We start from the raw sequence: 144,179 nt of genomic DNA, 5'->3' as shown, positions 1-144,179 counted from the left end.
TTCAGTGTGGTATCTTGCTTGGGAACTGTTATGTAAGTGCAGAACAGGTTCAGGATATGGCAGATTGTGGTTATTCTTTACAAAACTTAAGGTTATACAATTTTAAACACGGGAGGTTCTTGGACATGTGAGGAATGTTCCTATTTGCTGCAGAGATATTACCCAAGAAAAGAAACCACCTTTAGTCCAAACATTATTTAAATTGCATTTAGAGACACCACAGCCAATTCATCCTATGCAGAAAAACCCCCTAGGAAGAATATTTATGTTGCAGCTTTTATGTTTTTTAGCTTTATGTGGTTAATAAATATATATAAAGAAGCATATTCAAGGGTGGAACATCAATTTATATAGCATGTAACATAAGTTTATATTACTAAGAAAAAGAGTTTTATTTAACTTAACAATGGTGACTTGTGATCATAGTGCAGAACTGATTAGATTGTCTCTTCACAAGGAAATCTGGATCTAGAACCTAGAACCTGGAGTGCTCTTGCCAGGTTCTGTTGACCCAAATGCCTGAGGTTATCACATTAAATGGAATTAGAAAGCTCTGGATCTGCAATTTAAATCTTCAGGATTTGTGTCTTTATTACTAAGTCCATTATTCCAATATACTGGTCAGAAGAGTGAACCAGGAAACAGAGGTAGAAATACTATTTATTGTTTTGGGGCAACAACCACTTAATTACCCAAGAGTAGGCAAAGGAAACTTTGACTTTAGGAATCACCAGAAATTGTATCTGGGTCATTTGTCTTCTCTACAGGGGACGGTCTTTTATGCGGCAGCAGGGAAAGAGCTGGTTGCCTGATGATACTTAACCATTGGGATTGTTGAGAAGCAATTTTTCAGCTTGCAGATCCTAAGGAAGCAGCTCCAACTCAGATCCTTCCTCATCATTGTTTCTCATCAGGACTGGACGATTCTGCCCATGCAGGTTTTTGGCATCTATAGATCAAGTTTTTGGAAGGTGCAGAATTTCTGTAGATTAGAAGTTTTTCTGTTGCTGTCATTGCAGGAGAATGGAAAGAATGCTGGGGAAAAGTAAAAGCAGAGCCTGGTGCCCCATGAATCCCTTCTGAATTCTCTTGAAGGATATAGGCTACTCCTGAGGCTGGATGCCTGATAGCTCCTGGAAGGAGCCTCATCTTATTTCCCAGAGTCATTGGTGAGAAGACTAGACTCTGCTTCCTTCTCTCACGTGTTTAGAGATCAGTCTTTAAAATAGCTTGGTCAGATGAAAGATTGTTCTTTGGAGGACTCACAGATAAGTGCTTAATAACATGCCCCTACAAAATGTAGAAATCAATAGTGATTTCTATTTAAATAAAGATATCTCCTGTACTCTACAATAAATTGTATTTAGGTCATTCAATTTAATTAAAATTCAAGATATTCAAAGGCCAATTCTTTTTCTCAAAAGCCTTTAGAGGCCTTCTTTAAAGATGTCCATAAAGTTGAGCTCACAGACCCATACAACCTTTTGTTTAAACATAGTCTCAGAGTTGCTCTTAGTCACCGCCTTGAACTTTTATCTTAGTGTATTGTGAATGAGCAGTGTCAGGGATTCTGGCCTTCAGTGAGACCGCTATGGCCTTGGTCATCACCATGATTGATTCTGCAGTGAGTCAGTTTCCATTATGATTCAGGATTGAACCATTTCTTTTGAGGAGGTAAATGAACTCTTCCTGCATCCCCCTGGATACTAATTATCTGGCAGGAGTTAGCCACAGAAATTAAAATCAAATTCTTAGAAAAAAAGACATCTAAAAGGAGGAAGATTCTGCTCAAATTCATTGGAATAAAGAGAATGTATAAGCAAAAGTCTCCTTGATTTAAAGGAAACCAAAGGGTGCTCTCTCTCTAAGCTATTACTCTTGTCGTCTCCATCCACCTCACAGATTCCTTTCCTCCTCCCCTCCTTTCCTGGGTCCTCCCTGCCTGTACTCCATCTCCCTGAATTTGCTCTGTTTATTTCACACTCAGTCTTTGTTATTCACCTAAAAAATTAGTAAGGAACTCATGTTTTTTCTCTCATCTGGAAATCTTCTCTCTTTGATTAAAGGCAATGATTTTGAAATCAGATAGAACTGATTCTATCAGTTCGAATCCTAATGTTTCCTCTTACTAATCTTGGCACATTCTATAAGTTTTTGTTTTAACCACTCCAAGTTTCATTTCTCTCAACAGTAAAATGGGGCTAATTATGTCTCAAAGGATTGTTGTAGAGATTCAGTGAGATAGTGTATGGAAAAGAAGTCTCCAATAACATTGTTTTGAATAATATCCTACCTTTTTTTTTCTGTTTTACTTCATTCATGAGGTTTTTTTTTTTTTTAACCACTTTATTGACATTGTTTTAACCATCTTCTCAATTGCCATAGGAATTTCTCTCAGTGCTCACTTAACATTAACAGCACAGAGGTGGTTTTGGTACCGTGGAGAGGGCACTGGGTCGGGAGTCCTATCATCTGGATTGGATTCCTGACTCTGCCATGTACTAGCTAGACACTGGGTGAGTCCCTTAATCTTTTGAGGCCTGATTTTCTTGCATAAGAATAAGCAGTGCTTACCATATTAGATTTTTTATTAAATAAGGTAATTTCTACTGATGGCTTAATCTGTGCTAAGTCCTAAATTCATTGCACGCATCAATCTCATTTAAAGTTTGAAACAACCCTCTGAGTTAGTTACCCATATTATCACTGTTGTGTTGATGAGGAAGCTGAGGCTTAGAGAGATTAGGTTACTTGCAGGGGTAGAGGTGGGATCTGAGGCCAAGACTGGCTGACACCAGACACGTGCCTGTTGAATACCTAAATACCACAGCATGTTATTCCTGGAAGGGCTTTCTCTTCTCCCAAGAGTGGCACCAGTGAAGGACCTTGAATGTTGTTATGCACTCGACACTGTTGAAATGTGTCATGTATCTACTTTATCTCCTCAGTGAGGTTGTAAACTTCTTTAGGGCCTATGGTGTGTTTTTGTCTTTCGTTCATTTTCTTTTTCCCAGTACCTAGCAGAAGATTGAATTATAATATGCATTTAATAAATTTCCTATTGATTTAACTGTGTGCTCTTACCTTTCTCTCCTCCTAAGAACTGTGTTGAAGGCTTTTGTGTTCAGACAATTCAGTAATGTCTGAATTTAGTTGTCAACAATAACAACACAATAATGATAACAACATTATAGTTAAGAATTCCCAAACACTTACAGCACAGGCAGTTTATGTGGATAATGTCATTTACCCCCTCAGCAATCCTAAACATGACATGTTATATAATTGACCCATTTTATAGATGAGAAAACTGAGTCTTAGAACAATGACATAATGTGCCTAATGTCACAGAACTAGTGAAAGGTGAAGCTCAGATGCTCTGATATGAAACCAGTACCTAGTTCTAGAGCCAAGACTCTTCACTTTTTAAAAACAGGCATTAAATGGGCATAACATTGCCTGACCACTTTCTAAATTTTTGCTTTACAAAACTAGTTACTGTTTGCTACTGAAATGCTTTTTGTAAATATGGTTTTTTATTGTGGTAAAATATACAATACATAAAATTTACCATTTTAATAATTTTTAAGTGTACCATTTCAGTGGCCTTAAATACATTCACATTTTTATGTAGCTGTCACCACCATTTATCTCCAGAACTTTTTCATCGTCTCAAACTATACGGACCCTACCCACTCAATAACAACTTCCCATTCACCCAAGTCTGTATAAGTATTTTCTTCCAAGGTATACACTTGACCATTTCGACTCTTGAGGAGAGGTCTGAAAACTTTGATAATACAGGCCTTTGCAAAATCTGCACCTCTCTATCTTATTCAGCATAGTCCTAGGCCTTGTGACTTTCTCAGTCCTTTATTTCTTATATGATATCAGCAGACCTTGGGTCAGAAAGGTCTTTGGTGATAGATAGCCTGTCCTCTCTGAATCAGCTCTTTTGCAGATTTTTCCTATCTTCAGGACTTGTTCATTTTTCTTCTGTTGCAGCCATATCCCCACGACGTGGGCCCACAATTCTGAGTCACCAGCTTTACTTGTGTCAAAGAAAGTATGATGACAAAGGGAAACTGCTGTATTTATTATTTGCCATAAACTGTGTGCTGACTTGCTCAGAGAGGGAGAATCCCTATATTTTGGGCAGAAAATTCCAGTGTCATCCAAAGCTCAATAATGGGTAGAGTTGAAATGAAACAATCTGGCTAGATGTACTAGAAATAATCCATGTGTATACACAATGAGTTTGTAGAGGGTAATTGACAGACTTTAAGGGCCCTGGTTCTGTTGCCCTTTCACAGATATTCTTCTGGTTGTGGATAGTAGGACATTATTCATCCTGACCAACCCAGTTTATGAAACAACATGGATACAGAGCCAGAGACCACCCTTGTTTCAGGCTTCATGCTATTCAATGTCCTTGTGATAGTCATTGTCACCATATCTCTAAAACAGAGATGATGTCCACAGCAAGGTCATTGGTGGTGGCCATGTAAAGTAGGCCTTATTAACACAATGCCTATATGGATGCAGATACAATTATAGATTATTTTTTTTTCTTTCAGTTTCTAAGCTGATAGAGACCATATTTTTATTTTTCTTAATGGATATAATCTCTCAAAAATTAACTTTTCTTCATTTTTCCACAACCTTCTGGCATCTATATCTGCTTTCACATATGCTATAAATCCCAGGCCTTTTGAACAGGTATATCTTTTTTTGTGTGTGCTTTGCTGAAATCACATTTTTAAGAAATTGAAGGTTTGTAGTAACCCTTTATCCAACGAGTCTACTGGGGCCATTTCCCCAACATCCTGTGCTCACTTCTTGTCTCTGTGTCACGGTTTGGAAATTCTTGCAATATTTTAAATTTTAAATTATTATTATATCTGTTATGGTGATCTATGATCAAGGATCTTTGATATTACTGTTATAATTATCTTGGGGGGCCACGAATCATGCCCACATAAGACAGTTAACTTCATCGATAAATGTTTGTGTTCTGACTGCTCCACAGAACAGCTTTTTCCCCATCTCTTTCCATCTATGCCCCTTTCCTCAGGCCTCCCTATTTCCTGAGACACAGAAATACTGAAATTAGACCAATTAATAATCCTACATTGGCCTCTAAGTGTTCAAGGGGAAGGAAGAGTTGCACGTTGCTCACTTTAAATCAAAAGCTAGAAATGATTAAGCTTAGTGAGAACGGCAGGTTGAAAGCTGAGACAGGCCAAAAGCTAGGCCTGTTTCACCCAACAGCCAAGTTGTGACAACAAAGAAAAAGTTACTGAAGAGAATTAAAATTGCTACTTCCATAAACACACGAGTAATAAGAGTGTGAAACAGTCTTATTGCTGATATGGAGAAAGTTTTGGTGGTCTGGATAGAAGATCAAATCAGCCACAAATATTTCTGTGTCTCAGGAAGTAGGGAGGCCTGAGGAAAGGGGCATAGATGGAAAGAGATGGGGAAAAAGCTGTTCTGTGGAGCAGTCAGTCTGGGCCTTCCAAAACCCAATTTGGAGTAAGGCCCAGACTCTCTTGAATTCTATGAAGGCTGAGAGAGGTAAGGAAGCTGAAGAAGAAAAGTTTGAAGCTAACAGAGCTTGGTTCATGAGGTTTAAGGAAAGAAGCCATCTCTGTAACTTAAAAGTGCAAGGTGAAGCAGCAAGTGCTGATGTAGAAGCTGCAGCAAGTTATCCAGAAGATCTAGCTAAGATCACTGATGAAGGTAGCTACTAAACAACAGATTTGCAATGTAGACAAAACAGCCTTCTATTGGAAGGTGATGCCATCTAGGACTTCCACAGCTAGAGAGGAGAAGTCAATGCCTGGCCTCATAGCTGCAAAAGACATGCTGCTTTTCTTGTTAGAGGCTAATGCAGCTGGTGACTTAGTTGAAGCCAATGCTCATTTAGTATTCTGAAAATCCTAGGGCCCTTAAAAATTGTTATGCTCTATCAATAAAACAACAAAGTCCAGATGACAGCACATCTGTTTAAAGCATGGCTTACTAAATATTTTAATGCCTCCATTGAGACCTACTACTCAGGAAAAAAGATGCCTTTCAAAGTATTACTGCTCATTGAGTAATATTTTAGTAATCCAGGAGTTCTGATGAACATGTACAAGAAGATTAATGGTGTTTTTACACCTGCTAACCAAGCATCCATTTTGCTTGAATCAAGGAGTCATTTTGACTTTCAAGTCTTATTATTTAAGCAATATATTTCATGAGGCTAGAGCTGCCTTAGATAGCAATTCATCTCATGGATCTGGGCAAAGTAGACTGAAAATCTTCTGGAAAGGATTCATCATTCTAGATGACATTAAGGACATTCATGGTTTATGGAAGAAGGTCAAAAATGCACATTAACAGGAGTTAGGCAGAAGTTGACTCCAATCCTCATGGATGAGTTTGAGGGCTTCAAGATTTCAGTGGAGGAAGTAACAGCAAAAGTGGTGCGAATAGCAAGAAAGCTAGAAGTAGAAGTGGAGCCTGAAGATGTGACTGAATTGCTGCAATCTCATGATACAACTTCAATGAATGAAGAGTTGCTTCTTATGGATGTACAAAGAACGTGGCTTCTTTCTTTCTTCTTTTTTTTTTTTTTTTGAGAAGGAGTTTCACTCTTGTTGCCCAGGCTGGAGTGCAGTGGTGTGATCTTGGCTCACTGCATCCTCCGTTCCTATGAAGATACTGTAAAAGTTGTTGAAAGGACAACAAAGCATTTATTTTTTATTTATTTTATTTTTCTTTTTATAGATTTAGGGGGTATAAGTGCAATTTTGTTACATGGTGCATTATGTAGTGGTAAAGTCTGGGCTTTTAGTATAATCATCACCTAAATAGGTATACCTTGTACCCCGTAGGTAATTTTTCATCCCTCACCCGCCACTGAATTTCCCACCTTTTAGAGTTTCCAGTGTCTATTATTCTACTCTGTATGTTAGGTGTACACATTATTTAGCCCCCACTTATAAAGGAAAACATGTGGTGTTTGACTTTCTGTTTCTGAGTTATTTTACGTAAGATAATGGCCTCTAGTTCCACCCATGTTGCCACAAAAGTCATGATTTTTTTTTTTATGGCTAAGTAGTAGTCCATGATTTATCACATTTTTTTAATGCAATCATCCAGTGATGGACTTTTAGGTTGATTCCATGACTTTACTGTTGTGAATAGTGCTGTGATAAACATATGAATGCAGGTAGAATTTTATATAATTATTTATTTTCCCTTTGGGTAGATACCCAGTAGTGGGATTGCTGGATAAAATGGCAGTTCTATTTTCAGTTCTTTGAGAAATTAATAAAACACCAAAATCAGGAGAAAGCAAAATGTGGTGAATGTAATTAAGGAAGATTTTATGGGAACAGAATTTGTTTTGACTCTAAAAAAAGGTAGATAGATAAGGGAATAAAGAATGGGCATTTATTTACATGCTATATTTTCTCTAAGGAGACACCACCATTCTATAAGCAGCAATATTTTGAGCCTTGGCAGGCGAGAATGATAAAAATGAAGACCCCAAGATACAGAAAGTTGTGTTAAGTCACTGAAGTGGTGACCGAATGACCTGAGCGTCTTCCAGACACATGTATTGCCAGATTTTGTCTTTCTGTGAATGTACATTTCATTGCTCTTCTTGAGGAGACAAATATCCATAACTGAGTATAGTAACTATTCATATAGGAAGCAACTAAAAGAAGTACTTTAAGATGTCTTTGCTGTTTAACTTTCTGGTTTCTAGAGCTATGTCTCCGCCTGATGGGAGGTAATGGAATTACGGTAAATTTACAAGGGCAACTTGAATAGAATCATGCTTATTACATCAGCTAGAAAATCACCCAGCTAATTATAGGAAACAGAGAAAAAAATCCCCAAAACAATGATGACCATAAAATATGTAGTTTGCTGAAGTTACATTTTCTTATTGCAGTGAATTACTTAAGATGTATTTCTTCCCTATAGAGAGCTATACTGTTTTAATGCATGTACTATTGGGAACATTGAAAAGCATCAGTGCTATTTCATTTAAGGGGTGTTGTTGTTGCACTTCTCAAAAAGTATTTCTTTATTTGCTGATGTGTATTTAATAAAAGGATAAACTTCATCTGGAATGTTATTGACATCAATTTGAGGGGAGGGGGTTGTTGTGGGAGGAATATATTAGAGAGAAATTTCAAAATTTTTCATGGATACAGACAGTTCCCATACATGATTCATGTAACAAAAATATAACAGTATTTATTACACTTCAATTTTTACTGGACTTAGTATATATCAGTCTTTGCAGTTTTTGTGACTCGTTTTCTTCTAATCCCTGATAAAAGCATGGATTAACATATTATCAGCCTCTTGGTTTAGAAGTAGAGATGAGGATTTCTGTGTTTCAGAATCACCCATGGCCTCTTTTGGTATAAAAGCTAGAGTTGAAAATAGCATGCAATATTTAAAAAAAATCACATTAGTTATTTAAGATCACATAATAAACAAATTTAGATATGTTTTAGAACTCTTTATCCTTTGTCTGGGAAAGAGAGTACTAAGAATTAAGCCACAGTAGGTTTAAAAAATTACTTGATTTATTGGATAGTTATGAGAAAGAAACTAACAATTGGCAAATATCCTGAGCGCTAAATTTGGCTAGGTGCTTTAGATAGATAACATGCTTTTGAAAAAGCGGTGTTATTTCCCCAATTCACAGAGGGGGAAATAGGTATTTAAGCAACTTGCCTAGGATCACATTGCTATTAAGATGTGAACCTGATAGAACTGGCCCCACATCCTCATCCTTCTCACTGCTTCATTTATATCCCCATTGTAGAAATTAGAGGAGCTTTATTGTAGAAATGGACTCATACAATTATGGAAGCTGAGAAGTCCCACGATCTGCTGTCTGCAAGCTGGACCACCATGAAAGCTGGTGATGTAATTCAGGTGGAGTTCAAATGCCTGGGAACCAGGCCAGGCTGCTGGTGTAAGTCTCAGGTTCACAGGCCTGGGAACCAGGAGCTTTCATGTTTCAGATAAAATAAATTCATCCTTTATTCACCTTTTGGTTCTATTCAGGACTTCAGTGGATTGGATGATGCCCATTAACATTGGTGAGAGTGATCTTTACTCAGTCTGCCTATTCAAATGCTCATCTCTTCCAGAAATATCTTCAAAGACACACCCATAAATATTGTTTAGCCAACACTCCCTTAGCCCAGTTGAGTTGATTCATAAAATTAATCATCACACACACTCCTCATTTCAGCAAAAAAAGCTGAGTGGGACCAGCACCCAAAAGTAATAGGCCAGTTAAGGAAATGATTTAAAGCCAAGTCAGTGAAAATACTTAACAAAAATGCAAATGTCAATACCTTATATTAGTATGTAATGTCTTCTATTTGTAATACCTATCAGTTTAGAAATGCTTTTATAGACATTATTTTATTTACTCCTCACTGCAATCCCAAGAGAAAGAAACAGCTGAGAGTGATTTTCTTTTTTTTTTTTTTTTAAACAGGTCAGGGGATTGAGGCTTGGATAAGTTGTCTCTTGCCCAAGACCACTGAGCTCCTTTTGGTGTGTGATTTCTGCAGACCTAAATGAAAAATGTATTTGTCTCACCACTTTCTTTTCTATTCCCATCCTTCATACCTCATTGTGGGCTTTCCGTGCTAGGCATAAGGTATGGAGAAAATGCAAATTTAAACCCAGTGGGTTTTACTCCCTGGCACCCTTCTCATCTTTGAGTTCAGAATCTCAAAGGCTTTCTTTCCACAGAAAAGCATATGTTAACTCATCACTTACTGTACCTCAAGTAGATACTTTTAACAACAACAACAAAATTGGTGATGTCCAGCAAGATACAAATTTCAAGCTGAATGTGAAAATGATTTTAAGATGTCAAAAGTTAATTAATTCAAAATTATCATCAACTACATTTTGAGCTCCGATTCTACTCTGAGATACATGTATTCAACAAATATTGTTCAATAAATTAGTCAATGATTCCATAGTACTGAAAGGCGGGGCATGGTGTGACGGAGGAACCACGTTTGCCATTTGCCAGCTGTGAGAGCAATGGCAGGTTAATCTTTCCTAATTATTTTTTCATTTAAAAAAACGAAGCTGTTTATGCCTATTTCATGGGGCTTTAGTGAGGAATAAATAATAGTGCATGTAAGGGACTTTGTAAAGTGCATTATACACAGTAGAAACTGAGTAAACATACATATTTATAAAGAATATTTTCTGAGAGAATTATGTTTTACAGGGGGAAACAAAAAACTCCATTAAAAACATTAATAGTAGAACTATTTAAACATATCTCTACTGTAGCAATATACAGGTATAATCTAATGGCATATTTTAGTTCTCACAGAAAATATGACATTTAATTGTTTTTTTCCAAAATGAAAAGAAAATTATGAGTTAAAAGGAGTCCTAGCTCTATGATTTAGCATCTTTGTAACATTGAGGAAGCCACTTAGATTCTTTGAAATTCAGTGTCTTCATCAATTAAATGGGATTATCTACTTTAGATACCCTTCTATGTGGTTATAAAGGCAAATCAGTTTCTGAATGTGAAAGAAGTTTGTTTTTTCTCTACTGTATTATCATATAAATCCATCCACATACAGCATTGTTTTCTGGTGAGGCAATGGGGTCTCCTTTGCCATTTTTTGAATCCAAAATCCAGAAGAACAGTGTCTAGTTGACACTTCATGTCAGGATAAAGTGGCAGGTTATTGTAAATAAGCTCTTTCCATCGTTTATTTTTTTCTTTTGAAATCTCCTGGGTGTGACAATTCTTCCCATGAAATGTGCTGTATTTAAAACTGCTTTTGGGGGATAACTGGAAGAGCTTTAATGGTTTGACATCTCAGTGCCCTTCTTGGGCTGGTATTCGTGCTGTAATCCTCTGGGAGGGCTTGTACTCCCAAGCTGTCCAGGGCAATCTGTCAGTCCCAGGAGCGACAGTCTAGATTGAATTAGCTTTGGTTCTTCCATCACTAATTAGATGGCACAGCAGGCCTGCCTCGGGGCACCAAGGCATCGATTCAGTTCCTGTAATAAGCCTAATGAAGTGCCTTCACCATGTTTCAGGATGCCAATTCTCTAAAAATTGCCCTGAAATGTAAAGCTTAGGAAATGTTGAAGCTACGCAATCAATTTACAGACACAACAGAATACAAGAAAAAGTTACATTGATATTTTAAAGGATGTGCTTACATTTTTTTCAACCCTTGGTTTGAAAATGACCTTGAGATATCCATTAATTTATCTCTCAAATTTCACAGTGGATTATAACAAAAGAGTCCTAGAAGTTAGAATTTATTTTAAATTTTGAAATGTTGGAAATGCCACAATTGTTTTGTAACATATCCAAGTATCTAACTATTTCCTCTATGCTCATTAGTATGAAATATGCCTTTTATTCATAATTGAATATCACTTGTTTGCTGAATATTGCCTTGATCCAAGCAAGTTCCATGTTAAATTGACAACCAGATATGTAGAAATGAAAGAAAATTAATGGAGTACTATAAAATTCTCAATATAAGCTTGTATTTTATATGGTGCTATATATTTTGCAGAACATTTTCACATCCAATTTCTCAGAAGAGGGAATCTGCAGTGAAGTTCATGGGCCTGGAACAATAGGCTGAGGGAAAACCATTAAGGAGACATCAAAGAGATAATAAATAAGATGCAGATTCACAGCATCTTAGAGTTGAAAGGAATCTTAAATTGTATCAAGTCTTTTCTCTTGCCCACATAGGAATCATCTTTGCATGCCTAACTGGCAATTGACCAGTTCCTCCTCAGCCTTGTCAATTGCAGAGGCATGTCCAAGGTTATGAGGCAGCACTTTCTATCACCGAGTGGCTCCATCTGCTAGAACGTGCTTTGTTATATTTAGCCAAAATCTACATCTTGCAATTTCTTCCACTTCTGTGTTTGCTTTTGGTGACCAGAATGCACAAGTCTGTTCTTTATTATGACAGTTATTCAAAATTTAAGGACTGAAAGTATGTCCCCACCATGCAAAACCTTCTTCGTGTTCAATAGTCCAGTTCTTTCCATCATTATCATGGCTTGTGATTTTCAGATTCCTAAGTCTTCCAGCTGTGGGCCTGTCTCAAAATAGACACTAGTGCCTTGCTATTTAAAAAAAGTGCTCCGTGCCCCAGAAACATCAATATCACCTGAGAGCTTGTTAGAAATGCAGATTTCCAGGCCCCAAACCAGACGTACTAACAAAATGGTTTGTATGCGTGATAAAGCTGGAGAAGTACTGTTTTCATTTGTTGGACTATCTCTTAAAATATAGCAACTGGCCTTGCACTTTGGGAGGCCAAGGTGGGTGGATCACCTGAGGTCAGGAGTTCAAGACCAGCCTGGCCAACATGATGAAACCCCGTCTCTACTAAAAATACAAAAAACTAGCTGGGTGTAGTGGTGGGTGCCTTTAATCCCAGCTACTCAGGAGGCTGAGGCAGGAGAATCACTTGAACTCGGGAGGTGGAGGTTGCAGTGAGCCGAGATCGCACCACTGCACTCCAGCCTGGGTGACAAGAGCAAAACTCTGTAACTGGAACTACATAAATCCTTCGAGTGTAGTCCCAGGACCACAAAATGTAGTGAGATTATTTACCTTGCTTTGTACATTCTATACATTATATTTGTATTAAAATCTCCTATCGTTGCTTTATTTTTTTATTTCTCGGCTGAAGTTTTACACAGTTAACGCTGACTAAATTTACGAAGAAGGGTGAGATCCAGATTTTTTTTACATCAACTACTGCTAATCAGGTTTTCTTCTTCTGACAACTGTGCAATTGATAGTTTGCACCTATGTAAGAGAATATACACATGTCATTATTAAACTTTATCCTGACAGTTGGAGCTAATCTTTCTACTCTGTGGGGATAATTTTGAAGCTTGATTTCATCAGCCATCCCATTAGTTATCTCTCTCACAGCTTGTGTCCTTTTAAAAATGGATGTGCATGTCTCTCTTTATTTAAGATACTGGTAAAAATAGCAAATAAAACAGGGTTAAAGGCAGAGTGTATTATAGTAATACTTCTAGAAACACCCTTCATAGAAATGCATTAGGTTCTACAAGTATTTGCTGGGCACCTGTCATGTGATGGACATTACCCTGACTTAGACCCTTGGAATAGGAAGAGGATGAAGCAACCTTCCTGTCCTTGAGAAGCCCACAGTCCTGTGAGAATTCTGGATCTCAAGATCATGCAAGGACATCTCTTGCCAGGGCTGCAATCCTTTATTAGGCTAATTATGGAAAGAGAGTCCATGTCTGTGTGCCTTGCAGCAGGCCTGCTTTGCCACCTAATTAGTGATGAAAGAACCAAAGCTAATTCAATCTAGTCTGTCACTCTCTAGACTGAAGAATTATCCCAGACATCGTGAGAACACAAGCTTTGTCTTGAGGTTATCAGAAAGGACAGCTAATAGAACAAAATTTTTATTTCTCCAGAGGAGTTCATTGAATCAAAGAGCAAATGTGACTTTTAAAATGTGTACACTGGAGGGAGGTACACAAAGTCATCAGATACATTGCATATGGCTGTATCTCAGACCAATGGCATAGGACAGTACTAAGAAACACGCTGATTTCTGACCAATTTTATTTTAGTGGGCTGATATCTTAGGACAGATCCATCATTGATTAAATAAGCCACCTCAAGATCTAAAGTAAATTTACACAAACATTTAAAAGAATTCAGCTTCACATAAGGAAGATCTGAATACAAATGTTTAAAAATGACCATTGCTTTGACTATTTGAACCCGCTATTCAATTTTCAGTGACCTTAAAGTCTGCTTTATCCCGCAGTCCTCTACCAACCTGCTGTGTTTCCAGTTCACCGGCACCTTCCTGCCTTGTCCCTGGGCCTTAGAACTCTATCCAACAACCATTCAATGCATGTTTATCAGGTGCCTTTTATGAAACAGACCTTCACAAAACTACATTCTAGTGGGGAGAAACAGAAAATAAAGGAGCACATCAATAAAAAATGAGATAATCTCTTATTGATAAATGCTGCAAAGGAAATAAAACATGACAAGTTATAAGTGACATGGGGTCATGCTACTTCATGTTTGACCAGTGAGAAGAAGGCAGCGTTGTCCAGTTTTGAGGGAGGAATGCTCTTGGCAAAGGGAATGAGAAGCTTCATCTTCCCATATCTAAATTTCCCTGAGACTGAGTCTGGGACCCCTATTGCTGAATCCCCCTAAGTTCTCCTAATCCACTTGGACCTCAGCCAGGTGTCTGCCCTACCTCATTTTCAGTGGACACCTTAGACCTTGTACTTGGTTTGGATATTTTGTTAATGGTATTTGCAAATCTCTCTTGCTCAGGCCTAAGCTCTCCTATCTTTATGTCCTCCTTTTAAAAGCAATCTACCCCCAGTCCTGCTTCTCTGATCAGAACCCGGGAGTTTTACTTTGTGTTCTCATCATACCCTGTGCTTTCCTTTCTCTGAGAATTTACCATGCGTCTTATCGTAATTCACATGGCCTCAATCATCTCCAGACAGTGAGATTTTTGGAGGCAGGGACTCAATGTCCATTTGACGATTCCATTATCTAGAGAAATATCTAACACATACTAGGCCCCTAGACACTTGAGATGAGTAATTCTACTGTACTTAAACTGCTTTGGGCAACCAGTCTTAATAGACGATATAAAATTCAGTGGGACTTTGTGGCACAATATCTATGTATTTTCAATTCACTTCTGGTGATATTTTGCTCTATTTTAAACAGCTGACAATAAAGCTTTGATATTCACCTTAGAAAACCAAGTTGTTTATTGAGTATTTACTTGTTTATTTAATAGTTGTCTATTTAATGTTTATTTATTTAATGTAAATAATGTTTTTTTCCTGTAATTTGTGTGCATCTGTTTTTTAAAAAGCCTCATGAGACTTTTTTTTCTTCTTTTTTTGAGACTTTTTCAATCATTAGCCTTTGATACAAGAAGAAATCATTATTTTACAGGAAAACTACCCTGTGAAAACAGGCAATTTTAAGCTTGACTTAAAACTCAGAAACAGTGACACTCTTGCAAGTGTAAATTATGGAATAAGTAATGTGATCTGGGGAAAGGAAAAAGAGTCCCCATGTCTCTCCCCAGATGATCTTCTGGCCAACAAGTTCTTTTCTGAAATTTCCCATTTAAAAAATTTCTTGTTAAAATGCAAATTCCCTTAGGAGAGATTAGACATTAAGCCTTGTTCACACTAAAATTTAAGTGGCTAGTATCATATTTTTTCCCTGAGAAAAAGTTAATAGCTTATAAGCCCCTGAGCTCAGGAGAGTGAAGGAAGGGATGAGAAATAACTACAGAGAGGAGGAAACTGTATCAAAAAAGGGGCTGGTAGCCCCTAAATTATACTTTGTCAGCTTCACAGTTCTGCAGGGTTTGATGTCCCCAGCTGGGCAGGGGCCCAAGGCTAAGCGTGCTGGAATGTGCTGCTCTCTTCCTAGCCTTGATAGTTTTCAGATTTGGTATTACTAAATCCTTTAATGATTTCCTGATGGCATACCATAACAAGTAAGGAAAAAAACTCTTGTCTATTTCAGAATTTCTAGTGGGATATTCTTAGTTTATTGATTTTTAGGATGTAATTGATTCTGGCCAGTCATTCATTAGTAATGGGCAAATTGATTTAAATATTCAATAACTGTGCTATGCCCAACCATGTATTTACATATGTCTTTATAAGAACTGCCAAGGGTAATTTTACATTTATCTATTCAAGTGCGGGCTAGTGTTGAGTTCAGCACTAAATTACTCATGGCAATTTTTTATTTTAAAGCCAGATTAGGATTCCAAATTGTATGTGTTTGCCAAATACCGAATAATTCAGGTGGTTTTAACCAATTCTCACTGCAAATGCAGAGAGTGAGAAAATAAGTGATTGGGAGTAATTAACACGAAAGTAAATGATGACTTAGAAAGATAGAAGGTCATTCTAATGGCAATGATAAAGTCGATCTGGGCTGATGATTGGCAGAAAGCAAGAAGTGAATAAAAGCAGTTAATGTTATCAAGTTAATGCCATGTTCTGAATACTGTGCTAACTCCTTTACATGCATTCTCTCATTGAATCATTATATAAGACATAGGAAATAGGTGCCACTATCATACTGAGTTCATAATTAGGAAATTTATTGTTGAGAGATGTTGGTCCCATGCCTATTCACAGAGCTAGAAAGTGAAAGGTCATCTAACTTGTCAGATGCTGGTTATCTAACTGCAGAGTCGCCATATAATTTTAGTGCCCAAATGTGAAACCACTTGTTCTACTGAAAGGGATTAAGATAAAAGCAAGAGGAAAGAAAATGCAAAAGATATTCGGCTCTTGGGATATAGATTGCTGGGATTAGAGGTACACACACTGCAGCTTCATCTTCTCTGTGAGACGTTCTTGATATCCAGTCAGAATCAATCTTGTCTCCTCTGGGTTCCCATAGCGCTGTACATGTAAGCTTGTTACCTCATTTTCAGAGGTTGATTTGTTCTTCACCATGAATTTTATATATATATATAAAATATATAAAATAATATATATATAAAATTCACAACTTGATTGAGGTATCATGAAGTATAATTGACCTACAATAAACTTCACATATTAAAATGTACAATTTGATGTTTGACATACATGAATGCCCTGAGACCATCACTACAATCAAGAAAGTAAACACACTCTTGACTTCCAAAAGTTTGTTTGTACTCCTTTATAATTCCTTCCTTTATCCTTGCAGTAGGGTTCTCCAGAGAAGGAGAACTATTAGGATACACACACACACACACACACACACACACACAATTAGCTCACAAGATTATATGATTATGGAGGCTGGGAAGTCCCCAAATCTCCATCTTTCCAGCTGGAGACCCAGGAGATTCAATGGTGTAGTTACAGTCCACATCCAAAGGCGTGAGGACTAGGAAAGCCAATGTTGTAACTTCTGATTTGAAGGCTGGCCGGCTAGGGACCTAAGAAAAGCCAATTTTTCAGCTCAAGTCCAAAGGCAAGAAAAGACAGATTTCTCACTTCAGGTAGTCAGGCAGAAGTACCCTCTTACTCAGCCTTTTGCTCTATTCAAGTCTTCAATTGACTGGATGAGACCCACCCACATTAGGGCAATCCACTTTACTCAGCCTACTGATCAAATGTTCACCTCATCCAGAAACACCCTCACAGACACACCCAGAATAATGTTTGGCTAAATGTCTGGCATCCTGTTGTCCAGTGAAGTTGACACAAAAAATTAACCACCATACCCCTCCTCTCTTCCCCAGTTCCCAGGCAACTACTGATCTGCTTTCTGTCACCATACATTAGTTTGCATTTTGGGAATTGTATATAAATGAAATCATACAGTATGTACTCTTTTTCCTCTAACTTCTTTCATTCAGCATAATTATTTTGAGTTTCACCCATGCTGTTGAACATATCAAGAGTGCATTCCTTTTTATTGCTAGGTAATTTTCCATTGTATGAATGTAGCAGTTTCTTCATTAGTCTCTTAATGGACATTTGGGTTGTTTCCAGTTTTTAATTATTACAAATAAAGCTGCTATGAATATTCATGTATAAGTCATTGTGTGGGAATATGCTTTTATTTCTAGGAGTGGAATAGGTGAATCCTATGGTAGGTGCTATGGTCTGAATGTACATGTCCCTCCCTTTCCTGCAATTCGTATGTTGAAATCCTCAAGCCCAAGGTGATTGTATTAGGAGACAGGGCCCTTGGGAAGTGGGATTAAGACATTGGGGCAGAGCCCTCGTGAAAGGGGGGCCTTATAAAAGAGGCCCCAGACCTCTCTACCCTTTCCACTGGGTGAAGACATGGCAAGAAGTCATAGTCTATGAGCCAGAAACCAAACCCTCACCAGACACCGAGTCTTCCTTGATCTTTGACTTAACCTTCAGAATTGGGAGAAACAAATTTTTATTGTTTATAAGCTACCTAGATTGTGGTACGTTTGTTATAGCTGTAGGTTTAACTTTGTAAAAAATGGCCAAACTCTTTTCTGAAGTGGATATTCAATTTTACATTCCTACTAGCAGCATATGAGAGTTCCATTTTCTCTGGAACCTTGCCAACACTTGGTATGGCCAGTCTCTAAGTTTATTCATTCTAATATGTGTGTGGTGATAGCTCATGTTAGGTTTAATTTGCATTTTTGTAATGACTAATGATAGCATATTTTCATGTGCTTTTTGTCATTTATATATCTTCTTTGGTGAAAATATCTATTCAAATATTTTGGCCATTTTTATTGGCTGGTTTATTTTACTATTATTGATTTTTGACAGTACACATTCTGGTACAATTATCTTATTAGACATATGATTTTCAAATACTTTCTCACAGCCTATGGCTTCTCTACACATTAACTTAGCAGTTTCTCTTCAAGAGCAGAAGTTTTTGATTTGATGATGTCTCTTATCTAAGGATTGTTTTTTTAAATTGATTATAATTTTGTTGGTGTTTCAAATAAATATTTGCTTAACCCAAGATCACGAAATTTTTCTGTTTTCTTCCAGAAGATTTATATTTTTTAGGTTCTGTGATCCATTATGAGTTAATATTTATGCCTGGTACATGTTATGGATCAAAGCTTTTTATTTTGCATGCTAGTATCTTTGTTCCAGTACCAAGGAAAGACTATCGTTTCTCCATTGAATTACCTTTCCACGTGTGTTGAAAATCAGTTGTCCATGTCTGTTTGTGTCTATTTCTGGGTTCCCCATGGTGTTACATTGGCCTATACACCAATGCCACACTGTTTGGGTTACTGTGGCTTTATTGTAAGCAGCTGTGTAGCAAGCAGTGTTAGCTGTAGTTCTGAAAATCTTTTTCCAAACTTTTTGACTAATTTAGGTCCTTTACTTTTCCAATATGAGTTTTTGAACAAGTTTTTAAGTTCTATCAAAAAGTCTACCAGAATTTTAATTAGGATTACACTGGATTATAGATCAACTTGGGGAGAATTGGCATTTGACAATTGTGTCTTCTGATCCATGAACTCAGTATAACATATGTCTTTATTTAGGATTTATTTAATTTTTCTCAGTCATGTCTTACATTTTTCAGTTTATGTCATATCATTTTTTAGATTATCCCCAAGAATTTCATATGTTTTATGCTATTATAAATGGTACCTTTAACAAATGTCAATTTCTGATTATTTGTCATTACTTCTAGGGGTTTATTTATAGATTGTATTGTATTTTCTACATAGGTTATCAGGTTGTCTGTGAATAAAGACAGGGTTACTTTTTCCTTCCCAATTTGGATGCCTTTTCCTCCCTTCCTTCTCTCCTTCCCTCTCTCGTTCTCTCTCTCTTTCCTTCATTCCTTCCCTCCTTGCTTCTTCTCTTGTTCTCTCTTGGTTTCTCTCTTTCCTTCCTTCCCTCCCTTCCTTTCTTCCTTCCTTCCTTCCTTCTCTTGTTCTCTTTCTCTCTCTGTCTTTCCTTCATTCCTTCCCTCATTCCTTTTTTCCCTCCTTCCTTCTTCTCTTGTTCTCTCTCTCCTTCCCTGCCTCCCTCCCTATTTCCTTCCTTCCTTCCCTCCTTCCTTCCTTCCCTCCTTCCTTCCTTCCTTCCCTCCTTCCTTCCTTCCCTCCTTCCTTCCTTCCCTCCTTCCTTCCTTCCTTCCCTCCTTCCTTCCTTCCCTCCTTCCTTCCTTTCCTCCTTCCTTCCCTCCTTGCTTCCCTCCCTCTCTTGTTCTCTCTTTTTCTCCCTTTCCTTCATTTCTTCCTACATTCCTTCCTTTCTTCCCTCATTCCTTCCTTTCTTCCTTCCCTCCTTCCTTCTTCTCTTGTTCTGTCTTTCTCTCTCTCTTTCCCTTCCTTCCTTCCTTCCTTTTTTCTCTTTCTTTCCTTCATTTCTTCCCTCATCTCATTTTTTCTTCCATTCCTCCTTCCTTCCTTCTTCTCTTGTTCTCTTTCTCTCTTCCTTTCTTTCCTTCCTTCCCTCCCTCCCTTCTTTTCTCTCTCTGTCTCTCTCTCTTTTATTATTTGCCCTATTGCACTAGTTCGAGTCTCCAGTATAATGTTAGATACAAATGGTGAGAACGCTATTTTCTGTAATTCTTCAGGTGCCTCTTCCCCCAGCCTTAGCTAGTTCTTTCACATGCATATGTTGATCAGTATTCAGCAGAATGCTCACAGGAGATCCTCTCTAGATACCTAGGGTTAGTGTCTGGTACAGCTCTCACCTCCAGTACTTTGTTCTGAGAACTCCAGCTCTGGTCTTCTCAGGCTCTCGATTCCGTCTCCTTGCCTCAAAGATTCTGCTGGATTCTTCATGGGGCCTCCTCTGTACTCTGCTCTCTGTAAACTCCTTCAAGGCAGTAAGTGTGGGCAATTTTGGGGTTTACCTCATTTGTTTCCATCTCTCAGGGATTACTGTCCTTCATTGTCTGATGTACACTGGCTTGCCTGTTGTTTCATATATTGCGTCTTATTTTTATTGTTTCAAAGAGGGGTAAATCTGGCTACTGTTATTTCTTAACCAAGCAGTTATGAGTACATTGATTAGTCAGATAGTGGTCCAATGTTTACAATGAAAAAATAGCAGCTGGTATCTTCCAGGTTCCTGATGCTTGTCTCCCAGAATCAATTACTCAACGTTTTCAACTGTTTCTTCTGGAACTTAACTCCGTATTTCTACTTGCGTGTTTCCATTGTTCTTTTGTCTTTCTTTTTTTTTTGAGACGGAGTCTCACTCTGTCGCTCAGGCTGGAGTGCAGCGGCACGATCTTGGCTCACTGCAAGCTCCGCCTCCTGGGTTGACGCCATTCTCCTGCCTCAGCCTCCCGAGTAGCTGGGACTACAGGCGCCCGCAACTACGCCCGGCTAATTTTTTGTATTTTTTAGTAGAGACAGGGTTTCACCGTGTTAGCCAGGATGGTCTCGATCTCCTGACCTCGTGATCCAACTGCCTCAACCTCCTAGAGTGCTGGGATTACAGGCATAAGCCACCACACTCAGCCTCTATTCTTTTTTTAAATTTTTCAGTTTTAGCCTTTGGCTTTCTATTTGCCATCCTGCCGGTCACATTCCCATATCTACATACTTCTCCTCCCCACCCCCAATCTTCTAATTTAAGCCTGTCATAATTTGGGATTAAATATCAAATAATGTACTCCAGCCTCTGTGACAGAGTGAGACCCCATCTCAAAAAAAAAAATCAAATAAGTTTTATAGTAATATAACCCCATAAATACTGTTGTTGAGTTTTGTTATAGGTTGTAGTAAAATTAAAAATTTCGGCGCAGTGGCTCACGCGTGTAATCCCAGCACTTTGGGAAGCCGAGGCCGGCGGATCACGAGGTCAGGAGATCGAGACCATCGTGGGTAACATGGTGAAACCCCATCTCTACTAAAAAAATACAAAAAATTAGCCGGGCACTGTGGCGGGCGCCTGTAGTCCCAGCTACTCAGGAGACTGAGGCAGGAGAATGGCGTGAACCTGGGAGTGGAGCTTGCAGTGAGCGGAGATGCGCCACTGCACTGCAGCCTGGGCAACAGAGTGAGACTCCGTCTCAAAAAAAAAAAAAAAAAATTCATCTTACGTTGTATATATTTCAATTAAATCATGAAGCACATATAATTAAATTCATATATAATATGAATTGATACATAAATATCAGGGCGATATTTCTAACTTAATGCTTACTGCCTAAAAACAGTTCTTAGATTTTCAAGGGCAGAGAGCTAATTCACTTTGTTAGGCCTTGGTTCCCAATGAATGGCTAATGAATTCAATTTTATAAATTCATATATATATATATTTAAATATATATAAAATTCATATATATATATATATATATATATATATATATATATATGAATTTAAAAATCAAAGCTGCACAGGCCTCAGATCACCTAGAAAGCATTATAAGAATATATACATCTGGGTTCTAATCTGGATCTACTCAATTTGAATCTCTAGGGTGGAACCTTAGAGAATGTATTGTTCAAAACGCCCTGTGAGTCACTCCGATTCAGCTGGTCTTCTGCAGTTGGGCAATAACAGCCATCACGTCCATCTCATTTAAGACTCTCATGCTCTACCAACCAAGCTAGCCGGGCATATCAAACACATCTCATTTAAGAAGCAGCACATAGTTGTTGTAACTGTGATAACGTCTTCATCATTACTGACCTGTCAGAGCACACTAAAGTTTTGCTGTCCTGGATTTTTCTCTGACACTACACATCAGTCATAATGCGCTATGATCTCATCTGTCAACCAGCACCAAGCCATTGGCTTGTGTTTTGCCAACGACGACTGGATTATAATTGAACCTGAACTTGTAGATCTTGGGCATAATATTCACAATGCTGGAGTCACTGAACTGAAATAAGGGTCAATAGTCTCTTTTGAGAAGTCAGTTACAACGACATTGACTCAATAGCTTATGTGCCCCTATTTTTTAGTGACAGTTTGCAAAATTTTTGTTTTTTGTTAAGGGTAGCCTTGAACGCAATGTGCTGTACAAGTTACCATTAGCACCACCTGTCTTTCCATTAGCTGCTGTAGCCTAATTAGATTTATACCATATCAAGAAATATTCAAAGTGTGCAAACGTCAGAGCTTCACCCTATTTAGCCATCCATTGGGAACCAGGGCATAGCAAAGTGAATTAGCTCTCTGCCCTTGAAAATCTAGGAACTGTTTTTAGGCAGTAAGTATTAAGTTAGAAATATCGCCCTGAGATATAAACTCCAGGTCCTTCTTGGAAGATGTTGCAACCTTTCCCAGTAATCATCACAAGTGCTAATGCCAGATGCATTATTAACAAAGCATATGCACACGCTGGGAACTTTAGAACAGTAAAATTTGTCTTAATGATCAGGCAGACTCCAATATGTAAGTGACACAGACTCTGAACAGCTGCGCTGCATAATTCACCTTCATCTTACAGTTTTGAAAACGAACATGTTTGCCTCATAATCTATTGCAGATGTGAAGTAATTCCAACCATTTCAAAGCCCAGGTCTTCCATACAGTTCCTTCTTTATGGGAGTGTACCACACTTCATTAGAGAAAAACAAGTCTAAAATATTTGATTTGCAGAAATACTATAAAATCTCACATATTACATCAATCACACTTTTCAAGACTATATGGAAGCTAAGCTTGATAACATCAACCTCTGCTCCTGAAGGAGACTGTTTTGTCATTCAGAGTGCATATTAGGTGCTTCAAAATGATAAAGTTCTAAGAATTCTGTAGAACTAAGCAAACTAACCATTAACTTATTGATTCATGCATTCATTTATCTATCTAATCATTCAAGAACTTTTAAATAAGTACCTTCCACGTGCCAGGCACTAGGATACTGAGAAGTATAATGAAGAAAACATAAAGTAATAGGAAAGAGGGAAACAGGAGGGTTGGGAGGTGTATGCTACTTTAAATAGAAAAAGCCCCTTTGATGAGGCATCATTCTAGCAGAGACCTGAATAAAGTGAGGAAGTAAGTCATAGAAATATCTAGGGACTATGTTCCTGGTAGAGGAAAAAGCAGATGCAAATGTCCTGAGGCAGAAACCTGTTGTAATATTTGAGCAACAGCAAAGAGGACAGGAGAATAAAAGGGGTAGGAGATATTAGAATATGGGAAATAATTTGAATGTGAGCTTAAAGCTGAAGAGAGGCTATTTATAGGTCTTAGGCAGGGGGTAGCATGGTCTGACTTAGGACCATAGAGGATTGCCGTGAGTACTGTGTGGAGTGTTGATTCAGTGGGGCTGGGACAGGGGAGGGGTATATCAGGAGAAGTGTAGAGGCAGAAATTTGTAGCTCCTGTGATCCTTATGCCAGTGTTAAAAATCTACAGCAGATCTTCAAAGACAGGTTATATATTATTGATTTGCTGCTACAGCTGTGTTATCTTCAGAAAAACCCTACATTGCTGTAATTCAGTTGTGCAAGTATTAAAATAAAATGCACCATGTTCTAAAAGCCAGGTTTCCCTGCACTCCTTTAAGAAGGAGGAAGGTTAAAAAACAAATGAAAGTGTCTCTTTTTTTTTCTGCACATGGAGCATAAATCGTTACTTATCTAGAGTGAGTAGGAAGGTATTATTTATAAAGCAGAGTTGTTAAGTGTTATTGCACAGGTTGTCCAATATTTGATTTTATAAGAGATCTTCAAAAAAGTTTTTGGAGGAAGAGAAATAATTCTAAGTTTTGCTGAAAACACAAAAATTATTAAGTACATAATTTTTTTTCTAATACCAAATTGTATGAAAACATAAACATCTGTTTTGTAATGCAGATTCACATGCCTAATACCCAGAGGTCTGAAATAATAAATTTGGATGTGATCCAAGAATCTCTATTTTTAACCTGATGGATAGAAATGAATGGTCGGCACATACTTCAGACAATTGTCTATGATAGTTTTTCTCAATACTAAGCCTTTGGTAAAGTTTGATAATATATGTTTAATTAAGATAATGAAGTTTAGGTATTTATATTTCAGGCATTGTAGCACCTATTCAGACTGTACTTTTCTGGAAACTCCTTTCTGCTCTCCTTCTTGTCACATGGTTATTGAGGGACAGTGGTTTCCTGCAATATTATTTTATTTCTGCTTCTTCCTCTCATCCCTAGCTAGTGTTGATTGGTCCAAACTGCTGTCTTGACTCAAGCCAGGCCAATCAGAACTGTTCCTTGGAACCAGAAATTCAAGCCTCCTGGTTGAAGCCATCAGATAGAAAATATAAGAGTGTTTTATGGTACATTGGAAAGAACTGATAATCCGTAATAGAAAGGAAGTAGGCTGGGCATGGTGGTCCATGCCCGTAATCCCAATGCTTTGGGAGGCTGAGGTGGGAGAATTGCTTGAGGCCAGGAGTTCGAGACCAGCCTGGGCAACATAGTGAGACCTATGACCAATCAGCTGGTCATGATGGTGTGTACCTGTAGTCCTCAGCTACTCGGGAGGCTGAGGCAAGTGATCCTCAAGTGATCCTTTTGAGCTGAGGAGTTCAAGGATGCAGTGAGCCATGATCACACCACTACACTCCATCCTGGGTGACAGAAATTCTTGTCTCTAAACAAACAAACAAACAAACAAACCAATTACATTCTTACTCTGTACTTCAGTATCTGTACTAGTTAGCAATTGCTGTGTAACAAATTACTCCAAAACTTGCTCAGCATGGTGACTGTAGTTAATAATAATGAATTGTTTACTTCAAAGAGATTTTAAATGTTTGCATCACAAAAACAATGATAAGTAGGTGAGATGATGGATATGTTAATTGACTTAATTTAATCATTCCATCATGTATATATATTTCAAAACATCACATTGTATTCCCTAAATATATACAATTACAAAAAACTGTATTAATTTATTATCTCTGATTTCTGTGGGTCAGGAATTCAGACATGGAGTAGTGGTAATGGCTTATCTCTGCTCCATGATGTTTGGCACCTATGCTGGAAGTTTCAAAGTCTGGACACTGGAATTGTCTATATCTAATTCACTCACATGTCTGTGGACTGATGCTGGCAGCTGGCTGAGACCTTAGTTAGCTAGGGTGGTTGGTTGGAGCAACTCACGCAGCCTTTCCATGTGACCTGGGCTTCCTCACAACATGGTGGTGTAGGGTGACAAAACATCAGTGGTTTGATTGGCACTGAGGGGTTTCCCAGGACATGGGATATTTAGTGCTAAAACTGGAGGAGTCTCTGGCAAACTGAAATGACTTATTTACCCTACATGATGGCTTGGTTCCAATGGCAGTGTACCGAGAGATAAACAGTGTGTAAAATGGAAGTTGTATCTTTTTCTTTAACCTAGTCTTGGAGGTTCAATAGTATCACTTCTGTCATGCTCCATTGGTTGGAACAATCATAAACTCTAGTTTGGATTCAAGGGGATAGAACATATACTCCCCACCCCATGGCAAGACAGATGTCAGTCATGAGACAAGCATGTGGGAGTGAAGAAATATATCATTGTGGCCATTTCTGAAAAAATACAATATGTCATAAAATTTTTCTGTAAATCCCCCTTTTCCTTAGTTCAGATTGGGTTTCTGTCACTTGCAAGCAAAATAGAAATTTAAAAACCCTCACTATTACCAGTTAATAATATTTCAATGATCACTTGAGAGTTTGGGTTGGCATTTATTGATAGTTATGAATATTAAGAAGCCTAATCTAGTCCTGAACTGGTTACTCTATAAGCTAAGGGAAGTAGGCAAGGAAATACCTGCCACCAATGCCAAGGTTTCAGCCAGAAAGAGCCTGTATCTGCCTCAGCATGTGAACAAGTGTATTATGAGGGCGCTAAATTTTGTGCAATATTAATCTTGGCTGAGAAACATGACAAAGGAGCCATTACTAATTTCCTATCATAGGAAAAAAAATAAAAAGCTTGAGAATGTTCCCACTACTAGAGACTCAGAGTGGTAACCTTTCTGGTTACAATATTTACAAAATTTACCTTTAGGTAAGGATGACTGACTTACTAATAGAATATGTTTGATTATCAGTCATTTAAAAGGGCTAAGCAGGCAGTAGGGGTGAGAGAGGGGGCAGAGTTTTGGATCACAGAGGCCGGAATTTCTCCCAGCTCCCTCCCTCACCAGCTCTTTGTGATACTGACTTGCCCACCGCAGTGCTATTCCCAGGAAAGTCTGTTAGCTTGCCAGAACCTCTACTGAAGGGGAGGTTGGAAAAGGTTTATTATTATTATTATTATTATTATTATTATTATTATTATTATTAAAGAGAGAGCTGGTGGGAGAAAAGCTTTCAATGGCTTTTTTTTTTTTTTTTTTTTTTTGAGACTGAGTCTCGCTCTGTCACCCAGGCTAGAGTGCAGTGGCATGATCTTGGTTCACTGCAACCTTTGCCTCCCGGGTTCAAGTGATTCTCCTGCCTCAGCCTTTCAAGTGGCTGGGATTACAGGCACCTGCCACCATGCCCAGCTAATTTTTGTATTTTCAGTAGAGACAGGGTTTCGCCATGTTGGCTAGGCTGGTCTCGAACTCCTGATCTTAGGTGATCTGCCCGCCTCTGCCTCCCAAACTGTTGAGATTATAGGCGTAAGCTACTGCGCCCAGCCCCAGCTACTCTTCTCTCTATTGTGGGCTTCTTCTACTACCGCTACCATTCCTACCAGTTATTGGGAAAGCAAATCATGATACCCAATGTAATTGTACCTTAAGAAAAGAAAAATTTAAAATGAAATCATAAAAAAGATATTAAGATATGCATTCTTTTTTGTTGTTGTTGTTTTGAGATGGAGTTTCCTTTTGTCTCCCAGGCTGGAGTGCAATAATGCGATCTCAGCTCATTGCAGCCTCTGCCTCCCGGGTTTAAGTGATTCTTCTGCCTCAACCTCCCGAGTAGCTGGGATTACAGGCACCTGCCACCACACCTGGCAAAATTTTTGTATTTTTAGTAGAGACGGGGTTTCACCATTTTGGCCGGGCTGGTCTCGAACTCCTGACCTCAGGTGATCTGCCCTCCTCAGCCTCCCAAAGTGCTGGGATTACAGTTGTGAGCCACCGTGCCCGGCCAAGATACACATTCAAAATGTAAAATACTAAAGAAACATAGAATTTTAAATGATAAATGCTATAGAAATAAGGAAAATATTTTAAAATAACTTTAATCAGGTTTAAAAGTATGGAGTAAAACATTAAAACCAGTTAAAGTAAGAAGAAAAGGAAACATAAAATAGGTCATAACATAAAATAAAAATTAAAGTTGAAAGGCAAGAAGTTACAAAGGGAATTAAAACAGAATAAATTAGAAACAAGATTTTCTAAAACTACATAGATGTGCAAAGGTGTGTTCTCAATAATGAAGAGTAAAATTATAGCTGAAAACATTCTGTGGATACGAGTCTTAAACAAGGTCTTCCTTAGCATGGAATTCCTCTTAATAAAGAGCCCACATTAACTCGCCAGCCATTCATCCATCTAGCTCGTGTGCCTTCTTCATCTTCATATCCTTGGAGTCTGGCACACTGTAGACATAGGTGCTTAATAGTTATAGAAAAAAATGAATAAATGTTCTGTGAATGCCTTTTATTTACAAGACACCTTTTGGGAGATGTTTGCATAAATTAGCTCATTTCAGTCTCATAATAATCCCATGAATTATTTTTACCCTCAGTTTATCAGAGCGTGAGTCTTAAAGAAGGTGCGATTCTGCCTAAAATCACAAAAATAGTGTGTTAACTTTCCATCTGAGTACATTTTGGGAGTCACACACACACACACACACACGCAACACATACACACACAACAGTATTAACAAGTGGGCCTATGGCTATCACCTGTCTCATGAGGATCCCTCATTTTAACTGCACAAAGAACGTCACATTCTATTAATTCTCAGAAATTATCCAGGGACATACTGCTCTAGTCAGCTACTTCAGACTTAAATTGTCAGAAGACTATAGCAGATGGCTTCTCTATACATGCTAATATAAATGACAAAGCATTTAAACTTTGCTGTTGTACACGGACTAGCTAAACACATGAAAGCCCTTGGTACAACTTCAGAGGCTGCATGAATGCTATTACCACGTTCATGGGGTATAGAAGGAAAACTGGATTTGACTGAAGCAGAACCAAGGATGAAGGACATTGCCTCACAGTAGAGTGAAGGTGATTGGTCCTTTCCCTCCTCTGGATCAAGGATCAAATGAGATAACAGCTTGGAAGACAGTGTGCAAGAAAGGTGTTGGCTTTGGAGTCAGAAAAAAGTAAAATTGAATCCTATCTCTCCTACTTACTGGCTGTGTGACCATGTCAATTTAATTAAAATTTCTAGCCAAAGACTTAAACTTTCCATTTCCACATGGGGACAATAGAGTACTGCCTATTTCACAGGTTTCCTGTGAGGATCAAATAGGTTATCGAAAATAGAACGTATAGTTAGCATTCAGTCCACACAAGAGCATAAATAAAACAATACTTTGAAGACACTCCAGGGAAGGAGGACAAGGGAGTGTTTGTGAGTGCTTTTTCACCCCACCTCCGGGTGTACCTGGGGCACCACGTAACCTCAGCAGACCTCTGGCGACAGATGGGATGAGTTAGGAAGGACGTCATGGTAGCAAGATAGGAGTCCTATTTGCTGATCGTTTCATGTGTCAATCTCTTGTGAAATACTCAATAAGTTCCATGGAGTAATAGACAGTGTTTCATACTTCATCTGATCTCCTGAGGTGCCTCACATGGGGCTTGGCCCTGCACAGGTGCTCAATAGAATTGTTTGAATAATTATCAAGGTGTTTTGAATCTCTGGCTTAATTGCCATGTTCTTGAAAGACAACTGAAGCATGGACTAGGCTCTAGTGATCTAGTTCTGGTCCTTCCTTTGCTATCTTTTTAGTGGTGTACATTGGGTAAATCACAGACTCTCTGGGCCTCAGGTGGCTTATTTTCAAATGGATATGCCAAAAGGGACACTCAACCAGGTATTTTTATTTTGGGAGTGATCATCTATATCTTATACCTCTAAGGTTAACATACCCCTGTGTAGGAAAATCATTGCATGGACGTGAGGTGGGCTCAAATTTCCCCTTTCCTCTGCACTTCCCCAATAGCTTCCAGGGCTGTTTTGGTGTCAGAATCCTAGGAGAGAAATGTGTGTCATCTTTACTTCAACTTAATTTCACAGCTGAACCAGTGAGCCTTGAGCTCCCTGTTATAGCCAACACAGCTTTGCCTTTGGGGCAAGAATGCGCTGTTCGGTGCAACGGTGCAATGACGCTTGCTTGTGGGATCTTCTATCTGTCAGTCAGGCCTTTGACAGGAGTTGGAGAGCCGTCAATTCAAGGTTAAAGTCTCTGGCAAGGACGGGCACCCTGGGATTCGTTTTGGCTGCCTGAAAGAAAATCTTCATTTGTTGGCTATTTTCATCTTATTAGGAGTAGCTTTGGGAGAAAAGAACATATTGTCTGTGTAGAGAAGGATATTTTTCTTCTTGTTTGCCGAGGCAAAATTGTATGTATCTAGTTAATCTAAGAAATGCACAGAGCTATTAAAATGTTTGGAGGTGAACAATCCTTTGAAAATTAAATTAGCAATATTCATATACAATAAATAGGACTAGTTATCTAAAGGAGAAATCATCTGTAAAGGTATAAAGAGCTGAATTTTTATTGATTGATCGATTGATTAATTGACTGAGACAAGATCTTGTTCTGTTGCCCAGGCTGGAGTTCAGTGTTGCAGTCATAGCTCACTGCAGCCTCAACCTCCTGGCCCAAGCAATCCTCCTATCTCAGCCTCTGGAGAAGCTGGGACCACAAGCGTGTGCCACTTTTCCTGGCTAATTTTTAAATTTGTTTTTGTAGAGATGGAGTCTCCCTATGCTACCTAGGCTGGTCTCCAACTCCTGCACTCAAGTGTTCCTCTTGCCTCAGCCTCCCGTAAGTTATAAATTAGTAAGTATACTCCTAATACATTACATGTATTTTATTGGAGAAAGACTTTGAAAAGTTACAAACATATACATTGCAAAAATGGTAATTGACCCATCATCAGTGAGCCAACAAAATCTGACATGACCAAACTCTATTGATAAATGGCAACTTATGAGACCTTTGGCCATAGACAACTGGTCTTATCTTCCTAATCATCTGTGTTATATGCCATATTATTTAAAATTTCAACAAAACTAGAAAAAAAGAGTAAGTAATGGCTCTGATTCATAAGAATGGTAATATGATAAATTAGGAAATCCTGCACGTTTTTTTAAAAAATTATTTTTAATCTTTATTTTAAATTTGGGGTACACATGCAGGTTTATTACATGGATATATTGCATAATGTGAGATTTGGGCTTCTAGTGTACCCATCATCCAAATAGTGACCATTGTACCCAATAGATAATTTTTTCAATTCTCACCTGCTCCCAACCTTCCCCCATTGGAGTCCCCACTGTCTATGGTTTCCATTTTTATGCACCCATTGTTTAGCTTCCACTTGTAAGTGAGGACATGTAGTATTTGATTTTCTGTTTCTGAGTTATTTCGTTTAGGATAATGGCCTCTGGCTCCGTCCTTGTTGCTGCAAAGGACATAACTTCATTTTTTATGGCTGCATAGTATTCCATGGTGATATATACCACATTTTCTTTATCCAATCAACTGTTGAGGGACACCTAGGTTGATTATGACTTTCCTATTGTAAACAGGATCCTGAACATTTTTATTCTAGTAGAGTTCATAGAATCAAATGCTGATGACAGATTGTTAACATCCAAAAATCTTATTCCTCTTTACCTATTTCCTAAGCAAAGTGAAAAGGAATGGCAATACTTGCATGTTTCTGATATAGGATACTATATTAGGAGATCAGGAACTTCAACTTTTTAGAAAAAGACAGTGTATATTTTGATGGGGTATCTGGCAATCTAATGAGTCTATAGATACCTTTACCATACAGAAGAAGCTGCACTTGAGAATCAACTAGAATACGTAGTTTAACAAAAAATGAAGCCCAACATCCAGAACAAGAGAAGCAAAATATCTCCTTCTGGAATCTTTCAACAAGTCTCCTGCAGTAACTAAAAAATTCAGACACATTGTTCTGAGTCATGAGAAATAACTCTTATACATCAATGGAAACCTGTCTTACACATTTTTTAAAAAAGAAAGGTTTTTACATTTATTAAGAATAGTATTACTATGTTTGAGGCTGTCTATTCAGATCTGTCATACTTTGGATTTTTTTCAAGAAATAGAAGACTTAAGAAATAATATTAATTTCATAAACTTCAGGATGGTTTCTTCTATGTCTTGCTAGAAATGCAAAAACAAACATAGTGATTTCTCCATTTGGAGCTTGTCTAGCTGTTCCTTTTCTCTTATATGAATACATATTCCTGCCTTGTAGATCTTATAGGAAATTTTTGAGACAAAATTTTAATTTTTAGATCAAACATAACTGATAGACTAAGCAAATATCACATAGATCCCAAGTACAAAATAATACAAATATTATGATGATTTTTTAAAATTACTTGCTTAAGCAGCAAATTGGAAGTTTGCATATTCCCAGATAAATTTGAATCTAGCTTAAAAGTCAATGTTGATATTGATAATCAACTTTCACTTGAATGAATATTAGGAAAACTGACAATAGTGTCTCTCTTGGTTTTGCTTAACTGGCATGGAAACTGCCCATAATTGTTTAACACATGCCATTGTCATCTCCCATGAGGTTCTATCCCAGGGATGGTAAATTTCTGACATATGACCATTTTGTAGTCGTTGCATCAAAGCATTTTTTTCCTGTTGAGCCTAGATGTGACCTGAGAATCTTCTTCAACACACTTGAATCTGCCATTGTTGGCTGATTGGCATTTATATATATATATAAAGATGAAACTTATTTGCCCTCTCTGACAAAGCACAAAATGTTCTTGCATTTTTATTTAAGCTGTGGTTACTTGAATATTTAGTTATTTACAATATAATTGTGAGCAGATGGCAGCCTACAAGTTATCCACTTATCCTGTGTGAAAGGAAGTAAGATCTTGTTTGCAGATTGCTCCTCGTGGGAAGTATGATGATCAATGCTTAGACACTTTCCATTTTTCAATTTTATGAATGACCTCCTTGCAGAATGCCAATGCAGTGCTTATGTGTTATGGGGTGTCAAATCAATTAGAACAAGTCAGAGAGATTTGTGAACAGACACTAATTTGCTGACATTTCAGTGACTTTTAAAAAATTGACTTAAATTTAACAGCAAGGTCACTAACACAAAATGACTTTTTTTTCTTGTTAAAAGAATAAAATCTGAGTATTGCATAAAAAGTAACTTCAGAAGGTCTAGGATTTTGGAAAACTTTCCCAGGGCCTTTTTGACAGACATATGTGTTCACAGATAGACGTATTTAATTATATCTGTTGTATTTCCCCTCCAGATTTTAAAATACTAGGAAAACCACTGGGTCAGGTGTGAAGCCAATGCCTACGTAGAACCTGAAGTTTCATTTCTGCTCAGTTACCTGACTATAAAAATTTTCTCTGGAGTAATATGTGAGGCCCATTTTAAACCTAGATGACTTTTGTATCAGTTCATTCTCATACTGCTATGAAGAACTGCCTGAGGTTGGGTAATTTATTAAGGAAAGATATTTAATTGACTCACAGTTCCACATTGCTGGAGTGGCCTCAGGAAACTTACCATCATGGCGGAAAGCAAATGAGAAGCAGGCACCTTTTTCACAGGGCAGCAGGACGAGTGAGTGCAAGCAGGAGAAATGCCAGATGTGTATAAAACCATCAGATCTCATGAGACTCACTCATTATGAGAACAGCATGGGGGAAACTGCCCCCATGATTCAATTACCTCCACCTGGTCCCACCCTTGACATGTAGAGAATATGGGGATTGTAATTCAAGGTGCGATTTGGGTCGGAGCACAGAGCCAAATCCTACCAACTTGTGTCTGTTTATTGCTCCGTATTGGAGTCAATGGGTTAATAAAATCATTTCTAGATAAAGTATGTGTAGGAATCAGTCATGGAGAACATGTATGGTCATACCCCATGAGACTGAGATTATATTGCTAAATACCATAATTGAGTCTGATTCTACTAAAATAGCATTAAGGTGCCAATCATGTTCAATTTTTCCCCCACTTTCAATGTATGATAATTAAAAAGATAAGATTTAATTCTGAACGATGACTGCCTCAATGCAATTATTCTAGTTCCAATGGCTGAATAGATGCTGCTCTACAAATATAGACAGCAGAGAATCAAATCCACCAACCTTTCAGTCACAGATTAATAGTTAATATTTGTAATATAATTTAGATCTGATTCAAATTCTCAGATTACTACAATCTTATAATAGTTTTGTTTAGCTCTGGACAAAGCTTTGTATCGGTATGAGATAGCATAAGATATATTTCCTTTTAGGAAAAATTTAACTTGCCAGGGTTATGTCTGTTCCTGTGGAATAATTATCCCAATTTCTTATATTCTGGGAAAAGTGACACTAAGCAAATGGCTAAATAGCACTATTTCATTGGATAAGTAGTCTAAAAATATATTTTAGAGTTTATTTTACCTTCCAAAACTTTTCTGAAGCCTATAGGAGAAAAAATCCAAGAAGCCGTGTTTAATTTTATTAGTTTTTTTGGACAACCTTTAAACATTAGTCCTTAATTCTTAGATCTGGGGAATCCTAGTCTTTTTGTCTGTATGCCTTCAAATCTAAATTCATTTAGTCCTTCCTCATTACTCTAGGCAAAATGATCTAAATGCTAACCCTTTGTTGTCAACTGCTGATTTATCTACGTATCAACATTGGCTTCCCTACCTCCATATCTCTACCAGAATACCCATCTCTGACCTGGGCTTCAGCTCCAGCAGTAGCAATGGCTGCAGGAGTGAATGGTGTCTTGAACACTCTACAAATGATGGCAGTGAGAGGAATACATTAGGAATGAAGCTGGAATTTTTGCCATCAAGAAATTCCCATCTTTTAAGGAGACAAAACATAAATAGAATCTACTTACTGCCTGCAAAACCACACACGTGTGCACAGATGCACACACACACAATACAAATTGAAAACCTAGATGAGTATATATATCTGAGTATGAAGATGAATATCAACCTTTACTTTTAGATGCCAGAACAAATTTTATAGTATTACATGTACACACACACTCTGATAGTGTCTCTCTCTTTGCAAAAGTTACAAGGATTAAGCTGCCTGTTGCCACAGTGAGATCCTTCATTATAATTATTTCATTAACTTTACATGATGTACAACAATAAGCTTATCTGTGTATTGTTACATGTTTTTGTAATTAAAACTCCATCAGACTTGTCAGAATAAATGAACAGAACTTATTCTGCCTTATATAAGATCCTTTATTTTTAATTTTTTTTTGTTTCTTGCACTTTTATTGAAACACAACTTCACAACCTAGAGTGAAGATAGCCCAACTTAGTTTCTGGCACAAAATTCACACTGAATATTTGATAAATGAAATAAAATAAAACCCCCAATATGCTTGATGCTTTATTGATGGTCCTGGATGAGATGAAACACTGTATTCCACCTTCTCCATTTCCTTGTGGTGGTCTCATAATTTCAACTAGAACTTGGAGGAGAAGTAGAAACCAAGCTAATGAGAGTCCCATAAGCAAGAAGGAATGACCAGGGAAAACACTCCAAAATAACTGAGGTTTCCAGCTTCCTGGGGATTGATATGTTGGGAAATTACACAACTAAAAGATACTTGAGTATACTGTAAAGCTTGACTAAGCTCACCTTAATCACTATACCATGCAAATACAGGAATCAAAATGCCATTGTTCAACTATACTGATCTCTGACATGTATCTTGTCTTTTCTCTTAATTACATTTATATTTTCACTGAATGTTCTTTGAAAATCCATTTGTGCCTTAACAGTGAAACTTAATTTGTGCAATTGAATTGTCATGAAAACATTACTGCTTCTTTCTCTTTGCCTCACTGTTATAGACTGTTGGGATAAAAAATAAATAGCAAATGGCATTAAAAAGCTGTGGTTGAGAAAAAAAAAGCATAGGCCTGAGTTCTAATCCATTTACTTCCATTAACCAGCTAGAGATATTGGATGAGTCTCTTCTTTAGCCCCTCCCTCCTTTTTAATTATATTTTTGTTATCAGTTTTTCAAGAATTTTCCTACTTCAATTATCTTTTCTCTCAAACATAATCAATCCCTATGTCTCCATGGGGTCATTCCTATATGTTTGGATATTTCCCATCTTAATTTAAAAAAATGAAATGAAAACTTACCATGTCATCATATCCCTCTAGTCAACATCCCTCCACCCAAACTGCTAGAAAAAATTGTCCATATAACTTGTTTCCCCTTTTCTTTTCTAATATGGCTTCTGTATTTATTATGCCACCAAAACCACATCAATGAGTATCACTGCGACTTATGTGTTGCCAAATGCAAAAGATACTTTTCTAGACTGATAAACCACCTCGCTGTGAAACATTTTCCTATTAGGCCATTCTAGCATCACATTCTTATGGTTTCCTCTTACCAGTAGGCCATCCCTTGTCAGTTTCCTTTATTAGCTTCTCCCTTACACCTGAACTCCCTCCCTAGATAATCCCACCCCTTTCCATGGCTATGTGAACACTTGGGCCCTGGTTCTTACTCTTTCCCAAGTTCTTACTCTTTCCCAAGAGCCTCTTTCATAAGTCTTTGAAATATCAACAGATTTTTTTTTCCTGTGGAGCCAAACTGTAAGTCAACACAGCTTCCAGCCCCATCAATAGTGGATCATTGCAACTTCCAGTACATTGAGTTCTCAACTGCAGAGGTGGCAACATTAAGTGGTGAAGTGTGCAGACTCTGCTTCTCCTGTGATATTGTGAGATTCTTGAAAGCAGGTATAGTTTTTACATCTTCTGTATTTTTGCCCCTACCCCTTACGTTCCAGCACCTAGATGAGTACCCAAATGGTGTTCACAATATGTTGACTTATTTGTAAGTGAACAATTCATGAGTGCTATGGTTGAGAAGACATTTTCTCTGCAGGCTGTGATGAAAAACATTGCACTCATTCAAAAGATTCAACTAGCACTAAGGACAGTAGAGAGACACAATGGTTATTAAGCAAGCAAACATTTAATTTTTTAAAATATAGAAAACAGAATTAGAGAGGCTGTTAGCACGGTGTTACCTTTCAAAGAAAAATATTCTTGGGGCTCCAGAATGTAGCATGAATGTAGCAAGAATGAAGAGAACTTGTGCTGCATAGCCATTTTAAAAAGAATATATTTGAAGCTAGAAAATATTTATAACTATACAGAATTGTTTAATGCCATAGGGGTTAAATGTAGCATTTAGCATTACATTATTACATTTAACCTCTATGGCATTAAACAGTTCTATATAGTTATAAAGTTTTCTAGCTTCAAATTTATTCTTTTAAAAATGGCTATCCAGCACATTTTCTTCATTCTTCTTTAGAACTCTTGGAAAATTCTTCAAGGATCTGAGAAACTGTGTGCCCAGTGGGTAAAGAGAAACCTAAATAAAGATGCATATTGGGCCATCGTTGTAGTTTGCTCTGGTATCAGTGGGGATGGCATGTGCTAAAGAAATGCAGGCTGCTATTATGACACAAAGCTGGGCTGTATGATGTCGCGTTAAGCACTTGGCATCAGGAGAGTTTGATCTCATCTGAAGTGTGAATAGGATTGGTGAAAGAGTGAAAGAGTGTTGTGTGCTTTTGCTGAGTTTAGGATGGTGTCAATTGTGCCTCAGGAGAAGAGTTTAGACATTCTGTCCTGATGAATGTAATCAAGTCTTTATTTCATGGTTTCTCTTAACGCAAATACGTACAGGTTCATATTCGTCGATGAGGGTGAGAGGAAAACTATCGCCAACAGAAAGAATCCAGATAGGAAGAGAGAAAAAGAAAGACCAGAGATGGTATACTGTGGTGGTTAAAGGCCAGAGACTGGGGAAAAAGTGGTTATGGGTTTAAAGTCTGCCTCCAGCATTTTCTTGCTCTATAATTTTGGAGAAGTTACCAAAAATCTCAAAACCCAAGTTTTTTTGTAAGATATCTACATTTCAGACTTCTTGTGAAGACTAAAAAAGATAATGTAAGCACAAGGCTTAGCACAGTGCAGATACAATAAGGGTGCAATAATTTGTAATTTGCATATGTCTTTATTCAAGAAAGTATTGGTCCAAAGAAAAAGCATCTGTTTATCTAATGGTTTATTTTATCTGCTAAAAGTGCTTTTCTTTCATTTCTGGCTGAGACCTCCTTGGTCCTATTTCTCCCAGGATTCTCCAATTCTAATTTTTGATTCTCCATGATTTTCTCTGATGGGCCATCCCTCCTATATTTAGATGAGATAATACATGAGACACATTTAGAGTAATGCATGGTTGGAGAAAAGTGCTCTATAAATGGTAGGCATACTATTAATTGTCATTTCCATTCATCTTGCAGGATTTTGTGTCCTTTTTAAAACAGCCTCAATCACCTGATTCCTCCCTGCCACTTCTCTGCAAATGATAGAGTTCACACATCTATAATTCTCTCATAGGTTCATGTGGGCTGCTCCTCATAACCCTGCTCAAACACTACTGAGGCATCAGGATCTTCAAGATTCATGTGAGTCGCCTCTCTCCCACGGCCTGCTCCTCTCTTGGCTAACTGGCCAGTTCTCTGGTTTCTCTGGGAATAACAATTGGGCATCTCCGTATGAATGTCGTTTATAGTTCCTTGCCTTGAACCTTGGTGAACTCCTGACCTGGTACCTGGTGCCCAGATTTCATGTCTGACTACTTTGTTTGCTCCAGGGGAATGCAGCTTTGAAAGTAGTGCCATGAATCAAATTGAGTTCAAAACCATGAAACAGAGGGTGTTGTTCAGATATTCATTATGGCAATTTCAGTCCTATTTGGTGCAAGAATGCAAATGCTCCCTGAGAGAAAAGCATCCCAGGCAGAATTAGTGTTTCATGCTAGATATCAGCAAGTCCATATACATAAAAACTTTCTCATTCTTATTTTTTATTTTCACTGAGAGCTATTTCGGGAGAGTTTATTTAAAATCTCACATTCATACAAGCGACTGTTAAAATGCAGCATGGCAATTTAAGGGGACCATAAGTGAACACATCTTTCTGACAACTTCATCATATTCACCTTGACAAGATTCAGAAAAGTGGGAATGTATACAATGTAGAATACACAAGGCAGGAAAATATTAAGGAGAAGAAAAGAAGACTGAAGAACCTAGCAGTTGGGAGGCGATGAGGTCAAAAGAATAATGGAAAAATATATTGGGGGTGGGGGTGGGAGAGACATATAAAAAGAATATTCTTAAAGGGAAGAACAAAAACAGGAGAGCTAAAATCTAAAAGTGTGTTTGTGTGTGTGTGTGTGTGCGCACGTGCCCACATGCTTTGTCCATAGATGTAAAGTATAAGATTTAAAGTAGATTCAGTATTCTAATTTAATGAGACAGGAGAGGTACAGAATAAAGAAAAGGTTAAGAGTGGCTGTAGGAGTTACTGAGCTTAATTTGAGCTTCATAATTATGTATGTATACTGTTATTTCTAGTCTTTCAGAAAACATATGCAGTGAAATTCCCATACAGTGCTTTTGCAGACTGTGGCTTTTTTCTGTTTGCATCTCCCCCTCCTCTTTACTTTTTAATTGTGTTTATACAAAGTAGGTTCTAATTTCCGCCTAGAGCAACACAGTTCTCTGCCTCAGCTATATTTTGCGAAATATAAACTAGAGAAGGGGTGGAGGGGTATTGTGCTAACCTTGAAAAGCCTGTCAGCATGTTCCCTTCCTAACTCAACTGGCCAGATGCCTAATGGGAAAATGAACATGGAAGAGGAATTCAGTGGCATATTTAGTCATGTAATGCTATAATTCTCCTGCCCAGAATAATGTGAAATATTTGGATGAGAGGTCAAAATGCAAGATTAAGAAGACAAAATTGTGTATTTCACACATTTCTCAATATTAAGTGTTTGTTCTCAAGGATCAAATTTTTGTAGATAAAGGAAATGAAATAAAGGAAACTTACATCTCAAGAGAGCATTCATAATGATGTGCTATACCTTGGGATATAGTTTTTACTCCCTAACCCACTCATTTGATTCTCACAACAATTTTTGAAGGTTTGCACATGAGAAAAACCGAGACTCGGTTTTAAGAGGTTAGGCAACTTATCCAAGTCTCAGAAGGAAACTGAAATCCAATTTGGTTTGAATCTCACATTTTAAATTCTACTTTTAAACTTTCTTGGTTAAAAAAAGTATTTCAAAATATGGGGAATGTATCAGAAATGGCAGGATTCAGAAATCACTGTAGTTTTTCTGCCCTATATATTTAATCAGGATGAAAAGAAAACCAAAAAAAGTACCTGTTCGAAGCATTTGTCATTCATTATTTTGAGGAAATCTTGGAGTAAGATGTCCAGGTTTGAAAAAATATTTGCTATTTTTTCTGTTAATGACAACATTGCTATTTAGCTAAAAAAGGAATTTTGGAAAATGTAGAAAATTATGGAGAAAATAAAAATCACTAGGAAGCCCACTATATTAGTCAGAGTTTATGCTAGCTGCTATAATAAAGTCACCCCCAAATTGAGTGAATTAAAGATTACAAAAATTAATTTCTCTTTCATATTAGAGTCCTGAGTGTATTTTAAATTGGGTAGTAGTTTCTTCATTTTCAATGTGTCTTCCAAGTTTATTCTAGCCATCAACATTCCAGCCAGCAGGAAGAGAGAAAAGAACTCTCGTGCAAAAATTTATGGGCAAACATCTCTTCTACTCACTTCCGTTTTCAGAAGCAAAACCATGGTCCATCCTAGACACAGGAAAGTACAGTCCCCAGATAATCTATTCTTCCTCTAGTGCTGAGGGTGGTGTCTTTTCTCATTTGGACTGCTACAACAAAATATATTAGACTGGGTAATTTATAAATAACAGAAATTTATTGTTCATACTTCTGGAGGCTGGGAAGTCCAAGATCAAGGCAACGACACTTTCAATGTCTGGTGAGATCTTGCTCTCTACTTCCAAGATGGTGCTTTCTTCCTGTGACCTCATGTGTTGGAAAGGCAAGGCAGCTCCCTTCAAATTCATTTATAAGGACACAAATCTCATCCCCAAAGACCCCACCTCTTAATATTATTATTACATTGGGTATTAAGTTCAAATGAATCAACTCTGGGGGAAACACCAACATTCAGATCATAGTAGATAGAATAAATTTCAGATGAAAATTAGCTCCATCCACAAATAACTATTATTATATTTTATTTGATATCCCTACAGAATCTTAGTATGAATACCCATATATACATGATTTAAAAACAAAATATCTGCTGTTTTGTAACGTGCTTTTTTTCATTAAGCAAGAATATTGGCAATACTGTCCCATGTCATTAAATATTCTGGTATAACATCACTGAAATGTGGCATAAATATTCCATTATCTGGATGTCACATATTTTATTCAACCAAACACCTGTAATTTTCCCCAGTATTTCACTAATATAAAAGTGAGGTGGATGACTTTATATAAAAATCTTTCTATACATCTCAGACAAATTCTTAGAAGTCAATAGGTAAGAAATTGCTAATATATATTGCAAATATGCCCTAGAAAGATAGTATCAACTCATTGTCCTATCAGCAACATTTCCCAGTAAAAATATCCGGGACTTAAAAATACAAGAATCACCTACCCTTGACTTCTTTAGCACAATTATCTCCATTATTATAGAAATGCTTCAGACTAGGCCTCTGCCTATGGACATTAGTCATTCCAAAATATTTACTTCCTTCTCTGACACTTCCGTGGAAAAAACATGCTTCACTACCTCCTTGAGTTTGGGCTTGGCTATGTGGTCAGGGCTTGCCTGGTTGTGCAGCCTCTCGTTTCTCTCACGTTGCCATGAGTTAATTTTCCCCTGGAAAGCATTTAATTGAAGAAGGATGAAGCCTCAGGCAGACTTAGGTGCAATCAGCAGCTTACAGCTGCCCAGCCAAGCCCAGCCTAAATCAGCCAGATGTGAATGAAATCAACACCTCAATGTTGTATGACACTGAAATTTTGTGGTTGTATATTTTGCAACAATGGCTGTCTGATACTCTGGTAACACCCATGAGAAAGGAACTGACCAGCATCTGGGGCAGGCTGCTCTGTCCCTGGCTCTTCACACCTTTCCTTTGATCTGTCTGTGTAAGTGATTGCTCCTTAATTTCCAGGTGTCAGCAGGTGATTTGTGCTAAAGTTATTATCCTAGTTTTGCCATTTCAGTCTTACATGTTTTTACATTTTTACTTTCTCTTTGTTCCAAACTTCAGTCCCAATCCAGTGCAAGAGGCTAATAGAGTGTGGAACAGCATTTGGCTTCTAAAATGTCAAAGTATAATGAGAAAAGGAAAACAATTATTAACAGAACTGGTCACAGACACCCATGGGTTGCATCCTTTTATCCCACACATTGTAAAGGCAATGCAGTGAGGTTATCAGCAGAGCCTAAACATCAGATGCATGACTTCAGTGGAGAAGCTGTGATACAGTTTCTTAAACGCTTAATAAAAAGGACAAGTTTAGTAAAAAACAAAACAGAACAAAACAACAAGAACCATATGCAGCTTAATTAACTCTTGTGGATAAATCCCAAACATTTTATTCTAGGGACTGATCAAGATCCTTGTTTTAGGGACAAATTTTTGTATTTTCAACATTTTATTAACTCATGGAACTTCTGCAAAACCATTCCACAGATAATGATCTCAAGACTATACTGCTTAACTGAGTCAATCAACATTTATCAGCCATGTGCAGGAATATCTGTTAAAGACCAGGAATCCAAAGACCCATATGCATGTTTCCTGTGCTCAGCAAGTTTACAACCTAGCAGAAGAAAAGAGACACGACATATAAATCGGTCCACTTTAGAAGTGCTGTGACTGACCTATGGACAAGGTGCTAAGGGAAGAGGAACGACGTAAAGCCAGGCTTCAACCCAGTACCCTGTCTCCCATTCTATCAAACCACACTGCATTTTACATATTAGACCTTTTTAGTTTCATTTTCTGCTTTGCCTGGCTTCTTGCCACCAAGTCATATACTGTCATCCCCGTTGTTTTTCTACGTAACCCACCTCCTTTTTTTTTTCAAGACGGCATTTCACTCTTGTTGCCCAGGCTGGAGAGCAATGGTGCGATCTCGGCTCCCTGCAACCTCTGCCTCCCGGGTTCAAGCAATTCTCCTGCCTCAGCCTCCTGAGTAGCTGAGATTACAGGTGCGCATCACCACACCCAGCTAATTTTGTATTTTTAGCAGAGGTGAGATTTCACCATGTTGGTCAGTCTGGTCTCGAACTCCTGACCTCAGGTGATCCTCCCGCCTCAGCCTCCCAAAGTGCTGGGATTACAGGTGTGAGCCACCGCGCCTGGCCCCCACCTCCTTTTAAATAAATAATTTCGAACTTCTGTGACCCTCTTGGTAAAAAAGTCTCTATCAGTCTCCATTCTTTACATTTTAGCCTCAACCCTGGTTCCTCTTTCTGGTAAGTTTGCAGAGGTTGAAATCCCCTACATAAAGTGTGCAGGACTTTAGAAATTTTCAGTGGAGTTTTGCCCTATAGAGAGTTGTTTTAAAGCAAACATCGTTTAGAAGTAGCTAAAAGAGCCTATTACATTATTACCAGTCTGAGACAAGAGAAGATTATTTTTTGTTTATGTTAATCTAGATCTCAGACATGCTATGAACGTGAATCCATGATAGCAAATCCAACTGAGAAGAAAGCAACTTGTCAACTCTGTGCCTTCCTCACCAAGGAGCTCTTTTCTGCAGCAAAATTAGAGATCATTAATTATTAGTCTCATTTTCCTGATGGTGATACTGAGACCTTATAAGAGGAAACTGATTAAAGACTATTCTATGAGTTATGAAATAGTCAAGGGCACAATCTGCTAATTGGTTGTGTAAATTATACTTTTTGGTAAATACAAAACAGTGTTATCCAAAACAGTCATCTATCAACAGGATCATCCAGGGAACATTTTATAAATGATTCCAGGCCTCTCTTCACCCTTTAGAAATGGTGATCATTACAGAGCAGATCCAGAATCTCTATATTGTTGTTAAGAAGTCCCTCAGATGATTTTAATAATCAGCCTGCCCAGGGTTGCTTTATAGAATATTTCTTGGGAACATTATAACTCTTGAAACATTGAATTCTCACCTTCTTTAAATTCTCTCCTTTAACTTCTAGTCAGAATAATGACTATGATTCTTGTTTCTTAGACCACAGTACTAGTGGAAAACTGAGGCTCATAAATGCTTAAGATCCAGGACTCAGCAGGATTCAAGGTTTTGGGGACCAATGTGTCTCACTGTCAATGACAGATTTTGATTTTGGTCTTCCATGACTATGTGTATAATCAGGAAAGGAGGTAACTTCGTGGTCCCTTTCCTTCCCAGGAAGTCCTGTGGAGGGCTTCTGTGCTGGAAAATTCCAGGTGGCACCACCCATATGTCACTAAGTGTTCTGTCTCTTGAGAGCTTTAAAGTATCTCTTCTCCATTGTAGCTAATCATGCTTGCTACCTTCACTTTCTACATATAGGCTGCATGAGTTTTTGACCTTTGAAGTTTGCCTTGCTCTTCTCAAGGTTACAATTACTATTTTGGGGGGATCTAAATCAGCACTCAAAGAGTGGGGGGGAATTCATTCTACGACTTCTTTTTCCCAAAACATTTTGATCCATTATGGGTTTGGGTATTGACTCACTAAGCTTCCCTTCATATAGAATCCATTGCCCTTCTTGCAGGTGTCTGAGGCTTAACATAGGAAACCTAGCTCTAAACTAGCTTGGCATGTGACTCGTAGGTATACTTTCAAGAACAGTGCCTTACTTACTAAGACTCCTGACAACCTGCCCTGAAATTTCATAGTTACTAGGGTGAGCATATAGAGCCTTGTGCTTCCTTTGAAGTCATGTATGTGCATGCACACACGCACACACATATATGCACAGATAAAAAGGTGAAAGATTTGAAGGATTAGGAGTTAGGGCCAGGGAGGAAAGAAACAATATAAAAATAGAATACAAGTATTACCTGGGTTGCTCAATGTGGAATCTTTGATCACTAGGCAACACATACCTGTAAACAGGTGCTGTTGAAATTACAAAAGAAATGCGTTCTCAAGAAATTTACCAGATTTGGCAGTATTAACACATCTAAAATAGTATGAAATCATGTAATGCAGAACGAAATTAAGTGCTAAAATATGTGGAAAACTATAAAAAAGTGATTTAGGATTCTATTGCATTGTCTGCCCCTGTGTCATAAAAAAGAAAACCATAACAAAGCACCACCACACAAAACACGCAAAACTTGCTCGACTGGGTCATGCCACTTTACTAAAATGCCATCTTTCTCTTTGCTAGGGATTATTTTACTATCTTCTCTCTTTTCTTTTTTGTTTTAACCTAGCAGCTAAGCATAACAAATGTAGAAAAACTAAATAGGAAAGTGGGAAAGCTGCCTCTCTTATTTTAGAGCTTGACAAGATGTGTTAGCTTTTACATTTTGAGCTCTGTAGGATGTCAGGCACTTCAGAGCAGGGGTGGCATCTATCTTTATGGTGCTAGATGCACAGGCATCCTATTTGGATGAAATCATCCTTTGTTTCATTTTTTTAAAAAAATAGAGTTTGTCAAGGTCCCCAGAGTTCCTTCTAAAGAGGCAATATGTCCTCTATTTTCATCTGCAATTCTGGGCACCCCACTGCAGAGCAACGTGCTGCTGACTGCAGAGTGGCCTCCTGCATGAGCCTTTGTGTGCTCAAGCTTCAGAATGTTCCTGCCATTTGAGAGCTCATCATGCCTTTTCCTGGGGGCCTCCAGGGACATAGCAGTGGGAATGCACATGTCCTGTTGTCCCATGCCACTTGTCGTCACCAACAGAAGCTCTCAAATGCCCATTTTTTTGTGAGGCAGTGGTTGCCATGGCTGCCCATGGGAATCGCATGGGGAAGCTTTAACAAACACTGAGGCCTGAGACCCATCTGAAGATCCTGACTTAATGGATCAGTGGTACAGCATGACTATTGATCTTTAAAGTCTCCTTGGGTGATTCTAATATTCACCTGATGTTGAAGGACACAGGGAGGAATAAGATTGAGACTATCTGTGTTGTGGTAGTTAACATGCAGGTGAGGTTAAAATAGAGGAACTTTAGAAGGAATTGTGCCAGAACGTGCACATTCAAATTGGAGTTTCTGGGAATTGTCTTTAGGGCCTACTTTACATTGTCATAAACTTCTGTGTGGGGACCAAACTTGGTGCTTTAAAGTTGAAGATGAGCCTTGGCAATAGCAAGTGATTGGGGTAGAGGCTCCACCGAATTATTTTTAAATCTAATAATAGAAATGATTATGAAGTGAGGCGACTGGTTTGTTCCACTCTATTCTCCACCCATCTGCTAGAATTATCTTGCAAAATGTAAATCAGATTACATCACTCCTCTCTTTGAGACCTTCCAATGGCTTCCCATCAGAATGAAATCCAAAGTCTTATCAAAGCCTCTGGCCTCTGTGCCCTACACAGTAATGTGGCTTTTCCCCATTGCACTGACCTCATCTCCTCCTGCTCTCCCTTTTAATACATGTCAGCCAGATAGGTCTCCTTTCTATTCTTTGAACTTGCCAAATATATTTCCACCTCAGAGCCTTTGTACTTCCTGCTCCCTTTATAATGCGCATTCTCTCAAATATCCAAGTGCCCTTCTTGTTATTCAGGCCTCGGTGCAAATGTCAAATCTTCAGAGAGCTTTTTTCTCTCCACTTTATCTATTCTAGTCACCCTTGACTATGTTATCTGTTTTATTGTTTTCATAGCACTTACTGCTTTCTGAAATTAACTAATTTATTAGCACATGTGTTTGTTGTCTATCTACCCCCACACCCAAAATGTAAGCTCCTGATGACCAGCACCCTGGTTTGTGTTGTTCATTCTTATATCACCAATACCTAGAATAGTGAGTGCCTTGTATGTAGTAGGCACAGAATAATTACTGTTGGAAAAAAGAAATGAAGGAAGGAAGGGAGAAAGGAAGAAAGGAAATGCAGAAGGAAAGACGGAGAACCAGGAAACTAATGAGTTCTTGATTATCTCATCTCTAGCTTTCCAAATATGTACTTAACCATCTGCGTGTGCATGTACCTTGCTTATCCCCACAACCAACAAATCTGGGTGAGATGGATCCCCATCCCTCTACAGTCTTGATGATTCCTTTTCTAGAGCTGATACTCAACCATTTTAGTAACGGTTTGAGAGCAGAAGCCTCCCTGGGAGGAAGCAAGGGTTCCTAGGAGAATCAGGGAAAGCAGTAACCTTAAGCAAGCTTTTGTCAAGTTCAAATATTGGATTTGGTAGTAGAAACTAAGTCAATAATGGACTACCGAAACATCTCAAGAGTCCATATAGGTTGTAGAGACTCTATATGCCCAAAATGTACACAAAATTTCTGAAACAAGAATTTAGGAAAAAAGGGAATCCTATGTGTGAAATTTGTGCTACAGGTATGCATGATAACAGTTACCATCTATTGAATGCATAAGTATGTGCCAGCACTGAGCCCGTTTCCTCTGAGACTTAGAGTGTATATTAAGTCCATATAGAAGGACTTGGAGAAAGAAGAGGCCACACAATTTAGGCTGTACAAACCAACATTAGAGTCTCTTATCTCTCCCAAGAAGTGGTTCTCAATCATATTCACAAGGAGAACCAACAAATTAGAAGGTACTATACATAAAAGAAGCTTATAGATGAAATAGTTCGCGATCACACGTGCACAGTTTGGTTGCAAAAATTCAGTCCTCCTCCTCTTCCTCTCTCTTTCTCTCATATTAGATCATCTGGAAAGATGAAGGTGAGCTAAAAGAAAGATTATTTGCCCCCATTTGAATAGGAGAGCAAGTTGTCTCCTGGGACTTCTAGTGGTGCGGTTCTATGCTCATATTTTCAGAATAGTACACTGAACAAACTTTCTGATTCAGTAACGAGAACACCTGGAGCCACCTGGCATCTACTTTTCAAATCTTGGTATTTATGAATATTTACATTTTTTTTCAAATCAATGTAGCTCTACCCAAGACTCTCAAGTGTCCCACGCATACAGATGGTTTGGTAGGTCCTGATGGTGATATGTATTTTTTTCAAATCTTATTGCCTTGCCTGAAAAACAGCATAGCATTGTATAACAGGTGCGAACAGTGGAATACAAGGCTCTCTATGTCTGGAGAATCATCTTCTGCCCTAAAGTGTCTTCCCACCTCCTCAATTTCCCTGCAGCTTCTTTTCTCCTGCTGGAAGAGTGGGTGGAGTGGGGGGGTTGTGGCAATATTTTATATTCCATTTGCTGCCTTCTGTTCTTGTTGTCTCTGATTTTGCATATGCCTTTATCAAGGACTGGAGATGCACATGGGAGAACTAAATGATGTGATTTTAGGTGTCCTGGGAAGGACAGTCTGCCAAGCACAGATTGCTACCAGGCTGTTTACTGTGGGTGCCCGTATTACACCATTGGTTAGTGTTCCTTTGGGTTTGTGTGTGATTTAACTTATATGATCAACTAAAATCTGTGCATGGAGAAAATGAGAGTGCTGAAGGGGAAAAAAGAGTGAGGAGGGATGGTTGATAAATTAGGGGTTGCCCTTGGAAGGGGGGCATGATAGAACAGCCCAAGAAGACTGAGACTCTAAGATAGGAGATGGATTCAGAAAGGGAAAAGAGGAAGATGCCAAGCATCAGCTCCCAGGGGTATACTAAGTCCTTAGTCACATGTACTGTCCTTTCTCCTTGGGATGCTGGAGAAACTGATGAATCTGGCTTCATTTCTTCCCCCTGCTCCTGTCCGCTACTGCATCCCTCCAATGCAACATATTTTCCTGCCTTAACTTTCCTCCTCTATGAAGAGCACCAACATATGACCAGGAGGCCATACCTAAGCAGATATCACCCTCACCAAGTCCTAGAGACTTTACATTTTCATGTCCTCCCCCATGTTGCCAATCTTTTTGCTACTACCTATGGTGAGTGCTCACCATTTCTTAGCTGGAAGCCTGGTAATCTCACCTCTAGTTCCATCTCTCCAATTATTGCTATGCTTTCTCAGGACCTTTTCAACAGTTTCTCACTAACTGAAGAAAGCATTATTATACTATCATTCACTGAGTTTTTATCATTTTCCATAAATTGTCTGCAATCCTTATAGTAATCCCACAAGGAACATGCCATCATTCAGGAAGTAAACCATATACCTTACATTTGGATGCAGGGCTTATTGATTCCAAAGCCTTGTTCTTTTCACTATTCTTCTCCCAGCCTGTTCTCCACGCTCACATCCATCCATCCATCCATCCATCCATTCTGCTTCCTATTTCTCTGCCTGTGAATCAGTTTCTATACACTTGCAGTATTGAAGCTAGGAGTCAGCTTTTCCAAGACACCCCTTTCAAATATACATTCAGTATGTCACAATTTATTTTGTGAGCCTCTTTTAGACATTCATTACATTCCCTATTACCCTCCAAGTCTGTAAATACCATGAGGCTGGAGACTGTCCACATATGTCATTTCTCTTTCCTCTCTCCATCCATCCCTGCTTTTTTTGAGAGGGATTTAAGGCTATGAGGGTAAATATTGGGTCTTTTATCTTCACATTCCCACTGCTTAGAACAGTTTCTGATACATAAGATGTGATGATTAAAGGTTTTATGAATGTATGAATGATATCAATAAAACTCTGTGAAGTGACAGCTAAGAATTAAAAAAGTCTCCATTTTAGCAAAGATGAAGGTGAAGCTTGGACAGGTGGGATGGGCCTGTTCAAGGATTCTCACAACTTATTAACACAGACAAGACCTTGATATTTATCTCCTAATTCAGTGAGACAAAGCTGCACCACAACTTTTATGATTTTTGTTGCTTTTACTTCATTTCTATTCAGAGATCTTCCTTCTTCTCTCTCTTCCTATTCTACCAACTCCTTCTCTCTGAAAAGAAGCCCAGGGTTTTGCCAACACCTCATTCAGACCTTAATGCACATGAATATCCATACATTTGCTTTTCCCTTTATCCCTGCTCTCATTTGGCAATTTGCCCATCTCTTCACACAGAGGTCCCTTCCAATAAGGCAAGAATGAAAGTTCAACTTTTTCAATTTTTCTGATGAAATATCATCTTTGCCTATTTAAGAGCTTTGCATCTTGACTCTAGATTATAGAGCACATGGATTTCCATTCAATTAATAACAGAGGAGAGCAACTCTTTAAGAACTACCATTCATCTCAATTAGAAATTGATTGACATTCAGCCCCTGTCAAAAGCCCAGTGAGGCAGTCAATATTTGACAGGGCCCAAGAGATTGATTAATTATTAACTCTTCAGTATTTTCCAAAATTCATTTCTTTATCCAATCTGACTATGGGAAATTTACCTAGCCTCCCTACAACTCAATTTCCTCTTCTGTTAGTGAGGATAATTATAATGATACCTACTTCATATTGTTATTGCGAAGGTTAAATGAACTAACTTACATAGAATGTTTGAGTGCCTGGAATAGATTTACATTTATGAGATTGCTGTTTTCCACGCCCTAGGATTTCATAGAGAGTTGAAAGCTGTATTTGAATAACCTGAATTTTTGTGAAACAGAGACTGCCATTGAGGACAACGTTGTTCAAATTTCCCCTTTCTAAAGGATCTTTCAGGAAAAAAAGGAAAAGGAAAAAAGTCCTTCAGATTTCAAGACTAGAAAAGAGTTTGTCTTTTCTGTGAAACTCCATGTTTCTTTTTCTAGCAAGTAAGACATGCATGAGTAAGAGCTCTTGTTATTTCCGTCTCTGTTTTAGAAGTTAAGAAGTATAGAGCTGAGTTTTATGTTCAGAGATAGAAGTTTCCTGATATCAGCATTATCCCTTTTATATTTCCTTTTTCTAATGATACTAACCTAATTATAACCTGTCTCAGATATCTTTTTGAAGTCCTAGAGAATAAGTTCATCAGTAGGCAAATAAGTACATGTATAGGCACAAAAATATTTTCTTGGTCTTTAATGTCATATTAAGATTGACATTAACGATGATGAACCCTGCATTCAGGGCAAAGGGAACTGTAGTAGGCAGAATTCCAACATGGCCCATAAAATGCCCACCCACTGATGCACATGCCTAGTACAAGTTCCTCCCCTTAAGTATAGGTGGAATCTGTGAAAATGATGGGCTTTCACTTCCACAATTAGGTTAATAGTTGGTGTCTTTTAGATAATCAAAAGTGGGGTTATCCTATGAGGGTCTGACCTAATTAGACAAGCCCTTTACAAATGAAGTGAAATATTAGAGTGTCTTGTTAGCCCCAGAGAAGAAAGCAAATATCCATGTTGTGAAATGCGTATCACGGAGACCACATGGCTAGGACCTGAGGGTGGCCTCTAGATGCTGAAAGCAAACTCATGCTAGCAGCCATCAAGGGAATGGGAACTGAATTTTGACAAAAACTGACCACATGGGGAAGAAAGCTTTTAGCTCCAGATGAGAATGCAGCCTATCTCTGCTCATGTAAAACCATGAGCAGAGAACCCAGTTATGCTGTGTCTGGACTTCTGACCCGCAAATATTGTAAGATAATAAATAGGTGGTTTTAAGTCACTAAGTTTGTAATCATTTGTATGCAGCAAAGAAAACTAATTTTTGTTTCTAATAAACTAAACTAAAACTAAAGCTCTAAACAATTCTTAGTACAAACAAATATGGCTTATCACCAACTCATTGTTGAGGTTGTCCCAATTCTCTTTCCCATGGGATACTAATAGGTAAAATGGAGAGAAGGAGAGAGAGAGAGAGAGAATTAATGTCATGCCAAGTGGGAGCTATGTCACATTTCAAACATCACTTCCTCTGTGTTTTGTTTGTATGTTTGTTAGATGTGAATAACTATTTTTACCCATATTCAAAGGGAAAGGAATTAGACTTCATCTTTTGGATGGAAGTGGTGTCAAATAATTTGCAGATGTGTTTTAAAAACACCACATCTCCTGTTGTCCCTTACTTAGCATGGGACCATGTTCTTATGTTCTTTCTGAGGCCAATGGAGCTTCAGAAATAGCCATCTCTGTCTATATATTTTAAAAACTGATGTATAGTTTACAAATAGTAAAGTACAGAAATTGAAAGTGTATAGCTTAATGAGATTTTACATATATGTAAATTTTACACATATGTGCAAATTGTACATGTATATATGCACATCTCTGCCTGCCAGATCAAGCTATAGAACATTTCTAGCATTCTAGATGGTTTTATCATGTCTCATCCCAGTCAGAACTCACCATAATGTTTCATACTACTCCAATCTCCATCATCACAAACCAGTTTTCCATGTTTTTGCCCCTCATATAAGTTGAATTATATTGTATATACTATTTCTTGTTTGGCTACTTTCACTTCGAATGTTTTTCAGATTTTTTCTATTTTGAATTATATATCATTCATGAATTATCTTTCTTATTTCTGTATATGATTGTATATTATTCCATCATGCAACTATACTACAGTTTATTCATTCTAATATTGAGGCCATTTGAGTGGTCTACAGTTTTGGGCATTGATGAAGAATACTGCTATGAATATTTCTGTTCATGTCTTTTTGTGAACATAAATACTCATTTGTCTGGGTATATACTGAGGAGAGGAAGTGCTGAGTCATAGAGTGGGAGTATGCTCAGCTTTAGTAGATATTGGCACACCGTTTTCCAAAGTATTTGTATCACTTTAAAGTTTCACCAGGCAGTAATTTAAGCCCTGCTGATGGGCTATGTAGGGATACCTCATGTGGCTTTAGTTTGCATTCTTCTGATAATGATGTTTAACACCTTCTCATTCATTTATTGATAATTTGGCTATCTTCTTTATGAAGATATCAGATATTTTGTTCATTTTTTAATTGCATAGTGTAATTTCTTCTTACAGACCTGTGGAAATTCATTAGATACTTTGGATACAAGTTCTATTTGGATCTATGTAGCACAAATAGCTTCTCCCTGTCCTTTTCCTTTCTATTCTCATAATAGTGTCTTTTGATAAAGAGAAGTCTGTAATTTTGACTGAGTATCATTTTTAGTCTTTATGATTAGTGCTTTTGGTGTCTGTTTAAGAATTCTTTAATTATCCTCAGTTCTTTAAGATAGTCTCCTAAGTTTTCTTTAAGAAATTTGGTTATTTTATCATTCACTTTTAGATATATGGTTCATCTTGCTTTAATTTTTTATTATGGTGTGATGGATTAAGGCTATCAACATGGATATCCAATTGACAGTACCATTTATCAAAAATAACATTCTTTCCCCCACTGAATTGTAGTGGAGACTTGCCATTAAATCTGGTGTCTGTTATGTTTGGACTTACCTCTGGGATCTTATCCTGTTCCATTAATCAATTTGTCTATCCTTTTGCCAATATCACATTTAATAACTGTAGCTGTATTATTAGCCATAATAAGCCTGAAAGTTAAGATATTTAAGTTCTCCAGCTTTTTTCATCTTTAAGTTTGCGTTGGCTATTCTAGATTTTTTTGTATCTCCATATCATTTTAGAATCAGTTTGGCAATTTAAAAAAATGTGCTGGGGTTCTGATTGGGGTTTTCAATTCGATTATGTGAGAAAGAATTGACATCCCAGCCTAGCATGAATTTTCTAATCCATGAGCATTGTATATCTCTCCATTTGCTTCATTTTTTTTTGTTCTTTCTTGCAGTAATATTTTATTTTTTAGTGCAGGAGTCTTGCTTGTCTTAAAAATATTTACTCTTAGGTATATGATGCTTTTGGTGCTATTCGATATGGTATAACTTTCATTTTTATATTTCAATTATTTGTTTCCAGTATATAGAAATGTAAAGAATTTCTAAATATAAACTTTGTATCCAGCAATTTTTAAAAATTCAGATATTAATCCTTATAATTTGTTTGTTGATTGTTTCAGAATTTTTATATATAATCATGTCATCTGTAATACATTTTTTGCCTTTTATTTTTGAGACAGGGTCTCACTCTGTTGACCAAGTTGGAGTGCAGTGGTGTGATAATGGTTGACTGCAGCCTCAACCTCCTGAGCTCAAGGGATCCTTCCATCTCAGCCTCCTGAGTAGCTGGCACTACAGGCATACACCACAAAGCCCATTTATTTATTTATTTAGTATCGCTATGTTGGCGAAGCTGGTCTTTAACTCCTGGGCTCAAGTGATCCTTCTGCCTTGGCCTCCCAAAGTGCTGGGATTACAGGCTTAAGCCACCATCCTGGCCACCTCTTTCTTTCTAATATTTATGCTTTTGATTTCTATTTCCTGCCATATTGTACCAGCTAGAACTTCCTGTACAATGTTGAATAAAACTGGTGACAAAAGACATTCTTTTCTTGTTTCAAAATTCAGTAGAAAGTGTTCAATAATTCACAATTAAGTATAGTGAATTAATGTGAAGTAAAGTGTAGTGATAAATGTAGGTTTTTTTGTATATTTATTTATTATGTTGAGAGTGTTTGTTTCCCTTACTAGTTAGTTGAAAGTTTTTGTCATGAGCAGGTATTAAATTTTATTACATTTTTTCCTGTATTTGTTGATCCCATGATTTAAAAAAATTTTCAATCAAATGTGATTTGATTGATTTTGGATGTTCAATAAGTCTTGCATTCTTGGAATACCAAGCTAACTTGGTCATGATGTATTTCTTTTTTTATATCATTGATTAATTTTGTTAGTTTTTTTGCATCTAATAATAAGATATATTTGCCTATAATTTTCCATTCCTATAAAGTCATTTTCAGGTTTTGGCTTTAATATTATTCTTAAATCATAAGGCAAGTTTGGAAGATTTTCTCATTTTCTATTCTCTGGAAGAGTTTGTATGAATTTTTTTATTTGTTTCTCAAAAGTTTAGAAGAATTCACCACTAAAACCATCTGGACCTGCGAATCTCTTTTTTACTCACCATAATTTCCTTGAGGTTCATCCAAACTGTTGTATCTATCAATACTTCATTCTTTTTTGTTGCTAAATAATATTCCATGATTTGGATGTACCACAATTAATTTAACCACTCACCCATTGAAGGCCATTTGAGTTGCTTCCAGATTTGGCCATTTAGATTAGATCTGCTATGAACATTTATTTACAGGTTCTTGAATGAACATAAGTTTTTATTTTACTGGGATAAGTGCCTGAGAGTATAATTATTGTCAAATTATTTTCCAGAGTGGCTGAACCATTTTATATTTATACCAGTAATGCATGAGTAATCCAGTTTCTTTGCATGCTTGACAGAATATAACATTATAACTATTTTTTATTTTAGTCATTATGAAAGTTTTGTAGTAATACCTGATATGGTTTGGCTGTGTTCCCACCCAAATCTCAACTTGAATTGTATCTCCTAGAATTCCCATGTGCTGTAGAGACTGAGGGGGAGGTAATTGAATCATGGGGGCTGGTCTTTCTTGTGCTGTTCTCATGGAAGTGACAAAGTCTCATGAGATCCGATGGGTTTATCAGGGGTTTCTGCTTTTGCTTCCTCCTCATTTTCTCTTACTGCCACCTTCTGCCATTCTGAGGCCTCCCCAGCCATGTGGAACTCTAAGTCCAATTAAACCTCTTTTTCTTACCAGTCTTGGGTATGTCTTTATCAGGATCATGAAAACAGACTAATACAGTAAATTAGTACCAGTAGAGTGGGGCATTGCTGAAAAGATACCCAATAATGTGGAAGTGACTCAGAAACTGGGTAACAGGCAGAGGTTGGAACAGTTTGGAGGGCTCAGAAGAAGACAGGGAAATGTGAGAAAGTTTGGAACTTCTTAGAGACTTGTTGGATGGCTTTGCCCAAAATGCTGATAGCACTACGAACAATAAGGTCCAGGCTGAGGTGGTCTCAGATGGAGATGAGGAAGTTGTTGGCAACTGGAGTAAAGGTGACTCTTGTTATGTTTTAGCAAAGAAACTGGTGGCATTTTGCCTCTGCCCTAGAGATTTGTAGAATTTTGAACTTGAGAAAGATGATTTAGGATATCTGGTGGAAGAAATTTCTAAGCAGCAAAGCATTCAAGAGGTGACTTGGATACTGCTAAAGGCATTCAGTTTTATAAGGGAAGCAGAGCATAAAAGTTTCGAAAATTTACAGGCTATGTGATAGAAATGAAAAATCAATTTTCTGGGGAGAAATTCAAGATGGCTGCAGAAATTTGCATAAGTAGCAAGGAACCTAATGTTAGTCCCCAAGACAATGGGGAAAATGTCTCCAGGTCATTTCAGAGACCTTCATGGCAGCCCCTCCCATCACAGGCCTGTAGGCCCAGGAGGTAAAAGTGGTTTCGCAGGTCAGGCTCAAGGTCCTGGTGCTGTGTGCAGCCAAGGGACTTGGTGCCCTCTGTCCTAGCCATTCCAGCCAAGACTGAAAGGGGCCAATATAGAGCTTGGGCTGTGGCTTCAGATGATGCAAACCTCAAGCCTGGGCAGCTTTCACATGGTGTTGAGCCTGTGAGTACACAGAAGTCAAGAAGTGAGGTTTGGGAACTTCTGCCTAGATTTCAGAAGACGTATGGAAATGCCTGGATGTACTGGCAGAGGTGTGCTGTAGGGGTGGGACTCTCATTGAGAACCTCTGCTACGGCAATGTGGAAAGGAAATATGGGATCAGAGCCCCCACATAGAGTCCCTACTGGGGAACTGCCTAGTGGAGCTGTGAGAAGGGGGCCACCATCCTCCAGATCCCAGCATTGTAGATCCAATGACAGCTTGCACTGTGCACCTGGAAAAGCTGCAGACACTCAAAGCCAGACCATGAAAGCAGCTGGGAAGGAGGCTGTATCCTGCAAATCCACAGGGGCAGAGCTGCTCAAGACCATGGGAACCTGCCTCTAGCATCAGTGTGACCTGGATGTGAGACATGGAGTCAAAGGAGATCATTTTGGAGCTTTAACATTTGTCTGCCATGCTGGATTTTGGACTTGCATGGACCTGGCAACCCCTTTGTTTTGGCCATTTTCTCTCACTTGGAATGGCTGCAATTACCCCATTCCTGTGCCCCCATTGTATCTAGGAACTAGCTAGCTTGCTTTTGATTTTACAGGCTCATAGGCAGAAAGGACTTGCCTTGTCTCAGATGAGACTTTGGACTGTGGCCTTTTGGGTTAATGGTGAAATGAGTTAAGACATTTTGGGAAGATATGATTGGTTTTGAAATGTGCTGACATGAGATTTGGAGGGGCCAGGGTCAGAATAATATGGTTTGGCTGTGTCCCCACCCAAATCTCAACTGGAATTGTATCTCCAAGAATTCCTACATGTTGTGAGAGAGACCCAAGTAGGAGGTAATTGAATCATGGGGGCTGGTCTTTCCTGTGCTATTTTCGTGATAGTGAATAAGTCTCATGAAATCTGATGGGTTTATAAGAGGTTTTCACTTTTGCTTTCTCCTCAGTTTCTCTTGCCACCACCATATAAGAAGTGCCTTTCACCTCCTGCCATGATTCTGAGGCTTCCCCAGCCATGTAAAACTGTGAGTCCAATTAAACCTATTTTTCTTCTGAGTCTCGGGTGTGTCTTTATCAGCATCATGAAAACGGACTAATGCAATATCTCATTGTGGTTTTAAGTTTCTGAATTTCAAATTAAGATGTTCAGTCTTTCTTCTAGCCTCCTGAACATACATAGTACCATTTTGAAGTGTTTTATTATTCTTTTATACTAATTCTATCACTGTTGGCATTTCTGGATTGGTATATTTCTTCTCATTGTGATTCTAACTGAGACTAATATTTCTTCTCATTGTGAGTTTTATTTTTCTGCTTTCTTTCATGACTGAGTAATTTTTGATTTGATATTAAGCATTGTGAATTTAACCTGTTAGGTGTGGAACACTTTTTGTTCCTATATATACTCTTGTTGTAGTTCTAGGATGTAGCTAAATTTTATTTGAAACAGTTCAATCATTTCTGGTAATGATTTTTTTTTTCAATCTTTTAAAGGTGGGGCCGAGCATACTTAAGATAGGGTTAATTTTCCTCCACTACTGAAGCAAAATAGCTTTGCTTACTCTATTCAACGTCCTGTTACTTGATAAGATTTTCCACTCTGGCTTGTGACAACAGCAACTATTTCTGGCCCTGTGTGGTCTACAGAGATTGTTCTCTCTAATCATTTTGGGTGTGATTCTCTAGCCTTGGGTAGTCTCTTTTCATACATATTGATTAGTACCCAGCTGAAGATTCAGGAAGATTCGCTGCATATCTCAGGAGCACGCTCTGTCTTTCATTCTCTCTGAAGTTCTCTCTTCCCTAGTACTCTGCACTGTAATGTCTAGTCTTTTTTTTTTTTTTTTTCTGCTTTGTCTTATTAACGCAGAGAACTTTCTGGAATCTTTTTAGTTTCTTCCTCCCTGTGCCACTGCATGGGATATTCTTTCCAGGAAATAAGCTGATGAAATTTTAGGGCTCACTTCCTTGGTTTTCTGAGTCTCACAGATCGCTGTTCTTTGTTTCTTGATGTTCAATATCTTGAAAACTGTATTTTCATATATTTTGTCCAGTTTTTTTTTTAACTATTTTATATGGTAGAGTAAATCTGTTCCCTGGTCCCTGTTTCTCCATTTTGGTTGATGGTGGGAATCTTGTCAAAAAGTTTTACTTTAGAAGATATTTACAAACAATCTGTTTCAAATTCAATTTCATTATAGGTGAGTTATTCCTCCTTTCTACACTCTAGTAATTATGATTAGCATAAAAATGTACTTTACCTTTAAGGTTACAAAAAGTTCCTCCCAAGTCATTTAATATCTATTTTCACATAGTCTAATTGGGTCCCAGCCCAGAGTAAATATTCTTCAATGAGGAGTTATCTCCAGGAAATCTGCTAAGGATTCACAGTATTATAGAATTTTATCATTGGAAGGTTCATTTGAGAGCTTTCAGGTTGCTGAACATGAGGAGGTGCTGGGAAGGTGGCACTGCTAGAGAGAGCATGGAAGCACCATGTCCCTTTCCCCTATACTTTGCCCTATTTATCTCTTCCATCTGGCTTTCCTGATTTGCATCCTTTTACAATAAGTAGATGAACATATGTCAAGTGTTTTCCTGAGTTCTGGGAGCCCTTCTAGCAAATGACCAAACCAGAGGAGGGGATTGTGAGAATCCCCAATTTATAGCTGGTCAGTCAGAAGTACCGGTACCAGAGGCCTGGATTTGCAATTGGCAAGTGGGAGGCAGGAAGGAACAGGTTTGTGGGACTGAGACCTTGACTTGTGGGATCAGAAGACAACTCCAGGTGGCTAATGTCAGAATTGAATTGAACTGTAGGGCACCCAGTTGGTGTCAGAGAATTGATTATTAGAGAAATCGCCCCCCCAACATTTGGTCACAGAAGTGTTCTGTGGTGAGTGTTGAGAGTAGAGAAAGAAAAAACAAAGTTTTTCCTTTAATGTAGGTGGTTGTGATGCAGGGTATATTTCGATAGAAACAATGCAATGAATTTGAATCTACATCATTGACATTGTATTATAAACACAGTCACGTACATTTTAGGTTAAATAGATTTTTGTACACTGACATTTGATTCGATCCCTGGGACTTTAGAGGAAAATGCATTTGGGCTCTAAATCAGAATGCAAAGAAATCATCTTCCCTTACTGGTTTCTGTGACTTCTGTCAGCAGTTTTAGTTGACAGGAGCCCCATTCCAAGCACTTTTTCCTTACCAGCAAATTGTTAACTAGTTCCATTTTTTCATTAACATTGAAAACTCTCCCTTGAATGAAAAAGAAAGAAATTTTTGGGGGGAAGACACAGGGTGTTGGGACTTACACTCAATAGATTTTTTTCAGAGAAATTTATCTACATTTGTGTTTGGTATCCCATGTTTGTCTGTTAGAGACTTTATCTGTCAGGCTGAATTTACCCCCAGGCTTTCTAGGTTGTATTTTGTTGTGCTTAGGTCTGTATACAGTATTATATGGGAATAGAAATAAAATGAAACGATCTCATCAAATAATTATACTTCTAGGAATTTATTCTAAGGAGATTATGAGAAAACTATGAAGAGGCACGTGTATCAAGTTGTTTGTCTTAGGCTTGTTTATAATAACAAAATTTAGACACGAGTTAAATGCCCCTCAATGGGAGATTGACTAAATCAATATGTGCATATCCATACAACTGCAAACTTCATAGGCATTATAAATAATGATATAATTCTAGATTTATCCATATGAAAAGATAGACATAAAGAATTATTAAATAAAAAAAGGTTTAAAAAGCTGTTAATAGGTGAACAAATTTATTTAATATTTTATGTAGGGATGTGTGTGTTAAGAATGGATTGTCTTCAAGCTTATTGATCAAACATTCGTATAGTTACGTGTCTAGTTGATGGGACTTCGTATGAATATATTTCTTTCTACTTCATGTATAAATTTTACTACAAACTGCACAATAAGGCTGTTTGCATTTTGAAAACTAGTCAAGAGAGTCTGTGCCCTGTAGATTTTCAGTTTAGAGAGTCAAAAACAATCAATGAAAAATATGAGACAATTTAGTATATAAATAAACACCAAAATATATCTTACCTGACTTAGAACCAACATGAGTTGAAAAAAGAGGAAAATATATGTAAATTTAACAAAGGAGAGAGGACGTGACCTGGACTTTGAGAGAAATTGTAGACAATGGATAGAACTAGGGACCCAAATGCCCATCAATCAAAGAGTAGATAAAGAAACTGTGGTATATATATGTGATGGAATACTACTCAGCCGTAAAAAGGAATGAGTTAATGGAATTTGCGGTAGCCTGGATGGGACTGGAGACTATTATTCCAAGTGAAGGAACTCAGAAATGGAAAACCAAACATTCTACATTCTCATTCATAAGTGGAGCTAAGCTATGGGGATGCAAAGGCATAAATGATACAATGGACTTTGGGGACTCTGTGGGGGAAAGTGTGGGAAGGGGGTGAGGGATAAAAAACTACAAATTGGGTGTAGTGTATACTGCTCTGGTGATGGGTGTACCAAAATCTCACAAATCATCACCAAAGAACTTACTCAGGTAACCAGATCCCACCTGTTCTTCCAAAACCTATGGAAATAAAAAAATTTAATAAAAAAAATAGAGAAAGGAGAGCATTCAGACAGAGGGCAATATGAGTAGTAAAGGAAGGTCTGATTTGGTGGGCTGGCAGCATGCAGGAGTGGAAGATGAAATTGTATAGACAATTCGGAGCCAAATTATCTTCTAAAATCTGCAACAACCATAGCAAGTGTACTTGATTGTTTCATCCTTTTTTGGGTTATTTTAAAGCAGATCTTCAATGCTATTGTTAGATCTTTCTTGTCAAAGCACTTTGCAAGTCCCACATCATTCTGTTCTTATCTTCCTCAATCTCTTCAGTTCTGTGGTTAGGGGATCCTGTGCCTTCCCTGACCTCACTTTGCCTCCTGTTCCCTTCCAAGTTTACTTTATCATAGACTGTATGTGGCCTGTAATACCGTGTCTTTGGAATCAGATCTGATTTGAATCCCAGTCTTGTCACTTATTATCTGCATATGTTGGACGAATCACATTAATGCCTCAAAACTTTCATTTCCTTATTATTAAAATGGTAGCAATAATAGTGTAAAATAATAGTAATAATATAGCATGATAATAATAATTAATAATAATAATTGTTCCAAATAAAATGGAACAATTATACTTGCTGCATTTTACTTGGAGCAATTATTAATTGTCTTGGAGACAAGAGGGAAATAGAATGTTAGCATGTTTCTTCCTCTTCTTCTCCACTTCTCCTCTTTCTCCTCCCCTTTTAAACTATAATTTGTCATTTCTAGTCATTCAACTAGGAAATACTACAGAATTTCTAAAATCTAAATGTATTAGATCATCATTAATTAGCTTGAGCATTGTGGTAATTAAAAGCTAAGATTTATACATTATCCTTTCCATGTACATTTTAACGAGGACCTTCTGGAGACAAATTGCTTTAGGATAGAACAGTGTTTTAAATGGTGAGAATGTTAGGCCTTGTGGTGGACCAGTGGGAGAGAAAGTTCTACAAGAACACTCAACACATATAGCACATATTTCCTCCTGTTTCTGTAGCACATATATTACACACTTGGCTTGATTTACATATTCATCATTTGAAATTTGAAATAAGTTTAATGGAAACTATCATTCCCACTTTAGAGTTTTGAATTCAAGACTCGAAGAGAATCGTGATTTACATTAGATGATTAAAAAATGTTAAAAGTTATAATTGATTGATCACCTACTATGTAGCAATTTATATCCATATACCATTGAATCCACAATCTACATTTTATGGATAAGGCTGAAACTCAGAAAGTTTACATAACTTACCAAGCTAATACAGTAAGTGATAAAGCCAGACTTCATGACATAACTCCTTTGCTCTAATTGTGGTATTTTTTACATTCATTTATTCAAGAAATGTTTATTGTCTGATAGCTACTTTTGATATATCATTGAAAGTTGCATTTCAGTGGATAGTATTAATGGCTAACATTTAGTGCTTCCAATGTGCCAAGAACTGTTCTAAGAGTTTCCATATATTTGCTCATTTAATCCTCCTAACCACCCACTGAGAATAGATGTTGTTATTATCATCACCATTTTTAGGATAAGGAAGCAAAGAAGCTAAGTATTTTGGCCAAACCACAAAGCTAATAAATATTAGAGTTAGCTTTAGAGTACTTGGCTTGAATCCTTGACCAGTGCTTTATGCATTCTTCCATAACACATGCTACTGTATATTTAGCAACATTGGTGATAAATGGGCCAACGACTGGGAATCCAGGCATGACAAAAATTATCCTCCAGGATTCTGCATAGATGCCACCCTATGGTGGTGAACTGAACTGAACTGAAAGTGCTGGTGCTTCCTGGGGTCTCAGAGCTGTCATACCTCTATCATTTAGTATACCATAGGAATGTGAATGACAGCGGACTTACATCACTGGTTTTTAAACTTGGATGTATGCTGATATCACCAAAACAGCTTAAAACATACTGATGCCAGGACCCTATACCCAGAGATTTTGATTTCATTGGTCAAAGATGTGGCCTGAGCATCAATATTTAAAACATCTCAGGTGACTCTAATAGGCAGCCAAGTTTGAGAACCAATGACTTAGATCAGTAGTTCTCAAAGTGTGTTCTACAGACTTCAACAAAGTCCTTTCAGGGAGTCCGTAATTTATTTTCATAATAATATGAAAACAAAAAATTTTCATAATAACATGGAAGCACTAGATTTCATTTTCACTATGTTGACATTTGTACTGATGGCACAAAATCAATGGTGGATAAAAGCGCTGGCGCCTTAGCATGAATCAAGCCTGAAACACCAATTTTTACAGGAACATTGTATTTTTCACTGCCGCACACAGTAAAAAAAATCAGTTTTATTGAAAAATTCCCTCAATGAAGCAGTAAGAGATATTAATTTTATTAAACCTTGAACCTTGAGTATGTATCATTTACATCTTCTGGGTGATGACATAAGAAATGTGTGTAAAGTACTCTGCTGCACATTGAAGTACAATTCTTGTCTTAGGGAAAAGCACTTATGCAGTTGTTTGCGTTGTGAGCTAAACCAGGATAGACGTTTTTTTCTCTCTCTCTCTCTGTCTTTTTTTTTTTTGTGGAACAGCATTTTTTTCTTGGAAGTATGACTGCCAGAAAAATTATCGTTGTTTAAACTTGGGTATTTGGCAGATATTTCCTCAAAAATGAACAAAGTAAGACTTTCCCTTTAGGGAAAACAACTGACAATTTTCCTTTGTTTGTTGCCAATAAGAAAATTTTGTCTTATAAGTGAAAATTAAAACTTGCATCTGCCACTGTGAGCTTGGCTGCTTCCTCATACTTAAAGACATTTCTGAAAAGATCAATGGAAATATTTAAAAAGTGTTTTTTTGATAGCAGATAATGATATGTTAATATTCATAACAATGAATCAACAATTTCTAAATGATTGATACATGATAGAAGATCATGCATGGGTAAAAGTTTCATTAAATGTGCGAGATAAACCGATAGATTTTAATGTAACAGAGTATGATAAGCACAATGATATGTTTCTAGATTCCACAGCAATTAATCTGTAAGGAACCAACACTTGTTGAAATTTGGTGTAGTATCAAAGAAGACTATTCATAGTTCCCTGAAAAGACTATTAAAATACTTCTCCATTTTCCAGTTACATGTCTGTAAAAGTTTTTCCTCATGTCCTTCAAATAAAGCAAAATATCCGAAGAAATTGAATGTTGAAATCAATGTAACAATCCAAATATCTTCTTTTAAGTCAGATATTAGAGAGATTTGCAAAAATGTGAAACACATTACTTTTTTCAATTTTTATTTTTTGGGTTGGATAATGTAGCTATTTTTCATAAGGATAATATGGAATGGATTTTATTATTAAGTGAATAAATAATCTGTTTATCAATTTTGTTTTTATTTATAACTTAGTAAATATCAATAGATGTAACCCACATAAATTTTCTTTGGGGTACTCAATAATTTTTAAAATTGTAAAGGAATCCTGAGTCCTCAAAGGTTGAGAACCACTGACCTAGATCATTCTTGAACTTCTTTACTCTTACTTTCCTCTATGACCTGTGAGTCTCCTCCAGGGTTGATTCTGTGTTGGTACAGCTTGGCCAGGATCTGTCTCTGGATTCCTTATGTATTACCACCCTCATGAGCCTGCTGCCTTGGATCCAGGCATTCATATGGTGGCCTTGGTCTAGTGGCAACCTCTCGCATTCCTTGAGGTAGCATCTTTTGTGCCCTTACCTTCTCACCTGCTGCTTGGTGTCAGGTGTTTGCCATTCTTTCTGATAGGTGAGGAACTACGTCTTCTTTTCATGTCCTGTGAGAATTGTATATGGGTGGGGTCTCCTAATGTAATCACTTGGTGACTCAGTGACAGGGTTCTTTCATCTTTCTGTATCCCAGGGTCCATGAGTACTCCCTAGAAGTGAAGATCAAAGCAGGTTCAAGAACAGCTTCATGCTGTGTTTAGAAACATTGTTTCCTGTCAGATGTGATTGTTAAGAAGGGTGCTCCTGCCTGACTCCCTCACTTATGGGGATTCCCCATTCTGAAGTGCAGGTCCTCTCTGAAAGCTGGATTCTTTTAGTACATTCTCTCCGTCCTTCAAATATGTCTTTATATGCCCAAGACTTTCTTATGAGCAGGGTGCGAGCTGTTTTTAACAGTGGGGTTCCTGTGTCCCAGATGGATGAGAGGATGAGGATACATATCAATGGCATGAGAGTCTACAACAGCACATATCTCAGTGTGACCTATCTGGACACCTATGTAAACACCTGCCACTTTACTGGGTACCTTCACATCTAGAGTATTACTAAACAGAGGTGTCGATTAAAACTTGCTTCAGGTTCAACTTTTTGTCTGACCTGGTATCCAAACCTAGTTTTACATGGGATCTTTACTTATTCCACTATATCCCTGAAATGAGAAAACTTACTCTCATCCTGTGGGCTCCTTTATCTCTGACGTACTGCTTTGTGCATTGTGTTCTGGGGTGGTGAATCCTTGAAGAATCATCTATTTCATAGCATCCACATTTGGAAACTTCTGCTGGCTTACATCCTTGACTGGGACTGCATACTGTTTTTTGTTTGTTTGTTTTATTTTATTTATTTATTTTTTAAAATTTGTCTGCTTTCTGCCTAAGCACCACTGAAAACAGGCAATAGGAAAGACAGCCCTGGAACCTTTTTGGGGACACCATAGCACTCAGCCATGTTTTATTTTTCACTTTTAATACAAGCACTCCCGTCTCTGATTCTGCTTTATCTAAATGCTCTATTTGTTATTTTAAGCTAAAAACACAAGCACTTTCAGAAGAAAGATACCTACTAAATGTGACTCACAAATAAATGAATAATGATGTCATCCATTGGCAGAAGGTTTGAGGTCAATAAAGCGCCCTTGGTCCCTCGCTTCTGGGTCATCATTCATAATGTTCTGTAAGAGTTGCACCACATACTCCAACTTATAATCATGTGAAAGTTAATATTAACCAACGCTTTTGTGTTCCCAAACTCCCTGTGGCCTAACTCAAGGCACTTTGAGACAGCAGGCCTCTTATAAAGCTAAATATATAACCAAGTAAGAGACAGTCATAAAAGTATAGTTGAAAGAGACTCAGAGGCTGTTTTTATGGCAGCACTAATGGTTGATTATACGATGCAATTTTAGAGACTGACCTTCTTGGTGTGATCCTCCCATCATCTTCTTGCTGCAATTTGGAAGCTGATTCTTAGCTTTTTCCCCAGATCACAAGTTCTGCGTGTTAATTTTATTTTGGTCTCATTTTCACTGCTCAAGGTTGGTCACACCACAAATGGATTAGACTGCCTTTTACTGGAGTAAAAGCATTCAACCTCCATGTCTGTCACGGTATTTATTGCTTTCTAGCACTCTCACACTCATTCTGGGTCTCTCATGGCAGTGTTTCTTGGCCTTGTCTTCACTAGTAGTGCTCAACCTTTGGGTCTGCCCTTTCATTTCCCCAGGTTACATGGGACAGAGTACAAATCCCTACTGGTATATTTAGGGAAAGGATTACTATAACAATAAACTCCTAAACAATAGTGCATTTCAATAAAATTCTATTTCTCACCCTCTTAAGTCCTGTGAAATTTTCTAAGACATGGTGACTCAGAGGCCCAGACTTCTTCCGTCTCATGATTTCTCCCTGATCTACAGTCTCACCATTCTCTGACAATAGCCAGCAAATGGTGAAAAAGAGGTTGGAGAAGGCACATCCGCTTCTTAACTGCCTTTTTGCAGAAGATACATAATATTACTTCCGCACAGTTTCCCTTGGGGAGAATTATTCACATGGCCCACCAGCATGCAAGGACATCTGGGAAATGTAGTTGCTGGCTGGGCAGCCATTCCCCAGTGCTATGGTCTGAATGCTGATGTCCCTATAGAACTCATATTATGGAAAATAATAACCAATATGATAGTATTAAGAGATGGTGCCTTTGGGGGAAGTGATTAAGTAATGAGCATTGTGCCCTCATGAATGGAATTGGTGCCTTTATAAAAGAGGTTGAAGGAAGCTGCCTCGCCTCCTTTCCACCATGTAAAGACACAGTGTTCAGCCGTGTGAGGAAGCCGATAAAAGGTGCAATTTTTGGAGAGCGAGCCCTTACCAGACACTGAATCTGCCAGAGCTTTGATCTTGGACTTCCCAGCCTCCAGGAATGTGAACAATACATTTCTGTTATTCATAAATTACCCAGTCTAAGGTATTTTGTTATAGCATCCAGAACTGACTAAAACACTGTAATAACTCTATAGTATGGAAGGAGTAGCACAATAATTTTTATGTAGTAAAATATATACAACATAAAATATATCATTTTATCTATTTGTAAGTGTTTAGTTCAGTGACCTTAAATATGTTTACATTGTTATACAACCATCACCACCATCCATCTTCAGAACATTTTTTATTTTCCCAAACCGAAACTCTGTACCCATTAAACAACAACTTTATATTCCTCTCTCCTCCTGTGACCCTGGGAATCACCCTTCTACTTTCTGTGTCTAGGAATTTAACTAGTCTAGGTACTACCTATAAATAAAATAATACATTTTCCTCCATTAAAGCACAGAAATTTTTTTTTGTAAAAAGAAAGAAAAAAACAAGTAAAACCATACAGTATCTGTCCTTTAGTGACTGGCTTATTTCACTTAGCATAATGTCTTCAAGGTTCATTCATGTCAGAACTTCCTTCCTTTTCAAGGAGGAATATTATTTCCTCACATACAAATACAGACTGAGTATCCCTTATCTGAAATACTTGAGACAAAAGTGTTTCAGATTAGGGATTTTTTTTATTTGGAATATTTCATATACATAATGATATATCTTGGGGATTGGACCCAAGTCAAACCATGGAATTAATTTATGTTTCATATATACCTTATGCCCATAGCCCAAAGGTAATTTTATAAAATATTCTAAGTAATTTTGTGCACAAAACAAAGTTTGTATATATTGAACCATCAGAAGGCAAAGCTGTCAGTTTACTAAATATGTTCTCATTATTCAGTTACTTTGATCTACAGACAAAAGTGAGAAATGGGGGTTTCCACCACAAATTCATGGAAAACAAAACCTTACAGTACAATATTTCTTAGAGAGTGAAATAATAGACATTGGAGACTCACACGGGAAAGGGGTGAGGGATAAGAAATTACCTAATGGTTACAATGCACACTATTTGGCTGATCGTCATACTAAAAGCCCAGACTCCACCACTACTCAAAATATACATGTAAGAAAACAGCACTTGTAACCCCTAAATCTATAAAAATAAAAAATTTTAAAACTTAAAAAAAATGAAAGCAAAGGTGTCGCTATCTCAGCCACCCATGTGGATGATCTGTGGTTGCTTAGCATCACCATCATTCCTAACTCTGAATTTATATTCTATCAAAAGGAGTCATTTTCTTACACGTGTTCACACATAAGTACTTAACAGTAAGAAATATGACATAATATAGTGAAAGTTCAGTGTAAGGAAGCAGCACAGTAGCATCACCAGAATACCTGTATCAGCTGTTAAATAACAGCAACAATAAGCAGCAGCAGGCTTCCAGTCTCCACCTGCAATGCTGAGTTTTGATTAAAATGATACTATATGCTGTATTTTATTTTATTTTATATTAGGTGAGAAGAAACATTAGAAGCAATTGAGAGACCAGGAAATAAGTCTTCTGGGGATGAGGAGGCATTCTTCTGGGATGCAGTTACATCTTTGATGCTAAACTCCTTTTTGCAATCTGCACCCACCCCTCCTCATACTGCTACTAGTATGCTCCTTGAGAAAGTGTTTTGTATTTACTCCTTATTGATCTGGACCCTGGTCACAGAGTTGAATTAATGAAGTCACACTTGGGGGAAAGTACATGACATAGACTTTACTTCTGATGAGAATTTCAGCTGGAGGATGAGCAGAACAGTTGGCAGGAAATAACAAAATCTTGCAATCATCATCCAGTCCAGCTTCCTTGCAGTGAGCACAAGGCACTGGTACAAAATGTTTTTGAAACCAATTAGAAAAAATGTCCCTGGGTGGCTTGTGCCTTTTTGTTAGGGTAATAACGGACTGGTAAGAAATTCACTTACCAGATTGGAAGGACACAAGCTTTTACCTATCAGCAAGTTTACACTTAGGCATGCCTACTGCATTAGCACATCCCAGAACAGTTATTCTGTCCTTGGCATCCTTAATTCAGTAGGAGTTCTTCAGCTGCCGTCAAGTCTTCCTTCTATGACAAAATAGCGATGTTTCCTCAGCATTATAGATTTGTTCTGGTGGCATATTTTCATCAGCATGACCTTGGCAAACTCATCAATAAATTTATCTGCTGCTTCATGATCAGCAGATGCTTTATCACCACAAATCTTTAAATACTGAATGCTGTGTTTTTCTTAAATTCAAGCAGCCTATTGAATATTCATAGTTCTTTCATTTTTCAGTTCATTGTGATAGATCTTTGCTTGCTTCATGATCAATATGTCCTTAAGTGGCATGTGTTTACTGCAACACTGATGGATTTACCCTTGTAATACACAATCAAGATCTTCGTTTTTAGCTTTAGGCAGTGTTTCTCCACTTTTCATTAACTTCTGTTCATCCCTTCAGCATGGAACTTCAACAGTTTATCCTTCTGTTTCTTCAGGTCATATACGGTGGTCATTCTAGTACCATACTCTTATTTAAGATGTTTCACACTTAACACTTATGTCACTGTCCAGTTTTACCAACAGCTTAACTTTCTGTGCTGTAGATAAACATAAATGCTTCCTCTTTTTAAAAAAGTACTCTTGCCCATAGGGGTAGCTGCAGGCCTTTTTGGCATTCTCAACAATATATTTTTGCCACAGAGCACAGAATAAGTAAGCAATCAAAACAAAACAAAAACAGTGAATTTTGCATATAGGTCTTGGCCCCATGTGGGACATTGTGGGGAACTTGCTATTGTTGCGTTCTGCCTGCATACATGCCATTTTATTACTCTTTGTGGGAGTGCTTGTGTGGGGGAATGTGGGCACGTATGGAAAAGATATCTCACAGCTAAAGGGGGCTGGGTGGGTCTTTTTCCCTTGCAGATGCTGAATAAACTGTGTTGTGTGCCCATGTTTTGATTACAACCCATTACATGAAGTCAGGTGTGGAATTTTCCCCTTGTGGCATCACGTTGGCACTCAAAATCTTTTGGATTTTGGAGCATTTCAGATTTCAGATTTTCAGAACTGGGAAATCAACTTTTTTATCATTTTGTTTTGTTTATCCATTCATCTGTTGATGGACATTTGGGTTGCTTCCACCTTTTGGCTATTGTGAGTAATGCTACTATAAACGTGGGTGTACAAATAACTTTTTGAGTCCATGCTTCCAATTCTTTTGGGTATGTGCCAAGAGTGGGAATTCCTAGGCTATATGGTAAATATATTTTTATTTTTTGAAGAACCACCATATTGTTTTCCATGGTGGCTATAATTTTTTACATTGGAGGAGCATGATTTTTAATAAGTATTTCTGCAACACCAGTCTTTGGTTTATCAGCTCTGTGACCTTAAACAACTTAACTTCATGAATCTTTTTCCTCAGTTAGAAAACAGAGCTAATATCGGCCGGGCGTGGTGGCTCACGCCTGTAATCCCAGCACTTTGGGAGGCCGAGGTGGGTGGATCACGAGGTGAGGAGATTGAGACCATCCTGGCTGACACGGTGAAACCCCGTCTCTACTAAAAAATACAAAAGATTAGCCGGGCGTGGTGGCGGGCGCTTGTAGTCCCAGCTACTTGGGAGGCTGAGGCAGGAGAATGGTGTCAACCCGGGAGGTGGAGCTTGCAGTGAGCTGAGATTGCGCCATTGCACTCCAGTCTGGGAGACAGAGCGAAAAAAAGAAAAACGAAAAAGGAAAATAGAGCTAATATCTACTTCACAGTGATGTTGTGGGGATCTAACAAGGTGATGTATGTGAAGCTGTTTGCATGGTTACTGACACATGATGTGTAATTAATGTGTTAGTAATGTGTTAGTTTTTTTTCTTTTCCCCCATCTCCTCACATACAAGATTATCATATCTTTCTTTTCCTGTATTCAGTGACCTTAGAGATTTAGTTGGTAGAAGTTAGGTTTGTAAGAATTAATGGGTTATTCATTCCAAGCATACCATCTGGGACACAGTTTTTTCAAAAGGAGGAATGTGAATGCTAAGATGGTGAGAAGTTCCATGCTGGCATGTGAAGAAGAGATTCTTAAACAGGAAAGCCTACAACTCAACCCCTTAGGTTGTACTTTGAGATAACTTCTCTACTTAATTAGGTGCTGAGTCTCTAGGGAAAAACTACTCAGCAACTCGGTGACTAAATCATTCTTGACAAGCTTTTTCACTTTCAAGTTTTAATTAGTATTGCTTATCCTAGTTGAATAGTTTTCAGCTATATATCTCATTTTTTTTTCTTCTTATTTCAGACTGGCTATGCAGATTAAAAAAATAAAGAGTAACACTTGATACCCATCTAAAAAGCCCGCTGACTAGTCCACCAGAATATTGGTGTCAGGTCCAATGATAATGCCTTCAGAGAAAGTCAATCCTCATCTCCCTTTCATCTTCCCTATCCCTCACCTTCATACTGGCATGTGGGGGGCATTCAAAGCTCTTTTGTCCACTTGAGCAGCCCGAGGCAAGTCTTTTCTGGTTTTCCAGTCATTAACTAGAGTAAAAATTCTGATTCTGGGCCTCATGCACAGAATGGGTGCATCACTAACTAAGGTGGTGACCAGGGACACTCACTTCCCCTTTGCCTATCAGCTTTTTTCGCTTATAATTTGAAATAAGTAAATTAGACCGAAAATTGAATTAGATTATCTGACAGAATTTTCAAAACTCCAAATGATCTACGAGGCTCTGTTTTCCTTGGCAATTTGAGGTGCTGTGTGATGTCTTCCACACCTTTTATCAAAGCTAAGGAGACGTTTACCAGCAGGAAGTCGTTTTTCCTCACAGACAGATCTACTTGTGATCAAAATGTTTGAGGATTATTGTGTTCTTACATGGCAATACACAATCAAACACCAGATGCTCAGCATTCAAAACTAAAAAAAGCAGATGAGCGATTTGATCTCTTCCATCTGATAAAGTCTGATAACTAAGAGGCTGACACAGATACCTTGACAATGGCACAGCCTGGGCTCCCCTCAGACAGGCTGCCTTGGAACCATTCACAGAGCCATCTCTGAAGTTGGCATGAACAGCAGCAGCATTTGAGGCAGGGAAGTCTGAGTGATGGGGATGGCAGCGACAAGAGCTTTACTTAGCTACGAGACTGCAGGCTTTGAGGTACTAACAACAAAAGCCCAGAGAACAAGAAAAATGAAAATGGATGATTCCAGAGAGGACAATGAGGCTCTGTCAGGTATTTTCTCCAATGATTTTAAGTGGAATTATGCAAGTGAGATTGGAACTGTTTTACAGAAGGCAAAAAATAAGAATTTTGCAGCCATTCCACTATATGCTTAGAAAGAAAAGGAATGTCATACAATCACCTCCATCTATATAAAAAAAGTTAATATTTCTTCTGTCACAAAATGCCATGGGAAACAAATTTTTTAAACCTCATGTAACAAATTGTAAACACAACCATAATTCTTGACATTTTGGGCAGTTAATATCTTGTTATTTGTATATGAGCATTAACATTATTTATTGCTAAACTCATCTTGTGAACTCTGTCAAGGAGTTAGTGAAAGTAGTATTCTCTGATGAGGTCTACACTGCACATGTGAAATATTACTCCAGTTCTTTTCTTTCCTTCTCCCTCACTTTTGTCAGGTGCTCTCATTTCTATAGTGCCCAGTGCTCCATAGGGGTGTTGAAGTTCCTCTATCAACAAAGAAAACAATGTTCTTTGTTGTCCTATATTGATTCACGCTACTGTTTCACTGACTTCATGCTTCCCATCTCCAGGAGCTTTTGCATTTGAAAATAGAATGCTATTTGTAGGAACAATGCCTAGACTATAGGAATGGGCCTTGAATCATGAAATTTAAGGCATAACGGCACGTTTCTAGAGAGATATTTAAAGGCAGAAGTCTCTAGTTACATCGCTTGGGTGATTACTTACTCTGTTACAATTCAGGCATCTTGGACTATATACATAACATCTTTTTTTCCATTAACTTTATTGTTCTTATGAGATGGGTTTGAGGCTAACTTAGGCCGATTTCATAAATCTCAGCTGGTGGCTGACCAAGAAGTGCACCTTATAGATGTATCCCCTAATGAAAGAGATCTGGTATGATTTGTCTGCAAATATGACTTTATGACCTTCCTTTATTGGCTTCCATTTTCCTGACCATCAGCTTTTGCAGATGATTTTGCAGGCTGTTTTAATCACTTCAGGTAAGCTGTGAGCACTGAGCAACACGTTGCCATCAAAGCCTCCGCAAAAATAGCTACAGGATTCTGTGGCCCACAGAGAGAAGAGTGAGGGAAGTCTGACTCAATTTATCTGAAAAATAACTTTTCTAATACACAAAATTGCTATAATTCTACTCACACTAGGAACCAGAGGCAAAAATTAATGACAAGTCACCTTTCAGCTTTTATTTCTATTTGCATGTGCCTGAACATTCAGAATCACATAACAATTGTTTTGAGCTGAAGACAGCAGAAGAACATAAGGATACCCTGTACTTCTCAGGAGGATAGGAACATCAGATTTGGAATGGGTAGGTCACAGGAATTTCTCCAGATGAATTAGTCCTGGGGGTGGGTGGGCAAGATGGATGTAGGAGAGTTGAAATTGCCTTGGGGGAATAAGCTTTCCCTCTGAGCTGGTCCCCGACAGCCATGTAAAGCAAAACTAGATTCTTAGTCACTCTGTGCCTTAGTTATTTCATCTTAAAAGAGGACTTTCTGTTAAGATTAATAAAGTTGAAAGAGATGCACTGTGTGGGTGTGAAGGGTCAGCATGCTGGGACAGCAGACTCAAGATGACATCTGCCATCTTTGCTATCTTTGCCTACAAGTCCTCTTCATTATTTTCCAGTTTCTGTCCTTTTCAGTCAAATTTAGATCCAGAGTGGTCTTTAAAATAGAATGGGCATAACTCCGTGTTCTTTGAAAACAGACATTCTCAAATATCTTTTGATGTTTAATAAATGTCAAATATTTGTAATGTACTGTTATTTAAAAAGTTAGTTTTCTGAGGTGACTCAGAGTTGATATGTTTTTCTTTCTGTACAGAGACATCTACTCGGCTATATAATGGCACCCTAGAAAGATGCTGAATGGTGAATAATTTAATAATTGTACAAAAAGAATTTTGCTTTTCAACATAGCACATAAAAATGGAATAACTTTTTGGTTAGAATAAACCTTATAGTCAATTTTTTCCCATTTTTTTCTTACACTTTCAAAGGTCAGAAAGAGAAGAGAAAATCTTTTGATACATGTGTGAAAACTAGAATTATATTAAGAAGAGTCCTAATTAATTACATATATCTGACCCCAGTGTACTCCACAGAAGAAAGGTGGTGGCTGTGCCTAGAGTTGATGAGCTCTAAATTTTATTCACAGCTATTATTGTAATTGGTGGCTCTGCCATTATCAGGTGTTAACATTAGAGTGATACCTGGTAAAAATTGCTGTAATTGCTGGTAAGAACCAATTGAAGGTGTTTTACAAAGAGAAGTAGTATGAGTTAAACCTGAAGAATACAGTATAGCCTTATGAGTATTATATAATTCTGTATTTAGAATATATATGTCAATGAATCTGAAAGATTGTAAGATTTGGTTTTCTCACCCTCTCCAAAAGCAACTTGGAGTATGAGAAAAGCTTAGAATTTATTCTAGTGGATCTAGTCTTAAATCGTAGCACTGTGATTTACTCACTGCACAAACTAGAACAGAATAGGTTTGTCATTTATAACTTTTGGGAGAACCTGAGCTTATTCTATTCTCCTTATCTTTCAGAGTTATCATAATGTTCAAAAAAGATAACGTGATATCCATTGTAAATTGCAAAGGACTTTGAGAATAATAGATTCTATACGCCAATGGTACAAGCATAAGGAAATAGGTTTTTGGTGAAAATGGGAAAAATAAGAAAGTAGGAACAATGAAATGGAGTTTCAAGTGACCACTATGTAACAGCTGTTTAAGAATTTTTTGGTACATTTAATTCTCCCGACAATATGAATAGTGATATACAATCTCTCAATTTCCAAATGAGAAATCCAAAAGTCAGGGAGTTTAAGTAACTTACTTAGGTCACACAGCTAGGAAGCACTAGAGCCAGTGTTTCTTTTAAATGATCTCATCTGTCTTTCCAGTTCTGTTTTTCCCCTTTCGATTACAGCTTCATGATTGAGAGGCTGATATGCACGTTTATTTACACACTTTTTAATTCAATAAACATTCCATCAACATGAATAAGTCATTGTTTTTGGCTCTGTTGAGGAGACAGAAATGAATAAAACACAATCATCTTGCTTACGGAGTTACAATCCAATGTGCACAGTTAATTTTTGGCTGTCCTTGCTGATAGCCATTTGTAAGTGTATTCTCAGACGTAAGATGAAGTTCTTTCATTTGCTGCAGTTTCTAGTGAGGAACCAGGGTTTTTTCTAGTTATGAGCCAAGGAGAAATTTCGTTGTCTGTGGTTAAAAACAAAAAATGAATCACTATACTCTCCTTGTTTGGTAACGAATATTAAGAATATAAACAGAGTTAAGAGTGCTAGATTTGGGGTCAGAAAGATCTGTGTTCAAGTCCTAGCCATATGTAACAATTGTATAAGCTTGGAAAGTTATGTCTTTTCTCCAGACTTCAACTTCCTCATCTGTAAAATGTACTTCTAACTGTAAAATAGGAATAAAAATATACTCCCTCCCCCAGCAGTTGTTAAGATGTTTAAATGAATGAGTGTGTGCGTGTGTATGTGCACATGGTGCATAATGTATGTTAAGCACTTAGCACAATGCCTGTTTGGCAAGCAGTCCTCAAATGATAGCAATTATTATAATTATTTTGTCTTTGAGGACCTGGGATTTCAGGAGACACAAATCATTATTCTGAATGTCAGTTTTGATTACAAAGGACAGCAGATGCAGATAGCCTGTTTAGTACATTGGGCTGAATCTAGGAATATTTTAGGTACCTATATTGGATTTTTTGTTAACTTTTGTTAAACTGATTATTCCAGTCTAAGTTCATGTTTTATTACTTTTAAACAATATTTCTGATAGCAGTATTTGTGTTGTTCTTGTAAGACGGTACAGCAGAAAGAAAATTCTAGCTAATTAAGGGTTTGAATTACTTAACTTCTGGAAAATTAAACTTTATTGCCTTTGCCCTTAAAATGCTTTCATTTTTCCCCTTTAATTATAATTGCTTACATTCATTAAATGTTTACTATGCATCAGACACTGTTCTAAGTGATGATTTTCATGAATTAATGTATTCTTCTAAAATCCAACGTGTGAGTAGTGCCACTATTGAGCATCTACTTGGTGTGGGCCTGCTGACACCCAGAGTACCTAAACCACAGAGAACAATAAATGCTAAAGGAGGCTATTACTTTAGAAGACCTGTAGGTGGGCCCGTTTTACAGATGAGAACACTGAGGCACATAAACATTAACTAACTTGTCCAAGCACGTAAGTCATAAAGCTAAGGTATGAACACAAGCAGCCTGACTCTGAAACCTGTGCTCCTGACACCTCTAACATATGTCTCCCACAACACTGACTAATTCCATATATTTTTAATGGACAGTATTAGCATCAGAATTTATCTTAGTGAGGAAACAAATCAGATGCAGTGACTGGTGAGCCCTACTGGACTTCTGACAAACCAAACCTTTCCTCAGTGCATAGAGCAGGAAGATAAGTGGACTGGAATTAGGAGGTGTAAGCTCTGGCTTGGGGCCTGATACCAGTTTGCTGTGTGATCTATAAAAGTAGCTCTCTAATCCTTATTTTCCCCATCCATGGTGCTGTTTAAGTCTGCACAGGTAACATCAGGCAGATTTCCATTTATTAGCTCTACTTGTGGTTAAGACAATTATTATAGATGGCCACTGATCAAACTGTTTATCCTTCTCCCAAGAAAGTGACCCTAAGGTGAATTTTAATTGTTGTTTGCTGTTTGTTTTTTCCTTAATAGCCTGGCCCAGATTAATCTGGGCCTTAGAAAGCAGAGTTGGCCCTTAGAAAGTAGAGTTGCATCCTGACAGGATGTGACATAGAGCATGTAAGTTTTGACTGTGCTAGAATGAAAGCGGGCAGCACACAGATGTTGGCAGCTCACAGTGCTGCCTGGGGAGGGAGGCTGCAGGGGATGGCAGGTGGCTGTGTGTGAGAAACAAGGGCCCAGGAGGTGGGGAGGGGAAGCCCTGCAGCGACCTTCTACCCCTGCTTCTTCTGGGAAGAACATCCCCTTTCTATGGGGCTTTTCTTTCTCCAAAAACCAATTATTTGGGAGACAACGTGTCACTCAAGTTTGCCAAGCAGAATCCTTCCTTGGGATTTTTAATAAAATTGTGACAAATGGAGGAGGGGCAGCCCTCTCTTGTGGTGAGAAGTGAAACACAGGAATGGTCAGCAAGCTCTGTCCTCCAAGTGGTGGAGGAAGCTGGTATGATCTGCAGAAAGAAGCATATCCTAGTAATATTTGAGTATCTGGCTCCATTTGTTTCAGAGACCAAGCTCACAGCTCTATTTGTGTTGTTGTTATTTAATGTAATCATTTCCCTGGACTCTCTATGCCAAAAAACAAAATAAAACAAGCAAACAAACTCCTTTTGTCTAAACTAAGCTGAGTTGGATTTCTATAATTTGGGAAAAAAAGCCTTGATTAATAGAAATAACAAGAAATGTTCGATTGCTAATAATTGAATTCAAATCAATTAGACTCTAAACTCAGAATCCACAAACTACCTGAAGAAGGATGTAAAATTTCATTGGTTGTTGCGTTTCTCTGTTGTAAAGATGCATGGCTTTCATCAGATTCTCAAAGGGGGGTGTGAACCAAAAAAGGATAAGAACAATTACACCAGGGAGCTTGCGGGCAGGGCTGAGATCATTTCTGTAGGAGTTCAATAAACAGTCATTGAATGAATTCAAAACACATCAAGGAAGCTCCTGCTGAGCTTCAGATATAGCACTAGATTCAGGAAGGATGCAAAGATGGATGGTACGGCCTCAAGCAGAGTGCATCTTGTGGGTGAGAGACACAGCTAAAATAAAACAGAGTGAAGTAATTTTTACAACAGAGGCAAGCAGTGTGAGACCCTGTGGGAAGCAGGGGCTGATGGCTGATTTTTGTTAGGGGATCAGAAAGGCTGAGCAAAGTGGCTTTCATGTGTGGTGCATGAGACTTCAAAGGCTGGGCATGACACCACCCACCTCTATAGCATAGTGGTGGGGAACTCCAAGTCTGTCTTCAGCCAATTGGGTTCAAATTTTCCTAAGCCCACCTATTAGCTGTGGGACCCTGGACCTGGCATTGCTGAGCCTTAAAATATTTTCCCGTTTAAACTGAAATAATAATAGTATCTGCCTCATTGGGTAGAAGGCTGGTCACAAAGTTGGTGTAAAGTAAGGACACAATAAATGGTAGCCATTGTTGTTGTAGCCATTGGTGGCAGTGATGGTTATTCAATGAGTGTAGATGATGAAACAGAGATTCCAGGCAGAGAGGGCAGTGAGCACGAAGGCAGAGAGGCAGGGGACTGTCTTTATGACTGAAAGCAGCAAATGTGGTTTGGTTAGAGCCTAGCACATCAGTGAGATGACTTTGGAGAGGTAGAGTACCGTGAAGGCCAATCTCAGGAGTTTGGTAGGCAGTGGGCGGCCATCACATATCATACGCAGAGGAATGGCATGATTGGAGCTGGGCTTTAGGCAGAAAACTGGCTGTAGTGTAGAGAAGAACCGCCAAGGGGAGAAATGGTGGTCAGCACGGCAGAGTAAGGGAATGTTAGCTCAGTGGTTAAGAGCTTAGGCTACGGAGTCAGACAGATCTGGTTTCAATTCTTGGCTCTGTTCCTTACTATTTAATTTTTATTTTGGAAATTCTAATTTTGGGAAAATTACTCAAATTCTCCAAGACTTATTCTTTAAAATTATTATAGTAATAACATGTATGGGATTGTTGTGAAGAATAAGTGTGATAATGGATGTTAAGAAGTTTGTATTTTTAATGGCACATAGCAAAACACTTGATTTTTAGCTATTATGATTATAATTTCGGAGAACAATGAGGAGGCTATTTTTTCCAAAGGCTGGATCTTTTCTGGAACCCAGGCCACCCTCATCTCAGACATGGTATATAAAGCTTGTCTGGTAAAAATTCACCAGGCAAAGGCACTCAGAACTCATAGGTTCTAGAAATAAGGCCCTAGCAGCTCTACCTCAGTTTCTGCCAGCATCTCTCCTCTGATAGGTCCTCTGAAGCAGTACCCTCACTTAGCATTTGTTGGTTTGTGTGTGTGTGTGTGTGTGTGTGTGTGTGTGGTTTATGTTACTCTGGGTATTGGGAGGCCCACACCAAATGGATGCTCAAGCTTGGATATAAATATGGCCCAGAAGTAGCCATCATCACATCAATGCTTATTTCCTGTTGAGCACATGGTCTGAGCAGCAATCAGTCCTCTTCATGAACAAAGGCTAAATACTGGGGCCTGTTGCTTAAAATGAGCAAAATCTCTGTGATAATTGTAACGTAATTCCAAAGCAGGGAAAAAAAAAGCATTTGAAATGGAAACTGAATTGTAAGCCAGAAAAATGAGAACTATTTCTTTTCCTTTTGGAAATTCAGACTCATAAGGGTTGATTCTCACTAAAATACTGAAGAAGAATTGGGAAGTTAAAAAAATTAATTTTTTTAAAAAGGAGTTATTTCAGAGCATGGGACAGATATATATAGGTAAAGCATTTATTTGATCATTTGTTCATTTTTATATATGGATCTGAGGAGAGCTTTCTTTCAGTTTCACCTTTCTTTCAATTTCATCTTTGAAATAATAAAAAAAAGGCTCCCTTCCCCACACAACACAATCTGCTCCCTTCAAATACTTTAGATATTAAAAAGATACAGGGTAACATCCCCAAAAGAAACAGCACACATGACAATTGGCCAATGCTTACTAATTCCTTTGCAATTTATATTGATGATGATGATTATAATAAACATTTATATGATTCTCACTATATTGTAGGCACTATTCTAAGAACTTTATTTCTATTAACTCATTTGACCCTAATAGCCTTATGGATTAGGTAATATTACTACTCTCTTTTGCAGATGAGGAAACTGAAGCGAAAGAATGTTGACTAATTTTGTCAAGGTCACACAACTGGTAAGCTATGAAATTAGGATTCAAACCCAAGCAACCTGACTCATGTATATCTTTAACTACAGTTCTATGATGAAAATATACATTTGTATTCTTGAGGTTTTATGTTGCTAGCATGTTAGCTTATCACCTAAGATTAATGATTGACTCTATAATACTTTCATTAAAATTTTACAAGATATAAAGACAAGCCGGCTGCCAAATAATTACCTAAGTACATGTCATAAAGAACCCGTGGCACTTTATCACAATGATGCATGCCATCTTAGTGTTCCTGGGCTTTCAAGTTTTTTTAACTTCTAGGTGATTTCTTTCTTTCTTCATGGTTCCTCCAATTTCTTTCTTCTATGTCTTTTCTCATCTATTCTTTTGTTCTCCTAGTCAACTTGTCTTCCTCTTGCCACACAGCACGAATTAACTTTCTTCCCCAAAAAGAAGTGACAAATTTGCATTTTACTTTAGGAATCACTCTTCTAGGGGTGTGTGTCACATGTAGTAACAATATTTAAACCATGTCTGTTATTTTTTGCCACAGTGTGGATATACAAATTAGTGAACCCATTAATGGAAATTTTCTTAAGTTGCAAAAAAAAAAAAAAAAAAAAAAGGGTTGGGGGAAGCTTTGCATTGTCTTTAAGTCTTGATCTCTTATCAATTCTCTTTCCATTGAAAAGAAGTAGCCAGATGTATTAGTTTGCTAGGGGTGCATAACAAAGTACTACAGACTGGGTGGCTTAAACAATAGAAGTTACGTTTTTGTTTTTTTTTTTTTGAGACTGAGTCTCGCTCTGTCGGCTAGGCTGGAGTGCAGTGGCGCGATCTCGGCTCACTGCAACCTCCGCCTCCTGGGCTCAAGCAATTCTCCTAGAAATTAATGTTTTTTCAGTTTCGGAGGCTAGAAGTCCAAGATCAAAGTGTCATCGGCATTGGTTCCTTCCAAAGGCCATGAAGGAAGGACCTGTTCCAGGTTTCTCTCCTTGGCTTTTAGATGGCTATCTCCTCCCTGCTGCCTTCACTTTGTCTTCCCTGTGCATGTGGTTATGTCCAAATTTCTTCTTCTTATAAGGACACCAGTCATATAAAATTAGGGCCCCACCTTAGGGTCTCATTTTAATTGAATTACCTCAATAAAGATCCTATCTTCAAATACACATGTATGGTCACACTCTGAAGTGCTGGAGGTCAGGACTTCAGTACAGGAATCTCCTGAGTTCCTAACACCATACAAAATAAACATTTTCCATTGATTAATTTACTCTTATCCTAAAAATTATAATTTTTATGGTGGTGTTTTTCTTCTACTGTCAAAGTATGCGGAAAAAAATGATTGGAAGTACAGGCTATGCTGTGCTCCTGGAAACCACAGCTTCGCAAGAGTGCCCTCAGGGAGCTCTCCTCCCTCCTACCCCAATGAACACTATGAAAACTGGGGATCACACATCAGACAGAATATTTTCAGTACTGACCTTTTCCTCCACATTCTCCAACTGGTGTAAGGTTCAGCTGGATTTGACATTTTCTGTGTCTTCCCTTACTTTCCAATATCTTGTGCTTTCTGATATTTTGGATTATAGCAATATCAAAGTCTTTTTGCTGAACATCTTTTCCCTCATTTGCAAAACTGTGATAGTAATGCCTTCTCACAGAATTGTTGAAGGGTTACATGATATTAACTGTGAGAAGGTCTTAAATATATATAGATTTTTCTCCCTGCTGAAGTTGTGAGATCCTAGGGAACCAGGAATGCCTTAGATTCCCAGTAGATGAAAGTTTAAAATAATTGTTTGCTTGAAAAATTAGCTGAGTCTATGAGAGAGTGTTTCATACTTTTTCTTTTTTTTTTTTGCTTGAGACAGAGTCTTACTCTGTTGCCTAGGCTGGAGTGTAGCAGCGTGATCTCAGCTCACTGCAACCTCTGTCTCCCAGGTTCAAGCAATTGTCCTGCCTCAGCCTCCCAAGTAGCTGGGATTACAGGTGTGCACCACCACACCCGGCTAATTTTGTATTTTTAGTAGAGGAGGGGTTTCATGATGTTGGCCAGGCTGGTCTCAAACCCCTGACCTCAAGTGATCCGCCCACCTCGGCCTCTCAAAGTGCTGGAATTACGGGCATGAGCCACTGTACCCAGCTGAGAGAGTGTTTTATACTTTCTTGTGAATTATAGAACAATCTAGTTAAGCAAGATGCAAGATCCCAGAAGGAATATAAATCTGGGTACAGGCTGAAGGTCTGACTTCAGAAGGGGATGGTGGTAATGGTAATGATAGGATTACCAGACATAGAGTTGAGTCTTTCAGGAAAATGTGTCTCCAGAAGAGCTAGAAAAGAGTAGTTATGGGCTGAATCGTGTCTCCCTCAAAATTCATGTGTTGAAGTCCTAACCCCAGTACCTCAGAATGTGACCTCATTTGGAAATAGGATCATTGCAGATGTAATTAGTTAAGATGAGGCCATACTGGACTAGGGTAAGCTCCCAATGCAGTAGGTCTGGTATCTTCATATAAAGTAGAAATTCAGACACAGAGACACACATACAAGGAGAACACCATGTAAGCCTGAAGGCAGAGACTGGGGTGACATATCTACAAGCCAAGGAACCCCAAAGATTGCTAGCAAACCACCAGAAGCTATCAGAGAGGCCTGGACCAGCATCTTCCTCACAGTCTTTAGAAGGAACCTTCCTTGCTGACACCTTGATCCTGGACTTTGAGTTTCCAGAAATGTAAGACAATGATTTTCTGTTGTTGGAGCTACTCAGTTGGTCCTACTTTGTTACAGCAGCTCTAGGAAACTAACATAATAGGGCTGGCAGTAATGAGGGTGAACTGGAGGGTGTACGAGTTGAGGTTCGCTCATTCTAAGAATCAGTGTTTTGGAGTAAGAGATGGAAAGGCAAAGATATCTGAAAAGAATTTGAAGATGGGAAGCTGGTGGGCTGATGCATGAGGCAGATCTTGAGGACTTTAGCCCTGAAGGATGGCAGAGTCAAGATTGTTTAGCAGGGATAAGAAGCAACTGCTGTATAAACTTTTTTGGCAAGATCTCTTACTGAGCTTTGGAAGGTTGGGGTGAGAGTGGATAACAGACCTGACATGAGATGTTTGTTTGCCCATTATGAACAACTGAGACTGTGATGGGAACTGAAAAGATATGTCAATGAAGCTAAGTGAAATTTTATATTATGGCAACAAGCAGCCCCCAAATTAGTGGCTTATAAAAATATAGGTTTATTTTGGGTTCAGGCCATATGTCCAATGTGGCTTGTCAGGGGCAGGAGGATGATGGATTATCCATTTTATTTATTTATTTATTTATTTATTTAGATGGATTTTCGCTCTTGTTGCCCAGGCTGGAGTGCAGTGGTGTAATTTTGGCTCACCGCAACCTCTGCCTTCCGAGTTTAAGTGATTCTCCTGTCTCAGCCTCCTAGGTAGCTGGGATTACATTCATGTGCCACCACGCCTGGCTAATTTTTTTGTATTTCTAGTAGAGACGGGGTTTCACTATGGTCAGGCTGGTCTCGAACTCCTGACCTCAGGTGATCCACCCGCCTCGGCCTCCCAAAGTGCTGGGATTACAGGTGTGAGCCGCCATGACCGGCCCAGATTATCCATTTTAAAAGGTGTTCCATGGTCACCACAGCAGAGGGCATGACACATAGCAAATAACATATTAGCTCCTAAGGCATCTACCTGGAAGTGGCATGTGTCACTTCCACTCACATTTCATGGATCAAAAGAAGACTTTGAGAGAGTGCAATCCTAACAGATCCCCAGGAAGCAGAAAACCAGGATCATCTGGTGAACAGCACTAACAGTTGCGCGGGATCTGAAGGACTACACAGTCCAGATATTTGTTTATGTCTGGAATACACAATCCAGATATATGCATCAGGAAACTAGAATCCAAAGATGGCAATTTTGCCAACCAAGCCACAGCTGTTAAGGAGCAGAACCAGAAACCCTGATGCACTCTCTGCTGTATCCGGCTGTCTCCTTCACAAGAGTTCCATCAAACCAAACACACTGGTTTGGAACACATTGCTTATACAAAGGGCCTTACTATTCTCTAAAGTGTACACGCAACACATGCAGTCATTCTTGGTTGTAAAGCAAAGAGACTTATCTACATAAATGTGTCAATGTGGTCTACAATTTAACAGCCATCTATTAATAATTCAGTAATGCCCCCACTCTCTTTAATTAAGAAGGGCTATTTAGGGGTATTTAAAAAGCTTTAGATCTACTACATTTTTATCATGTTTGTCTACATTGCTTCTAGGACTGCTACAGGCCCACTGCATTTTTGAATTAATGAAGATAATCAGCATAAAGCTAACTAGAGAAGTTTAAGCCAATATTCAAAAATAAATTTGTTCAATAGGTCTCTGTGTAGCATGGAGTTAACTTGGGGGTACTTGATCCCTGCACATTGCAAAAAATAGGCTGGCCATTAACCAGTCCCTGAAAGATAACCTGTAAGCCCTTGAATATCCTGCCTAATAAGAGTGTCTTTGTCTACCTGAGATCTTGGTCCACATAATAGTGTGTTTATGTTATCAGTGTGATTTATGATGAATGCCTTTATGTTTATAACAATAGTTTATGTTAACAATGTGATTTATCATGAATGCTGGAGTTTGTTTCCCTGGGTTCCTGAGTGATATGGTTTGGCTCTGTGTCCCCACCAAAATCTCATGTTGAATTGTAACCCTGAGTGTTGGACGTGGGGCCTGGTGGGAGGTGATTGGATCATGAGGGTGGTTTCTATTGGTTTAGCACTATCCGTTGAGTGTTGCCTCGTGATAGAGTTGATAGAGTTCTCATGAGATCTGGTCGTTTGAAAGTATGTATCACCTTCCCCTTTGCTCACTCTCTCTCTCTTCCTGCTGCTCCGGCCATGTAGGATGTGCTGGCCTCTCCTTCACTTTCTGCCATGATTGTAAGTTTCCTGAAGCCTTCTCAGCCATGCTTCCTGTACAGCCTGCAGAACCATGAGCTAATTAAACCTCTTTTCTTTATAAATTACCCAGTCTCAGGTAGTCCTTTATGGCAGTGTGAGAACGGACTAATACACTGAGCCAGGCTGACCTCTGGGGGTGCTGGAGACTGAGTTGTTAAGGTCAGACTGTGGGAACTCCATACCTATGTGACTGGTTCCAAATAAAAACCCCCACCACCAAGGCGTAGGTGAGCTTCCCCAGCTAGCAATATTTTGTATGTGTTCTTACACACCATTTCTGAAAGAATTAAGTGCTATCTGATGACTCCACTAGAAGCCACCTGGAAACTCATGTCTTGCTTCTCCTGGAATCTGTCCTATGTGTCTTTTGCCTTTGCTGATTTTTGTCTGTATTATTTCACTGCAATAAACCATAAACATGAGTATAACAGTTTTTCTGAGTTCTGTGAGTCTTTATAACAAATCATTCAACCTGAGGGTGGTCTTAGGCCAAGCCAGGATGGCCTAGGATTTGACAGAGAATGTTCAGATACGTATTAATTTTTACATAGATAAACAGTCAGTATGCATAGTTTACTAGTAATATAGCTGAAGGTTATTTGGAAGTTAATGTCCACTCTAGGAAAGAATAACAGCATATCTGCAAAATATTGGCCTAAAATAGTACTTTTAACCCGAGGTAATTGATATGGTTAGGCTTTGTGTCCCCACCTAAATCTCATCTTTAATTATAATTCCCACAATCCCCACGTGTCAAGGGAGAGACCAGGTGGAGGTAATTGATTCTTGGGGGTGGTTTCCCTTATGCTGTTCTTGTGATAATGAGTGAGTTCTCATGAGATCTGATGGCTTTATAAGGGGCTTCTCCCTCTTTACTCAGCATTTTTCCTTCCTGCTGCCTTGTGAAGAAGGTGCTTTGCTTTCCCTTTGCCTTCCGTCATGATTGTAAGTTTGCTGAGGCCTCCCCAGCCATGCTGACCTGTGAGTCAAACCTCTTTCCTTTATAAATTACCCAGTCTCGGGCAGTTCTTTATAGCAATATGAAAATGAACCAACACAGTAATTATTTGCTTATTTGATAAACCACTGCCTTGTCTGTTCAATAAAAATAAGTTAATGGAGACTTGTTCTAGGTTACAAAGCAGTAGACTTGTGAAATACAAATAAACCAGGTTTGTGAAAAAGTGCAAATGTAAATTTTGAATTGAAGAAAGAAACAAAAATGACTTTTACGAATTTATTTAAATGCACTTTATTGTTGGCTTAGACATTTCCCTCCTTTACTGGAGAATGTCTCAAGTGCCAGTTTGTATATAGACAGGCTTACTTGCAGAGAATAATTTTGCTATTTGAAACTTGAACTATTTGTTCATATTAAATAAGGTAATGTTAAATTGAATTGCTATCTGTAAAGTGTTATATAAAAGCATTACTAGTCATTCTCATGGGCAGTGAAGCATGGTGGACAGCTTTTTATGCATCATAATTTTTCTATCCTAAGCATATCTTTTTGGAATAGAGGTGTTGTACCCTGGGGTTTGACTGGATGTGGTCTGGTTGACAAGAGCAGGTTGGAGCAGACAGGAAGGGTCGAGGTTGCAAAAATATCTGTTGAAGAAGGTGGGAAGCCACAGAAGTAGGGGAAATAACAGGAAATATTGTGGCAAATAGAACACATAATCGTTGGGCATGGCAACTGAGTAATGGGTATCTGGAAATACGTAGACTATGGGAACAGGAAGTATAGGAACATGCAGCATGACAGAGTTTACGTAGAGTCACACAGACATGGATTTGAATTCCTGCTTTATCAAGGGTATATGGTTTGTGGGTAAATAAGTTTCTAAGCCTTAATTTTCTTAAATATAAAATACAATAATGGAAACTACTTGAAGGAATTATCGCTTAGACAAATTTCAACATATGTGAGGCATTAACATAGTGCCTAGAAAAATAGTGCTTATTAGCTATTAGTTTATATATAAATTTAGGATTGCTGGGGGAGTGGTGGTTCTTCTCAAATCAGAATCCATTGATTTCATCTTTGTGGAGAGGGATGCTTCTGGGCTTAGGAACCAGTGAGATCCTCAGAGGGAGAAGGAGGAAGGGAGCTCATCCACACCTGTCTGCTACCACTTCCACCTGTTACCATTTGAAGGATGATTGCATATATTCCTGGGTGAAAGAGACACATTTGCTTTTTATCTTGCTGCAGTTGGAGGTAAGTCATCTCTCAGTAGCTGCCAACACCTCACTATTGCCCTATAGGTGAGTTTGCCAGAAGGCGCTTCAAGACTTTGCTGAGCTCCATCCAAGCATCAGTTTCTTTCTTATTAGCCTGGTGTACTTTTATAGCACCTGGAGCACAGGTGGCAGTTGGGGGACAGTTCTTGATGCGCAGATAAGTGGAGATGGTGTGTAAGGCAAAGCCCCAGCATAGACATTTTAGTGGAATGCAACAGAGCTAAAACATACCCTGTTACATCATGTCAGAGGTAATGAGACATTTACAGCACTTGAAGTCCTCTTCCAATGTATTTGAACACTTCATTTGACTTGGAATGATCTTAATTATTCTTCACACTTGGTTAAAACAGACCCAACCATTTGCAGAAGACAATGGGCCATAAAATGTATTAAACAAGCCCAAGAAAGCATCACCAGGAAATACAAAGCATTTAGATTTGTTTTTTATTCTCAGAGGTTGGTAAGAGCAGCCCTTGTAACTAATGAAGGAGTTGACACTGAGTCAGTGTACCTCAGGCAGCTAAGTGGGTAGCTCCAAGGCCACACAGTTCATCGTTACCATGGGTGCACCTTACTATAGTAACAATGAACAGAAGAGATGGGGCCTCATGCTGAGGAAAAGAACTCAGAGAGGTGGAACAGATGGCCTGTTGTCTGTTTCTACTTTGGGCATGACAGATGAGCAATGGATCCAATTATATCACTGGAAGGGGAGAGCCATGTGAGACATTTGTGATCTGTAGGGCTGGCTGTGGAGCTATAGAGCAGCACCAGGTGCATTCAGGCAGTGCCTGCTCAGGAGTAGCTATGGTAACTGTAGACATGCTCCAAGAAGTCATAACCTGGACCACACATTGCTTGGGAAGGGAAGTGTGAGGATGGGAGGGGCTACTACCAAGCTCAGCAGATGGTTCCTGCAGTCTGTGCAGGCAATGTGGATATAGACACTTTACCTTCATCACAAAATACTGAATTAAAAAAAGACCAACTTTTCTTTATCCCTTTGTCGAAGAAAGATTAAGTGTTCACTTGTTGATCTCACTTAGTTCAGCCACTTTTTGTGTTTCCTGTGAATGCTGAGAAGAGAGATGATTATTTCACATAAAAGTAAATGATCAGCATATGTCCTAATAGAACTTTCTCTAAAGTTGGTTTTATAATACATTATAACTCAAAGATTCCTTATCAAATAAATTTGGGCAATCCAAAATTAAATGAGTCTCTTCACCAAAGGACTTCACAGTCTATGTTATGAATTACAAATATCCAAATACAACATATAAAATATGGTATTCCCAAATCTTATTTGACTAAGGAGTGCTTTTTATTTAGAGTATTTGACTGAGGAAGGAGTAAGGGTATATTTTAGACTAGTGTTTTGCAGAAATATTTTTGAAAAAGGCTACTCTGGAGCCTATTGGGAATAATTTGGATGGAGAGCTGGTGACAAAAATCAAACAGTTTAGGATGGTAAAAAGTGCTGGAATTTAACTGCTCTATTTAAGACCATGAAAACTTCTTTACTTGCACTTTATCCATGTGTGAAAATGAGGACAATACCCCAGTTTTTAATTTTCTCATCAAACCTCCATACTTTTGGCTATATAAAAAGCAGTGGGAATGCTAGATCATATGGTAGTTCTATTTTTGATTTTTTGAAGGACCACCATACTGTTTTCCACAATGGCTGTACTAACCTACATTCCTATCAGAAATGTGTAAGGTTTCCCTTTTCTCTATGTCCTCCCCAACACTAGTTACATTTGATTTTTTGAGAGTAGGCATTCTGATTGGAGTGAGGTGATATCTTATTGTAGCTTTGATTTGCAGTTCCCTGATGAAATCAGTATGTCAAAGATATATCTGCACTCCTATGTTTATTGCAGCCCTATTCATAATACACAAAATATGAAATCAACCTAAGTGCCTATCAGCAGATGAATGGATAAATAAAATGTATGTATACATAATGGAATAGTACCTGGCCACAAAATAATAAAAACCTGTCGTTTGCAGTAAAGTGAGTGAACCTGGAGGACATTAAGTGAAATAAGCCAGACATAGAAAGAGAAATACTGTATGATATTGCTCATGTGTGGAATCCAAATTGTTTCATAGAAGTAGGGAATAGAATAGTAGTTAACAGAGGACGGGAATGGTAGGTGAGGGAGGGATGGTAAGGTTAGTCAATTGGTACAAAGTTACAGTTAGACAGGAGGAGTAAGTTCTGGTGGTCTACTGCATAGTAGGATGTCTAGAGTTAACAGTAATGTATTATATATTTCAAAATAGCTAGAAGAGTATTCTCATCACAAAGAGATGATAAATATTTAAGGTGACAAACTTGGTAATTTCTCTGATTTGATCATTATGCAATTTATACCTGTATTAAAACATCATGTTGTACTCCGTAAATATATGTAATTATTACTATTATGTGTCAATCATAAATTTTAAAAAAGGTCTCTACGCATGTGGCCAGTATTGCTGGAGGTTACCCTGTCTTTCTTTTTTTTTGAGTTTTAATTCTCATAGGTTTTTGGGGAACAGGTGGTATTTAATTACATGAGTAAGTTCTTTAATGGCGATTTGTGAGATTTTGATGCACCCATCACCCAAGTAGTATACACCAAACTCAATTTGTAATCTTCTATCCCTCACCCCTTTTCCCCCCGGAGTCGCCAAAGTCCATTGTCTCATTCTTGTGCCTTTGCATCCTCATAGCTTAGCTCCCACTGAGGAGTGCAGAACATACGATGTTTGGTTTTCTGTTCCTGAGTTACTTCACTTAGAATAATAGTCTCCAATCCCATCTAGGAAAGGCATCCCTGTCTTTCTTAATGTTTCCAGTCAGTCCTTCAAGTTATGATAATACAATATAAGCTGATTCATGGAAGAGTTTTCCAAATAGGAGGTACTAAATGAAAATAAAACTTATCTAATGATTGACATATACGACTTTGTATTTAAGAAGGTATAAATTCCAAAGGCCATGACATTCTCAAAAACTTTGTTGAAGAACACAATAACCTAAGAAGTAGTGTCTATGTTTTCTACAATGACATAGTTATATTCATCCCCCAGTAATCTTTTGCAGTGGTAGCATAGCACATTTCCAATCAGAGATGTGATAAAGAAGTTCTGCCTCAGAAAGCATATCCTGAATAATGTAGGATTAATGGCTATATAATTCCCCTATGTATGCAAGGCAAATACACTCAATTACATATGTTTTCAGGCCACTAGTAATCAAATCAGCCTAGAAATTCTCTGCTTTGTATTCTTGTGGCACCAAATTGATAGCAGACCTCTAGCTCAATATTAATCTTAGAAAATCTTTGCCAATAATGAAAAGTACAATGGAGCCTTCAGTGCAGCAAGCTCATAACAGAAAATACTGCAATTGGGCTTGGTGAGCAGGGTCTAGAGAGGAACATGCTCACTCTGAGGCTGCTGGTATTAAACATATTCAAGTGTGTTACAGGTAAGCAGGGAGTTTCTGCATCTGCCAATCTCATCGCAGTCTCAGGCCTTTAGTGCTTGCACCCTCAGCACGAGGGAGAGCTGCAGAGGCTCAGCTGGCAGATGAATGGGCATGGTCAGGAGGAGAGAGGGGATGCCGCTCAGAGGCACAAGCTGGTCTGATCTGGTGGGAGATCCAGGCTCTGCTCCAAGCTCTGTGTCCAGCTCAGAGCTGCAGTCCCTACCTTTCACGCTGCACCTTGTAAATCACAGGCTTGAACAGCCTTGAGGCCACTGGGTGTGCTAATGTGCTCTTGTATATTGCACTGAGAGCTGCCCACTCAGATGACCCCCACAAATCTTGTTACTTAGAGGTGAGTGCTCTGGAGAAATAAGTGTTATATTTGGAAACAAAAATAAATCATCCAAATTAGGTGGGAAGATTCTGGTCTGATGCAGTAAAAGCATGATTGAAGGGGAAAGAAGAGGTAAGAGGGGGGTGTGGGGAAGAATATTCACATAGACGTGATCCTATGGTTGTAAGCAAGAACTCAAGCTTTATATTCCTTTGTTCAGTGCTGTAAACAATAAAGGCTTGATATAATAGTATAATAACAGATTATCATAATAGCTACCACTTATTGAGTGCATATAATATGGCAGACACTGTGCTAAGTCTCTCATGGGCTTTAGTTCACTTAATTGTCACAATAAATAGATGCTATTATAATCCTCATTTTATTTATTTGGAAACAAAGACTCAGAGAGGTTAAGTAACTCACTCAAGGTCACATAGCTAGTTAGCAGTAGAGCTTGGTCTTCTAAATCCAAAGATGAGAGCTGTTTACCGTTGATGAGTCATGCTATTTGGGGTGAGGAGGTAAAATAGGTTTTAATGAACAGATAACATGTATCTTATAGTCATGGAACTTATGGCCAGGAAAGGAAGTAGACAAAGCATTTCAAATAGTTAATTCAATGTTTGCAAGAGTATGTGGGGCTGGAAAGGAGCAGCACTGAGGGCTGTTGGGACATTTCACAGAGGGCCCTGACCAAACCCATCCTCCAACCCCTGTATCACTCTGCTTCTGCACACAGCTGTAGGGACCAGCCTACACACTCCCACACAAGTATAATTAGGAATTTCAGGTTCATCCCTTTTATCCCACAGCAGATTTTAGAGTTTACACTGATTCTGTGTTCTAAAAGAAGAAAATGTAATATCACTGTGAATGTTATCATCTTTTGTTGCTTTAATTGCCTATAGGATAAAAAGCATATCTTTTTAACTGATTTCTATACTTCTATGCCATTTGGAGCTTCTTAGATGTGGCAAGAGGACAGAAGAACATCTAAAATTCTGGTTCTCGGTTTTTTAAACAGACTGACTGTGACTTACTCCTTTGAGAAGAGTTGGAGGCAGAGGTGGGAGGGCAGATCCCAGTGCCATTGTTTACTTGGGTTCTGGTGAGGTCGAGTCTCAGGGGCTAGATTTGACTAGGGAAATTGTGCAGTCAAGTTGGTGTTTTTTTTTTTTTACTCCAGGTCTGTTTCAGGGATTCTTCCAAAGAGAATGATGCTGGCACATTTAACCTCTCAGTTAAACTCTGTCATTCTGCACTTGCCTGTCCTGGCACTGTTGTAGATTAGATTCTCTGCAACCAGGCTCTGGGACAAAGTGCTCTTTGGGAAGCACCCAAGGGAGGGAGAAAATGGGATCTGGAAGGGGTAAGAGCCCAGCAAAGCTGTAGAATTGGTCAAATTGAGCCCTGGCCTTATTCCTGATGGGTCTGGGTTGTGTTCTCCCACCTTAAAGCAAGGGGGTCAGGCTTTGATATCACCAAATTAGTCCCCTCACCCTGAGGGAGGAGGATCTTTCAGAGGTCTCCAGAAGTCAGAGTTGGGGTGGGTACAATGGCAGCAAAAGAAGATCTAGAAGGAGCACCTACTCCAGATTCACACGGTGAGGGGAAACTCACACCATCCCTTCATGAGTCCCAAACGCTTTAAGAGGGATGTGGAGGGTCTTAGCACAAAACAGCATCACATGTTTCTACCTCCACAGTGGTGGCAGCCCAGTATATAGAGCATGGGGAACTCAGGTTCCAACAGCAGAGGCCTCTCCAGATCCCACGTTTCCTGTGTTCAAATGGGGAGATAGTGGTCCTGGCATTGGAAGTGCCTCTCAGTAACCACCCTTGGAGAACAGACCTCTCTTGAAGGGTCCCCCCTTCAGGACAGAACATCCTCTTGCATAGAGTGTGGGATAAGTGACCCTCTAGCCCTTAGAGACAAAGTCCCCACGTTGGCCCAGAGAGAGGCAGCCACTTTTACACATTTTAAACTCCCTCTCACCACCAATAAAATCAAGCCTCTTCCTGCCTCTGTATGTTCCAACAGCAAGTGCAACACTACAGGAGACTTATAATTTATTAACTTTTCTGTACTCAAATATTTAATTTCTGCCAATGTATAATTTAGATATGTACTTCCAGATAATTTTTTTATGAATCCAGGCCTCCCGGAATGACCTCCTTAAACCGATCACATAGTGAAGTATTGTAAAGTCTCTTCTCCAGAGCAAATGAGCCTTTACAAGGAAAATTCTCTCTGTAATGATCAGGGATGTTGAGCTTTTTTTCATATGATTGTTGGCTGCATGTATGCCTTCTTTTGAGAAGTGTCTGTTCATGTCCTTTGGCCACTTTTTAATAGGGTTGTTTGTTCCTTGGAAATTTTTATACACTGGATTTTCAAAACACAGTATGAGAAAAGGGAAAATATGTAAAACATCTCATTATAATATTTTTATTGACTCTATGTTAACATAATATTCAGGAGTATTGGGGTTAAATAAGATGTTATTTTGAAAAAACAATTTCTCTACCAAGCCTGAGAGGCATGGACCAAAGAAGAACAGGAGAGCTTCTTTCAAAATCCTTTGAAATACAGAACCTATTCTGTATTTTTGCCAGAAAATGTCAGGTTCCCTTCTGGAAGGTTGTTGTTATTTTTCCCTTGTCATCTGTATCTTCCAGAATCCTGGATGAGATTGTTCTGCTGCCAATATGTGGAATAACTAAGAACATCATTCTGCATTGAAGAACCTCTTCTGTTTTTCATGGGGCAGTGTCCAGTTAATTTCATATTTATTTCTGATGGCTATAATCAGTTGGTTGTTTCAACTCAGAAGTTATAGTGAATAAATGAGACTGAATTGCTAAAACAGAGAACTGAATTTAGCCTTCATTTGAATGCTGCCACTTTAAATTTATATATATCTTAATTCAATCACAGATTTCTTTTTCACAAAAGATGTACATTAAGAGGCCTGATATACAGATTTGTGAGTTGTTTTCCCATGTTGGAAAACTTAGCTCATGTTGTGCCTTTAGCTATGACACACACAATTTCTATTATATGTGTTATTTGGCTGCTGCTCTTCAATTAGAATGATTATCTGAATTATATGGGGTTTTGTGGGGCAGATGAAGACGGTTCATGTAAAGAAGTTAATGCCCACAAAGAAGAAGGGTTTATGCATCTGAATATAGGCCTGCATGAGCCTTCACATGTGGCATGTCAGATCGGGGTTTTTCTCCAGGGTAGGGACATCCACCTGATGGGATCTATTCCCCTATAGCATCCAGGAGCCATAGGAATACAGATACATACATACAGTTGTTAGTTTAGACTCCCAATGAAAACAGATGTCAGTGACCAGTAAGACAACTCCCAAAATATACTGACCAAAGAAATAACATTTGATTCAAGTAAAATGGAAATCAATATCAACTCCAAGAAACTATAAATCTTGATATTTCATACAAGTGTATATGTTTATTATTACTCATTCAAACAGATGAGACAGAATAATATCTAATGCACCCTGGAAAGCACCCAGGTTTCTACGTGCCTATAACAATGATTTATGCCAGGATAGTAAGAAAAAGGCTGATTTAATTACTTTTGTCACCAGGATTTCTCCATTGAAGAAGGGTAAGTTAGGAAACAGGCTATAGAATACTTTCTAATATTTATAAGAATACTTAAAAGTAGCCTACTGTATCCTTATTTATGATTGAGTTTATTATCTGTCCTCAAGTGGTGCGGCCACTCAGTCTCCTCAGGACATCATCAAATCAAGTCTGCGACCTCACTATCTGATGGCTCCGATTGCATAATCATGAATCACTTCTATATGGGCTTGAGGTTTGTTCATTCATTTACTGAACAAATAGTTAATTGATACTTATTTTGTGATATATTGTTCCAGGCACCAGGTATATGATAAATGGACAAAGTAGCTGTTCTCAAAGAACTTACTTTCTAGTCTTATGATAAACAAGAAACAGGGAAACACACACATATGTCATATTTCAAACTCAGGATAAGTGATGTAAAGAAAATGAATCAGCAAAAAAATAGGGTGTGAAGGAAGGGTGTGCAATTTTTTAAAAGGCTGCCAAGGAAGGCCTTTGTGTGAGGAGGTGACATTTGAGTAGAAACTTTAGGCGATGGTAATCTATATAATTGTGTAAAGAATGGAAATCTATACGGATTTAAAAGATGGTCTATATGAACATTTGGGGACACAGAATACAAGTGTAAAACTCTGAGCTGGGCACCTGCTTTTCTTGGAGTCCTATACCTAGTTTACTTATTACATTGTCATGAGCTCAGAGGAGCTAGTTAAGTTATTGTCCGTGTTGGTGGGGAAGGAAATAGGAGAGGGAGGTAATGCAACATTTTAGCACTAAAACCAAGGAGGACATTTCAACGGTCCAGATGAGGCCAGTATCTGAGCTGGTTAGACAGTCGCAAAGCTGGCTGTCAAATTTAGCAGCTTCGATGGAAAAGGGGATGGAAGCTAGAGGAAAACCCATGAATGGAGTGTTGGTATAGACCAGCAGGATATTGATTAAGGGGGGTGAATACGGAACAGCCCTTGAACCAAAGGCTGGTATCCATGGCTACTTTTCCCAAGGCTTCTATGTCTCACAGGTGTTCAAGGTGTACTGGAAGGGAAGACACTGGGGTCAGACAGGACGAGATAAAACAACCTGCTGAATCCTAGAAGGATCAGCTCTGGTTTGAAGCCCTTCCCATTTCCCATAAAATGCTGAGGCATGGGGATAATGGGGGTGTCAGGAACAGGGTACAGTTTCTAGGCTTGTCAAGGGCTGGGGATAAATCTGGCTGATCAGAGTGGAAATGGGCACCTTATTCCCTGAAGCCCAGAACATACATGGGTCAGTTGTCCAGCTGTATTTCCTGTAGGATAAGAGCATATTTTTGGCAAACACATTTGCTTGGTTTGGTCCAGGTAATAGGATCTTTCTAGATTTCTAAACATTGCTCACTTCCTCTCCCTACATACATACATACACCGTCCCCAGGCCCTGGGCTTCAGAGCTCTTTTTCCATTTGTTAATTCGGTAAACACTTATTGAATAGCTCTTTTGTGCCAGGGTTGAAAATACAATGATGAATAACAACTGGTCCCTGAATTTAAGGAACTACTACCTTCTAGTTCTATCCTGAGCTACTTTCTTCAACTCCCTTTTGATTATTCAAGGAAAAAGTTTCTTTCCTGTTGGACTTCATGCTACTCTTGGGACTTTAAATCCACACTGCTGTTTTTGCAATCCCTTTGCTATCTCTTTGGGCTCTCCCCTAAGAACCCATTGTTTCCTCTCTCTAATCTCAGAGCCAGGCTCCTCGACCCTCCTTGAAGTGTGTTCTTTCAAGATGTATACTTCTCCAGATTCTCTAGTCCTGTCTTCTCTCATGAAAGTTGACAATATCACACTCAGCTCATCCATTCCAACCCAGCAACATACAGCCATCAGGAACTTAAAGCATCCCACTCAGAGATTCCCCAAATGCTTGCAACGTCTAGCCCCTCTGTGTGCTGACCCTTTAATTTATCAACCACGCTTTATCTCAAGTGTATTAGAGGGACTAGGAGAAGAGATGTCTGTTCACATCTTCCCTTTATAGGAAGTAATAACCATATTTTTCTCCTGGCAGGTTTGAAATTTAATAGGACAATTTCTGGGAAAATAATTGCTTGAACAATTAACCTAATGTGGAGGTTCTTATCATGTCTATGCTCAATCCAGCCTCTTTAAACAAACAAACAGGATAGAGATAGAAAGTTGAAGCTGGTCACTGAGGCTCACACCTGTAATCCCAACATTTTGGGAGGCCTAGGTGGGCAGATCACTTGAGGTCAGGAGTTTGAGTCCAGCCTTGCCAAAATGGTAAAACTCTGTCTCTACTAAAAATATAAAAATTAGCCGGGTATGGTGGTGCACAACTGTAATCCCAGCTCCTTGGGAGGCTGAGGCAGGAGAATCGCTTGAACCTGGGAGGTGGAGGTTGCAGTGAGCTGAGATTGTGCCACTGCACTCCAGCCTGGGTGACAGAAAGAGACTCTGTCTCAAAAAAAAAAAAAAAAAAGAAAGAAAAAAGGAAACAGAAACATAAGGTTTTGACCTCTAAGAAAATAGTGATGTTCTTTATTTTTATGGCATCCTAGCACAGAAGGGAAAATGAAAAAAATAAATATTTATTAAGTTTATTTTAGTTTTAGTACCTCCTATGTGCCAGATCCTTTACATGTTTGTTTTAATCCATGTTTGTTTTAATCCAAAAGAGAGCATGTTCTAGGAGGTCAAGGAATTTACCAAATATTATACAACCAATAAGCAGTAAACCAGGATTTGAACTTTGATACTGGAACTGGCCCTTTATCTTCCACCGTGCTTTCACCTGGATCTGGAGTTAGCTACCTGCATAACCTTTATCTCACTGGCCTCAGCTTCCACATTTGGGAAATGAGGAGATTGGACCCAGGCTCCTGAGAACACTTCCAGTAAAAAACTCAGTGTCTTGGCTATTGTCACCCCCATATTATCTATTGCTAATATCTGGATAATGTTCCTTAGGATTTTTCTGAACCCAGGTACATTTCAATAAGAAACAGTTATCCACAGTCTGACCAGATTCCTGCTGTTTTGTCCTCAATTTTTTTTTATGATATTAGACTGTACAGTTTTGTAGTCTGGTTGTTTTGGGTGAACTTTTTTTCTTAGTATGGCACCTGTATGCTTTTTAAGGTACCTTTCTCATTTCACTCCTCTGGATGTTCAGGGGACTTTGCTAACACCTCTGAATATAGACCTTTATCTGGTCAGATTCAGAAAAGAAACAGAATTGACCTTTTGAATAGCAATATGAAATAAAAATTTATCGGTATTTATTAAAAAATACCTCTGCTCTACCTAGTAATTTTCTACCTAGTGAATCAACAGATCAGCTGATCAACAAATTAAGGAATCACTGCAAAATTAGAGAGATAATGTCAGTTTCAAAAAATGACTTGACATAAATATTATAATAATGTAGAGCAATCAAAGCACTTTAAAAATTAATGGGAAATCCACCATCGATCATTTTAAATTTTTATGGCCAAGGAACTACGTTTGTATAACTCGATTGCTCAATTGCATGGTAACATCAGGTTTCAGATCCATAGAAGGGGAATTAGATGAAATGAGCACTGACCTTTGTTACTAATGAAAATGGGAATAAAAAAAAGGAAGGAAAAAGAAAATGAGAATCAGCATCTCTAGACACTTCCTGTTTCACATTGTTCTTAATTGGACAACATCAGACAAGCAGGACTTGATATTGATGGAAATTGCTTTAATGGATGGGAGTATTTGACACTCCAAGGTTTTCTAATTTGATGGTGGCTGAACTGTACTTTTTTTTTTTTTTTTACTGAATTGTATTTTATAAACTAATCTCTAGAGGAGAACTATTCAAAAAATATCTAAAATTGATCTTTAAAATTATGCTGTACCAGGGATACAAAAACAAGAAAGTTCACGTTTTCTAACTATGCACTTGAAAAAGTTAATAGGTCAGGGGTCTAACAGCCTCAGATAGAAATACCAGACAAAGTGCCAGAATTGTCAGCATCATACAGAAGCCACAAATTGGGCTATCAAAAGAATTGCAATAATTATCCTGTCCATGAGTATGAAGTGTTTTTTCATTTATTTGTATCATGTCTGATTTCTATTCAGCAGTGTTTTGTACTTATCCTTGTAGAGATCTTTCACCTTCTTGGCTGGTTGCATTCCTAGATATTTCATTTTGTGTGTGTGGCTATTGTAAATAGGATTGTGTTCTTAACTTGACACTCAGATAGAATGTTACGGGTGTGTAGAAATGCTACTGATTTTTGTACATTGATTTTGAATCCCGAAGTTTTACTGAAGTCATTTGTCAGTTCTAGGAGCATTTTTGTGGAGTCTTTAGAGTTTTGTAGGTATAGAATCATGTTGTCAGTAAAGAGAGATAATTTAATTTTTTTTTCCTATTTGGTTGCCTTTTATTTATTTCTCTTGCCTGATGTTGTAGCTAGGACTTCCAACACTATGTTGAATAGGAGTGGTGAGAGTCCTTGCTTTGTTCTGGTTCTCAAAGGGAATGGTTTCAGCTTTTGCCTCTTCAGTATGATGTTGGGTATGGGTTTGTCATAGATGGCTCTTATTATTTTGAGAACCAACATCATTAAAATGGCCATATTGCACAAGGAAATTTACAGATTCAACACTATTCCTATCAAACTACCAATGTTGTTTTTTTACCTAATTAGAAAAAAGTATTCTAAAATTTATATGGAACCAAAAAAGAGCCCAAATGGCAAAATCAATCCATAGTTAAAAAAAAGAAAGAAAAACAAAATAAAGATGCAGGCATCACATTACTCAACTTCAAACTATACTATAAGGCTCCAGTACCTAAAACAGAATGGTACTAGTATAAATATAGACACATAGGCACCAACAGGCCCCGGTGTGTGACGTTCCCTTTCCTGTGTCCATATGTTCTCATTGTTCAACTCCAACTTATGAGTGAGAACATGTGGCGCTTGGTTTTCTGTTCTTGTGTAAGTTTGCTGAGAATGATGGTTTCCAACTTCATCCACATCCCTGCAAAGGACATGAACTCATCCTTTTTTATGGCTGCATAATATTCCATGATGTATATATGCCACATTTTCTTTATCCAGTCTATCACTGGATGAATGGAACAGAATAGAGGACCCAGAAATAAAGTCACACATCTACAATTATCTGATCTTTAACAAAGTTGACAAAAATAAGCAATGGGGAAAGAACTCTCTATTCAATAAATGGTACTAGGATAGCTGGCTAGCCATGTGCACAAGAATGAAACTGAACCCTTTTACCATATACAAAAATTAACTCAAGATGGATTAATTTGAACCTCAAACTATAAAAATCCTAGAAGAGCAGCCGGGTGCAGTGGCTCATGCCTGTAATCCCAGCACTTTGGGAGGCCGAGGCGGGTGGATCATGAGGTCAGGAGATAGAGACCATCCTGGCTAACATGGTGAAACCCCATCTCTACTAAAAATACATAAAATTCGCTGGGTATGGTGGCACGCACCTGTAGTCCCAGCTACTCGGGAGGCTGAGGCAGGAGAATTGCTTGAACTCAGGAGGCGGAGGTTACAGTGAGCCAAGATTGCACCACTGCACCCCAGCCTGGGCAACAGAACAAGACTCCATCTCAAAAAAAAAAAAATTAAAAAAAAAATCCTAGAAGAAAACCTAGGAAATACTCTTTCCAACATTGGCCCTGGCAAAGAATTTATGGCTAAATCCCCAAAAGCAGTTTCAACAAAAACCAAAATTGACAAATGGAACCTAATTAGGCAAAAAGAGCTTCTCCACAGCAAAATAAACCATCAAGAGAGTAAACGACTTACAGAATGGGAGAAAATATTTGCAAAATATGCATCCAACAAAGGTTTAATATTCAGAATCTAGAAGGAACTTAAATAAATCAGCAAGCAAAAACAAATAACCCCATTTAAAAAAGAACAAAAGACATAAACAGAAGTTTCTCAAAAGAAGACATACACGTGGGCAACAAACAAATGAAAAAATGTTCCACATCATTAATCATCAGAGAAATGCCAATTAAAATCACAATGAAATACCATCTCAAACCAGTCAGAATGGCTATTATTAAAAAGTCAAAAAATAACAGATGCTGGCAAGGCTGCAGAGAAAGGAAATGCTTATATGTTGTTGATGGAAATGTAAATTAGTTCAGTCACTGTGAAAAGCAGTTTGGAGATTCCTCAAAGAACTTTTTAAAAAAATTATTATACTTTAAGTTCTGGGGTACATGTATAGAATGTGGAAGTTTTTTACATAGGTATACATGTGCCACGGTGGTTTGCTGCACCCATCAACCCGTCATCTACATTAGGTATTTCTCCTAATGCTCTCCCTCCCCTAGACCCAACTCTCCAACAGGCCCCAGTGTGTGATGTTCCCCTTCCTGTGTCCATGTGTTCTCATTGTTCAACTGTCACTTATGAGTGAGAACATGCGGTGCTTGGTTTTCTGTTCTTGTGTAAGGTTGCTGAGAATGATGGTTTCCAGCTTCATCCATGTCCCTGCAAAGGACATGAACTCATCCTTTTTTATGTCTGCATAGTATTCCATGGTGTATATGTGTTACATTTTCTTTATCCGGTCTATCACTGATGGGCATTTGGGTTGGTTCCAAGCCTTTGCTATGGTGAACAGTGCTGCAATAGACATATGTGTGCTTGTGTCTTTATAGTAGAATGATTTATAATTCTTTCGGTATATACCCAGTAATGGGATTGCTGGGTCAAATGGTATTTCTAGTTCTAGATCCTTGAGGAATCACCACACTGTCTTCCATAATGGTTGAACTACTTTACACTCCCACCAACAGTGTAAAAGTGTTCCTATTTCTCCACATCCTCTCCAGCACCTGTTGTTTCCTGACTTTTTAATGATCGCCATTCTAACTGGTATGAGATGGTATCTCATTTTGATTTTGATTTGCATTTCTCTCATGACCAGTGATGATGAGCATTTTTTTCTTGTGTCTGTTGGCTGCATAAATGTCTTTAGAGAAGTGTCTGTTCATATCCTTTGCCCACTTTTTGGTGGGGTTGTTTTCTTCTTGTAAATTTGTTTAAGTTCTTTTTAGATTGTGGATATTAGCCGTTTGTCAGATGGATAGATTTCAAAAATGGTCTCCCATTCTGTAGATTGCCTGTTCACTCTGATGATAAATTCTTTTGCTGTGCAGAAGCTCTTTAGTTGAGTTAGATCCCATTTGTCTATTTTGGCTTTTGTTTCCATTGCTTTTGGTGTTTTAGTCATGAAGTCTTTGCCCATGTCTGTCCTGAATGGTATTGCCTAGGTTTTCTTCTAGGGTTTTTATGGTTTTTGGTCTTATGTTTAATTCTTTAATCCATCTTGAATTAATTTTTGTGTAAGGTGTAAGTAAGGGATGAACTTTTAAAAGATAACTACCATTTGACCCAGTAATCCCATTACTAGGTATATGCCCAAAGGAAAATCATTCTACAAAGAAGACACATGTACTCTTGTTCATCACAGTTCTATTCACAATAGAAAAGGCATGGAATTAACCTAGATGCCTGTCAACAGTGGATTGGATAAAGAAAATGTCATAGATACTCATGGAATACTGTGCAGCCATAAAAAAAGAACAAGATCATGTCCTTTGCAGCAACATGGATGCAACTGGAGGCTATTATCCTAAGCAAATTAAGGCAGAGACAGAAAACCAAATACTGCCTCTTCTCGCTTATAAGTGGGAACTAAACATTTAGTACAAATGAACATAAAGATGGAAACAATAGACACTGGGAACTACTAGCAGGGGTAGGGGGAATGGGCTGAAAAACTACCTATTGGGTACTATGCTCACTACCTGAGTGATAGGATCATCTATAGTACCCCAAACCTCAGCAACACAAAATATACCTGTGTAACAAACCAGTACGTATACTCACTGAATCTAAAATAAAGTTGAAATTATTATTTTTTAAAATACCGTTATTATCCTATACCCAAGAAACATACTAGGATTATAGAGAACAGAGAGCCCTGGGAAAAAAATAACCTAAAAGGTCAGGTGAAAACTCTAAGAAAGCTATATGGCACTGGCATGAGCAAAAACTAGTAAGGGAGTTTGGGGTTATGGCCCATCTAAAACTCGACCAGATGACCCTGAGAGAAACTGGGAAGGAATAGAATATCTGAAGCTCTGTAGTCAATCTAGTGTTCAAAGTCCTGCTAATCTCCTCAATAAGATTCAAAGCTCCTGCCTTGCAGCCTTACCTATTACCTGATACACTGTTCCCATACACGCTCACATGTACCCCATTCCCCTACATAAAACCCCACACCCCACCCCGACACACACACACACACACACACACACACACACACACACACACACACACACAGAGAGAGAGAGAGAGAGAGAGAGAGAGAGAGAGAGAGAGAGAGAAACTGGTCTTTATTGGGAGAATGGAAGGAAAATGGTCATCTTAGAAAGACAATTGCTTACTTAGCCTCTCTTTCTGATTCTCTTTTTCTTTGTGAGTGTTCTCTTCCGTGCTTGGGTTCCAAGACCTCACTGCTTTTCTGGACTTTCTCCCAAAAAAAGCAAACGTTGATCTATAGCACTATCACCCTTGATAGAAATTCATTCGCTGGTATTGGAAGAGATGAGAACCATGACCTTCTCATACTTAACACATTTTTCTTTGCAAAGGCTGCTTCATCCATGGGATGGTTATTTATAGAACAGCAGAGCAAACTGGGAGGGCAAAACCTGAAGAAATGGATGTTCCCCCCTGGAGAGGGCCGGCTTAGGGAAAAGGAGTGCAGTGCAAATAAGTTTGTCAGGTGGGGCATGGAATCCAACAGGCATAGCAAGGAGTGGGGAGGCTGAGGATGTGAGTAGAGGGTAGTGACAGGGTTAGGCAGTATAGGCTAATTTGAATACTAGCCTGTTGATTTGAATACTAGCTCTGATACTTGATAGAATATATATACAATGTGGGAAATATTATGCTTATCCCTATATTCATCCTAGAGTATCTAGGGATGTTCTAAAAATAAGTTTTTGTAGGCTGTGCACTAGCATACCTCTTTCTCAGTGTATTCTCTCCCGTATCTTTGTCTTCACTGCTGCACATTCCCTCTGGTTTGCCACCACCACCTCCTCAACTCCCACATCATGGTGATTGCTGGACAGCCAACCCAGAGCCTCAGTGCTGTGGAGTTTTGCTGTCACAAACCACCTTGTAGCCAAGACACTCAGCAGAGAATTGTGGGGTGGAGTGTTGTTGTTTTAGAACGCAGCTCGTATGAGGATACTGGGGAGAACTGGCAAGATGACAGTAAGTGAAAGGGCAAAACCCCCTCAAATCTGGGGTTCCAAGGAGGAGTTACAGAAGTGAGGCAGGATAAGAAATTGTATTTTTCAAAATATTTTCTGCTTGCCCTGGGGAAGCATTGTCTTTCCTGACTACTGCCTAGTTGTGTAACTTTGCATTGGCTGATGAAATGAATGGAAGTGGTTGGTGTCACTTCTGGGAAGAAGCTCTAAGAGTGAACATTGTTAATCTGTGTTCTCCCTTCATTCTATCTGCTACAATGACCATAAATTATCCAGAATAGAAACTATTTCATTATCCTGAGTCCCAAAGACAATAGGGAGGGTAGAGAGAGAGAGATTATTCATATCGTAACATAAGAACTCAACTTCTGTTGTTATGAGTCACTGTGATTCTGGGGGTCATTTGTTATCTTGCCTTAACCTAGCTTAATCTAATTGTTATACATTTAATAAGAGTGCCAGGAACAAGGTAATTCTAGCCATTGATGAAAAATTTTCACGGTTCGTGAGTGTGCATGCACATGTGTGCACATGTATGTGTATGATAAAATAATGCACAGGAAAACAAGTCGACATTAACAATGATGACATACTGGAGAACTAATCCAGTAAAAAGAGAAAAATTAAAAATTTGATTTGGTTTAGCTGCGTAACAGCCATACTGATTGCAGTCATTTTCATGAACTGCCTACCATTTGAGGCTAATTTGTATGCAGTATAATAAAAATTATGCATAGCATTACAATATGCACCTGATTAACTCTGTTGTGGGTTTTGTTTAATTACAACAATAACCTCTATACTTGGATATTCAATCTTTGTAATTTGTTTTTCATGTAGCAATTTAAAATAATCTGTGAAATCATTCCCATTAAAAGGGTCAAATTAGGAAGCATGCTGTTGGGTGAGTGTATAGAACAGAAGGAAGATGTGCAACTACGAAGAGAAAAATGGGCTCTGCATAGATGAATAGGATGTCTGACTTTGGCCAAAACCATGTAAACATTTGTTTATTGAATTGCATGTCCTCTAAGTTCAGTCATAGGCTCTTATCACTCTGTGCTATTTTCCTAGTCAATCTCATCTATACTCATGGCTTTGACCAGCAACTGACTCCCAAAATTGCATCTCCAGTCCGTATAACTTCTAGGAACTCTGGACATACAGATCCAATGACCTATTCATCAGCTTTATTTTACTATCTCGAAGGCACCCCAACCTCAACATGTGTAAGATCATGTTCAAGGTCTTCCCCATAATGACTGGTTCTGTTTTCCTCTCAGATGTCCAATCTATATTCAACCACTGATAATTTTACCCTGTTTTTCTTTATGGTTGATTTTACTACTGATTTGAACTAGTTTTAATTGATCCTTTTATTTACATCTATGTTCTTACCACCCTAGTTCATATTGTTATCTTCAGCCTGAAGGAGCCTAACTGGTCTGCCCACATCTGCTATGCAGCCTCCAATTTACTGTCCACATTGCAGTTCAGGTGATTTGTATCAAAGTGCAGATATAATGATTATTTCACCTCCTTGTTTAAAAGCCTTACATTGTTTCCCATTGCTCTTATGCCCAATATTACATCAATTGACCTGTATTAGACATCTGTGAGTTCCCTCTCTGTTCATCGCCCACTCTTTCTTTCCAAAATGCCTCTCCTCAGTCTGTTGGGTTTTCTGTCACTTGGCTTCATCTTCCGCTCACAAGAGGAGCATAGGGCCCAACCTGCCACATCAAGGTACTCCAGTGGTTGGTTCAGAGTTGGATGTTATACCCCAAGTACGGGTCAATGAGAGTCCTACTTTGTCTGTCAATATGAATTCTAGGAGAAAGAGAACCTCTCATCTTCTGAGATAACAGCTTTTAGGTATGTTCTATGTTCAGTGTATTTTATAGTGGAGTGGAGAAAGCCTGTCTGAGAATGAAGCTAATACAAAGGAGAAGTGGGTCGGGAGATGCAGAAAAAAGACAGATGATTGGTGACATTTGTCTGAGCCAGTGCTGGAAGGCAGTGCCAGATCTTAGACTTCTCATTTATGTCAGTCTGTATATTCTTTTTCAATTGAGGCTGATTTATATGGAGTTAATATCATAACTAAAAGTTTCCTTCTTATTTTTTATTCTAGAGTCAAGTCTCCTCCCTGACCTCATACCCAGTGAACTCCTTCAGAGTTAGGCTTAAACATGGCTTTTTTAGGAAAATGCTTCCTAACCCCAAATGAGATAAGATGTCTCCATTATGTTTGCTCATACTAACTTGTTTCCATTTGAATTATATGTCTATTTATACATTTATGTCTATGATTTGATGATTCTTCTCTGTGTCTCCATGTGCCTCTAAGCCCCATGAGGGCAGCAGTAATGTCTGTTTTTCCCTCCACCAGATGCTTGGTGCCTCACACAGTGCCTGACAATAGATATCTGTTGAGAGGATGAATGAATGAACACAGAATTACTTGGTGCTATGCACTGGGCTGTTTGTACATACATTACCACATTTAAGCCTCCCAATAATCTGGTGGCAAATGCTCTGTGACCTATTTGTAAATGTGAAAACTCATGCATGAATATGTTGAAAACACTGTCTAACAAATATAAAGAGAGAGATTCAGGATAGAAAATGAGATCTTGTTTCAAATGCAGAATTCCTTTTCTTATGCTGCCTTCTAAGGAGCTCTTAAATGTCTATTTGCACTTTCTCTTTTTCCCACAAAATGCTTATCTTTATTCTGATTTCTACAGTATATTACTCTGTTCTTCTATTTAAATTGTTGGATCATTAAGTTTAACACATTCCAGGAATATTTTCAGCCTCACCTGGAACACCTACAGGCTGTTTGAAACACTCCCTTACCTAACATGACTTTCAAGATCCAGAAGAAAGAATGTCTTTTGGAGTAATGGCCCTGGTTTGGGAGTATAGGGGTAGGCCCTGTCCTGAGGTTTTCCATATTTTTCTATATTGGTCAGTGACTTTCCTGTATACCCCCCCAAGCTGACCATGAGTAGAAGAGAATAGAGGGGAGAGAACAAAGAAAGACTGGGAGAGTGGAGGAGAAGGCAGAGCATGCCTATTGCCATTGAACTGGAATCCCTGAAGTCTCAAACACTTCAAAGCCCTTCACAGTTTCTCCAGTGGCCCAGTGTCTGGGTAATCTGGTCTTCTGCACATTTTAATAATCCATTGAATAATACGCATTCAATGGCAGAAGTTCAAACCTAGTAAAGTGATGCTAGAGAGTTCAGGGACATTGATAACCTCCTTGGTACATAGTACTCAGAACTATAACAATAAATGTTGGAAGTAAATGCTCAGGATGTAAAGAGGCTACAGAAATAAAAGAATTCTGGAAATATCTGAGCATGCCAAAAAGACTTACAGAAGGGCTACCCAAAGAAATCAGCCTTCAAATTCTTGGTTGTATATCAGTGAACAGCTAAGGAGCTTTTGCTGGAGAGTAAATCAATGCACTGCTTCTTTCACTGAGACATTCTTGCTATTAAAAAAAAAAAATGGCAGCTGAACCAAAGTGTGTGTAATGATATACTGGATGCTGGCATGAACTTATGTTGTCTCAAATGGTAACAAAGTTCACTGACCAGCACTGGTCTGCAATCACCCTTTGAGTAGCCGTGACCTTGAAAATTGGTTTGCAATGCTGGCTGTATGTTAGAAGAACCTGGGAGGACTTACAATCTACCCATGCCTGAATGACTTCTCCAGAGTTTCTAATTTAATGAGTCTTGTGTGATGCCCAGTATGTTTTAGTATTTTCCCAGGTGATTCTGCTGAGCAGTCAAGGCCAAGAACCACTGGCCTCAATTGTAGCAGGACCAGAAGATGTGAATTCCTGACACTGACCTTTGGGGAAAGCACTCATAGCTATGTATAGCTGACATAGGTGGAGATGTCTTTTGAAAGACTTTTTGTTTCTTGGATCTTTTATTAGCTATGTAGGGAAGGAAATAGAACTGAACAGTTACTAAGAAAGAGATAGGTGACATGTCGGGAGAAAGAACACCTACAGGCTGTTTGAAATACGCTTTAAGAAATCTGAATTTAACAGGAGAATTGGTGTATGGGATGCTACCCCCATACACAGGCAGAATGATACAGGGGAGGCAGTTGAAGGATAAAAAAATTGTCATAATGGCCTTAATTTTTTTCTTCCTCCTCCATAGTAGTTTTCTGGAGTGGATGGAACTATCATTGACATCTAAAGAGGGAAAAGTGAGGATTCAGAAGGCAAGGGCTATAAATACAGCAGCCTGGAGAACAAGGGGAAATATGTCATCTATTTGAAATACCTAAGTTCAGAGTTGAACCTGGAAAATATGTAGTTTAGAGTTAATGAATGGATAGAGCAGACTGCCAATTGTTTAGGCCATCCATCACTCCAGCCATAAAAGTTCACAAAGCACCAACCATTATTTACCTCACCCACTAAATGAGGATTGAATTCAAAGTTAAAACTTATAAATACTGGTAATGCAATTGCAATGAACTTCCTTAAATCCTTGGCTTAAAACTGGGAGTCTCAGATCCTGCATTCCAGAAAACCTCATTTTGGAGGCCAAACTGATATCCTTGGCAGTATCGTGTTGCCACAGTCACTGCAAGGTTCCTTCCTAGCAAACATTACAAAAGAAAGTGTCATTACATTCTGTCCTTTGCATGCTCATGTACTGGTGTATTAAGAGTATTTGTAGGGCCGAGAACAGTGGCTCACGCCTGTAATCCCAGCACTTCGGTTGGCTGAGGCGGGGTGATCACAGGGTTAGGAGATTGAGACCATCCTGGCTAACATGGTGAAACCCCATCTCTACTGAAAATACAAAAAATTAGCTGGGCATGGTGGCAGGCACCTGTAGTCCCAGCTACTCGGGAGGCAGGTAGCATGGCACATAGAGAACTGTGTAGGCTTTAGACCCTGATCCTTTAACTTACTAATAGGACCTTGGATACATTCATTGACTTATTCAAATATTGGTTTCCTTACATGGGAAGAGGATAATCTCTATCTCTTTAGGATCATGGCAAAGATGTAATATGGGCTTAATTCTGCTATTGAGCCAGCTGCTTTTAGTAGGGTGCAAGTAGGAAGCAACTATTTTTTCTCAGTATTGCCTTTTAAATCTGATGTGCTGAAACTCCTTTTCCCACCCCCCAATAATGGTTCAGGCAAATGTTCTAGCTATTTTTACCACTTCCTGACATCTAAAAGTCTCATCTTAAGAAGTCCTGTCTAGTATTACATCAACATTTCAATTTCTCCTACAACTTCCCCCTCCTCTAGATCAGGGCCTCACATCTGTCCTGCTCCCTTTTCCATTGCTCTGGGCCTCTGGATTTTTTCAGGATTGTGACAGGAAAAAGAAAGAGTAAGGGGAAGGTCTCACTTAGTGCTGTAGTTACTTAGCTTGAGGCTTTCTGTGTGACAGATACTCAAGTGCTGATGCTTTTCCTTGCAGGGTGCTTTGGTGGGCTCTTCTGGGGACAAAAGAAAGCACAACAAAAAAAGGAAATAAATGGCATATGCAAACCCCTAAATGACTCATGCCTAGATTTAAACAAAGGGTACAATGGCAGGTTTCTGTAGACCAGAGAACATTTGCTGTTTTACTATAGAAATTGTTATTAATATTATGAAATAATTCAAACATAAACATTCATTTGCTTTCTCTTTGCTCCCTTCTTCGTAATGTATATAGGTTTCTTTTTTTTTTTGCTTTTTATATTGTAAATATACATAATATAATATTTATCATTTTAGCCCATTTTAGGTGTACAGTTCAGTGGCATTAAGAGCATTCACATTATTGTGCAACCATTACACCATCTCTTCCTGGAATTTTCTCATCTTCCCAAACTGAAATTTTGTACCCATTGAACACTGGCTCCCCATTCTTGCCTGCCCTCAGCCTCTGGCAACCAACATTGTACTTACTTTCTGTATCTACGAATGTGACTAAGCACCTCACATAAATGGAATCATACAGTATTTGTCTTTTTGTGACTGGTTTATTTCACTTAGCATAATGTTCTCAAGGTTCATTCATGTTGTAGCCTATGTCAGAATTTCCTTCCTTTTAAAGCTGAATGATATTCCATTATGTGCATATATCATGTTTTCCATATCCCTCCATTGATACATGGGTTGTTTCTACTTTTCTTGTCTCTCAAATGTCATTTTAGATAAAAGTCCATGCCATAAATACTTATCAGTTGCTGGAAACACCCTGTCAATGGAGGAGTCCTGTTTCCTGTCCCATCTCTTTCTCCATTCTTCTACATGGTGAACAAGCACTGAGTAGTGGTTTGACCCCTGTTCTCTGGGAGACACTTAATGCTCAAGAAAGGTGCCTGGTAAAACCATGCTTTCCTCAGAATGTGCCTCCCTCGACACACCTCAGCCAAATATGTGCTTTGGTTTGTCAAAACTGGTATTACCTAACTGAACTGGGTCCATTAGCCCACATTCAACTGAAAGCCAAACACTGCAGCACCTGATTTTTTGTAGAGAGAAAGGATTATTTTAAGATGGCTGAGGAAGGGGACAGAAGATGGGCTCAAATCCATCTTCCCTCTTCGGCTCACAAGTTGTGTATTTAAGGGCAGCAGTTTTAGAAGTTGGGTCTCTGGGTTGGTTAAGGATTGGTGGAGGGTAAAGGGAAGTTAGGAAAGCCTCTTGGGCATGTGCAGTTATCCTGTCGTATCTCTTCATGGGTTGAACATGTAAATTAAGGGGGTTTGATACGGAACATGTGGTGGAAATTTGGGCTGTGCTGTCAAAAGTTCACCCAGTGGGCAGGCAAATCTTGGTACAAGCTCCAGTCAGACATTGATTCTGGCCAGCTTCAACTGGCCCTGTGGTCCTGTAAGTAGACATCCTGAAAACAAACTCATAAATTTTGTTAGTCACCAGCCCCCTTTAATCCTGCTCTTTGGTCCATTTCACCCTGCGAGGCACAATTTCACTGAGACTCACAGATACTGGACATTGAGAGCTTGGTCCTGTCCAGCAGGATAGTCCACAAATGCCTGCTGCAATGCTGCCTGTCCCAGGGTGTGGTAACACAAGACCCTTGGCTTGTGTTAATCCCTTTCAGTAAATCTCATGCTTTTCTTTGTTTTGTCTATCCCAAGCAGATTTTTTTTATCACTTGCAACTGAATCACATGAACTAATGTCTGTATTCTTCCTGTCTCTCTCCAACATGTTTTGTTCTCAGATTTATCCTCTGAGGCATCCACCAATTTTGCTCACTACCCTTTGGTCAGCATCCCTTAGGGCTAAAGGGATTGTAAACTCCAAGCTGCACTTTGAAATCTAGCTGACTGCTGTTCTCCACACTGGCTCCCATCTAAGCCCTGGGTAATTTAAGTTGACTCTGGTCTCCAAAGCCAGCAGACACAGTACATCCATTCAGGCATTTATAGTGAAAAATACTCATGGTTCTCAGATAGTGGTATATAAAACCACGGAGCAAATGTCAACAGCCTGAGTGCATGATCAGCTTTCAAAAAACCACCACTTACTTTTCTCATTTTTTTCAGCAAGTTATGCCTCTGAAGCTCATACCTTGCCTAAAAAAGCAGAACATACACAACACAATTCATGTCTTAGTGACTGGACATGTTCGACCCTGAAAGGTGTCTTGAGATTTTATTCTCTTTTCTATTGGCTGAATTTCATATTTCAACTGCTTCTATATTTCAACTTTCTTCAGTGGATGTGGGATTCATCTTTTCCCCCAGCTCCCCTTTAATGGTTTAGGAGTTTAAGGTTTTTGTTCTTTCTTTCCTTTTTTTAATCCCTAGGAAGGATGTGTCAAACAAAGACGGGTTCACAGACTTGGCACTTTGGGAACTGAACTGGTGGGCCACTGGGCCATGATCTTCCCTTGGCATTTTCTATAAGGGATATATTAAGACTGGAGCTTAATACATCAGTCATGTCCCTGCTCTTCTGCTTAAATTTGGCAAACAGCCTAGCATTAAAGTCCTCATTTCTACCAGGTTATCATGCTCTCCTTTATTGAACTGTTGTATTTACAAGAGCTAGAGAGATGAAGATCCACTTGTCAATAATAATGTAATACTATCATTTACTGATCATCTGCTTGTGCAAGATATCTTACATGCAGGAGCTGTAAGCCCTGCTTGCAAGATGGGATTGTCTTATCCCTGTTTATAGATGAGGCTCACAGAAGAGGTAAATAGATTTGCCTAAAATCACACAGCTAGGAAGTAATGTGGCAATGTTTCCAACTCAGAGCTTCTAATTCTTTTAAAAATACAGGTATGACATGAAGTATAATTGGCAAAGGCAGACCTTTTTGAAAAATACTTTATAACTCCTATATCAAAAGGCAAAAGGAGGAGGAGTGTTTACTCTTTATCATGTGGGTGTGTCCTGGGACTTTGGTGTTCTACATCCCCACTACCCACCCAGACAGGCGCCTTTTAGCTGTGTCTACAGGCACTATGTGTTGAGAATGAACAGCCGCATGACTATGTCCCTCACACATGACAGTGGTTAGCCCACTACTCTGTCTCATTGCTTGCAGGTCCCCAGCTACACTGTTGCTGTTTTGTAAGCCTTATTCCTGCAGCCAATCCAAATGGCAATTTAGATATCTCACTGTCATAAAATAATTGATCACAAAAAAAGAATTAAATCCAGTGAGTGACTTTCAGCTCTCACAATAGCAAGGTTAGAAAAAAATAATTCCCTTTCTGTTTGGAAACACAGTCGAGTACCTGTCGGAATTAAGAATGACTTACATTCATACTATTTGGGAGTCATGTGCACTGACACTCAGAAAGAAAACGTGATTCATCATAGATGAGTGTGGCGTTTGCCATGAAGATGCCCGTCATGCGAACCTGCCAGAATTGTCTAGTGAAGGCACAGAGAACTGCTTAGGCAACTGTTTTAGCTGTCCTTCACCAGGGCTTTCCAGAAGGTCTCTCATAGCTTCCTAATCAGTACTTGGTGGCTTTTTCTGTCCGCTTTCTGGTGACTAATACCTCCTCCCACAAACTCTTCCTCCATTTAGTTTCTGTGACACTGCAATATCCTGAGGTCATGTTCATTTCCTCTTCACTATGACTTCTTTATGTCCCCTAAATGACAGCATTCTCCAAGGTTCTGTCCCAGGTCCCTAGGGCTTCCACAACCTAGAGAATCCCTGCTTGTGGCTTCCCCAAGCCTCTGCCCTGAGGGTCAGGTCCCAGTTCCTAGCCCCTCCTTATGAATTTCCTCATGTGTGAGCTTCACCTGCTATGAAATTCCTTTGAGCTCCTTTCCCTCTATCTAGCTGGATATTGTCATTCTGCTGGCCTTTCCTCATCCCAGGGGCTGACTTGGCCAGCATCAATCCTCTAAGGGGCCTATCCTTAGGGTCCTATCTTCTTTCTGCTACCCTGGATTTCTGGTGTCTCCTACTGTGTGAATTCAGTTCCATACCATGGTCCACCTCCCAGCCACGACTAAGAGGTGATTTTCTGTATTAGATGCTGAACTCTAGTTCAACATTATAGTCCCTGTAATACCTGGCACACTATCCTACACACAGTAGAGTCTCCATGAGTAGTTTAGTTTAATTTAGCAAATTCTCAACAAATTGATGCAATGAATACCAGCATTGAGGTAACACCGGATAGGGGGTGTTAAAGATCCTAGAAAGAAAGAGAAAAAAGAAGGAAATTTTAATGTACTACATCGTAAAAGAAACTCATTTAATAAGTCTGTGGAAGTTTATTCATTCTTGTACTGTGGAAATGTTTTGGATCCGTGTTTACTATGTGAAGAAGCGAGGATTAAGAGAGAGTGTGTCACAGTTTATTGAAATGATTTTTTTCCTTCATTCATAAAGTTTGTCTTTATACCTGAATTAAGTTGTAACCACAGGATTAAGTTATTAACTCTGTACAAACAATCTCAAGAAGTGTTCTCTTTCTTTTCCTTTGTAGGGGTCTTCAGGGTACATTGGATGTTGAGGCTTTATACCACACCATTTAGCAGACACCATCTAGCATTTTTTTGTTGTCGTCATTTTCCTGGGTAATTAGGGTTTTCCATGATTATCAGCATGATCGCTGAGGACTGGACAGTGACTTATTTCCTGTTTTTGCACAGGCCAACCAAAGCTGAATTAAGATGCTTACCAAACAAGCTAATAATGTGACATCCGTTCCAACCAATAGTCTCTAAACATTTAATGGAGATGATGATAACTCATCTTCTATTAACATATATTTTATTTTGAAACATGTTTACTTAATCAGTTCAGCTGGCACAAGCAGAGTCAATGTTGTGAAAACAATTCCACAAAAACACTTTTCTATAGTTCTGTTCTCTTTTCAGCTCTCTTTGGTGACTTCCTGAAGCTTGAAGTATCTTCCTTGGGAGACGTATTATAGAATTTGAAATGTATGTAAAAATAAATCTTTTATTTTTGCTAAATAGTTCTATGTTAGGCATAAAACCACTTTCAAATGTTGTTGACTCTGAGAGTTAACCTCAGGCAACTGTCAGTGGGCTGGTTTGGAGTTGCAGCTGCTCTGTGCAACTTGCAGAAATGTCAGTAGAGACATGCAGCCCTAGTAAGGAATATCAACATATTTTGTATATTTGAGGATACTTCTAGATCAGTGGCAGTAGAACCAATTTACATTTCTCTGGTGATGCCACATATGGAAGCCTGAAATTAACTGGCCCTATATTTCCAATGTGTTTCAATGATGCTTTTGCGTGCATGGCAGATCAGCACCCTCTGCAGCTGTTGGCCTGCCCTGAGTTGAAGCCAACTCTGACTTGGGGCTCACTTCCGCATTCATTCCTCCTTCTGGCCTGACATTCTTTTTCTTTCTACTTACACTGTATCTTTTCGTCTCTATAATGCCTCCTTTAACTCCTTAAGTGTTTTAGCAATTCTGTCATAAAGCCTCCTAGAAATTCTCTTCTGTGGTAGACCTGTTTTAAGTTCTTGGCCCAGTACCTGATCTGAAATTGCCTAGCCCCATCTCTCACAGCCACTTTTGAGGTCATAAGACCCTTCCCTGTGGCCAGTTCTAATTGAACTTGGTGAAGATCATAGCCACCTGATTCAGGTCAAGCACAGATGGGTTGGCTGAACCAATGCCATTCTGTCACAAAGGAATTTGGAATCAAGATAGTTTGGGATTGAGCCACTCGGATGGTGGCAGACACTCATGAGAGATCACATAGGGTCAGAACCGTGTATCCAAGCAGAGTCAAGTGCAATCAGATGAAGCCAGGCCAAGAGCAGAGAAAGAGAACCAGAGAGAGGAGAAACCATATGATTCCTGAGAATGGTTAACTTCTCTGATTTTCTAATTTTTGTCTGTCCTTTTTTATCCCAGACACATTTTATTCTTTGGCTTTTTAGATGGCCCTGAGAAATATTACCATTAGAATAGTAGCTTTCTATTTCTAGAGAACTATTATTTCTAGAGAGTAGTTTCTCTCATTTCTCTAGCTCTTTGTACTTACGCTACCTTGAGGCAATTTCTGTTTCCGTCAACAAAATGGCCTTCAACCAAAGCCCCTTCCTCTTTTCTGCCATCATGGCAGGCTGGTTGAGTGACTTCTGGGCTCAACCTTTCTTCTCCTCACCACTTGCTCCAGCAGAGGCCACAGCCTAGACCCCTGGGAACCATGTTGGTGACTGAAAGTTGCTTGCCTGCTTTATTAAGGTAATTACTGATAACTGCCTCAACAATCAACCCTCCAAAGCCTCAATAGCTTCACTGAGCAGAAGTATATTTCTCATTCACATAAAATCTGATGCGGATTAGCTGGCCCTTTCCGTCAGTAACTGGATCCACCATCTGGAATTAAGTGTTGGCCCAGGAAGGAAAAGGGAAATAGAGGAGGAAAAACAACTCTAAACTGCATTGGGTTGGGACTGACACATGCCACTGTCACTTCCACTTACAGCCCACTGGCCAGATCTCAGCATGTAGTTTCATCCCAACTCTACAGAAGTCTGGAAAATACAGAGAGAACATGGTGAGTACTGGCTGTTTACGTTGCAGTCATGTTTGCCTGTTGGGCCCAATGGCTTGGTTGGATGCTTAGACAGTTGGCTGTGGAGAAGCTTGGTGGGTGAGCCCCTGTTTTGGGTCACGTAGTGTCCTTCAGCCAGTGCAGCTGTTCAAGGAGGTGCACAGCGGAGACAGCGAGACCTGGGAGGTAGGAGCATGAACTCTCAGGAGCACGGCCACGTGTCGCCTTGATCAAACACTTCTTCACCAGACCTGGGGAAGCTGGACTGCCAGACTTCCTGGAATATTCTCCCAATCTCCCTGTACTTGCCCCTCTCCCAGTCACACTTTATAAACCTTGTGCAGGTCATTCATCAAAGAAGTGACTACAAAGGCTCATTACTTTTACAAAGAAGTTTAACAGAACTTACACCTCGAGATGGCCGCTGATCAGAAGGGCAATATAGCAAATGATTGATAACATGAGCTCTTGTATCAGACTTTCTGAGCTGAAATCCCAGCTCTGCCATTTTCTAGTTGTGAGACTTTTGTCTTAAGTAATTTAATCTCTATATGCCTCTGTTTTCTCCTTTGCAAAATGAGAATAATAATAGTACTTACCTCCTAGATTTGTTGCGAGGATTAAATAGTCTAATACCTGCAAAATACTTGGAGTAATGCTTGACATGTGGCACATGTTAGGCATTCTTGTTATTATTTAAAGCAGATGTGCTGAAAGAGTGTACAATTATTTCATTTTAAGCACATTTGGAAATTTCTCCAAGCAGTTCTTTTAAACCTAAGTCATGATCATGTAAGATCAACATCTCAAACTCATTTTGAGGTGATCAACTGAAGATGTCATGTGTCCATTCAACAACTATCCTCTATACACTCTAGACTCCAGCCTGACAAAACTACTTCTTTTTCTCTCCGTGAACTGATGGTCTCTGCTCCACCCACATCCACACTTCTGTGCCTGCAAATGCTGCCTTTTCCTCCAGCACTATGGAAGAATGAGTCTTGCTCCCATCTAGGTTTTGCCTGTCTTCTTATGCCCCAGATACAATCACCTGTCATCCTAATAAAGACTTGCTTCCTCAACTCTCCCATCTCTCTTGTGCCATAAGTTTCCCTTGACAATTTCTCCTGACTACTTTCCTTTTGTCAATCAAGTATTTTGCAATATTTTGTGCCTTACGAAACATATTTTCTAGACCAAACATTTTCATCTATCACTTCATTTCTCTGCTCTTCTTTATTGCAAAAATTCTTACCAAATTAGCTATATTCACTGTCCACTTCCTTTTCTCCTATGTTTTCAATCTAGTCAAACTTTTGTCCCCACCACTTCACCAAAATTGCAAAGATCACCAGAGATCTTCATGCTGCTCAATCCAATGGTTGATTCTCAATCTTTGTTTTAGAGGCACATGACTCAATTTATAATCCCCTCCTTTCAGAAATGCTTTCTTCACTTGATGTCTAGGACAACATACTCTTTTGATTTTTACCCTGTATTATTGGCTACTTATTTTCAGGTTCCTTTGTTCAAACCTCATCCTCTTCCCAACTTCTAAGTGAGGTTGGAATGGGCTAGGGCTCAGTCCTCAGATATCTTCTGCTCTTACATTCAGGCCCATTTCTCTATATACTCTCTTTAGTCTGATAGCTTCCAAATGTGTACACCTTGCCTTGACTTTCCCCCTGAATTCCAAATTCATATATACTAAAAAGTAGCGGAATTCTGGAAGTCTGACTATAATCTTTAGCCTCATTTTCCTAAAACAGAACTCAGGATTTCCAGTTCTTCTCCCGACTAGTCCCAATCCTGTTTCTCTTTCTGTGTTTATCTAAGTTAAATGAAACCACCATTCACTCAGTTGTTTAGGTTATAAACCTTGACATTGTTCTCCTCAACCTTGCTGTCATACCTTGCTTTCAATTCATCAGCAAATCCTGTCATTTGCACCTTGAAAATACATCCTGAATCTGAGTTCCCCTGCTGTAACTTTAATCCAAGCCACCATCACCCTCGTTTCGTGATGTTGCAACTGTGTCTAAGCCTGTCACTTTGTTTTCTCATATGTTTCACACCCCACTCTTTTTTTTTTTTTTAAGACAGCAGCCAAAGCTATCTTTTGAAAGTTTTGACCAATGTCTACAAGACCCTATACAATCCATATCCAGGCTACCTTTCTTACCTCTGCATCTGCCACATTGGTCTTCATGCTGTTCCTTCAACACAACAAACGTGTGCTACTGCTTCAGAACGGCACTTTTTGTTCCCTTGTCTTGGAAGACTCTTCGCCCAGAATATTTTAATGTGGAAGTTCCATGCATTTCATTTCCATTAATCACAAAGCCAATCCACGTCTAACTCCCTCACTCCCTTCAGATGTTTGTTTTAAAATGTCACCTCCTCAGAGCTGTCTTCCATGATGATTTTGTATAAAATATCTATCCCCATATTCTTTCCTACTATTGTGTTGTTTTTTATCATAGCTCCTGTCAAATATCTATGTATTATTTGTCTCCCCCACATGCTCTTAGCTACTATCCATATGGATAGAGGATTTGTCAGCTTTATCTGCTTTGCATGAATGATCTGCACAGTACATTTCTCCCCGGGCCCCTCTCTTCCTTCAATTCTTCTGGCTAACTTCTCACTCTTAATGTCTCCATTTGTTTTTCACCTCCTTTGAGAAATTTTCTCTAGAACAAAGCTAGGCACTGTTTTCATAGGCTCGTGAAACACCCTTTACCATCCTAATCATGACAATACATTGTACAGTAACTTTCTATTTGTCCAGCTGGGCAGCCCACAAGGCAGCTTTCTGACGCTTGGCTGTGCTTACCTCCAAGCTCTTTCCCTAGGAAGAAGAGATGAGAGCTCCATCTCTCTGCTGGTGGAAGGAGAGGTTGTCTTTCCCTTCCCATAGGGCAAGAAGAGCTGCCTCCACATCCTCCTTCTGCTGTAGCTGAAGAGCCTGTTTAAAGGAACATCCTGATGGGGCTCAGCCTTTTGACCCCCAGAAAACATGGCTTTGTCTGCCATCCTGCAGCTCATCATGGGAGCCTGCAAAGTGGTTGGGGGCAGCACACACCAGCATGCTGTGAAGAGAGGAAAGAGCTGCCGGGATAACAACCCCGCAGCCACCATAATGACTCAGATTAGAACACAAGGGAACACCAGCCATTTTTTAGTCTGTCAGTTTTTCTATTATCCTCAAGACTGAGCATGAAACATTCATTATAACACGTCCTTATTGATTCAACTGATGGAAATATATTGGTATTAATAACACGAAACTCTAAGGCACTGAGGATAATAAAATGATTGCGAACATAACGGGTCTCAATATGTTTATGTGGTAGCTCTGTGCATTTCATTTCCATTAATTACTAAGCCAGCAAGTAGGTGATTTGGGTATCACATCATCAAACTATATCACCGTTTTTATTTGGTACTTACATGATTATCCAGAGGAAATAGTTTGATCGGTTATTAGTAGTAGGGTTTAATTTGTGGCAAAATGAAAATATCTGTTTGAAACGACTAACACACTGATGAAAGGCGTGAAGCTGAGGCTTCAAATGGCTTAAATATAATCACAAAAAATAAAATCCATTTTGGGTATTGTAATATTGAGTCCTCTTAGGAAATTTAAAAAACAGGGGCTTCATTTTTGTCTGTGGTCTAACTTAGGTTCTAGTCTTTTGAAGTAGGAAAAAGTATTGGGAAAGATTATTATTTTGATAAGGTATAGGAAAAGATTATTATTATGGGGTGTACTCAATGGCTACATATTTACCTGAAGGTACATTTTTTTGCTTGATGATTTCCTTGGTTCCTGTTCCTCAAGAAGAAGTTATTGTCAGCTTCCGGCAAGACTGATCTCACAAGGAAGTAGGATGTGAAAATATACAATTTAAAAAATGCATGGTACAAAAAATTATAAAAATTAAAATTTGTTTTTTAAAAAATCTAAATTTCGATGACCTGCAATCAACGACTCTAATTTTGTCATACCGTCTTCTGGTTTTTATTTTTATGCTTACATTCTTAGGATTGTCATACGTGTTTAGAACACATATTTAGAATGCCATCTACAAAATTTTCTATTCTGTTTTATTCTTTCATCATTTTACCATAAACATTTCCTTGTTTTTCTTTTTATAATGGCTTCATAATATTTCATACAGTTCTGTAATTGTCAGTTCATTTTGTAAATAATACTGAAATGGAAATATCCATGCCCATGTGTTTTTCATATTTTATTCTTAGGATATTCCTATGAGTAATTTTCCTCGGTTAAATTGTATGATTTTTTAAAAATCTCATAAAATACATTGCCAAATTACTTTTCAAAGAGGGTTGAACAAATTTAAATTATCCCCGTCAGTGTATTAGATAATAGTTTAAAAATATTTTGAACAGGATTAGGAATTTTTGCTTAGAATATTTGTTAATGTTGCAATATCCTGCTTTTTTGTAATTTTGGTAGTTTTGGAGACCATTTTCCCAATGTTTAAGTAAGTGTATTTCCCTTTGTGTGAATTGGCTTGTCATATTCTTTGTTTACCCTTTGGGTCTACATACTTTTTTTGTCAATTTCTATGAGCCTTTATTTTTGCTGCAAGTATTTTCTTGGTCTTTTGTATTTTAGTTATGTTACTCATCGTTGTCTTGGGGCTTTAAATATTTTTGTAATTGAATCTGTTGATTATTTCTTTATGATTTTGTCATTCCTCTGAAAATGGATATAACTTTTAAAAATCTGTTGGCTTGATTTGAATTTTTTTCAATAATTTCAACTTTTGTTTTAGATTCGGGGTACCCATGCAGATGTGTTACTTGTGTATTTCCAGAAATTTATCCATTTCCTCTCGATTTTCTAGTTTTTCTGTATAGAGGTATTCATACTAGTTTCTGAAGATCTTTTGTATTTCTGTGGGATCAGTTATGTTACTTTTGTCATTTCTGATTGTTCTTATTTGGATTTTCTTTTTTTCTTTGTTAATCTAGCTATCAGCCTGTCAATCTGGTATATTCTTCCAAAGAACAACTTTTGATTAGAATTTTATATTTGCCTCTTTAATAATGAGGAATTTATTTTGGTAAATGATTGAAGTGAATATTTTACATTATGTACTTTTATTCTTACATCAATTATCAGACAACAGTAGATCATTTTAAATGCCCTGTTGGCAATATTATAATTTTGAAGCTCATCCAATAATATGTACTATGGAGTCAGGTAGTGTTCCATGCATGAGATGAAAAATGAATAGGGCACCATTTTAGTAGTTAAGGAGTTCAGAATTTAGACAAGGAAAGAGGGTGGGGAACAGTTTCTAAATAGCAGCATTCTGTTATTTCATACAACCAATGAGTCACTGTTCTGGGAATCCGAACTCTATTATCTTCATCTTCCTATGTCCTTCTCCTTCTCTTTTTGTCACTCTGATTTGCTGTTGCCAGCTCTGTTTGTTTTCTTGTTCTTACATGCTTTTTGGCTTGTTTTCTCTTTTTCTTTCTTTCCTCTCTCCGTTTTTCTCTCCTTTCTGGTTTTCTCTCTCCTGCCCCCCAGCCTCCTCCCTACCTACCTCTTTTCCATCAATATCTCCTCCAGGAAAAAAAAAAAAAAGAAAAAACTGCCTACCTTTGGGGAGGCATGCATTTCTAAAGTAATTGCAAGGCATTAGTCAAAGCATGGGCTTAGGAGCTAAGCAGACTTGAATTCAAATCTTGGCCTTGGCAGTACCAACTGTAACATAAGCAACTGCAGGCAGTCCTCATTTTGCAGTGTGCCAATAAGAACGAATTTCAGTTACCATAGTTTAGTAAAATAATACTGTCTCCCAACTGCATGGTTTAAATTTCAGTTACCATATATATTAACTGTGAGTAATTGCATAAAGTACAAACTATGCTGCTAGCTCTGCAGTCCAGAGATTACTAGGTAAATAACAGATGGGCATCGTGATCAGCTACCAGTCACATCACTTCTTTTCAAGTCTGTTGGTGATTGACCATTATGTGTGTGTATGTGTGAGTTATTCAGTTCAGGCAGAGACAGCAAAGCATGTAGTTGTGTTGCCTACTGATCTCCTAGTGATAAACTCACATGCATGCATTTTACAAAAATGGATAATCAAAAGAGGGAATTGGCTAACAAAGATGAAAGTGCAGAAAAAAAGTAATGCTGCTGGAAGTGAATGTGCATAAATGAAGTTATAGAAGGAGTAGCTGACTCTGGGAATATTGATACTGTCACTATTTGAGAAAGCCTCCAGTTCCACATTCTGAGAGGCTTTGTGAAGGTGAACTTATGAACATGAATGAGGAAAATGGGAGTGATAAAAAGCGTGGTGTTCCAGAGGAAGTGGAACATCACCCTAAGGAACTCTTGGAACTACTTCACAACATTAGAAGAGTAAAGGATGAAATGCTTAAACTTCATCCCAACACAGAAAAGAGTACAACAATTTGCAAAGCACCAAAAAGAAAGCATGTTCACTCTATATCATAGGTGACATAGAAAGAAGGGAAGCACTGCTCAAACTACTCTTGATAGTTTTTCAAAGAAAGAGAGAAAATTTAATTCTCTTAAATGGCAGTATACTAAAAAAAGAAGTTTTACTATTTTTTATTTCTCTATACATTGAAAGCAGTTACAGAGTCTTTAATATTTTTGAGATAAAATGTAAAGGTCACAGAACACTAGTAATGTTTTCTATCAATTATTATGATTACTTTGCATGGTTTCAGCTTGCATGGCTATTTTTATAGCCTCTACTACCTTGCAAAGCAAGAACTGCCTATTAACTTTTCTAAGCTGTAGTTTTTCTATATGTGAAATTAATAACTTATAGGATGATTGCAAGGATTAAATGAGACAGTGAAGATAAAGTGCTTGATGCAGCTATAACTCAGTAAACTTTTAATAAAAGTAGCTATTATTGATATTCATAGCATTACTATCAACCACTAAATAAAGCAATATAGCATAACTCTACCAGGTTGGGTTTAAGGAAAATTTACTGTTTAAGCCCAATAGCTTGGGAAAATATCAGAATTAAATAAAAAAAAACTACAATGAATTAGTAAAAAAGTATAAATTTTTCTAACCACCAGGAAATTGTACCTCAAAGATTCCTTACTCGAAAACAAGGACAATCTTGCTGACAAAATGCTGTTTAAACCCATTTCCTTGGACTTGGAAGGAGAAGGAATAAAGTGACCTAGGGGTCTAATTTCAGGGAGTTCAAATCTTCTTTGTTCAAACTCTAGTATTTCATCTGTTTTCTTTTTGAGCTGAGAAACACACCAATATAGAAGAGCCCAGAAGTCATTAGAAGAGTGGGGAGTTGTGGTGGGTGGAATTTAATCAAATGGTTCTCTACAATATTTCTGCAGAAGCTCATAATTACTCTCTAGTTACATTGTACTCACCTATTTATAAAAACAAGGATTAATGAACACAAGGGAAAAAGAAGTTCATTAAAATCTACATCACCGTAGCCATTGTCTTCAGACATTTTCCTCCTCACATCTTTCATAACAGAGTAAATATGGTTAATTTAATTTTTAATGCTTTCTTTAATCTGAAATCATTACTTAAGCAATGCAGTCATCACAAAGCAGGCAAAAATACAGAGTTTGTAAAGTCTCAACTCAGATGAAAACTGAGCAACTTTCCATTGCCTATGAATCAAGTCTAAATTTCTGAGCATATCATGAAGGCCTCCCTTTTTTGGTGCCATTTTTCTCACCCAACCTCATCTCATACTGCATTCCTATATTTCATCCACATTAATCTTTTTTCTGTCCTCCAAACATACAATGTTCATTTTTGATTCAATGTCCTTATTCTTGCCCTCTCCTTGCCTCAAATGACCTTCCCTCTCTTCTTGGTCCAAATGATACCCATCTTCAAAGTCCAGCTCAAGCCCCACCTCCAGTGACATCTTCCTCAGCCATTCCATTCCTCATCAATCTGGATGCTCTCTGACCTTCTATAAAACCTCTCGTTCACACCAGTGTCCTGTGACACTGATTCTTTCAAGGTCTTGTCATATTGCTCAGTCATAGTTCAAGTTCCTGATGGTGTAGAACCCTACTGTATGTTTACATTTAGTGCACAGCTATAGTTTGCTAGTGTAGCTCTTGTAAGCAGAAGCAATGTCTTGTTCATCTCAGCATTCTACAATGCCTAGCATATAGTAGGAGCTCAAGAAATAATTATTGATAAATAAACAATAAGTAAAATTTAGCATTAAAAATATTGTTCACCCTGGTATTTCCCTTTCAAGTGGGGAAACATATCTCCCCTGACCATCTTAAGAAAATCCATTCTTCATCTCTCTTCACAGTCTTTCTCAGGGGGATGTATTCATCACAAGCAGGACCACTATTACATGGCTTATCACTGGCCCCTTTGTGAAGGTCCATCTGTCCTTGGACAGGTTTATTTGAGCTCTTAACCACAATATAGGTCAAAGAAATTAGCTCATATTTATTTTAAATCCATTTATGATATTGTACACACAAAATGTCAGAGGTAATCAAACTTTTTTGTTGTATATAATAACTAGTTGAAATATATATATATATATATATATATATATATATATATATATATACTGCCTATATATATATATTTCTCTCTGGAATGATTATTTTTATATCATGTTAGGCATAGCATAAACACTCTCCAATCAGCTAACTCAAGATGATGTTACCATTCTAAAATTACAGTGGCAAAAAGTGAACAGTAAATTCTTTTCTTTTAAATTTTATTTTAAGTTCTGGGATACATGTGCAGAATGTGCAGGTTTGTTACATAGGTATACATGTGCCATGGTGGTTTGCTGCACCTGTCAACCCGTCCTCTAGGTTTTAAGCCCTATATGCATTAGGTATTTGTCCTAATGCTCTCCCTCCTGTTGCCCCCCAGCCCCCAACAGCCCCCAGTGTGTGATGTTCCCCTCCCTGTGTCCATGCGTTCTCACTGGTGAACAGTAAATTCTAATGTCTTTGAGTTAAATGTGTTTCTCTGTAAGTGTATATGTGTGTATTATATATTTTAAATATATGTATATATGTTTATATACGTGCCTATTAATATAACTGCTATACAATTTTTCTAAAAAAAGGCCATGTACATTGATACAAGTAAAAACAAAATGTAGGAAAACTTTAAACTTTTTAAAGATGTTCGATATTCAGAAAAGGGTAGCAGATAGACTACGATTTGAAAGTTCAAAAATGGTCCCCAAGGGATCCATGGCTATGGTAAAATAATCAGAGAAGAACAGGTAGGTGGTGTCTAGAGTAGAAGACACAGTCATGTCCAATTTTTCAAACTTTCTCACTTTAATATGTTTAAGTTGACATCAATAAGAAGAGAAAGGCTCCTCAAAGTTTTCCTGAGTTAAATGCATCTGCATTAGTGGTGTTGCAGTTGACGGACCAATAAAATGAAACTACAATCAGATGTCAATCTTGTCATAAACTCCACTTTGTCCTAAAACATTTTCAATGTGTCAGTCTGTCAAACCCATTTAAATTATGGCCACCTGCTGTTTCACACACAGGCTAACCATGGCTGAATCATCCATCTGTGGCCCAGTCTCACTACAGTGTGACGACAGCATGTGCCTTTCTGAATCTTTGTCAAGGGTATTGCCTCACTGGATTAAGTACCCACTATGTGCAGGCCACAGTGTTAAGACTGTGGGGGTAACTCAAGAATGAGAACATTTGTGTATGTATGTTTAATCACAATGAAACAGAAGAGACAGATCACACTAAAATGGAAAGACTATAGTAATTAGGAAAAAAAATAAAAAATAAAATGACCCAGTGTTTATTTTTAAGACTGTTGGTAGTCTGTGTATATGAGTGTATACGTTTCAAAAAGACACTGATACCATTCTAAGACACTTCTAGGATAGCCTTACACAAATATACTCAAAACATCTTTTTCTTCTTTTCTGTCTCAGAGCTATTGGAAAAAGCATCTCTGATTTATGAGGCCATTTCAGGTCATGTTCCTACAGAATACAAAGTCACGAGGTTTAACATTGTTAGACAGTCTCTGGAGCATGTTTCATGAGACACTGCCAAGCTGCTTGGCAGGTCAAAATATCAATCATCACTGCTATGACCATACTCACATAGGCCCCAACTGGAATTCTGAAACATTCCCAGCAATCCTTGAGCTGTCACTTGGTATGCATCCCTGCTTACACAAAGGAAATCCATCAGAGCTGAAACTTATTCATATTCACTTGGTGCATTGCAGTTCTCTAGCGAGGCAATAGCAGCAGGGAACTGCTTATAACGCTCTTTTCAAAGACTGGTTATATATGGCAATGAATATCTTTACAGAGCATAAGAAATAATAGCAATAACCTATCTAATTATAAGGAAGACATATGTATTGACTAGGAAAAGCAGTGGAAACAATGGCTGCATTGTTCTTTGTGGAACAACTGCTCAGAAATAGAGCAGTTACAGAACACAAGTCTCTCCTGGTGCGGTAGAACTATTAGGCAGCCTAAGGGAAGGAGTGCTCAGCTAGAATAAATGAATTTCTGATGCCAATGCAACAATCTTGGAATGGAAATACATACCTAGAGTTCGAAGCCTGGCAAACAACACGCCAGGATTAAGTGGAGTCGGATGCCACTTCTACGGTAGAAAACCAGGCAGAGAAGACCTGTAAATCTCAACTGGTTCTCTGACACAAAAAGTGTAGCTTGTTACCTTCTAAAATATGTGGCCAAGTTTTGAATAAAATTTACTTTTGCTGCAATGAAGACTGTGTGCAGTTTAGCTATGTACAGAATGCCTTCTGGAGACTACAGTTGGGATGGTTACGTAGCAAACATAGAGGGGGTGTGAAATTGTCTGCCATTTTCCAGTAAAAGACCAATCTCTTTTTGTTGCTGGTGTAGTCTCTTCATGTTCACTCCTTGAAATTTATTATTCACTCTGGAGTACTTGCCCCTTCTCTTATCCTACACATTGTCCTTGGTCAGTCTTTGCTGTGCTGGTGGCTCCATTTAGCACCTAGGCACTGATGACTTCTCAGCAGGATTTTAAACATCATTCTGCCATTTACTACCTTAGTGATTAAGAAAAAGTTATCTATAAAGTGTAAGTTACAGTATCTGCCTTACAAAGTTGATGTGAAAATAAGATAGTGTAGGTAAAGCACCTGCATATAGTTGAATCTAAGTATTAGCAAGTATTACAATTAATAAATACATCTCTTAGAGCCTTGGAAGCCATGATCAGACAGGATATTCAAGACAGCTTGGAATTATAATCACAATGGTTAACAGGTATTGAGCATTTAGCAGGAATCAGAAACCAAGCTAACTCTTCATATGTTAACTCGCACAATTCTTGGAGCAATCTTTTAAGCACAATTATCTCCATCTCAGAAAGCTGGGACAGAAAATGGCTACATAACTGGCCAATGTGCACACTGCTTGGAAATGGCAGACTGGGATATGTATCAGGCTGGTTCAGTCTGGCTCCTGAGTCAGCTTGTGCAGTGCTATGAATCTTTGATATGACATATTTATTCTAAACCTTGTTACTTCATTCCATACTCATGACTGGTTCTTTTAAAAACAGAGCTAGAAGGTATGTCCAAGTGAAGGCAAGTGAGAGACTGATTTTGGAAGGAGAATAGTTATCAGTCCAAAGCTTTCTTCTCACAATTCACAAAAAAACCATATTCATTATTAATATGTGAGGTGTGCTTGGGCCAGGTGCTATGTAAAGATTAGAGAGAAAACCAACTGTAGCTCAATTCCTTGTATTAACAAATCTATGTATACCATGCTCTTGATGGGTTTATAACATAGAAAAACACTTGAATGAGGCTTTTGTCACATGTCATAGTTGTTTAACAACTTAAAAGTATTTATATATTGGAAGAAGTATAAAGAAACAAATCGGGGCTGGGTACGGTGGCTCACGCCTGTAATCCCAGCAATTTGGGAGGCCAAGATGGGTGGATCACCTGAGGTCAGGAGTTCAAGACCAGCTTGGTCAACATGGTGAAACCCCGTCTCTACTAAATATACAAAAACTAGCCGGGTGTGGTAGCAGGTGCCTGTAATACCAGCTACTCGGGAGGCTGAGGCAGGAGAGTCACTCAAACCCGGGAGGTGGAGGTTGCAGAGAGCCAAGATCGAGCCACTGCACTCCAGCCTTGGCAGCAAGAGCGAAACTTCGTCTCAAAAAGAGAAGAAAAAAATCTTACCTATAAACTTTGTATTCTGCTTTTTGAAATTCTAGAGTTGTCATTAGGGTGGAAAAAACACAACACAAATGGTGCTAGCCCCCTCACCATATATATATATATTCAGTATGACTCCAAATACTAAATAACTATAAATGCCAACCAAAGCCAGTGTAATTACCTTAAATGTTCAAAAGTGTTTTCAGGGCATCAATCACCTGAAGGATAAAGTCCAGCCTCTTTGGTATGTTACTAGTATTTAAGGCCTTTTATAATCTGGCTCCAACCAACATTCTTGGCCCTACCCCGTTCCACTTTCCCCTTTCCTGTCAATGTCTAGTACTCATCCCCATAAACACCTGCTTCTCTGTGACAATGAGCCCTGCTATTCAAACTGACCCAATAGCCCCATTGACAGTTTTTTTGGATAAACATAGAAAATGACCCTTCTGGTCTTAAAGCTTGAAACTTCTATTTGTTTTATTTGAGTTCCTTCCTCAGGAAAGGACCCCCAGGCCTCTCAAAAAGGATCAAAGAACTGAAACCCACTGGTAACCACATCCAGAAAATGGGACTCCAGGCCTCTCATTCATCATGATTGCTTCCTTTCCCCTCCCTAGTTCCTGTTTTCCCATGTGTAGTTACATTTCTTCCCTGCTATATAAACCCATAATTTTATTTGGTCAGAGAGATGGATTTGAGACTGATCTCCCATCTCCTCACTGCAGCACCCAATTAAAGCCTTCTTTTTTTTTATTATTATGCTTTAAGTTTTAGGATACATGTGCACAACATGCAGGTTTGTTACATGTGTATGCATGTGCCATGTTGGTGTGCTGCACCCATCAACTTGTCATTTAGCATTAGGTATATCTCCTAATGCTATCCCTCCCCGCTCCCTCCACCCTACAACAGTCCCCAGTGTGTGATGTTCCCCTTTCTGTGTCCATGTGTTCTCATTGTTCAATTCCCACCTATGAGTGAGAACATTTCTTCTTGGCAATGATTGTTGTCTCCGTGATTGGCTTTCTGTGCGGCAAGCAGCAAGACCTAGACCAAACCCCTGGTGTTTCAGGAACACTTTCACAATCCTGTGGTTTTTGTCCATATTGTTTCTTTTGTGTAAAGCTATGCTGTTTAGTAAGGTAGTCACTGGCTAGTTAAATGTGATTTAAATGTTTAATTTTAAACTAATTAGTAAAATTAAACATGTAGTTCCTTGGTCACACTAGCCGCATTTCAAGTGCTCAGTAGCCTCATGTATTGGATAGTTCAGATGTGGAACATTTTCATCATTGCAAAATTCTATCAGACTGCCTTGCTTTAAAGTGCCTCGATTTCCTCCCAACCTTGAACTTCTTGGCCCTTCAGGTTCTTGTTTTCAGGTTTCTACCTAAAAGTTACCCCTTCTTGGAGCTTTCTTTGGTGCCTCCCTGTAACCTATCTTCCACTGTATTTTTGTCTTATATTTCTATTCCAGTACATACAATTCTGTTATTTCAGCTGTGCATGTGGCTATTTCCCCCACTTGAATGTCAAAACATGAGAAAAAGGACTTTATGTTCTCATCTTTTATCCTCATCACAGTTCCTGAATTATAGAAATGATTTTTGGATGAATGAATGGTTTGGGATTGCATACAAAGATCCCTGATTTTAATTTTTTCTTCTTTACTCCTCTAGGGGAGGAAAGAGAATGTTGTGTAACGTTTTCATGGTGTTCTATGGAGCAATGAGAATAAATAAGAGCCCATCTTTCTGACCTTTCAATGAATCTGGATTCATAAGGTGTGTTGGGCTCAGGGGACCTGAATTCATTGCTGTCTGTAACTCTTCCCTGATCTCTGACAGGTAAATGTGGAGGTGGAAATGATGATTATCACTAATTATACCTTCAACCCACATCCCTACACCAATGTGTCTTAACTGCCTTCTTATCCAAAACTCTGCAGCCCAACTTACATAGATTTGAAGGGGAAAAGCACCTACGAACATGATACCAATTAACCTCTGTGGTTGCCTCATTTCCTAGAAATTTTCTAAAAGAAAAGATTTAATTGTGTGGTTAATATCAAACAATTTTATAGCAGTCACAGTCTCTGACGCTATAAAATTATGTTTGTATGCTTTCAAAGAGCATAATTTTTGGCCATTTCTATTTCAGTAAAGTCATCAGCAAACAAGGTAGATTCATAGTACAACATTAAGTGTTAAAAAAGTTACGATAAAGAATAATTTTCTAACCCTGTCACAGTTCACACAAGAAGACTATGGAAAACTAAAAATAGGCTAATGGATGAGAGGCAGCCTGGTGCAGCAGAAACAAAGCCCAGGAATGAGAGACAGGAGGATCAGTGTTCAAACCTCAATTCAGACAATGCATACATCTTTCTGGGGTGATTTTTTTTTTGAAGGCGGTAGAATAGGACCTGGGATATGGTGATTCACATCAGAATTACTAAGGGGAATAAGTGATTTTGTTAATTTCCTAGGGCTGCTGTAACAAAGTACCATAGACTTGGTGGCTTAAAACAACAGAAATGTATTCTTCCATAGTTCTGGAGGCTAGAAGTCTAAAATTAAGGTGCCACCAGGGCTGAAACAGGAAATTTTCCCTGATCCCTTCGCAGTACTTGTGACAGGTGTGTCTTGCTTACTTAGCCCACAGCTCTTAACCCCTGCGGAGTGTGAGCCTGCAGGTGAGTGTGTGCAGCAGCTAGGATCAGAGCTTCCGGGTGCTGACAGGAACAGAACTCTGTGCAGCCCCACAGCAGCATCTGGTGGTGTACCCATGACCGCTGGAGCCCCAGAGGGTTACAGTGCTCTTTTAGTTTTGCCATCTGCAGATGGCTTAAGTGTTAAACAACTCAAGCATCCACAGCCATGCCTCCTGAGCTCTTGTCTGGCACCCAGAAAGAATCAGGTCACATGAACTAATTGGAGGGTGGTAAATATGGAGGATTTTGTTGCCAATGAAAGTGGCTTTCAGTGGGAAGGGGAGCTGGAAAGGGGATGGGGCAGGCAGGAAGGTGGTCTTCCCTTCCAGTCTGGCTGTCCCTGGTCAGGCTCTTCTCCAAAGTCCTGGTATGAAGCCATCCCTCTGAAGTCAAGCTGCTTTTCTCTGATGTCTGCCTGTTGCTTCTCTTCTCTTTCTCTGCTGCTCCTCCACCAGTGGAGCCTGGGGTTTTTATGGGTACAGGATGGGGGCAGTGTGGGCCAAGGTAATTTTGGAAAAGGCAACATTAGAGTGGGAAAATGGGGATGTAAAGTTTTCACTTTGGGCTGTGGTTCCAGACTTGAGTGTGAGGCCTTCCCAGGAACTGCCCTCTTCTACCCAGTATTTCCCTGCCTCATGTCCATATCAGGGCCACGCTCTATTCTAGCTTCTGATGATGATAGGCAATTCTTGGCATTCTTTGACTTGCAGCTGCATAAGTCCAATCTCTATCTCTATTAGCACATGGCCTTTTCTCCTGTGCATCTGTGATGTTCTCCTCTCTATGTGTTCTTGTCTTTGTGTCTCTTCTCTTCTTATAAGGACACTGGTCAAACTGGATTAAGGGTCTAATCTACTCCAATGTGATCTCTTCTTAATTTTCATCTGCAAAGACTGTCCAAGTTAGGTGACATTCATAGGTAGCACAGGTTAGGATTTCAACATAATTTTGGAGGGTACAATTCAACCCACAACAGTGATTATTATAAAATTCAGATTCCTAAGGGCCATCTCAGAGCTATTGAATAATCCATTGACATTTTGAATGCAGTCTTCCGTGTGATTTCATTGAAACATAAAGTTTGAGAATGCTGATCTAGGAAAACAATTAAGAGCTATTGAGACAGAGTCTTGCTCTATCACCAGGCTGGAGTGCAGTGGCACGATCTTGGCTCACTGCAACCTCTGCCTCCCGGGTTCAAGGGATTCTCCTGCCTCAGCCTCCCAAGTAGCTAGGACTACAGGCATGCATCACCATGCCCAGCTAATTTTTGTATATTTAGTAGAGACGGGGTTTCACCATGTTGGCCAGGATGGTCTCAATCTCTTGACCTTGTGATCCACCCAGCTCGGCCTCCCAAAGTGTTGGGATTACAGACGTGAGCCACTGCACCCATCTGAAATCCAGGCACTTTGTGAAAAAATAAATGCCTGTCCATATTGGAGGAAGTGATGAAGCAGACACTAGGTCTTCTCTTCTATGTCGAGTGGGAGACTTAGCCATTTCTATTATACTATTAATGGTAAGGGCAATTCTAAAATGCTGGAAATGCTTGACAACTCTTAGGTGACTTGAATGTTGTATGTTATCAAGTTTATTGGATATTATTTTCACTTATGGTTGTTTTATTGAGACCGGAAAGCCATGACCTTTGAAAGTAAACATTTTAGTGTGACTCAGCTGAGGAAGCACCCAGGAGTGAATGATTCCAGTCAGTAGAGATTGACACTCTGGAATCTTAATGAGCTCTTAGGTAAACACTAAAGTTGACAACTGCTTTGGACATTCAAAAATTATGCACTGACTAACCAATGTGAATTCCCTTATACAGGCCAATCAGGATTCAGCCAGGAAGTGCCTGACTCTGACCACTAGTTCTGATTTGGTTTCCTACTGTCTGCCCTCTACTCACAGTTCTCATAGGTCTTACAGCTGATCTGGCTTCTAAGTTACCACCACTCTACTTCCTGGCTATCTTCCCACTGGTCTCCTTCACCCATAAATGAAGTATAATGGGGGATATCTTTCAAGACTTATTTTCTTCAAGAAGTTCATTATCTTTATTTTCTAGTAACCATGTTGCACAGTTGCACCACGTCAAATTATAGGAGTTCTTGGTTTTGCTTTATAACAGCCAGATTACCTACATTTTGTATATCAGAGAAGTCTGGGTCCTTACTGGAATGTTAAGAAAGATGCCAAGGCAATGGCAGAGGTATTCTAAATCCAGAAGTTAGAGGGTGGGATGGGAGAAAGCCATAAAAAGAAAGGATAATTATTCAGATTTCAGGCCTTTCAAGCTTTCAAGGTTACTATATCTGGAGATGATATTACAATTCAGGAAATAGGGACAGCAAAGTCAAACATTTTTGTGTTTATCAGCATTTAATCCAATTCTATTAAATAGTATTGGGTGATTTTTCCCTTGACAAATTCTCAAATAATTTAAAAATTATGAAAGGATAAATATGTTTAAAAAATAAAAGCAAGAAGAATGTAATAAAAGAGCAAGAAAATGAGGCATTGACTATGTCCGGAGTCAGCCCCTCGCATCTATTCTGGCATGGCATAGCAAGCAGAACATAGGAATAGAGCCAGTCAGACTTGAGGCCAAGTTCTGGGCCTATCAATGTACAGTTCTGTGATTTGAAGCAAAGATCGTAACCCGTTGTTACTCTTATTTGTAATATGGAAGTTCTAATACCCTCTTCACGAAGCTGAGTTGAGCACGCCATTTGTAAAGTGCTTGGTGTTAGTATAGTGTCTGCAGGTTCCTCTCCCCTACAAACTCCAATGACTTTCACTAATCTTCCCATCTAATGATTAGTTCACTGGGGACTTGGGTACATCTCTTACTCTTCCTAAGCTTTTTGGGGATAATATATAAATGTCCTATTTTACACAGTAATTGTGATAGTTGGAAGAAATAATGTGTATGACGATAATGTTTGACATACAAATCTGTATTAATTAGCTTTTTTATATTAGCATTTTTGGTAGCTACAACCAAGATATCTCAAATGCAAGTGAACTAAACAACAGCTAAGTCAGCCTTCAATAGATATTTGTTAAATAGGTAGTTGTCTCAGGGTACCATCTCTGCCCATCAGCAATAGACGCTTTTTATGGATTTTCCTTACCTTCTCCAACTTACTAATTAATTCTACATTTATCTCAATTCTATGAACATTTAATGCATGTCTACAATGCTAGGTGATGGGATATAGAAATAAATAAATTTACCTGAGGGAGCTGGTTGTCCTGAAGAGAGATCATATATCACAGAACACTCTACCCATTATAACTAAAAATATATCATTCCCAAGAATGGAGGACTATCCCATTGCTAACCACTAAACTACTGGAAACATTTTTCTAAAGTATGTTAGATATATATTTCAAGGGTTTTGTACTATATAAATTGTAGCTGTCAGAAAACTATGAAGAGATCATAAAGTAAATGCACTGTGTTGCTTCCAAGGGCAAAATCCTATTGAAAATGGACTGTCCTTTGGGTTCTATCAACTGGAGCTACACAGTAAATGCAAACTGATCATCCATCATTGGTGTCTCCATTTACCAACAACATCACACTCTACTTAGCCACTTGTGATGGGAATCTTAATAGCATTTTTCTTACTCAAATGAATGTTCTATCTTACTGGGTTGGCTGAGTATTTTCTTGTCTATGACCCAGGGGGAATGACTGACTCAGAGCAATGTCAGCCTGGAAGCCAACAAGAGGAGTGCAAATCAGGTTGGCTTGGTTTGCTAAATCAGGTTTGCTCGGATTCTCACGTGATCTACACTTACAGAGCAAGAAGCAGTCAAATTATTAACTAGAAGCAGCCAAATTATTAATTAAATGTAGCTACTTAAGAACCTGGTGCAAAGGTAATTTTGTCCATTTCATTCTTCTTTTATGTATCTAACACAGTGCCATGTACAATTAGGTGCTTGGTAAAGGCCTTAGCTTTATTGGATGAATGAGGTTTGGCTTATGGCATTCCGTAAATAAAGATACGACTTAGATTACATAAATTGGTCAATACATACAACCTGATTATCTAGCCAGTGGATAATCCATGCTTAACTGGTTTACAATTGTTTCTTAACATTTTCTGTGTAATTATTTTATTTCTCCTTGCTCCTCTGCAGAAGGTGGGTTGAGAGCAAGCCTTCCTATGAGGCCACTCTTTAAAGGGCTTTGCTTCTGCCAAGGATAGGAACAAGACATTTTCCCTCAGAGTTTTATGCAGTTCTCACCTTTGGGTCAACACCACTGTTGATGCAGCTATTTTGGTCCAAAGATAAAACTTCTTTCCTTATTCTTTGGATTTCAAGATCATCCAGATCCCTAATCATCAATCATATCAGATTTACAGCCTGACATATTTTAGAAACATGTATTTTGTAATACATACTATCCTGAAATAAATTTTATCCATAATTAAATTGCTGTGAATGTAAAAGCTATAAATGTACTTTGATGCAAATTTGTTGCATTGGTGACTTAAATACCGTGAGTGGCATTGTTATCAGTGACAGGATTTTGTCAAATGATAAAAACTCTTGGTAAAGTTCCAAAGAAAACAAAGTATAGCATTTTTTTCAAGTTATATGGTAGTTGCATTCCTGGAAATTCAGTATATATTGAAACTATACAAAAATACTTTGAACTTATATGCAATACAGTTAGATTCCAAGCTTGGAAAATAATCTTTTTTTTTTTTTCACTTACATGTATAGGTCATGCAAAATTCTTTGGGAGATGGGAAAAGTCTTTTTGTATGGGACTGTTCTATGATTTGTGGATTGTCTAGAATCATTGGCCTCAGTCCACTAAATGCCTTGAGGACTTCTTAATAACTATGATGACCAGGACAGCTCTACAAATTCCAAAACTGATCCCTTGGAGATTACTGTTTAGAGCAGCCAAAAAATTAAATTAGTCAAAAAAGAATAAACGTGGGGGAATCCTAGGAAGCTGGCAGTAGGAGCAGCGTCATATTTGAGTCTCTCTAAATTCCCCCATAAATTAGGCAGAGCCATGAGGCTAGACTATGTAGGTTATGAACAATATCCAAAAAAGGGTAGGGAGGAGTAGGGAGAGCATTTGAGAAGGAGAATAAGATTGCTCATTGCCTTATGGTTATTAATGAAAAGTAAAAGGATATTGCCTCAAGTCAGATGCTCAGAAAGAAGGAGGGGGTGGAGAAGAAGGGGCTGCAACTTAATCTCAATATTATTTATTATGGGGAAATTATTAGACAATAACCAAAAAAGAGTTAAGGAAGACGAATAAAAATATTAGTATAAAAGTAACCACTGGGACAAAAATACAATGTCTCCTATATACCAAAAAATATACTTAAGAGAGAGAGAAATAGAACATATAATAAAAGTGTTGGCATAATTAAATGTATATTTTAAATAATATTTCAATTCATCCTTCATATCATTAGCAGGAAAAAAACTCCAAAAGAAGATAAAATTTAGGATAAAAAACAGAATCAATATAAGTGCTAGGAGCAAACATGAATGAATTCCTCTATAACCCGGAAACAGGGAAAACATTCCCATCATAATTCAAAATTCAGAAGCAGAGGAGAGAGATAATTTTGATTACAGTAAAAACTTTAGCATGACAAAGGAGACACTATAAACAAAGGAAGGCCAGGCATGGTGGCTCATGCCTGTAATCCCAGCACTTTGGGAGGCCGAGGCAGGGGTTTCACCTGAGGTCAGGAGTTTGAGACCAGCCTGGCCAACATGGTGAAAGCCTGTCTCTACTAAAAATACAAAAATTAGCCAGGTGTGGTGGCAGGTGCCTGTAATCCCAGCTACTTGGGAGGCTAAGGCGGGAGGAGAATCACTTGAACCTGGGAGGCGGAGGTTGCAGTGAGCAAAGATCGCACCACTGCACTCCAGCCTGGGTGACACAGTGATACTCACTCTCAAAAACAAATAAAGGAAAAAGACAAATTTTGGGAAATATCTGAAATTTATATGACAAAAGGCCAAAATCTTTAATATGAAATTTTTCTAAAAACAAAAAAATAGACTCGAGAAATGAACAGAAAGTTAAGAGAAAGAGATGCAAATTTCTCTTAATCAGATGAAAGATTATCAACTTCACCCATCACAATATATATACAATTTAAAACTGCACTGAGGTACTATTTATTACCTGTCAGATTTGGAATCTCTTAAACGTTAGACAACATAATCTTTTGGCAAGCTGTGAGGAAACATTTTCTCATATACTGTATTGGGAATGGAAGATGATACAAACCCTATATAGGGGAATTTGTCAATACCAAGCAAAAGAACAAATGCACTTGTCATTTTGCCCGGTGCTATGATCCAAATGTTTATGTTCCTCCCAAACTCATAGTTGAAATCCTAATCCACAAGGTGATGGTGTTAGGAGGTGGGGCCTTTGGGAAGTGATTAGGTCATGAGGGTGGAGCCTTCATGAATGGGATTAGTGCCCTTATAAAGGAGGCCTGGGGGTGCTGCTTTGCTCCTTCCACTATGTGAGGACACAGAAAAATGATGCTATCTGCGAGCCAGAAAGTGGGCCCTCACCAGACACTGAATCTACTGGTGCTTTGATCTTGGACTTCCCAGTCTCCAGAATTGTGAGAAATTCATTTATGTTTTTTTGTAAGCTTCTCAGTGTATGGTATTTGGTATAGCAGCCCTAATGATCGAAGATGCCCAACAACCAACCTTGTAGAATTTCATTCCAAAAGTATACTGGCAAAAATTCAGAAAGACGCATGACTAAATCCAGTCATCCCAGAATTATCTGTGCTAGCAGAAGACTGGAAACAGCACAAAAGTCCATCAAGGGCGGGGGTAGAGTGGGGTGGCTGGGCAAATAAACTATGGTGTTAATACATCCACCTAACTAAGTTCTGTGGAACACCATAGGGGAATTAGAAAAACTCATATGCTACTGTGAAGTATTCTCCAGAATATACCGTGTGTGTAGGGGGGTTGGGGGAAGAGGAACTATTTGTATAGAATACTTAATCTGATGAAAAAGGGAATGTGAGCATTTTTTTTTAAAGAGAAAAGGATAAATTACCAAAAGGTTACCTAGCAGGAAAAAAAAAATAGAGTGAAGGGGACAGGGATAAAAGCTAGACTTATTTAAATACTTTGTTTTATAGATGTGACTTTGGAACTATTCATCTATTTTGCATAATTACAAAACAAAAATTAATTTTTTAAAAAAGCAACCCCTAAAAAATGTGAAGTAAATATGCACTTGGTGGTATAACCACATAGAACAGAGCTCTTCTAAGTGACCTCAAAGCACGGTTATTTGACCATCATTTCTAGTGGAATACAACCTAAGAATGAAAATAACTAAAACAACAATTGAAGTATTTACGGTAATTGTATTTTAGGTGGTAATGTCAGTATTGGCGGTAGTGTCAGTGTGTTGTGGAATAAAACAAATGAGTACGTATGTACTATTCTTTTTTCATTCCCAGTGTTTTTAAAAATTGAGATTCTTAGGGGACAACGGGAGATACAGATTTAAGGTATGAGTAAAATGTCTGTGCTTCTCAATTTAAATTTGAAATATAAGGAAGAACTAATGATGTAATTTAACTTGCATATATCTATAATTTTTCTGTAGATCTGTTTACTGAAAAGGTCCAGAAAAAAATGACTATTTATTATTGATAAGATTCTTACCACCCAATTGTGTTATTAAAATACTATTTCTCACTATAAGAAACCAGGGCTTATTGGAGAATTGGCTGATTTCCGGTTTGGGGCAGAAAATATACAAGATGAACTTGACACATCTTGTGATTACCAGAAAGGCAATCGAAGACTTTACAGTCAGATCAAAAGGACTGAAGAGAAACTTCAACAGGCTCCCCATGGCTAAAAATGGGAAAATTTGAGCACAGATAAGGATAAAAATTACAGTTTTTTGAAACATATCAATTATGAGTAAATCCAGGAGTTCATAATGATGCATAAAAAACACTCTCATTGGTGACTGTTAGGGTATGTTAGTGAACCAAATTCTTATTTTAAAACCTGGCAAATTAAGAAAATGATGAAACATTTACCCTACCATTTCCCTTAGAACTATTCTACAACATTTCTAAAAAGTTGATTAAATAGCTGCTCTTTTTAGAAGTTTTCAGCTAATGAATAAAGGGTTTGGAAAATTACAGTATTACTATTTGCAATCTACTGAATTAATGAATCTAGACAGCCACTGATCATCAATAGTTGCTAACAACCTACTAGAGACAACCAAACATTATATGTATCCTGGTGGCAAAACAGCCTATGAAATAGTCTCGCCAAATAATCAAACCTGAAGTTGATCACATCTCTATGTCCAGCTACCAACTTAGAAAATATGAAGGAGTGACAAGCATGTTAAACAACAGGATGGGACTGCAATGAGCAAAATCCAAACTGCAGGAAATTCTTACAAGACAAATGAGTGGCTTCTTCAACAATAAAGTGCAAAAAATATAAAGGACTAGGAGGAGAATTCACAGGTTAAGAAAGACTAAAAAGGTGTCACCAATATCTATGGTCCTTATTTGGATATACATTTAAAAAAACAATGCCCATAATTAAAAATTTTTTTGAAAAATCGTATGGATTTTTAGGAGATGATTGGAAATTTGAAAACTGATGCTTTGGTGTTACCAGGGATTAGTGTTATATTTTAGATGTGTTAATGATATTGTGGTTATTTTAAAATACATTACGTTTTGGAATTTCATAATGAAATATTTGAAATGATATAATGTTTGGAATTTGAATGAAAATAATACAGATAGTGAATAAAGGTAGAGATAAACCCAGACTAGAGATGAACCCAGATTGTTGGGGCTGAATAATAGCTCCATAAATTTTATTATAATTGTTCTACCTACTTTTGTATGCATTAAAAATGTTCCACATTAGGTATATCTCCCAATGCTATCCCTCCCCGCTCCCCCTACCCCACAACAGTCCCCAGAGGGTGATGTTCCCCTTCCTGTGTCCATGTGATCTCATTGTTCAATTCCCACCTATGAGTGAGAATATGCGGTGTTTGGTTTTTTGTTCTTGCGATAGTTTACTGAGAATAAATATACCTAATGCTAGATGACAAGTTAGTGGGTGCAGTGCACCAGCATGGCACATGTATACATATGTAACTAACCTGCACAATGTGCACATGTACCCTAAAACTTAAAGTATAATAAAAGAAAAAAAAACTTAAAAAAAAATATATGAGAAAAAAAAAAGTTCCACAATGCCACGATATATAAATATTTCAAAATATATTTTTTGAAAAGCACAAATATTCAGAAACGTAGCACTCTAGCTAGATGGAATGGCAACATACACTCACCTCTGAGATTCCTGTTCTCTTATCTGGATCCTGTTCTCTATCTAATTCCTTACTAGATTTTTTCCCCCTTTCTGTCTTCAGTAATACTTTTTTGTTCTGTCTACCTCAGTTCTCCTCTCCTCTTCTTCCACTCTGTAGTCTCTTTTCCTTTTTCTACTGTATCTTCTTTTCCACTGATCCCTGAAACAATTGGCCATGACATTGAACTGAAAATTTGTTGTTCTTTTTCAATTGGGGAAACAATGAATTGAAGTTTTATGGTTTTTTTCAGCTTTATTGAGGCATACCTGACAAGTAAAAATTGTGTGCAATATTTAAGGTATGAAACATGATGTTTGATATACATATATGTTGTAAAATGATTACTGCAATCAGGCTAATTAACCTATCCATCACATCAAGTAGTTATGATCAAACTCTGTTGTGGAAGAATTGACAGTAAAACCTAAACACTTTTTCAGTTCCCTTTCCACCTGCAGTAGCTGAGATCAGAGACATCCACACATATGAACCTTCTTAAATTATGAAGGTTTCCTGATAAAGAGGCAAGACCAAGGGATATCATCCTTTAACCTACTCAAGAGTGATCTCACAACAGCCATCCTGGATATGCAGAGCTTTGCTTGAACTAAGAATCCACCAGGAACATTAAGTTTCACTGTGAGCTGGTATGGGGTGTGTTTTGGACACCTACTTGTCAGCAACCTGGTTGATCATTGCAGATAAAAAGCCAAACCATCAAGAAGAAGGTTCCTTCTTTTTCTTTTTCATGTCTGCTCATGTGAAGTCAGTTGAAAGATGACCTTGATCAAAGGCTGCTGGAAGAGGGCTACAGGACTTTTATTATTTATTATTTATAAAGCATCACAAGTGTTATGCAACAGTTTGCAAAACACCCAGAGAAAAGATCTATGCTGTGAGGAGGTGACAATGTAAATAAAATGTAAACATCACCATAGATAAGAGTAAAGCCCTTGAAGGTTAGAAATATGGGTTCTTGTTTAACTTGAGGGAGCCTGGGCAGAAGTAGATTCTAAGAGGAATGCACCTAGAAAAAAATCAATGGCAGAATACCAATAAACATGTGTTTTGAAAACAATATGTAGTTAAAAGTTCAGCTGACCTATAAAATCAATGCAAATGAAAACAGTAGTTCTCATTAAATTATCAAAGGTTTAAAAAATGATACTATATAATTCTTGTAACGGTTCTAAAATACTGCCACCATCATTCATTTCTGGAGATAATTGTAAATTGGTACAACACTTTAGGAAAGCAATTTAGTGCTATTTTTCTGTTAGGGCTCTTATGTATGACATCCTTTCACTGTATTTATAACTTTATCGTATTGCACAAAACAGTTCAGCACAAGTTAGCCTTTATGCACACACAGTAGTGAACATCCTGTATTCCTATTATCAAATGCATTATTTCTTTCTGTTATATCACACATTCATACCGTTTATCCTGGTTCCTGTGAGCTTTAACTCACTGGCCGTTTTTCATAGCAACCTTTATTTCCCGGTAATAGTAAGCAGCATAAAAAGATTTTTGCCCTTTAACTCTTTGTTTCAATTTCTAGAATAATTAACTGAAAAAATAAAGCCAAAATATTAAAAAATCCATGTACATGAAGATATTTGTAACATTGTTTATAGTATAAAAATAGAAATAACCTAACTTGTATAAAGTGGAGGCTTCAGTAGGTAATTATGATAAATCATTTAACATAGTATATGATCCTTAAATACTGGCTTTGAAGATTATATATTAATGTGAAAAAATACTTAGACTATAACATAATAGGTAAAAGCAAACAGTAAATATCTAGTGTTACTATAAGCAAATTGAAAAACTAGGCAAGAAGGAAAAAGGAGGCACCACATGCATAATGGTGGTCACAGTAGACAGGTGGATTATAGATGATTTATTTTTGTTTCTCTTTTATCTAACATTTAAAAATGCATGTATATGAACACACATTGATATGGTTTGGCTGTGTCCCCACCTAAATCTCACCCTGAATTGTAATAATCCCCCTATGTCATGGGAGGAATCTGGTGGGAGGTAATTGAATCATGGGGGGCAGCTCTTTTCTGTGCAGTTATCATGGTAGTGAATAAATTTTATGGGATCTGATGGTTTCATAAATGGGAGTTCCCCTGCACAAGCTTTCTCTTGCCTGCCACCGTGTAAGACAGTCCTTTGCTCTTCCTTCGTCTTCCACCATGATTGTGAGGCCTCTCCAGCCATGTGGAAATTTGAGTCCATTAAACCTCTTTTCTTTATTACCCAGTCTCGGGTATGTCTTTATTTGCAGCATGAGAATGAACTCATACACACACATCTTCACACACATATGTATATTCATAGAATAATGTCATTTTATTTAACATCATTTCATTATAACATCAATAAAAAAATCAATTCCCACTGGGGCCACTGTGTGGAGTTTGCATGTTCTCCCCATGTGAACATGGGTTTTCTTCTGGTACTCTGGTTTTCTCTCCCATCCCAAAAATGTGCACGTCAAATTAATTGGTGTGTCTACATGGTTCCAGTCTGGGGAGTGGGGGTGTGTGTGAGATGGGATGGTGTCCTGTTCAGGGCTGGTCCTACCTTATCCCCTGAACTACCAGGATAGGCTCTGGCTACTCACAGCCTTGAACTGGAACAATTGAGTAAATCCTTATCTTGTTTTTACTCATCTTTCTTAAATGTATATATAGCTCACATTTACTTCAATGTTTAATATTAGAAGTGTTTTGGTTTTTAAAAATTTGGTGATTTTATGATTAGTTTATATGCCATAGAAACTTAACTCTTGTTTACATCAATTAGCCTATGGTAAAATTTGGTTTAATTATATGTCGTTTTGCCTAAGTTGCAGTTCCCAAGAATCTATCAATGACATTAAGGGACAATTTACTGTATGTGTGTGTGTGTGTGTGTGTGTGTGTGTGTGTATGCTGATATACCATTTGAAATGAAGAAAATAAAGGGAAAATATGTGGCAGAATAGAAGTTACATGCCACATTCATGTAAAACTCTACCTATGGTGTACCCAATCTAAAAAGAAGCTAATAAATCTGTGAAGCTCATCAGAAGAGCTATTCCAGGGCTTACTGGAAAACTGTGCCTATAAGGACTGTGTGAGGACCTTAAGGAGAAGACTTCTCCAGGGAAGAAATTGGATTTTTTTTGATAATACATTTTCCTTAAAATTTGTATTAGAATTTAAAAAGATATCCATTCCTTAAGAGCCACATGATGATTTTTTATGTGATAATTGTATAATTGAAATTCCATAGTAGTAAATCGTCTCTGTAAAGAGTTTTTGTGTTTAATGACACAACTGATTACAAAAGTAGGGAGAAGGAAAGAATTAAATGACATTAGAAGAAAATAGTCAAGAAACAATCAAAATGAGACATGTATTAGTAGCACCAAACTTACTGTTATTAAGCACCCAGGGGTTTGAAAATAGGTAGTGCTGAGACACTGTGAAATGGCTGATCAATACTGATCAATAATGACTATTTTGGTGTAAATAGCTTTGTATATTTCTGTTGGGTGCTCTTTTGACATTTAATAGAAGCCAGGACTCATTTGAATTGATGTAT

The 144,179-nt window shown here is 38.3% G+C and overlaps 2 long non-coding RNA genes across 13 annotated transcripts, besides 2 other annotated features; both read left to right on the top strand.

Annotated features, from left to right (window-relative positions):
* Window positions 505–1,704: an enhancer, noted in NCBI's record as "CDK7 strongly-dependent group 2 enhancer chr11:109730175-109731374 (GRCh37/hg19 assembly coordinates)". NCBI's record gives its function as "activates an origin of replication core promoter dependent on BRD2, BRD4, P300/CBP, MED14 and CDK7 cofactors, with strong dependence on CDK7, by STARR-seq in HCT116 cells {active_cell/tissue: HCT116}" and the evidence as "EXISTENCE:reporter gene assay evidence [ECO:0000049][PMID:35650434]".
* LOC105369483 (uncharacterized) lies at window positions 566–1,594 on the top strand. Its single transcript, XR_948003.3, has 3 exons — window positions 566–647; window positions 768–938; window positions 1,020–1,594. It is a non-coding gene; the product is annotated as an uncharacterized LOC105369483 (long non-coding RNA).
* On the top strand, window positions 37,280–119,528 carry LINC02715 (long intergenic non-protein coding RNA 2715). Of its 12 annotated transcripts, none has more exons than NR_187371.1 (7): window positions 37,280–37,533; window positions 38,163–38,230; window positions 57,140–57,217; window positions 80,117–80,171; window positions 114,534–114,599; window positions 116,130–116,201; window positions 119,042–119,528. It is a non-coding gene; the product is annotated as a long intergenic non-protein coding RNA 2715 (long non-coding RNA). The 12 variants fall into 12 exon arrangements; NR_187376.1 differs by having other exon boundaries at window positions 38,066–38,230; NR_187374.1 differs by lacking the exon at window positions 57,140–57,217 and adding an exon at window positions 73,440–73,533 and having other exon boundaries at window positions 37,280–37,709; window positions 38,066–38,230.
* Window positions 125,723–125,923: a silencer, noted in NCBI's record as "peak1462 fragment used in MPRA reporter construct". NCBI's record gives its function as "represses an SCP1 promoter by STARR-seq MPRAs in K562 erythroleukemia cells {active_cell/tissue: K562}" and the evidence as "EXISTENCE:reporter gene assay evidence [ECO:0000049][PMID:32103011]".

The sequence above is a fragment of the Homo sapiens genome, chromosome 11 (assembly GCF_000001405.40).
Source record: "Homo sapiens chromosome 11, GRCh38.p14 Primary Assembly".
NCBI classification, from domain to species: Eukaryota; Metazoa; Chordata; class Mammalia; order Primates; family Hominidae; genus Homo; species Homo sapiens.
This window is presented reverse-complemented; position numbering and strand designations above follow the sequence as displayed.